Below are 143,002 nucleotides of genomic sequence, written 5' to 3' on the forward strand. Positions count from 1 at the left end.
ATCGCACAGCCAAAACAGAACAGCTACCTCTGTGGGCAAAACTAAAACTGAGCTGGGCAATCAGACCTGGCTTTGTGGCCCGACTACATGTAGAGGCCGCGGCTATAGCTTCTATAAACCAGACGCTGTTCTCCCCACAAGAAACAGGCACAGAGGGAAGAAGTCAACGAGGCTCCTTTGGGAGACTGGTTTCCCACCTGTTACAGACACTCCAGAATGAAAAAGGCTCTTCGGCTGCTGTGCAAACCCTAGTTTCTTCTCAGATCCGTGGGAACAGCTGGAAACTGGAGCTGGGCTCCGGGGGGAGATGGTCAGCTCGGGGAGGACAGCATCTGGACAGTGGGCAGGTGCCGCAGAGCTACAGACCCCGGACAAGGGGACAGCCTCCTGCCAGCCTGGTCGAGCCCCCGAGCTGGGCCCACCTGGTGCCAGCCTGTATCTGGCATGGGACTCGCGTCCCCGGGAGAGGGGCAGGTTCACAGACTTGGAGACCTCAACCTTAAACCCGGGTCCCTAGTTCCAAGGCTCTTCAATTCTGTTCACCTTGAGTTCAGCCCACAGCATACATATGTCCAGCTTCCTCGTCTTTTCCCGGTGACTTCGTCCCATGCGATCACTGCTTCGTTCGTGTGACATGGGTTGTGTGGGGAGAAGGGGGTCCGTCCTCAGGGCGGAAAGGCAGGGCTCCAGCTCTCCGTGGGGTCAAAGTCCCTCGGCTCCACTGACCTCCAGGAGCAAGGGTCCTGCTCAGACAGCCCTATGAGTTTGAATAAGTGATCAGAAAAGGCAGTTCCAGCGTTTCTGTGCCTTTTCAATTTGTAAATGTTTCTGAATTGCAGTGTTTTCTCTCCAAATTAACCCACAGGGAGAAAAGCCTCGCCCAGACACAGGCTGAGATGTAAATAAGGAGGAGACTTGAACGCACCTCGTGGTTTCAATGAACACCCAGCTGGTGGCTCCTCGGCCCCTGTGGATGGACCCCCCCCAAGCCCAGGCTGCTCCGGGCCCTGGTGAGGTCTCCCACGACAGTGCGGGTACGGGCGTGAGGGGCAGGGTCTCTGGAGAGACAAGGGCCCTCAGGATGGCCTGTGACCTGCAGGGACTTGGGCCCCATGACTCGGGGCTCACAAAGCCACCGAGGGTTCTGGGGGTCATACCTGTCCCAAGCCAGCCCTTCACATCGGGGTCCTAACGGGAACGACGGTGTCCACGGGTCCGAGTCTCAGGTGAGGATTTTGGTGGCCACAACGCTGGGCTTCGAGCTCCGCTCTGCAGGGCCAGCGCTCAGCGGGCAGGTGACATGCAACAGCACCTGTGGATGAGGGTGGATCCACGGGAAACATGGCCACGAATAACCACACGTGTCACTGCACACACGTGTGCCTGTACCTGTGGAACACATTCACGGAAATAGAGTTCTGATGGACACGCCAAACCTTCGTCCCTTGAGAAGGGAGGGATTTCGTATTGCCTGCTCAGCCTGACCCAAGTGGAACATGGTCGCTCGGGGAGTTATATGAGAAAAGCTGGACATCCTTTCATTTAAGGGCGACTTCTACTTCCTTCTCGTGAGCTGTCTGTCACGTCCTTTGCCTCCTTTTCCTCATTGACCTATTGGTCTCTTTATTATTGACTTAAATAACAAAGAAACTCCTGTTTCTGATATGAGTTACAAATATTTCTTACAGCTTATCTTTATCTTCTGACTGGCTTATGGTGATGGTTTAGTTCCATGCATTTTTATTCTTATGTCATCTTTTTGTTCATATCATTATGGCTTCTGGGTTTTGTGCTATATTTAGGCCTTCCATACAACATGAAAAACCCTCCTGTGGTTTCTTTCAGTACACGTCTGTTTCTCTTCTTTAGCATTTAGATCATTGATCTGTCTGGAATTAACTCTGATGAAGTATAGGGCCAGCTTTATACTTTTCCAAGATGTTTGTCTATATGACATCACTACAGGAAAATCATGTTCCCCCAGCGATTTAAACACTTTTATCATAAATTACCTGTATTTTGGGTCTGTTTCTGGACTTCCTAATTATCCATTTGCCAGTAACATAGAGTTTAAAATATAACTTCAAAATGTGTTTTAATATCTGATAGAACTAATTCCTCTATTGTTTTTTCTCTTAGATTTGTCCTATTTTTATTTTTTCACACAAATTTAGATTTACCCTGTCTAGTTAAAGAGTTAACATTTTACTTGGGGTTGCACTATGTGTACAGATTAACTTTGCAGAAGCTGGCATCTTTACGATACGTCCTCTAACCCAAGTGCCCGCGTGCTGGCCCCGTCCCATCGCGTGCGTTCCCCAGAGGTGCTGTACAGTTTGCTTGCTGTAGAACTTTCATATTGCTTCCTAACCGCATTGTTATATAGTTTATCTTTTTTTTTTGATGCTGTGATAAATGAAGCCTTTTCTTCTATCATATCTCCTAGTGGTTCTTGTTTCCCGACAGGAAGCCTGCTGATTACTTTGCCAAATTCTCTTATATTTTTGTACATATTTTTCAGCTGCTTCTCTAGGGTTTTCCAGATATACAATGAAATAACCTGTAAGTAATCATCACTTTATCTCATCCTTTCCCATTTTTGTACTTTCTTTCTCTTGACTAAACTGCTTGGGCCAGAACCACCAAAACTGTGTGAAGGGGCTGTGGGATTGTGGGGGTCTGTCTTCTTCCCAGTGTTTCCAGGGTTCCCCAGGATGTGAGCTTTCAGGCTGAGACAGCACTGATAATGTTAAAGACGTATTCATCAATTTCTGTTTTATTAGGAGCATTTTAAAAGCTGAGAGTGGATGTTGAATTTCATCCAATGTTTGTCAGCATCTATAGAGACATTTTTATCTTTTGCTCTACTAGATGGTGGTTTATATCAAAAGACCTAGTATTGACCCATTCTTACTTCACTGAAAAAAAAACACTTAGTCCCTTATTAGTATATAATCTTTTTAACACACTGCTGGATTCTGTTTGCTAATTACTTACTTAGGATTTTCACACTTGCTTATACATTAGTTGATAGTTTTCGTTTTTGCTGATCTCTTTGGTGTCAATGTTATGTTTACTTTCTTTCTACATTTGCGATGGCTTAATGTTGGAACAGACAGGGTAAATGGCACAGAGGGAAATCAGTATTTTCCACCCTTTACCCAAGTAACCTGGAAATGGGTCTTTTATGTGCATCTGTTGGAAATTAAAAGATACTTGAGATATTATGAAGAAATTCCTATTTTAAAAAGCCGTTGAGATAATAAAGTCTAATAGGAGTTTTGCTTTCGGTAAAATTCCAAGTTTGACTTGCTCTTAAGGCCATTTGGTGCCCAGCAATGTTTGCTGGTTAATTTGGAAGCTGAAGGCCAGATTTTAATTTTATTTAAATAACACTATTTTATGCTCACAAGTGCAATGGTGAACAGCCAGGAAAATGTAACTTAATAAGCAGCCAAGCACCTGCTTTCTTGTTTCCAGGAAGCAAGGAGGACCTGCCTGCGGTCGAGCACTGGGCGGGTGACTGGAGACTGAAGGGAGCCTGGCAGGAGGTGGCTGGGGGGCCCGGCTGGGGGCCCGGCTAGCGTGCAGACCGTTAACTCCGGTGGGCAGTGCGATGCGGAAGGCTGAGGGCTACTGCCGAGCTTGGGGGGCCGTGCTGATGAAGTGACCGTGGGGACCAAGACCCTCCTGGTGACACGCAGCCCCTGGGTCTGAGGGAAGTCACGTCCTAGAGCCACAAATGAACCTTCACAGCAGATTTTGTGAAATTCTGGGGGTGCTGCAGCCATGGCAGTCGGGGGCTCTGTGCGGGGCGGGCATCTCAGGAGAGGCTTGGGTGGGTGAGTCTGGCCACGAAGGGCTGACTCCGCCCCAGAAGTGGCTTCCTATACCGCATGGAATCGCTCGGGTCCCTGGCTTCCCAGTGACTCCCTGGAGACCCTGAGGTGCCTCAGGTCTTGCCTGGGCATCCACTCCTGCCCAAGCCCAGGGTCTGGCTGACAAAGTGCTGAGGGGGCCCCAGAAACCCTGGAGTAGGTCCCGTGCTGCCCTCCTGCCTGGTCCCAGCTCTGGGTGGTTCCACCAACTTGGAGAATACGGAGGGCGGCCTGGCGCCCTTGTTTCTGGGAGGAACTGCCATGCTCTGCCCTCTCCTGATAAACCTGGGGGTGGGCCCTGCATGTGCAGCTCACCGGCCTGTGAGGCCTCCTCGTGCAGGTCTGCGTGGTGCCCGGCGGAAGCGCCTCGGACACACACGCCCGTCCTGACCGAGAGAAGCAGCCCAAGGTCACAGCCAGACCTGGGAGCTGGTCTCCCCGACAAGAACCAGCGGGAGAAACAGAATCTACTTTGTATCCCTCAGTTCTCAAAAAAGCAAGTAACTGTAAGCAGACGGGGCAGGGGGTCCCTGGAGGAAGAACCAGGCACGGCTTTCTTGACGTAAGAAGCCATTTTTGGCGTGATCTGAACCTGGACACAGTCCGAGTTATTCTGCTTGCCTTTGAACAGGTCTCAGCAGTCAATGACCTTAATGGAGGTGGGGAACGCAGGAACAAAGGAAAAGCAGTCAAGAAGCAATAGATCAGCGATAAGACAGAGTCCCAGCTCCTCCTCAAGGGACGTACACCGCAGTCCGAGTTATTCTGCGGGAACTAGGGACGTACACCGCAGTCCGAGTTATTCTGCGGGAACTAGGGACGTACACCGCAGTCCGAGTTATTCTGCGGGAACTAGGGACGTACACCGCAGTCCGAGTTATTCTGCGGGAACTAGGGACGTACACCGCAGTCCGAGTTATTCTGCGGGAACTAGGGACGTACACCGCAGTCCGAGTTATTCTGCATGAACTAGGGACGTACACCGCAGTCCGAGTTATTCTGCGGGAACTAGGGACGTACACCGCAGTCCGAGTTATTCTGCGGGAACTAGGGACGTACACCGCAGCCCGAGCTATTCTGCGGGAACTAGGGACGTACACCACAGTCCGAGCTATTCTGCAGGAACTAAGTCCCCCACCCAGGTGGACAAAGAGTGGTGCTGCTGGCCCTCCCAACTTCAGTCAACTAAAGCTCGGGCTGTGTCCACCTTTGCCCAATTCTGTGTTGAATTCTCTTCTGCTCAAGCCCCCTCATGAAGATGCAGGTACCCTAAGCTTAAAACATCCCCAATATTGCTGCTTTGGGAAATATCCCTGGCGCTCTCCTTACTTGCTACAAGTAATAAATCCTTCCTTCTCCCGCGTTGGGCTTGGTTGTGTCTTCTGGCTTGACGCTCACCAAGAGGGGAACCCAGTTTTGGGGTAACATAGCAAAGGTCTGGCTTTGCCCTAGACCCCTCCTAGCCCCCCGCTGGGGGGCTCCAGTCTCACCACCTGACACCTCGGTGGAGAGGAGGCTGTGACCGGCCCGCTCCCTTCAGCAGCTCTCAACCCCAGTCGGAAACACGGACTCTCTAGGAGGCTCCGCAGCTGCGCCCCCTGCAAGGAGCCCCCTGGTGCTGCCGGGAGGGACGTGGATCCCACAACAGGGCCCACAAAACGGTCCTGCTAACAGCTGACGAAAGCCCACCCATTTGTCCCATTAAACCAGTTCCCCAAACTGCGTGGGTGGACAGACGTTCCCTGGCCGAGGGACAGTGTCCCAGCCGGTTGGAGCTCTCCCGTGCGGGCAGAGACTCAGCCCTCAGACACCAGCCTGAAATTTGGGGAAGGGTCCATTCTGGAGCCAGGCGCCAGGTGAACAGAAATCCACGGCCACCCAGCTCTCAGATTGGCCAGCTCTACTTCCAACCGTATGTGCTCCGAAGTGGGGGGAGAGGGCCAGGCCAGAGGTGGAGGGAGAGCTGAGGGAGGGGCTGGAGGGCCGGGAGGAAGGAAGACCCGACCCCTCCCCAGCCCCATTCCAGAGCACAGATAAAAGTGAAATCTGACCAGGGAGTGTTTGTGTTGCCACGGTAACGGGGACACTTCAGCAACTCGGAGCAGATGGTCAGTGAGCGACAGGCAGCATGTGCCCCGTAAGCCCCGCCGCGGGCACAGATGGAAGGTGGGCAGGGCGCTCGCCCGGTCCCCTGACGTCTCCTTCCCTGCCCTCCCCCTTGTGCTGCGTCACGGAGATTAGCGCGTGTGTGTGCAGCTGGGCTTCAGTCAGCCGAGTGGGACACGGACGACCAGGGGCCCAGAGGCTGGTGAGCAGCCCTGCCAGCCCTGGGCTGTGCCTGTGGCTTTTACAGGAGCAGCACACTTCCCTGTGGGGTGGAGGAGAATTAAACATCTCCTTCAGCGTCTTCAGGGACGGGGTGGGGCAGAGACAGGTCCTCGTGGGGACTTTGGGGACTCAAGGGCGGGAAGCATGTGGTCATGCTGCCTTGCCACCGGCCAGTGTGTGACCCTGCGATTCTGCGTCTTGTGCTGTTTGTAAATATTCACCGCATTTGGTTTGACCCCCTTTGTGGGAGGTTTAAGCATCAGCCTCCAGCCCGGCCGACGGGAGAAGACCCCTGCACATGCCACACTTTCCTCTGTTCTAGTTGCATTTGAACGTGTCCTGTGGCCCCTATAAGTCGGACACTCCCTTTTCCTTGGGCTGCCCGACTCAGAATGAGCTTTGTACGGACAGGACGAGAGTAAATTCCTATCTGGACCCTGGGGACAGAGTCTCCCACACAAATGTCACGTCAGTACATCTGCCCACAGAACAGCTGCGTCAACCTACGTGGCTTCCCCGCTGTCCCCAGGCTCCCACACCTCCATCCACGCCTTCTCCAGGCTGTCCTGCATTAGCTTTTGGCCATCTTGTTTCTGATGCTTTTTTTAATGCATTAAATTCTAACCCGTATCTCTTCCCACTTTCCCTTTCCAGAGGTGCTGAAGTTGTCCTTTCAGGGAAAACAACACAAAAACAGTTTTGTTGCCAATGATGAAATCTGAAATTTCAAGCAGAAATTAGAGTTGGGAGCCCTGTGTGAGCCACAGCCGCTGGAGGGCGTGCACATGGAAGAGCTCTTAGACGGGGCTGCGGGCGACGGCAGCAAGGGTGACCCTCGTACAAGGACACATGCCAGCGTCTGGAAGGCCGCAGGACTCAGAGCGCCAGTATTTCCCCGTGACCCAGCAGGGTACACAAGTGTGCGCCGGAGCGCAGGGCGGACCCAGGCCCGTCACACACGCTGCGCGCAGTTACTGAAGCGCTTTCAGATTCCACGGCAGTTGCCTTCAGAGAACGCCTGCCTGTGGCGTTCGGGAGGACTTCCAGGAAGCCCGTCCACACGTCTCTGAAAGGCCACCAAAGGCCTCCTGCTCTCGAGCCACAGGCCTGGGGCTGGTCCTCCTTTTCCCCCAGACGAATGGCGCACTGCTGCAGACGGTCCGCTGTCTTTCCTAAAACTGGACACGAAATGGATTTGCAAAAGTGCAAAAGAATGCTGCTCTTCTCACTAATTTGGGGGGAATGTTATTTTTAAATGAATTAATAAATACACATTTAAGGTTTTTTATCATTTTTAATTTTCAATGCAGTAACCTAGAGTCCTCAATAGTTTCTAGGTATAAAAGGGGTCTAAGACCAGTAAGAACGAGAACTGTTCCTAAGAGGATGAAAAGCACATTTTCTACGGTCTCTGTGTACTTGCTAGGGCCCACCAAAGCCTGGGAGTCTACTGTGATGATCTGCTGCTCCTCTATGAAAGAGAAACCCTTCAGTATCCAACATAACAAGGTGATTTTCCTGACATCTGTCCACACAAGCTCAGAAATATTCAGTTTGACAATCAGCTCATTATAATGTGCTGTGAACGTTTTTATGAGGGCCAGGGACTGAACCTCGCTACATACCATCTGGGATTAAAACGATTTTAATCCAGCTTTAAGACTTGGAAAGGTCCAACTGTTAGAAGGAAATACGCTGAAACCCAGAATATCAGAAAAGAGCAAAGGAAGAGGAGGATTTCTAAGGTGGGGGGGGAAAGAGCATGACTCTTTGGGAAAACCTTTTCAGAAAGAAATAAAATTCTGTAACCTTAAATTGGTGACTCATGCTGAGTCATGATTCCTTCAGCCACTGCAATACTGTCTTCTCAGAAGTGGATTGCTCTGAGACCAACGCCAAAGGTATGAGACAATTTCCTCCTTTCGAGTTGACTGCATCCCCCTCGCCCGGGCACACGGTGACCTGTCACTGCCCTGCTGCCTGGGACAGGAAGGCTGGGGTGACACCAGATGTGTATCAGTGGCTCAGACTATTTCAATATCTCTTCACACGTGACAGGCTTTTATCTTGGCCTGGATCCGAAGTTAAGGGCTGTGGCTTGAACATTCGATTCAACAGACAGGCTGGTGGCTTAATTTAATCGAATTATCTGCTTTTCCTGAATTTTAACAGCTACATGGATCAAGAAAAGGGAGAGTATATCTCACGCCATTTTACACAAACTTATGAGTTAGCTGCTAACGCAAAGGACTGAGAGGCTGGAGAGGCTGAATCAAACCACAAAACAGATCTTGGACAGTGTTTTACTCTTGGTGCCAGATTTGCCTCAAAGAAAATGGGTTTAGGAGACGACGAAACTGTAAAACAGCCAGCGAGAAAACCTACAGCCCATCGAACCTTCCTGGAAGAGGTTTCCCCCAGATGCTCAGCTTTACTAACATTCAGTGGCTCTAGTGGAGACAAGTGTCCAGGTGTGAAGCCGTGACCAGTGGGCCTCGCTCCCTCCTGCCCTCAAGTCACTGCCTGCCGGACCCCCTTGCCCTCCAGCTCTGACCTCCGGGCAGAGGTGGGCGCTGACCTGGGTGCCCGCGGGGGCCTGGTCGTCGGCACCAGCACACGTTTCGCCCGCAACTCCCTGCGTGTCCTGTGGGCGCTGACCTGGGTGCCCAGGAGAGAGGCTTTCCGGGAAAACCACAGAGACGCGAAGACCAGTCTGGTTTGGAGAGGCTGCTGCTTCTCCCTCTTTTTAGTTCAGAAAACTTGCCGAAAAGAGAAGGCTGAAGTCAACTTCAGTTTTTACCCAACCTCGAATAAAGCCGGCTTCCGCCACCCACCTTCTCATTCAGAACGGTGACCACCCTGCAGACCCGCGCTGCTTCCGCACAAGGCGGGCTCGGTTGGGCCGGGGACAGTGAGGGGAGGCACGAGCCGTGGCCTTCGGTGCCACCGGAGACCGTGAACGAGTAGCTTTTCTAACCACACAGGACCTCGACGCGAGGGAACGTTTGCCAACTGTTGGCTGGTTCACCTCCGTGGATGGGGTCTCACCGTCAGTCTGCAGAGCCGGCTCCAGCCCTTCTTAACGCTTCACAAGGAGCTCCCAGAACATCTGGGAGACGGGAGCCACGGAAGAAGCCACGAGTCAGCTTCTGCTACACTAACAGGGAGGCAGCCGGCTCGGCCACGGGTTACGTCGGCATCAAACAGGAGGAAGTTATGAGCATCAGGCCCTGCGGGGCCCCCCGAACGCAGCACCTGCACGTAGGCCGGGTCCCCTCTCCCCGCACGGAACTGCGGCTTCCCCAGAGCACGGCATTCAGGGTCCCTCTTTCCACCAAGGGACGCAGTTCGTGGTCTGACAACATCACGGTCCGCAAGCCTGCTCTTCCCCAAGCCGGCAGGACAGTGGGGTGAGGAATTCACTGGGCACTAAGCCAGGCCGACACTGAAGACCGGCGAGGATGTCCAGTCACCTGTGTGTCGCCAGCCGAAGCTTCAACACCACGTACAAAACACAGACCCGCCTCACACATGTGCTTCGTTTCCCTTTTGCAAAAATTTTTTTTCTTTTTTGTGAGTCAGGAGATAGTGGTGCCTGCTTATTTCTTTTTCTTCCTAAGTTGTGGCAGGTGCCTGAAAGAGCTTGAAATTTTAAACAAGAAGTTCAAAGGATGGAAAACAATGAACATAACCAAATTCTGGGTGTTGAAACCTGAAACAAAAATCAGATTTATAAAATCCAACTAATTAGTACTTAAGAAAAGTACACTTTATCTCAGACGAAAAGAGCGTCCCTGCCGTGCTGTGCTCCTCCACGGGACCACACACACGTTGCTGCTGCAGAAGTTCCCACAGCACAGTTCAGGCAGGAGCCCTCCTGAAACCCGGTCCCCCAGAAGCTCTACCAGTTCGAGGGAGCAGCAAAGGGGGGACTCCCAGCCTGGTACCAAGGGGCGCGAGGCACAGGAAGGACCCACCGCACCACAGCTGCAGGGGTGGGTGGGCGCCCGGGGCAGGGTCCCCCAAGCCCCGCTCCCCTCAAGGCTCTGCTCCCCCTTGCGCCGCCACCGCAGGCCCGGCAAGAGGCTCAGCCGCCACTGTCCCGGCAAAGCCCTCCTCCAGCACAGGCTACGGCAGCCCACGGAGAGCTACTGGGGCTGTGATGCTGACAGTATCTGCGTCATAATTTAGCTTCCTTTCATCTACATCACGTCTTAGACTGAAGGCTGTGTTAAGGAAGCGCTGTGAGCGTAAGGAACCTAATGCGAGTCGGCACGAATTTAAGTAACATGAGAAGAGCAACAAATCAGCACAGAAATCACTTCTTTCCTTTTAGGGAGTACGTGTGACTTACACTTGAAGATGAGGACACCAGGGCCACAAAGTAGGAGGAGGCCAGGCAGAGCCAGGACCAGACCGTGCTGTCACCACGGTAACCTCGTGGGAGTCGTCTGCTACCTACGAGGCCTGGGTTAGAGCCCCAAGGCCTTTCCAGCTCTAGAACTTTAACTACAGGTCCAAATGAAAAACAGAAGCAAAGAAGTCAGTCACGTTTTCTCACCAGCAACAGACTAATCATTTCTGTTTGGCATGAACCACAAACTGGTACCACAGATCACCGTTCCGACGCGAAGAGAGGTGGCAAACCCAACCAGGCCACCGGTTCAGCCGCAGGTTCCCTGGGGCCTTGTGGCTGGTGCTGAGGAGCAGAGCGCGTGGGGTGCGGCACTGGTGCCCCCCTCCCGGATGGGTCGCGGCTTTTCCCGGGTTCTTGCATGTGTCTCCTTTAATGATGAGGTCTGACTAATTCCTAGGAGCAAAATGGTCACCACAAACCAGTCATTTCCACTCACCAGTGGAAAACTCTTAACTCCTGACAAAATGGCCTTTCTGACAAATTTAAACAAGGAATCAAAACCTAAACGCTGCACCATGGACACATCAATGCATTTTACAAGGATCCTTGTATGTCAGAGGCCTGGGCCCACCACTGTGAGAAAGTAACTTTCTGTGAAATCGTGAATTGAACTCAAGGACAGCTACATGAAGACACGTGTGTGCGCCGGGCTGTGTGCAAACGAAGCAGGAGCTGCAGCCATGCGCTCGGGACAGACATCGAGGCCTCTGCTGTGCGGCCGACCCGAGGACTCCTGCAGCGCGGCCGAGTTCTCCACTCCCTGTTCTCTCCCACGAGCGTCTCTGCATTTACACTCACTGTTAGGGCGATACTTGTATTCGGGGTGAAGCTGCAGTGGTGGTTCTGGGCGACATGTCGCAGGCGGTTTTCCGTGAGTGTCTTCAGCTCCGCCTTGTCTTCCTGGCTCCCTTCTCTACCCGCTGCCTGTGAAATGCACAAAGGGAACGGAGTTTAAAACACACACCACGTCCCATGTACGTCTTGGACTGGGTGCCAGTAACGTGTGAAACAGTGTATTTTATGATGTGTCTTGACTGTAGATAAGCCAGAGGCACTATGTTCAACGTCCAAGTTTTAAAACAATTCTCTCTCCAACGGTGACAGGGTTCTGTCCCACCCAGCAGGCAGGCACTGGCTGGACTGCGGGAACACAAGTGACTGCGTGAGTCTCCGCGGCAACCGCATCTTCTGAGCCAGCCCTCTCTCCCTGCCGGGACAGGACAGCCTCCTAAGCTGGAGGGCCTGGGTGGGCGGGGGGTGAGCGGGCAAGGAGGGGTGTGTCAGCTGCAGTTCCCTCCACAGGGAGCACCACACCTGAGGCCGTGTGTGTCGGCATGGGTGAGGTGCTGCCTGGACGTGGAGGAGGGTCTAGGAGAAGCTGAAGGACCCCCTGCCCCTGGGGCGCCCCCTCACTGAGTGTGGCCCTGGAGGCCCACGATGGGTCTGCTGATCTGACGCCACCAACCATGTGCTTCTTCCGTGTGACCCCTGCTGTCCTCAGGGCTCAACATCATCCTTATTTTGTGGGTCACTCCTGCCTCGGTGATGCTGGAAGGTGCCAGCCCCTCTCCTCTGAAACGCTCCTCCCCGCGACCCAGGGCACTTGCACCCAACTCCTCCTGCCCCCTCCGGCAGCTCTCCCTCAACCTCCCCTTTCTCCGTGGTCTGTGGGTGCTGGTGCCCCAGGTGCTATTCCTAGTTCTCTACAAATGTGCTCGCCGTGTGTGCCTGCATCTGTGTGCGTGTGTGGCATCGGCGTCTCAAGGGCAACACACCCACAGGTTACTGCTGTTCTCCCCATGCTTCCAAGTCAACGGTACTGAAATCTTAACCCAACACAAGTCAGAAACCTGGGGGTTATTCCAAGGCCCCTCACCCTGCTTCCAAAGGTCACGCAGAGCTTCAGATTTTCTCAACTACGTCATCCCTTCTGTGCCTCCAGAAGAAAACTAGAGGTCTTTGCTCTAAAGAAAGTGACCAACCCGAGGTAAGAGAGCGAAGGATTCCAGTGTCAGGGCTTCCATGAGGGTCCCATGACTGAGGAGATGGCGGGCGGAAGCCCCGCCAGGTACAGACTTCCAATCCCCTTTCTAATGCCTGACTCTTCAACAAGAGCGGACACTCAAGAATCACCTGGCATCTGAGAAAAAAAAAACTAAAGTAAAAACAGAAACCAAAACAAACATACAGAAAAAGAAACTTGGAAGGACAGTCTATGAAGGAAGAGAAACAAAATAAAACAAACCTACAGGTGTAATTAATCTCAGATGTGAGCGAAAACGTGCAGTCTTGACACAAAGAAGAAAATGTGATAAAAATTAAGTATGCTGAGCTTTCAGAATTTAAAAACAGCAAAATTAAAACATTAATAGAAAGGATGGAAAATAAAGTTTAGGAAATTTCCCACAAAGTAGAGTAAAAAGACAAAAAGATATTAGGAGGAAAATATAAGATAATTATAGGACTCAGAATACAGTGTCTAACCTCTGAGACAAATAGCTGAGAGCAGAGAAAATGAAAGGAAGAAATCATCACAGAATCATTTGAGAAAAGTTTTCCGGATCTGAAAGACGTGAATTAGCTTCATGTCACCGTCCACTCGGCAGGTGGGGCACGCTGGAGATGGGCTGGCTTCCCCCACCGCTCTGAGCAGGGGCTCCTTGGAAGCTCTTGCTGGTGGTCAGGTGTGTGCCAAGAAGCTGGGCTGGGTGCTGGACCTCCCCGACTTGGGGCCCATCAGGATGGCCAGGCCTAAGGCCTTTCCTTAGAAGCTCACCCACACCGACCTCCTTAGAGAGTGAAGGACACACCTTCCTCACCACAGGCCAGAGACAGACCCAGTGTGTAGAGGTTGTTAAATTAATTAAACAAAGAGGCCATCAGACTGACTCGGCTCCAAGGCCTTAGCAGCCTAAGTAAGCAAACCGAAACCGTAACCCTGAAATGCCTTGAAATGAAGGAATCAAAACCTAAGGACAACCCATCACAAGCAGCCAGAGAGGCTACGAGCTCCAGCCAGTCAGAAAGCTCCTGGCCTTGCTTCGCCTCTCTCTGGACAAGGTTCCCCTCAGCTCTTATTGGTGACGCCTCCAAACAGATTCTGCTTTGGTGCAGCCCAATTTGAATTGATTTTTTTCCTCAAATAAACTCTTAAAAATTTAATATGCTTTAGCTTGTCTTTTAACAAAGTGAAAGAGAGTTAAGTTAGCAAAGAAAAGACATGGAAAGTTGAAGCAAATGCGGCAAAATCTTGATAATGAAGAATCTGGAACATCCATTCTGAAGCTTCCATTACTGCAAAACAATGGAAAGAATGGCACCTGCTAACCAGGGCATAAAGGTGGATGAAAAGAGGGAGGTGAAGAGCGGAGGACAGGCTGCGGGCCGTGGAGGGAACGGAGGATGCAACCGAGTCACTCACGAAGGAGGCAGACGCCTTCACACCCAGCTTCCTTCCTCTGAAAACCTCGGCGACGGAAACAAAACCTCAGCAGCGCGTGAGCGGCACTTTAGAAGCTTGAGAGCAGCCTCCACAATAAAGCTGAAGGTCAGAGGTGACCTGATGCCGTCACACTGCTGTCTGTTGAGGCCAGTTTTAGCTGCCAGACACGTCTTCCTATTTCTTTGTATGCCTTGTGATTTTCCGTTGAAAACTGGACATTTAAACCTTATACTGTGGTAATTCTGGAAATCAGATCCTCCTCATCTCCTGGTGTTTGCTGTTTGTTGTTGCCGTCTCTGTGCTGGGGACCAGCCTGAGGGGGACACGTAAGGCCTGCTCACATCTTTTCTGAGCCTGCACCCTTCCCTGGCCATGTGTGGCGGCTTTCTCAATTCCCCTGTATATATGTTTGCTTTTGAATGTCCTAACCCTTAAACGTCTGGCTTCCAAAAGAGCACAAAGGGAAAAAAGAGGAAACAAAAGCCCCACAGGGGTTGCTCCTTTAAATACTGTGGGGTTGAGACAGTGGCGGCCAGCGCCTGTCCCTCAGCAATCAAGAAGCCTGATGTGTGGCCCAGGACCTCACTGCCCATCCTGGCTCCAGCAAGCTGCACTAGGAACGTGGGCATGGCTGTCTGCCGAGGGCCTGGAGGATGGGCAGCCAGAAGGGATGGATGGAAATTAATCACAACTAACCAGCCAAGCCTCCCCTGGAAGCTGCAAGCCTTCAGACTCCAGAGTTCCAGAACAGCTCCTTCCGACGGGTTCTGCCAGCACAGCTGCTGTCTAGGTAGATGGGCCCTGGAGCCTCCTACTCCACCATCTTCCCTGACATCACTCTCTTCCCATCAATTTTTGAATGTAGTACTTTTATTATTATTTCTAAAAGTAATTTTGATTTTGATTTCCTCAGTAAAAATTTAGAATGGTGGATTAATTTCCAAGTGGGAAGATTTCTGCTTTTTATCCTTCTGTTGTTGATTTCTTAAGTTATTTTCTTATGGACAGAAAATATGTCTTATGTGATTTCTGGTTTTCACTAAATTGGTTGAGATTTACTTTGGAACCTGTAATACCCAGTTAGATTTTTTAACTGTCCATTTATTTTTGAAAATAATATAAATAAAGAGGGCATATATTGTTCTGTATATTTCTATTACAGTAAACTTGTTAATGAAGTTACTCAAATGTATATCATACCTTTGTCTACCTGATCTGTTTATCTCTGAGAGAGAGATGTATTAAATATACTCTTATTGGGTCTATTTCTCCTTTTATGTTGCTTATAATTTTGATTTATATCAGGTGCATAAAGGGTATGACAGATTTTCCTCTATCATTTTCTTTCTTCCCCCCTTTCTTTCTTTCCTCTAGAGTGTACCCCTACATTTTACAAACATACGTAAACTTACATTTTTCTAAAAACAGCTAGATTTATTCAAAACCTATTCTCTAAGCAAGATAAAAAATTTAATCTGCCTTTACTTTTCACTTTAAAAAAAAATAAATTTATTTATTTATTTGTTTATTTATTTTTGGCTGTGTTGGGTCTTCGTTGCTGGGCGTGGGCTTTCTCTAGCTGTGGCGAGCTGGGGCTACTCTTCATTGTGGAGCGGGGGCTACTCTTCATTGCGGTGCGTGAGCTTCTCATTGCGGTGGCTTCTCTTGTTGCGGAGCACGGGCTCTAGGTGCATGGGCTTCAGCAGTTGTGGGATGTGGGCTCAGCAGCTGTGGCGCACGGGCTCAGCTGCTCTGCGGCATGTGGGAATCTTCCCAGACCAGGGCTCAAACCCATGTCCCTTGCATTGGCAGGCTGATTCTTAACCACTGCGCCACCAGGGAAGCCCCTATTTTTCATCTTATGCCCCAGAAACACTCATAACTTTCCTTATAATACCCTGAGATTTTAGTCTCCAATTGTTTTTGCTTATTTATTTTTTACAGTTAATAATTATAGAGCGATAACTATACATTTTACTGTTTTTTTTGTTCAACACTTTCTTATATCTCATGCATTCCTGTTAGCTGAAGTGCTCATTTTGCTAGAGCATATCCACTTTCTTTTGGAAAAGATCTGTTGGTCAAAATTTTACAATTCCTGAAAGTGTATTAATTTTTTGCTCTGATGCTACAATGCTAATTTGGCTGACTATAGGAGTCTGGGCTCAAAATTATTTTTCTCCAAAGGAAAGCAAAGAAATGACGTGATTGCTGGAGAGAAAGTAGATTACAAAGGGTTTCTGCAAAATGGGAGGAATAACCAGGGGGTGTAGCGGATGCTTCGGGAGCCGGGCGGTGGGGAGAGGCTGTGGCGGAGCAATGCCGCTGACCAGGTGACGGGGACTTGAGGGCACAGCTGAAGAGAATCGTGGGCAGCTCAGCCACAGGAGGAGACGAAAAAGCAGATATTCCCTCTGTTATTCTGGATTTGTCTATTTCTCCTGGCATTTGCTTATACAATTTAAATTTGATAATGCGTTGATGCTTGAAAGAGGGCAAATGTGGCTGTAGGAATGTACAGAAAGCAGAGTTGTCGGCTGTGACTGAGGTCGGGGAGAGTGCTGGAAAACTAAGCAGGGAGGAGAGGTGAAACGTGTGACGGTGGGACAGAGTGGAGGCTGACTTCCCTGAGGTCGGCGAGCGTGAGTGTAAGGTGGGGCTGGTAAGGTTGACTGTGGGTTTTTCTCTAGCCACAATACAAATGCAAAGGATTGGATTTAACCGAAGTTTGCAGTTTTACCACATAAACATAGTAAAATGAGAGAGGCAAAGCAGTCAAGAATAGATACAAGAAAGTCACTTTGATTACTGACCATGGAACGTAAACAGGGAGGGGACACAGCAGAGAAGGAACGTGAGGACCAGTGAAGGGGGCTGGACCAGTGGACTGGGGTCCTGATCTGACCAAAGGACCACCCAGATCTAGAGGCAGGGAGCTGTGTGGCTGGCAGTAGGTGTTTAAAACTGAAGTTATTTTTTTAGTGACCACAGAAGGGACCCAGAGCAGACTTCTCTCCTTCCCCTGAACTCTCTGAGGCACTGGAACTTTGTACCACCAGAGGCCTCTTGTGCCTGTCTGCCTCCTCAGAGAGTCCAGATAAATTGGTGGAATAGAAGGAGGTGCACTTACTCCCTCTTGCGAGAGCACCAGAACCACAACTAACTGCTGAACAATCATCGACAGGAAGACACTGGAACTCACCAAAAAAGATACCCCACATCCAAAGATACCCCACATCCAAAGACAAAGGAGAAGCCACAATGAAGTGGTAGGAGGGGCGCAATCACAATAAAATCAAATTCCGTAACTGCTGGGTGGGTGACTCACAAACTGGAGAACACTTATACCACAGAAGTCCACCCACTGGAGTGAAGGTTCTGAGCCCCACGTCAGGCTTCCCAACCTGGGGGTCTGGCAACGGGAGGAGGAATTCCTAGGGAATCAGACTTTGAAGGCTAGCGGGATTTGACTGCAGGACTTCGACAGGACTGGGGGAAACAGAGACTCCACTCTTGGAGGGCACACACAAAGTAGTGTGCACACTGGGACCCAGGGGAAGGAGCAGTGACCCCATAGGCGACTGAACCAGACCTACCTGCTAGTGTCGGAGGGTCTCCTGCAGAGGAGGGGGGTGGCTGTGGCTCACCACAGGGACAAGGACACTGGAAGCAGAAGTTCTGGGAAGTACTCCTTGGCGTGAGCCCTCCCAGAGTCGCCATTAGCCCCACCAAAGAGCCTGGTAGGCTCCAGTGTTGGGTCGCCTCAGGCCAAACAACCAACAGGGAGGGAACCTGGCCCCATCCATCAGCAGACAAGCGAATTAAAGTTTTACTGAGCTCTGCCCACCAGAGCAACACCCAGCTCTACCCACGACGAGTCCCTCCCCCATCAGGAAACTTGCACAAGCCTCTTAGATAGCCTCATCTACCAGAGGGCAGACAGCAGAAGCAAGAAGAACTACAATTCTGCAGCCTGTGGAACGAAAACCACATTCACAGAAAGACAGACAAAATGAAAAGGCAGAGGACTATGTACCAGATGGAGGAACAAGATAAAACCCCAGAAAAACAACTAAATGAAGTGGAGATAGGCAACCTTCCAGAAAAAGAATTCAGAATAATGATAGTGAAGATGATCCAGGACCTCGGAAAAAGAATGGAGGCAAAGATTGAGAAGATGCAAGAAATGTTCAACAAAGACCTAGAAGAATGAAAGAACAAACACCTAGAAGAATTAAAGAACAAACAAATAGAGATGAACAATACAACAACTGAAATGAAAAATACACTAAAAGGAATCAACAGCAGAATAACTGAGGCAGAAGAACGGATAAGAGACCTGGAAGACAGAATGGTGGAATTAACTACCGTAGAACAGATTAAAGAAAAAAGAATGAAAAGAAATGAAGACAGCTTAAGAGACTTCTGGGACAACATTAAACGCAGCAACATTCGCATTACAGGGGTCCCAGAAGGAGAAAAGAGAGAGAAAGGACCCGAGAAAATATTTGAAGAGATGATAGTCAAAAACTTCCCTAACATGGGAAAGGAAATAGCCACCCAAGTCCAGGAAGCACAGAGAGTTGCAGGCAGGATAAACCCAAGGAGAAACACGCCAAGACACATAGTAATCAAATTGACAAAAATTAAAGACAAAGAAAAACTATTAAAAGCAACCAGGGATAAATGACAAATAACATACAAGGGAACTCCCATAAGGTTAACAGCTGATTCCTCAGCAGAAACTCTACAAGCTGGAAGGGAGTGACACAATATATTTAAATGATGAAAGGAAGAACCTACAAGCAAGATTACTCTACCTGGCAAGGATCTCATTCAGATTCGACAGAGAAATCAAAAACTTTACAGAGAAGCAAAAGCTAAGAGAATTCAGCACCACCAAACCAGCTCTACAACAAATGCTGAAGGAACTTCTCTAAGTGGGAAACACAAGAGAAGAAAAGGACCTACAAAAACAAACCCAAAACAATTAAGAAAATGGAAATAGGAACCTACATATTGATAATTACCTTAAATGTGAATGGATTAAATGCTCCAACCAAAAGACACAAGCTTGCTGAATGGATATAAAAACAAGACCCATATATATGGTGTCTACAAGAGACCCACTTCAGACCTAGGGACACATACAGACTGAAAGTGAGGGGATGGAAAAAGATATTCCATGCAAATGGAAATCAAAAGAAAGCTGGAGTGGCAATACTCATATCAGATAACATAGACTTTAAAATAAAGAATGTTACAAGAGACAAGGAAGGACACTACATAATGATCAAGGATCAATCCAAGAAGAAGATATAACAATTATAAATATATATGCACCCAACATAGGAGCACCTCAATACATAAGGCAAATGCTAACAGCTATAAAAGAGGAAATCGACAGTAACACAATAATAGTGGGGGACTTTAACACCTCACTTACATCAATGGACAGATCATCCAGACAGAAAATTAATAAGGAAACACAAGCTTTAAATGACACAACAGACCAGATAGATTTAATTGATATTTATAGGACATTCCATCCAAAAACAGCAGATTACACTTTCTTCTCAAGTGCACACGGAACATTCTCCAGGACAGATCACATCTTGGGTCACAAATCAAGCCTTGGTAAATTTAAGAAAATTGAAATCATACCAAGCATCTTTTCTGACCAACAATGCTGTGAGATTAGAAATCAACTACAGGGAAAAATACATAAAAAACACACACACACGAGGCTAAACAATACTTTACTAAATAACCAAGAGATCACTGAAGAAATCAAAAAATACCTAGAGACAAATGACAACGAAAACACGACAGTCCAAAACCTATGGGATGCAGCAAAAGCAGTTCTAAGAGGGAAGTTTATAGCAATACAATCCTACCTCAAGAAACAAGAAAAATCTCAAATAGACAACGTAACCTTACACCTAAGGCAATTAGAGAAAGAAGAAGAACAACAAAAAAACTCCTGCAAAGTTAGCAGAAGGAAAGAAATCATAAAGATCAGAGCAGAAATAAATGATATAGAAACAAAGAAAACAACAGCAAAGATCAATAAAACTAAAATCTGGTTCTTTGAGAAGATAAACAAAATTGATAAACCTTTAGCCAGACTCATCAAGAAAAAGAGGCAGAAGACTCAAATCAATAAAATTGGAAATGAAAAAGGAGAAGTTACAATGGACACTGCAGAAATACAAAGCATCCTAAGAGACTACTACAAGCAACTCTATGCCAATAAAATGGACAACCTGGAAGAAATGGACAAATTCTTAGAAAGGTATAACCTTCCAAGACTGAACCAGGAAGAAACAGAAAATAGGAGCAGACCAATCACAAGTAATAAAATTGAAACTGTGATTACAAATCTTCCAACAAACAAAAGTCCAGGACCAGATGGCTTCACAGGTGAATTCCATCAAACATTCAGAGAAGAGCTAACACCCATCCTTCTCAAACTCTTCCAAAACACTGCAGAGGAAGGGACACTCCCAAACTCATTCTACAAGGCCACCATCACCTTGATACCAGAACCAGACAGAGATACCACAAAAAAAGAAAATTACAGACCAATATCACTGATGAATGTAGATGCAAAAATCCTCAACAAAATACTAGCAAACAGAATCCAACAACACATTAAAAGGATCATACACCGTGATCAAGTGGGATTTATCCTAGGGATGCAAGGACTTTTCAATATAAGCAAATCAATCAATGTGATTCACCACATTAACAAATTGAAGAATAAAAACCATACGATCATCTCAATAGATGCAGAAAACGGTTCTGACAAAATTCAACACCATTTATGAAAAAAACTCTCCAGAAAGTGGGCATAGAGGGAATCTACCTCAACATAATAAAGGCCATATATGACAAGCCCACAGCAAACATCACTCTCAACAGTGAAAAACTGAAAGCATTTTCTCTAAGATCAGGAACAAGACAAGGATGTCCACTCTCGCCACTATTCAACATAGTTTTGGAAGTCCTAGCCATGGCAATCAGAGAAGAAAAAGAAATAAAAGGAATCCAAATTGGAAGTAAAACTGTCACTGTTTGCAGATGACATGATACTACACATAGAGAACCCTAAAGATGCTACCGGAAAACTACTAGAGCTAATCAATGAATTTGGTAAAGTTGCAGGATACAAAATTAACTCACAGAAATCTCTTGAATTCCTATACACTAACAATGAAAGATCAGAAAGAGAAATTAAGGAAACAATCCCATTCACCATGGTAACAAAAAGAATAAAATACCTAGCAATAAACCTACCTAAGGAGGTAAAAGACTTGTACTCAGAAAACTATTAGACACTGATGAAAGAAATCAAAGATGACACAAACAGTTGGAGATATATACCATGTTCTTCAATTGGAAGAATCAATATTGCGAAAATGACTATACTACCCAAAGCAATCTACAGATTCAATGCAATCCTGATCAAATTACCAATGGCATTTTTTACAGAACTAGAAGAAAAAAATCTTAAAATTTGTATGCAGACACAAAAGACCCCGAATAGCCAAAGCAATCTTGAGGGAAAAAAATGGAGCTGGAGGAATCAGACTCCCTGACTTCACACTATACTACAAAGATACAGTAATCAAGACAATATGGTACTGGCACAAAAACAGAAATATAGATCAATGGAACAGGAGAGAAAGCCCAGAGATAAACCCATGCACCTATGGTCAACTAATCTATGACAAAGGAAGCAGGGATATACAATGGAGAAAAGACAGTCTCTTCAATAAGTAGTGCTGGGAAAACTGGACAGCTACATGTAAAAGAATGAAATTAGAACACTCCTTAACACCATACACAAAAATAAACTCAAAATGGATTAAAGACCTAAATGTAAGACTGGACACTATAAAACTCTTAGAGGAAAACATAGAAAGAACACTCTTCGACATAAATCATAGCAAGATCTTTTTTGACCCACCTCCTAGAGTAATGGAAATAGAAACAAAAATAAACAAATGGGACCTAATGAAACTTAAAAGCTTTTGCACAGCAAAGGAAACTATAAACAAGATGAAAAGACAACCCTCAGAATGGGAGAAAATATTTGCAAATAAATCAACGGACAAAGGATTAATCTCCAAAATATATAAAGAGCTCATGCAGCTCTATATTAAAAAAACACAACCCAATCAAAAAATGGGCAGAAGACCTAAATAGACATCTCTCTAAAGAAGACATACAGATGGTCAAGAAGCACATGAAAAGCTGCTCAACATCACTAATTATTAGAGAAATGCAAATCAAAACTACAATGAGGTATCACCTCACACCAGTTAGAATGGGCATCATCAGAAAATCTACAAACAACAAATGCTGGAGAGGGTGTGGAGAAAAGGAAACCCTCTTGCACTGTTGGTGGGAATGTAAATTGATACAGCCACTATGGAGAACAGTATGGAGGTTCCTCATAAAACTAAAAATAGAATCACCATATGATCCAGTAATCCCACTACTGGGCATATACCCAGAGGAAACCATAATTCAAAAAGACACATGCACCCCAATGTTCACTGCAGCGCTATTTACAACAGCCAGGACATGGAAGCAACCTAAATGCCCATCGACAGACAAATGGATAAAGAAGATGTGGTACATATACACAATGGAATATTACTCAGCCATAAAAAGGAACGAAATTGGGTCATTTGTAGAGACGTGGATGGATCTAGAGACTGTCATACAGAGTGAAGTAAGTCAGAAAGAGATAAACAAATATCGTATATTAACACATATATGTGGAATCTAGAAAAATGGTACAGATGAACTGGTTTGCAAGGCAGAAACAGAGACACAGATGTACAGAACAAACGTATGGACACCAAGGGGGGAAAGTGGTGGGGGGGTGGTGGTGGTGGGATGAATTGGGAGATTGGGATTGACATGTATACAGCAGTATGTATAAAATGGATAACTAATGAGAACCCGCTCTATAAACAATAAATAAATAAATAAAAATAAAATAAAACTGAAGTTATGAAGGGGTTGAGCTGTTGGTAATGAGAAGGCCACGGTGGAAGACCAGACCACTGAAAGGGGCGTCAAGGGACTAACATTACGCTATTGGAAGGACTATCAAGTCCAAGGCTGTTCAAATTATTCCAAGAGTCATGCTGGAAAGAGTGAGCTGGGAGCCCAAATCTTGAAGAATGTGAAGTACAACAGGAAGCGTGGTGGTGGGGTGGATGACATGAGATTTAAAGTTCATTGTTTTTATGGAGAAGGGAAATAGTCTGTGTGGGAGATTCTATTTTCCAAAAATGGCCACAACACTACTTCTGGTCTCCTATGCTCTTCCAGAACCCTACTCCTTTCCCATCAAGAGGAAAGTCTACTTCATCTCCACCTGAATTTGTACAGGCCTTTCTGGTTACCTTTTTGGACAGAATATGGCAGAAGAGCTGATGCATGACTTGTGAGGTTAGGTTATAAAAGTCGACATGGCTTCTGCCTTGTTCTCTAGCTCTTGGGGTACTTGTCTTTGGTAGGCAATTGCCATGCTGGGAAGAAGCCCAAACCAGCCCCCACGGACCAGTGGAGAGGCTCATGTGGAGAGAAACTGAGGCCCCCAGTCAAGAGCCAGCATCAGCAGGACATGTGAGTGAATGAGCTTCTGTATAACGTCATGTCTTCAGCTGAGGTCAAAGACACGGTGGAGCTGAGACAAGCTGCCTGAATTCCTGACTCGGAGCCTGTGAGCATTTGACATGGACGTTCCATACCACTAAGTGTTGGGATAATTTGTTATGTATAAAAATAAAAGACACATTTTTCATTTTCACCAAGAACTTTATTGCACAATATATTCACCCTTTAGTTCCACTACCTTCTGCCATTTTTCAGGCAACTTCATAATTCCATCTTCCCAAAACTTTTTATCTTTTTGAGCAAAGAACTGTTCCAGGTGTCTCTTACAGTCTTCCAGGGAATGGGAGTTTTTTCCATTAAGAGAACTTTGTAAAGACCAAAATAAATGGAAATCCGGAAGTGCAATGTCTGGTGAATACAGCGGATGAATCAGAACTTCCCAGCCAAGCTGTAACAGTTTTTGCCTGGTCATCAAAGAAACATGCGGTCTTGCATCATCCTGATGGAAGATTATGCATTTTCTGTTGACTAATTCTGGATGATTTTCATTGAGTGCTGCTTTCAGTTGGTCTAATTGGGAGCAGTACTTGCTGGAATTGTTTGGTTTTCCAGAAGGAGCTCATTACAGAGGACTCCCTTCCAGTCTCACCATATACACAACATCACCTTCTTTGGATGAAGACTGGCCTTTGGTGTGGTTGGTGGTGGTTCATTTCACTTGCCCCACGATCTCTTCCGTTCCACATTATTGTACGGTATCCACTTTTCATTGCCTGTCAAAATTTGTTTTAAAAACAGAACGTTTTCGTTACATTTCAGTAGAGAATCACATGTGGAAATACGGTCAAGAAGGTTTTTTTTCGCTTATCTTATGTGGGACCCAAACATCAAAGCGATTCACATAACCAAGGTGGTGCAAATGATTTTCAATGCTTGAGTTGGATATTTTGAGTATGTCGGCTATCTCTGGCATGGAGTAACGTTGATTGTTTTCAGTGAATGTCTCGATTTGATCACTACCAACTTCAACGGGTCTACATGACTGTGGAGCATCGTCCAGTGAGAAATCTCCAGCACGAAACTTCACAAACCACTTTTGGCACGTTCTATCAATCAATCACAGCACCTTCTCCATACACTGCACAAATCTTTTTTTGCGTTTTAGTTGCGTTTTTACCTTTCTTGAAATAATAAAGCATAACATGCTGAAAATGTTGTTTTTTTCCTCCCATCTTCAATGTTAAAAGGGCTACATAAAAATTCACCAATTTGGATAAGTTTTTTAAAGAATGCATGCTGATATGACAGCTGTCATAGTACAATCTAACAAAGTTGTTTTGAATGAAGTTAAAGACAACTAAGCGCTACTAAAGCCATCTTATGGAAAAAACCGAAGGAACTTTTTGGCCAACACAGCAATAGTTCTAGTCATTACCAGAGCAGTCTGGAAGCAGGCATGAGGACCACAAAGGTACAGGGGAAACAGCTACCTTAAGGGAATGCCAGGTTTTCTGTTAGAGCAGGAGGTGAAGGGACAGCCAAAGAGGCTGTTGCAGGTCAAGGGATTTTGCTGTTTATTTATGTGGAGTTTCAGAAGCTACGGTGAAAGGTAAAGCATGGAGAGGGGATGTAGGCTTGGACTACAGTGGCAGCAGTGGGCACCATGTAGAAGAGTGTAAATTCAGGACATCTCTCTTCCTGACGGATTGGTTGTGAGGACGCAGGGAAATGGAGAAATCAAGGATGACTCCTAGGTATGCAGGTGACCGAGGATTTCCAACATAAGGAAGCCAGGAATAAGGACAGGGAAAAAATATTTGCCACATATTCTTCAGCAAAGGTTTAATACCCATAATATATAAACAGGTCCTACAAATCAATATTAAAAATTCAGCCAAGAAAAATCTGGCCAAGGATCCTATTTATTCTGTGAATAAATTGTTCACAAAAATAAATACTAAGGGCCAGTAAGTGTATGAAAATAGTAAGTGTTGTAAAAATACTAATATTCAGAGAAAGGCAAACTAAATCAATGAAATACCCTTTTTGACCATGTGTAAAAATTAAAAAGACTGAAGATCAATGAGACGTGTGGCTGTCAACATACTCATATACCAGTGGGAATGGATCCATGAGAGGTGGGTGGAAGTGGTACCACGGTTTCAGAAGGCAATTTGACAATATCCAGCAATTCTATTTCTACCAGTTTGTGCTAGTTGGTGGTTCAAATCCTATATACCATATATGTATCCAATGAGGAGTTCTAGCCAATAGAACAATGAATAAAGAAAAAATTTCTGTATCTTTGGGTCCCTTTCAAATTAATATTTTCCCTGATTATAAAAACATTTTTTCAAACAAGAGAGAAATACAAGAAATGAAAAGTCTCTTGTAATTTCATCCCCACCTCAAAGATAACCACTGTTAAGCAGTCTGATGCTTATACATGACTGTTTTACATACATCTGCATTGTAAGCCATGTGTATATATATATATATATATATATATATATATATATATATATATATATGTATATATAATTTGATAAAGTATACCTTGTGTAATGATTACCACAGTCAATCCAATTAACATTACCATCATTTCACATAGTTATCATTTGTATGTGTGTGGTGGGGTGTGTGAGAACTCTTAGGACCTATTAGCAAATTTCAAGTATATATTATTATTAACATGGTTACCATGCTATACATTAGACCTCTAGAACTTATTCATCTTATAACTGAAAGTTTGTACATTTTGATGTACATCTCCCCATTTCCCCAACTCTCCAGCCCCTGGCAACCACCATTCTACTCTCTTAAGTTCAACTTTTTTAGATTTCACATATAAGTGATATCATGCAACATTTGTCTTTTTGTGTCTGGCTTATTTCACTTAGCATAATGGCCTACAAGTTCATTCACACTGCCACAAATGACAGAATTTCCTTCTTTTTTATGGCTGAATAGTATTCCTTTTGTATATATACCATAATTTCTTTATCCATTCATTCGTCAATGGACACTTATGTTGTTTCCATAGCTTGGCTCTTGTGAATAATGCTGAAATGAACACTGGAGTGTAGATGTCTCTTTGAGATATTCATTTAGTTTCCTTTGGATATAGATACCTAGAACTGGGACTGCTGGATCATATGGTAGTTCTATTTTTAATTTTTTGAGAAACCTCTACACTGTTTTCCACAGTGGCTGCACCATTTTACATTCCCACTAACAGTGCACAAGGATTCCCTTGTCTCCACATCTTCACCGACACGTGTTGTCTCTTGTCTTTTTGATGACAGCCATTCTGACAGTTGTAAGGTGATAATCTCATTGTGGTTTTGATCTGCATTTTCCTGATGATTAGTGATATTGAGCATCTTTTCATGTACCTGTTGCCCATTTGTATGTCTTCTTTGAAGAAATGTCTATTCAGTTCCTTTGCTCATTTTTCAATTGCGTTATCTGCTTTTTTGCTATTGAGTTATAAGGGTTCCTTATATAGCTTGCATATTAACACCTTATCATACATGGTTTGCAAATAGTTTCTCCTATTCTGTTGCCTTTTCATTTTTTCCATTATTTCCTCTGCTGTGCAGAAGCTTTTGTTTGATGTACTCCCACTTGTTTATTCTCACTTCTGTTGCCTGTGCTTTTGGTGTCATATCCAAAAACAATCACTGCCAAGATGAATGTCAAGATTATTCCCTATATTTTCTTCTAAGAGTTTTAAAATTTTAGGCCTTATATTTAAGTCCTTAATCCATTTTGAGTTGATTTTTGTGTATGGTGTAAGATAAGGGTCCAATTTCATTATTTTGCATGTGGATATCCAGTTTTCCCAACATCATTTATTAAAGAGACTATTTTTTCCCCTTGTGTATTCTTGGAGCTCTTGTCAAATATTAGTTGATCATGTATGAGGGTTTATTTCTGGGCTTCTCTATTCTGTTCTACTGACCTATATGTCTGCTTTTACACTGAAACTGTAGTTTTGGCTACTTTAGCTTTGTAATATAGTTTGAAATCAGGAAATGTGATTCTCCAAGCTTTATTCTTCTTTCTCAATACTGCTTTGGCAATTTGGGGTATCTTGTGGTTCCATGCAAATTTTAGGATTGTTTGTTCTAGTTTTGTAAAAATGCCATTGGAATTTTGGTAGGGATTGAACTGAATCTGTAAATCACTTTGGGTAGAATGGACATTTTAACAACATTAATTCTTCTAGTCCATGAACATGGGATATCTTTCCATTTATTTGTGTCCTCTTCAATTTCTTTCATCATTGTTTTATAGTTTTCAGTATACAGATCTTCCACCTCCTGGTTAAATTTATCTCTAAGTACTTTATTCTTTTTGATACTATTATAAATAGGATTGTTTTCTTAACTCCTTTTTTGGATACTCTGTTGTTAGTGTACAGAAATGCAACTGATTTTTGTATCTTGATTTTATATCCTACAACTTTACTAAATTCATTTATTAGTTATAACAGTTTTTTGGCAGAGTCTTTAAGAATTTCTACGTAAGAGATCATGACATCTGCAAACAGATTTTACCTCTTCCTTTCTGATGTAGATGTCTTTTATTTCTTTTTCTTGGCTAATTGCTCTGGCTAGAATTTCCAGCACTACGTTGAACAGAAGTAGTGAGAGTGGGCACCCTCGTCTTGTTCCCAGTCTTAGAGGAAAAGCTTTCAACCTTTCACCATTCATTATGTATGACGTTAGCTGTGGGTCTGTCATATGTGGCCTTTATTATGTTGAGGTACATTCCTTCTATACTTAATTTACTGAATGCTTTTTATCATGAAAGGATGTTAAAATATACATATGTAAATAAATATAAATGTATAAATGTAAATATATAAAGAAAATATTAACAAAACTAAAGGGAAAAACAGACAGCAATATAATAATAGTATAGGACTTCAATGCCCTGCTTTCAACAATGGGTAGATCATCCAGAAAGAAAATCAGTAACACTGAACTTGAACTACACTTTAGATCAGATGGACCTAACAGACATATACAGAACATTCCATCCAACAGCAGAATACACAGTATTCTCAGGTATAAACAGAACATTCTCCAGGACAGATCATATGTCAGTCCACAAAACAAGTCTTAAAAATTTAAGAAGACTGATATTACATCAAGTATATTTTCTGATAACAATGGTATGAAACTAGAAATCAATAAGAGGAGGAAAATTGGAAAATTCACAGATCTGTGGAAATTAACACATTCTTGAACAACCAGTAGGTCAAGGAAGAAATCAAAAAGAAAACCAAAAGGTATCTTCAGGCAAACAAAAATGAAAATACAACATACAAAAACTTAAGGGATGCAATAAAAGCTGTTCTAAGAGTGAAGTTATAGCAATAAACCCTTACATTAAAAAAAAGAAAAATATCAAATAAACAACATAACTTTACACTTCAAGGAACCAGGAAAAGAACACACTAAGCCCAAAGATAGGAAAAGGAAAGAAATAATAAAAGACTGGAGCAGAAATAAACGAAATAGAGATGAGAAATTCAATAAAAAAGATCTACGAAACTACATTGGTTTTTTGAAAGGATAAACAAAATGAACAGACCTTTAGGTAGACTAACCAAGAGAAAAAGAGAGATGACTCAAAAAAAATTACGAACGAGAGATGACACATAACTGACACTACAGATATACAAAGAATTGTATAAGTGTTCCTAGTAAGTGACTACTAGGAACAATTATACGATTAGATAACCTGGAAAAAAATGGATACATTCTTAGAAACCTACAACTTACCAAGAATGTATCATGATGAAATAGAAAATCCGAACAGACAAATCAGTAAGACGAGACTGTGAGTCAGTAATCAAAAACATCCCAACAAAAGCTTGGGACCAGATGGCTTCACTGGTGAATTCTACTAAACATTTAAAAAAGAATTAATGCCAACCCTTCTCAAACTCTTCCAAACAACGGAAGGGAAAGGAACACTTCCAAACTCATTTTACAAGGACAGCATCATCCTAATACTGAAACCAGACAAGGACACCATAAGAAAAGAAAATCACAGGCCAATATCCCTGATGAATACTGATGCAAAAATCTTCAACAAAGTATTAGCAAACTGAATTCAACAATACATTAAAAAGGTCGTATACCTTGATCAACTGGGATTTATTCCAGGGATGCAAGGACGGTTCAACATTCCCAAATCAATGTGATATACCACATTAACAAAATGAAGACTAAAAATCATATGATTATCTCAATAGATGCAGAAGAAGCAACTGACAAAATTCAACATCCTTTTTCTTCACAAAGATCCCAATATGTTGGATAGTAAAATGTCTTCCAAATAATCAAAGAAATGTGAAATTACATTTCATTATGAGTAATAAATACGTTGTTTTAGTTTCATTTTTAAACTGATATATGGAACTTTCATCAGAAGACTTAACTGCAGAGATAATTTATATAACAACATCAAGATTACAAAAAAATCACTGCACTGTATTTTCAAATTATACCAGCTCAATGGCTTACTTAAGCTTGCTAAAGGAACACCAATATTTTACTGACAAGTTACAATTTACTTATTATGAAGGGGGAAAATGACATTCATGGAAATCTACTATTTTAGTCTAAGGAATGAGAAATTTATTACAAAGTTACACAAATAAGCAGCAACGAAACAAAACTTCTAGAAGCAGCAGTGGTCTCAAATTAGCAAAAATGAAAGGAATAGAATGTTAAAATTTAGATAGGAAACATTCACATGAAAAAAAAGATCTATTTCCAAAGCTGGGAAATAAGGTTGTAGGTCCTACAAGACTGAATGAAAAGAGACTAGACATGCAGATGTCCTTAAGAAGGACCAGCAGGAAGTGGTGAGGATATTTCAAACGTAAGAGATATAAATGTATTAAAATGGCGGGAGACCATATCCCTTTTTGGTCAATACCAGATGGGATTCTAAAACAAGACAAAGTCCAGAGCTGTGCACACAGAGCCGTCAGCCAGGGGAAGCGTCAAGTGCAAGGATGCAAACGGGACTGTGATTCATTAGGGCTTCTTCTGTTCGTAACGACGTCAACTGAAGGGCACGTCCGACGAGCGCCAGTGAGCATGTCTGACAGTGCTGGGGCTCTCCCGAGTCGTGGCTGTGGCCCAGAAGGGGACTTGGTAGTCACAGCAGCTCCAGGCCAAAGGGAGACAGCTGCTAATGAAGGGCCTGTCTTCTAACCCCTAATCTAGATTTTTTTCTATCATCAAAATCTCAGGGGTTGAGTTCAGAACAATCTGGGGCTTAATATTTCAATTTTTGGATTATCTGAAAATTCCTCCATGAAAAGAATTTCTCTAAACTTGGATTCATTTAAGATATTTTTTAACAACAAGAGCCCTGCAGGGCTCACAGATAAAGGGCAACAAATGTACCACTCATTAGCGGCATCATAAATTAGGCTTCCTGCCTGATGCCTGATGTCTGCTGAGAACCCAGGTGTGTCTTCACAAGCACAGGCTCTGGGCTTGAGCCTAACCAATGCAAAATGAAAAGGATGACACAACAGAAGCAGACCCATGAGTCTCACGCTGTGTCAAGACTACGCAGTTACCTCTCCCACCAGGAAGGTGAGAAGGAAGCTGGTACCTCTTTCGCTATACAAACACTTCTGAGGACCAACAGAAGATATGGTTGGAAACTTTATTTTGATTAGAATTTATAATTAGAAAACAATTCCTGGAAAATGACATAGCTAGTAGACATCATGTCTTCAAAGACAAGATCATCTGGGAAACATCCTCACTATCTAGTGTTAAAGTTAGAAAAAGTGGGATATAATGAGATTCCCACTCATTAAAAGAAACTAACCATACCCACATCACAGATGAAGACACTGGAATGAAGATGTTAACAATGACCGTTTGGGGCCATGCAATCTGTTTGGGGCCATGGAATCAGGCACGATGTCTAAAAATAAGCCAACAAAGGCTTTCTTTATATGATACGAGGGAGAAGACTGACAAGGATGTTTTTCCTCTTTATGTGATGCTGGGTCTAGAAGCCACAGGTCAGCCTCTCCTCAGAGAAGACAGGCACTGTCTGATTACTTCACTCTGAAGGAGGGTGCTGGGTTTTATGGCCGGACTCTGCATCTTTTTCTGTGCACACTTTTTCTGAAGGAAGCAAACTCATCTTGAAACCAAGTTAACTTAGCTCCTTGTTGGGAGGTTTTAACATCTGAATTCTTTTGAAGTTTGGCACTTGATATGAAAGATGTATGTTATAAAGACAGATGTTTTACTTCAATCTTTGATAAAGCTGGTTTGTTCTAAAGATGTAAGTGGTGGACTTACCCAGAAGATGATTAATATCTTCTCCATTGGTCAGGGTCATACTGTCTACTTCCTGCACCAAATAAATATGAAAACAAAAAATAAGAATCAAATTTCTCTAAAATTCAAACAGAAAAAATGGCACATTTCTAAGTATGTATAAAAGCAACACCTGAGCTGTATTTGGGGCCAGAACTTCATTCTCTTTTCAGTTTTGGCCACCATAATTATTCCATTAAAGTAGGAAGCAATTAATTAAGAGGCAGCCCTGTGAGTGGAAGGAAGCAGTGTCAAACCTGCTCCCCTCAACTCCAGTTCCAACCGTCTGCACTGCGCCTGCACAGTGGCTGCTGCCAGTGAAGTCTGGAAATGGCCTTTCACGTGGAGACGGCTCGTGGGACGTTCTGCTGAGCGCAGAAAGCGCGAGTGTGGTTCCCTCCGCAGCAGAGCCCGGGGCTTCCTCGCCCTGCCCACGGGGCTGCTGCCCACGTTCCGCCGTGCTCACAGATGAGGGGCAGTCTTGTCCCCCACGCCCCCAGGAGGGTAGCAGGAGGTCACAGCAGTGGCCAGAATGAGGTTTCCAGGCCCCACCCTTGTTATCACAGATGATCGGTGGCAGCTTTACAACAGCCCAGGCCTCCTAAGAATTACCACAGAGAAGTGAAAATCTGAAGAAATCACAGGCAAATTTGTGGCTACTGACTGTGGAATTTAACACATCATTTCTCACCAACAGCATGGAAGAGGTTAAACCGTTCTCACTTTAGCTGCCGGCTAGCATTTTAAAAGTTCCGAAAGCTTTGATGGTCACCCCCTTAGTGAGTGGAGGTTCACACCTCTGCTGGTCCAGGGTCCCACCCCTAGCGCACTGGATCGCAGCCCAGAAAGGTCTCACAGGCTTGTGATTCTCACCTCTCTCTGCCGCCCGGGCCCAAATGGAACGGCTTGCCTCTCATCAGGCCAGGGGGCGGCCGTGGGAAACCTCCCAACTTCTGGGCAGTAACTGAATACTCTCATTTTGAGGCATTCTTAGTTCTTCACCAATAGGAAGAATTTTGCCTGTTAACTCTGCCCTGGAAATAGGGACAACTTTCTGCTTGGACTACCTTAGTATCTCCAAAAAATACTAAAACAGGAGTTCAAAAGTAGACAAAACCCAGCAAAAAATGTGCTGGCCAAGTGAAGGTGACATAATTCAATCATAGCATAAACTGAAATAGTGGATTACCTAACCTAAAAAAACATATTCCTGTCCCAATGAAAGACTTTATGTATACATATGTGTGTATGTGTGTGTGTGTGTGTGTGTGTACGAAACAGATTCTATATGGAAACATCTGCAATTAGGAAACATACGTGCACGGCAGTAACATTTTTTGAGCACTCTCCATGTCAGGCAGCATGCAAGTGTACACACTCCGGCCGTTTATATGTGTCCTGTCGGAACTTCCACCATCCCACTCCTAAATTCCGAAGTCTGATACCAACTCAGCGCTCACCACCTCAATTTGCCTCTGACCTGAGGCCTCCCAGAGGAAGTTTTTCAGCCCCAGCCCTCTGGCACTAGCACCCCTTGACTTTGGTGTGGCTACTGTGGCCCCGACAGAGCAGGGGTTTCCTTCAAAGACCCCTTATCAAACGTATGCACTGGGTCTACAGGGAAAACAGCCCCAAGGCACCGGCACCAGCTCGGGAACCACCGACGCCTGAAAGATGAGTCGCAGCTGCACCTCTGGCCTCATTCCCTGAGTCGATGGTTCCGTAAGTCCACGTATCGACCTGGGTCCTGTGACCTGCACTTGAGGTTTGGTAGTGAGACCTGTGGGGCCCAGAGCTCAGGTCACTGGCAGAGGGGGAAGAAGGGGAGAGACAGCACGTTTCCCCGGGGGCCTCTGCTCTGCCAACGTGCCTGAAGCCCGAGACCAGGCGGGAAGACTCAGCAGACACGCACAGGCCTCACTGGCACGCGTCCTTGACCCCTCTCATCAGCCCAAGGTGGTGGCAACACCCGGCCTTGCGCTCCTGCAGGTGACAACCTTCCACCCTCCTTCCCCAGGCCCAACCACTTCCTTGAATCATTCCTCCCAGCACCTTAAATCCCGCCAGACCAACGAGGAGCCCCTCGTTCTCCAGTCACCAGCTGCCTGCCAGCCCTCTGGCCCAGTCCCACTGGGACACTGTCACCCCCCAGCCTCCCAAAGGCCCTCAGCGTCCGGGTGTCCCCGTCCTTCTGCACTGACCTGCTCGCTCTCAGGCTTGCGTCCGTCCACTGCTCTCTTCACCAACACCACTCAGCCTGACCTCAACCTGCACAGGGCCCGTCCACACACGTAGGATACGTGAACACGGGCAGCACCTGGGCCTCCGCACGACCAGCAGGGCTCCGGCCGCTCCCCAGGGGGCCAGCTGTCAAGTTACGTGGGGTCTCAAGAGGAAGATTCCTCCCCAGTAGGGAACCAGGGCCGATGGTGAATACCTATGCTTCCGCCCTAAGGAAAGTCACTCTGTTTTTCTAATTTGCACAAGGAGAAATTGCCAGACACTACTCCTGTCTGCCAACAGAATTTGAAGAAACCTCTTTGTTTACAGTAGATCCAAGGAAAACTGTTTCTCCTTCTTCAATGTGAACATGCTCCTGAAATTTCTGCCATCACAAGGAAGTAAGGACGAAGCCAGCATTCACGACCTTTTCTCCTTGGCCCTTGGCCGGCAACCAGAGGAAACTCTGACCAGGTTGAGGGCAACGCCCTGGATAGGACTTGGTGTTTAAGCAACGGCTTCTGGTCTTGTGGTCAAGTGATGGCTGAACTCACACAGGCCAAGCCTGCACAGTCAAGCTTTGCTTTGTTTCCTTCCTTTATTTTATTTTTAAAAAACAGCTTTAACTGAGGTATAATTGACTTTGTTTGCTTTTTAATAGAAAAACAACTCTAATAAAACAGATCAACGTAAAAATATTAAGAGAAACGCTAGAGTTAACACCAGGAGAGTAACAAGATCTAAGAAAGGACAACGGTAAGGGCCACCGGAGGCCGAGTCCATCGATACTTTCTCTCCAGCCCTCACCACAGCCTGCAGGAAGACCCCGGCCCCAGGTCAGAGGTCAGGGAACAACCCCAGGGGATCTGTGATTTGCTCAGGCTAGGCCTCTGGCAGGTGGTGGACCCAGGTTTCGAGACAGCTTCTGCCTGTCTGGACCCAAGTGAAGTAAGAAAAGAAAGTCTGTAGCGTGTACTATTCTACAGGCTTCAAACTCAAGGATGCACCAGGCCCAACGCCACCCGGCGTGGGGCAACACGAGGCCTGCACCTGATGGTGCGTCCCAAGGACACAGGTCTGCCTCTTATGCACTCTGCAGGGCCACTGTCCCAGCGTGAAAACGCAGCAGCAAAGGACCTCGGGGCTCAGAGCTAGAAGGACACTAGGGATACCTGGGCCGGACACCTGATGATGAGGCCTGGGGGTGGTGGAGGAGCCGTTCGAGATGGCACGCCCTCTAGAGGACGGCCTGGTGTCGGCCAAGTGCTCCCCCGCAGGTGCCCAAGGTCACGGCCTCTTCCGCCCGGTGCCCGTCTCAACCTGCAGCCTCCCACCCTCGCTCTCCTGACCCATGAGGCCCAGCAGGAGGGAGAGGGCACAGGCCTGAGCCAAAGGGGCGAGAGAAGGTGGCCGTTCACAGCACACCAGGCCCCGATGGGGAGCGCAGGGTGGTGGGGGGAAGGGAGACGGCCGGAGAGGCGCTGGCAGGGGCCTGTCTCCTGGCTTTGGGAGCGGACTCTGGAGGGAGGGCTGACCCTGGCCACGCCGGGCCAGGCAGCTAAATATGGCCCCCAGCTCCCCCGCCCTCCACGCTCTCCTGGGGGCCTGACTCCAGGGGGACCAGCGTCGCACTCGTATCTGGAATGGGGGATCGGGCCCCCACCCGGCTCCAAGCCCACCACACACCTCGAGGCCCCAGGGCCAGCACCGAGACCCAAACCCAGCGAGAACCGCACGGCGTTTCCTCCCTGCTCCGCACTGAAGGCCGTGGGCTCTGGGCACGTGGGTGACAGTCTGCTGACTGACCGCCGCCCCTCCTGGCATCACCCTGCTCAGGACACCAAGGGCGTCTTGTCCGGCCCTCACGAGGGGAGAGCGCGGCCGGGGAAGGCCGCTCCTGCCCCTCCACGGCTGCGGGCCCTGCTGTGGCCTCCTGCGCACGTCCCTGCCCCTCTCCTCAGACCCCTCGTGTAACCCAGCAGGTGGCGGGGGGGGTGAGCCCCGCCTTGTTCCTTCCAGGCCTCCGCATATCTGTCCAGGTTCCTCCTTCTCTCAGGAACACCTTCCCCCTGGTTCCCCTGAGGAAGGCCCATCATTCTCAAGAGTCAGAAGCTGAAATTCGGCCTGTTTCCAAGCAGTCCCACCGCCCAGCTAGAGGGGGATGGGGCTGACGGATGAGTGCCACCGGCAGCGTGTCCCTGTGCACTATGCGGGTGTGACGGGTGGACAGCCCCCCACGGGCCCCAGCCCGGTGTCTGGGGGGCTGAGCCCTCAGCCCTGAGTCCACAGCACTGCTATCGCCTTCTGATTCCAGGGCGTACACAGACCTGCCTATGGTTTTCTGGGTTGCCCTGTCTGCGATTTAGTCAACCTCAGCACCTTCTCACTGTGAGGTCACAGAAAGGAGGTATCTTCCCTGCTCAGTGACACGGCGCTACGCGATCGCTCAGATGACTCAGCTGGCACTGGGGCGAAGTAACCCCGTCCCAACAATGGACCAGGGATTCTAAGAAGATGGAACGTTACTCACTTTGTTCAACCAGCCCACCTGGAAGCTTCAGGTGACAGTGGGTGGCGTCACTTGTGAGGGCAGAGACTGCAGGTGAAGTGAGCTCAAAGGAACAGCTGCAGCCACTGCGAGTCTAACCCTGGGAAGCTTTCCTCTCCCCTCAGGTATGGGCATTTCAGAAACAGTCATCATAAACTTTGGCCTCACGGAACCGTACAACCGACTCCTAACATTAGGTAAGCGCAGATCCTACCAAGAACCAGCGGGAAGAGCTCAGCCCCCCACAGGCCACCGCGGGACGAGCGGTCCACACACAGCCTGACGCAGAGTCCACGTGGCCACATCTCCACGACGACCGGCAATGGCCGCTCACAGAAACGATGTCTGGTTAAAGACAAAGACCTCTGTGCGGGGCAACCTGTAAAATCTCCACACATTTCAGAGGTTGCAGAAGTGACAGAAAAAATAAAGGTGTGTTTGTATTTGGAAGGATAAAATTATAAATCTTAGGTAATTCAAAAGTCTATACAGCTTGGCTCTCAAAACTGTAAGGGATTTGAATTTAAATACCAATGTGAGGTTTTCTGTGTATTTAAAATGTACATTACAACGTACTAAATTCATCTTTATGCGTTCAAACCAGGTATCTGTATTACACACATAAGAAGCAAAGGATTCATCTTACTTCCCAGATCACACCGTTAAGGCTCTTATGTATAAAAACCAAGTCATAGAACATAAGAAAATGCTTCTACTGGTAGAATGCTACTGTTTGTGTTCTTATTTTATTAGAAGGATGTATGTATATGTAGCCTTTACAAGAGCCTTCCTTTGAGTAAATTACCAAAAACTGGGTCTTGAACAGATGAATAAATTGATAGAAAATGAATAAAGCGGTGAGCAGAGGCAGGCTAGCACCGAGCACGGCAATTACGTCTCTACTTCACTAGGCAAAGCAATTAGATCTATCAGTACATTTATCTGTTTATTTACTTGTAAATATACAACCTATTTCCAAAACAGCTGCGAGGCAGTCTCCGGAACACTGCCGCCACCCCGCCGGCCTCTTACCTGGCCCCTGGTCCCTCCAGTGCTGTCCTTGGCCAGACCGGCTGTACCCAGAGCTCGTCCTGTGGGCGCTGGGTCCCTGTCGGCCCCTCCGCCCTGTGGGGACACGTGATCAGCACGTCAGCAGCTACCAGACGCTGAACTCCAAATGGCAGTCGTGTTTAAGAGTAGAGCAAGGTGACCCTGGACTGGCAGCTGCCAAACTTCTGACATCCTTACCATCACAGGGAAAGCCCCTGAAAAATGCAGATGCTAGGGCCACGGCACTACGGCCGGGTTGGGTCAGGGCTGCACTTAAACCTGTTCCCAGGAGAGTCTGTGTGGGGGACGAGCAGGCTATCTTGTCAGGTCCCTCAAAGCAGGGCAGTAAGTTCTCCTTTCTGCCTCCCCGGGCAGCGGCCCTGGGCAGTGGCCACAGGCCCAGGCCTGCACTGCTGGCCACCAGCACGTGGGGCTCTGGGACACGGTGGGCCTGACCAGGCCGCCCTCTCCTCCCAATCCCCCTCAAACTTCATCGGCACGCAATCAGCTCACTCTAAATTCTTCTCCTAAATTCCTAAACCCTGGCGCCTTCTGTTTGTCTCTACTAGAATTCAGTACTAGCAAGTCTAAGTACATATTTAAATGTGATTCTACACACTACCTTGGTACCTCACGCTATTCCATAGAGAAAGGAGGCCAAGCCTGCCCGGTACCAGCCACAGGGGCGAACCAGCGCTCTGAGGACACGGGCAGGCGGCTGCGTGCTGGTCCAGCCCCGCGACCCCCGCCCTCCATGCACACTCTTGCCAGCCGAGGACAGGGAGCGGCCTGAAAGGCACCGGGGCAAGTGCCCACGCACCAGCTCGTCCCAGGAGGAGGCGACAGCGGCTGGGGGCAGGTGACCGAAGGACGCCGGGCTGGGGCCAAGGGGCTGGGCTCTGCCACTGAGAGCCTGTGCGGTGCTGGCGAGCCACCGGGGCCCAGGGGAGTAAACCACAGAATATCAGGCTGTATTGTGAAGAAAATGACGACATCGAGGACAGAAAAAAGGAGCAGTTTCCAAATCACGTAAATTGACTCATGATTATCTGCTGAAACCGTTTCTTCCATAATCTGGAGTAACTCGACAGGATCACCCAGGTCTGCCATCTTACGGACACTTCACCAGAAAGAGATCACAGAGTTTCCTGTCTGTATTAGGAGCGACTGTACTGCAGCATTAAACTCTGTGAAACCACAGGCTGTCTTAGGGCTTTCAAGAAAACTTGTCACACATACGGTCCTCTTAAGCCCGAGTGTCGGACTCTGAAATGCAGAAAGAGGTTCAGGCATCCAAATCCCAGTGACCACTGCAGCTGACAGAGCCTGCATCCTGCCATCTGCATGTCTGCAGCCAGCCTGTCACTGCTCTGCTAACAGTCTCACTAGTGACGGGAATCCTGGTACGGCGCTCACAGGGCAGACGGCCTGAGTGACGTGCTGCCAACAGATGTGGGGAACAGGGGACACAGAGAGAACGCTGCCTCTTTCTTCTGCAAGGAATAAACTCTTGCTTTGGGGTCTCAAATGCTGCCTATCTCCAGGCAGCTGGAGAAAGGTAAAGGACGGAGAGGGGGCGAGGCCAGGAGGGACTCTGTCACTATTGGGAGTAGGGAGGGGCCGGAAGCCCCTTTGCACAGCCCCGACTGGCGGGAGCTGGACGCGACCTGAGGCCTCACTGACCTCATGGCACAAAGTCTCTCGGAGTGAAACGTGCCGGGCTGGTGTGAGAACCCAAGACAGTCTGGGGGGGTAGGAATTTGGCGTAATTCTCCATTCCATCGAGAAAAAATGGGGCTGCTACAGTTACAGGTATAGATCCTACCCAAACGAGGACATGAGAACATGACTAAAATGAACTCAACACAATAAGCTACTGAACAAGATGTCCGACTTCACTGATAAACAAAGAGGCACCCAATCAAGGAGACAGGCTTTTTCATCTATCAAATTAGTCAGAAAAACAAACTTTTAAGTGGTGTCAAGAATGCATGAAACAGAAACTCTTAATCCCACTGGTGAAGGTGTGAAGTGACCATGTGTTTTTAGAAAACAAGTCGGCAACATTTATCTAAAATCCAATTACGTTTGGATCTATAATTCTGTGAACAACGGAACTCTATCCTAAGGAAACAACACACAGAAAAGCATCAAGTATAATGAGAAAAAACGGAAGCTCGAGGCGGGGGGCTGCGACGCAAAGGCAGCGCGTGTGGCGGTGGGGATTCTGTTCAAGGGGAGCCTGACCACCGTGGCCGAGACCGTGCTGGGAGTCAAGTGCCGGGAGGACAGGGCACACGAGCGTGCAGGGTATCATCATCATGAGACTGAAACACAGGAAAACATCTGTCAGCCCCAGAGTGTCCTTAACTCTCAGCACATGAACCCTCTGAAAACTCCCTCCTAAGGGGACCAGAACTTAAACCGCACAGCAGCACACTATCATCTTAATTTTGTTTCTTCTTCCAATTTTAGCAGCCTCTCCTTGCAGCTGCACGTGGCAGTGGGGCCCCTCCAAGGACCGAGAGGCTGGGGCCCACCTGAGTGGTGTGAACGCCAGTGCCGCCGGCTGACGATGGGTCTGTCCTCCTTCATGCAGGCCTTGCACACGACTGACTTCAGGGCATGGAGTCGGGTGAGCCGGGACCTCTGCAAACAGACCAGATGGGGCGGAGCAGCGTCAGACACAGGCAGGCACTCGGGAGACGCGACCACGTGAGTGAAACTACACGGTATACTGCGCCCAAGGACGCTGCAGCGGCGTGGGCGAGCATGGCTGCAGTTTCCCTTCCATGCTGCAACTCAGCAAGACGCTCTTAGAAACTGATCTTCTCCTGCGTGCCCTGGAAAGGCGACAGTGGCAGCTACACCTTCTCTGTCCTCTGTAGGTTATACAGGCATTTCCAAAAGGGCCCTCAAGTTCCACTGTGACATCTATGGCCCTAACACACCATCATACCTAAAACATCCATGCCGGTAATGTGTTATCACTTCAGCTCCTCCTGGTTGTAAGACTGTAAGTGGAAACAGCAAGGCCACAGACAACGAATCGACATGTGACCTTCCCTTCCAGCCTCATCTGTACTATTGCATATTCGATCCTGTCTGCCCTAACTTGTTTTAAAGCAGTGAGTGTGAACCTGTAATCATTTTGTACTTGGTCAAGACATTAGGAAGGAAAGGAGGGAGGGGTCCGTGATGGGTGATGTGCAGGCCATGAGCCTGGCCTACTGCTACCTTTCACTGATTCGGTACTAAAGCCACACTTACAGGACATTTTTGTCAGTGCTCTGCTTTCGTTGACTGTACAGAATTTTGGCTGCTTCTAAATTCTGAACACTTACATTCCTATGACACCCTGGATTGTGTCTGTGTGTGAAGCGGCACTGCCGACACGTCAATAATGTTTTCCATCTGATGTGAAGGCGTGGAGCGCTGTCCTGTCACAGGCCAGTCCGCTCTCGCTGATCACAGGGTCCCGTGGGTATTAACACACGTTCCAAATGAGCTTGGCCGAGGCCCGACTTGGAAATCTTCCAGGACCCGTGTAGCAGTTGTACTTACAAAGCGAGAACAGCAGCCAATGACCCCAACTAAACTGTCAGCCTTCAGGGAATATTTTCAAGTAACAAATCATCACCGCTCCTATCGAATTAGTCTGATGTCTGCGGAGGCAGCTCTGCAGGGAATGTGCATTCTTAATTCAAAAAGGGGAAAGGAGTGAAAGCACTCGAAAATTTAAAATGTGCAGGACTGGGTGGGACGCTGCTCGCCTGCCTCCTCACAGGTTCTGGCAGAAGCTTCAGCAACGCTGACCCTGAGGCCTGAGGCACAGCCACAACGGAGGAGGCCACCGGCACCAGCAGCCGCACTGTTTTCTGGGTCAGTTTCAAAGCCTGGGACCTGCGGCTCCTCAGAGTGGATTTCTGGGGTCTGATCCTAAAGTACAGTGACCGTGAGGACAGACAGTGCCGCTGACCCTTTTGACCGCCAGCCAAGGACTCTGAGTTTTCATGATGCATTTGAGCAACTGATTTCAAACCTACTTTTTCTAAACATAAAGAAAACTGTGAACTCACGTTTTGTTCCACAAGCGCCTCTGCTGTGTACCCTTTCTCAGACTGCAGGTACTTCTGATGAAACAGCTTCCCGTCGAACAAATTCCAGGGCATGAAGTCCGACGTCTTCCAGGGGAAGCCGCAGGCACTGTTGACCAGCACCAGGGTGGTGAGGCCGCGGACCAGGAGGGTACCCAGCTGCACGGCCCTGGGGTCGACGTGGTCGAGCTGTGGAGACACGACGCACAGAGAAGGTGAGGAGGCGCCACTCGTGCAGAGAACCAGAGCCGCTGCGCCCTCGGGGTGCGACCTGCTCTGCACACAGACACCCTTGGAGCTGCAAAGGCCAAAGTTCTGACCTGCCAGGAAGGTGACAGGATCGCAGCCTCGGGCCTACTGGGAAACTTTCTTTAAAAGCAAAGGCAAAGGAAGAGAAGCCAAGACAGGGTCATTTTAGACACTGATGAGTCACTGCATTTTTAAAAATCACACTGAGTTCTGTGAACAGTATTAGATATGTTTTACATGAATGTCTATCATTTAAGAATAAAATGGCTTATTACTGCATAGGGTTGATGGTCTGTTACTTCTTACAAATTAAGGTCACACCCATACAAAATATTTATTCTGTTGTCAAACCTCCTTCCTGTTCTTGGACACAGCAGGGGCTCCGCTTGGTGAGAACCTGCAGAGACACCCTTCACCTTCAATCGCTCGTGTTTCTGGAATTTGTGGCCTGTGCTGACCACACACAGTGAACCGACAGCCAGCAACTGTCCACGGGGTTTCGTTAAAAAGGGAAGTTCAACTCAGTCTGTCAGCATCGGGTGGATCTGTGCTGCTCAAAGTAAACAGCAGCGATTTTAAATGTCATTATGAATCTCACATAGTTTATAAAATTGAAGTAAACCAGGAAAAGGGACAGATGTTCATGCCCTTTCTAAGTCAGGTCTCACCTCCCTTATTGAGAGAAGCGTGGTCGTGACCCTCAGGTCTCCCTGCCCGCGCCCTCACCAGGCCATCCGCCCCTCGCCGTCGTCAGCACCTTCCACCGTCTCCCTGTTCTCCATCGCCGAGCCCTTGCCCTGTGCACCCACGCACACGGGGTCCTGTCTGTCTAGAGCCGCACTGTCCACACCAGCAGCTGGGGCCCGGGGCGAGGTTTGAATTTAAGTGCAGTAAGATCAAATGCTCCATTTCTCAGAGGCACCACCCTACTTCAAGTGCTCGGGGGCCCGAGTGGCAGTGTCAGTCGGCACCTTCCCGCCTGCCCAGCGCTGGACCCTCTCCACCGCCCGCGTCCCCTCTTCGCAAAGCGCCCAGCCCCGAGGCTGCACTGCAGGCCGCACGGGTCAGGGCAGGTCTCAACCCCAGGTCAGTGCACCCACCACGGCTGCTCAAGGTCAGGTGAACTGACGCAGAGGGTGCGTATTTTCTGAGTATTGGGGGCAGTTCTCGAATGAAGCACATTTTCCCCTAATGGAGTCAGTTTCTGTTCATCTCTTCGACACCTGTCTGTCTGTTTTAAAGTAAATTTTAAATGAAGTACACGACTCCGCAAAGCACAGATCCTATGTGCGCCATTTGAATTTTCAAACAAACCAGGCAACCAACACCTGGGCCACGAAGCAAATGTCACCAGGGCCACAGAAGCCCCCCTGCCCCTGCCTGTCACACCCACTGTCCCCAGAGGTAGCGCTAACCGACTCCTCAAAGCAGGAACGGGCCTGCTCGCCAGCGAGCTTACGGAACCGGCTCCGGCAGTGAAGCGCACACACGGTCCCCGGCCTCCCCGGGCTGACGGAACCGGCTCCGGCAGCGAAGCGCACACACGGTCCCCGGCCTCCCCGGGCTGACGGAACCGGCTCCGGCAGTGAAGCGCACACACGGTCCCCGGCCTCCCCGGGCTGGCGCTGCTGGGGTTTCCCCAGGCCGTCCGCCCCTCCGTGCTGTCGCACGCCGCTATATGCGGGGCTCACTGGGGATGCTCCGAGCCTGCAAACCACTCTGCGGACAACGGGCCTCTTCAAACAGTGAGCCTTTTTCCAGCCCAGGAGCGCATCCTGCCGGCAATGCTTTATGGTTGCCAGTGTGGAGACTTTGCCCAACTGTTGATTCTTCCTAAGTATTTCATATTTCTTCTTTGATGTTAGTGTAAACACAAAAAACGTGGGGGTTATTTTCACTTGTTATTGCTTCTGTAGAATATACCTGGATAGTATATGTTGACTCTGCACCAGCCCCTGTTAAATTTGCTTAGTAATTCTAATGGTTGCCCTGTAGATCTGGATTTTCCATATACACAATCACGCCACCTGTCGATAATGATAGTTTTATTCTTTTCTTCCAGTGTAAGGGAAGCGGTGAAAGAAGGCACCCCTGACTCACTCCCACCAGAGTGGAAAAACTTCCACTGTTTTACCATCAGGTCTGACTTCTGTTGTAGATACTCTTTATTGGATTAAGGAAGTTCCCTTCCAGTCCTGGTCTGCTGAGACTTTTTACGACAAACAAACAAGTACTGAATTCCACCGAATACTTTCTCTGCATCATGCGTGGTACTAACGAAGGGAATCACACCTGTTTTCAAATGTTAAACCAAGTCTGTATTCCAAAAATAAACTGTTGGTTGTGTTGAAAGAGCAGAAGATTTTCACAGGCTGCAGAATCAAAATCTGAGGCTCTGAGGTTATCTTCCAGCAACAGAGAAAGTCACACAGCAACTCTTCTTCTTCCCCAAAGAATTGGAATTTAGGGAACAAGTCAGTGTGGCAGAAGGCTGACCCTGAATCCGGACTCAGAGTCGCTGGTGAGCATGGACTAATTCCACGTGGCTAAGGTATGGCCTTACCAATAAGAGTCATACATAGAAGTGGCCCGTATTTTGGAAATAGGATTTAAGGCGCTTTGGAATGAAGACAAGGGGGAGCTGAGCCCTGGGCGCTTCCTGCTGAGGCGATGGAGCGTCTAATGGGGACACAGAGACCAGAAAAACCAGCTCTAACGCTGCAAAGCCTCACAGTAAATATTTAACAGTAAACAGCTCAACTGTGTGGTGTTTATATGCTAAGGTATTAGCAGTTATGTATACATGGAGGCCAAAACCCCCAAGTCAGCTGATGCCCTGTTTCAGGCATTGCTTCACCAGAGCGACTGTCCTAAAACTAGGTGGAAATCCAGACACGGCGAGGAGAGCACTGCAGACTCGTTACCACTCGCCAGAAAACAAAACAAAAGCAAACTTTGAGTTTCTCTGGTCTGAAAGGCCGGTTGGACTCAGGAGGTTCTGCCCCTAAGCTCTCTGTGGCTACAGTCAGGCACAACTGTACAACACAAGCCCAAGGAGGCCGCCTGAACCCTGCTGGGCAGGCGCACGAGGAACAGAGGGGCTGGTCCGGCTTTTCCTAACATCCGGCTGCCACTCAGCCCTCCCGAGTCAGACAGGGGTCCCGCGGCTTCCGTGAGAGCTCGTTAAAGATGGTTTCTGAGGGCAGAGACCACCCAAAACAGGGCCAACCGTCTGCTGAGATCCTCCCCTGGAGGCTTCTCATGTTGCACTGGGTAACTTACCTGTCCCTTCTCTTAATACTTTTCATTCTCAAAAGAAACCTTTTATTTGCTGAAGGACGCTGTCAGGGACACCCACCTAAGCGAGTCATACTGCGACCCCCAGACTCTCCGCCTCCAACAGGGTTGGCACAGGGCTCGAATCCAATACTGACGCTCCCCCGTAGCCCAGCAGCTTCCCCAACTTTACCTTCCAAACCTCCCACCTCTGTCCAGTGCTCCCCCCTGCCGTGAAACGAGACGTGATGCTGCTCAGGGGCCGGGGGCAGGAGGTCGGGGGGCCGAAGGCCGGGGGGCAGGAGGCCGGGGGCTGGGGGCCGGGGGGCCGGGGGCCGGCACCTACACGTCAACCGCACAACCACGCGCCAGGTGCCAGAGTCAGCTCAAACCCCCAGGACGGGGAGAGACGCGAGCCAACAGGCAGGTGTGTGAACACGCAGGAGACAGGGAGCCAAGCACGTGACTCGTGATGAGTGCGTGGGGGGAGAAGACGGGAACCGGAGGAGCAGGGCTCTGCGTCTGTACGGCGGGCGCGGACACTACCTGGGAGGCCCTGGAGAGCCACTCACCTTTAAGCGGAGGCTAACGCGACCGCACCTGTCTGACACACAGATAAGCCTGTGAGAACACAGCAGGGGCAAGCGTGTCAGGCGGGTCACTGCAGGAGGGCTGTCCACACAGTGGGTACTTTAAAAATAGCTGCTGGATTTACATGTAAATAAGTGACATGTGAAGGCTGCGTGGGGAAACCTACCATCTTCTGATCCTACCTTAGAGGGTAAAAGAAATCAGAGGCAGGGTACCATTTAACAAGGCACCCAGCAGTAGTGCATCCAGAAACCTCTTCTTTCTCAGGACGCACAGGGGCAGGGCTGGGTTCTGGCGAACACAGGGTCACCATGAGAGACAACAGGTGCTGCCCCGAGGGGAACATCGAGGCCTGCGTGGGCAGTCATTACACGGCTCCTGCCCTCAGCAAGCGAGATAAAAATTCCACTTCTCCTGTACACTTCCTTATCCAATGTTGTTTTTACACCACATCTTTAATCCAGGCAAAAGTAAACTGTGTTGAGATGCACCACTAGAAGTTAAATGGACACTTGCAAGGAACAAAAGGGGAAGAGAGTAAAATGAAGTAAGTGAGAAACTGGCAAGGGCTGCCTGTCATAGGATTGGGCCAGCTGCAGCACCCTGTAACATCACTAAAATACCCACAATACCCAGTGGAACAACTGCAGGTTTTCTGCACTCACCACACATAGAAACAAAATCTCCACCCGGCCAAAGTCAGTGGCTTTCTCAGGCATGCTGGGTCCGGCAGGACTGATAGGCCTGCCAACCGTAACTTTCTGATCTGCAGCCCCCGAAGGTGCAGGGCATGAGGAGACAGCCTCTGAACACACATGTAACTTCCAACTTCATCCTGACCTCCACCTAAGGTTCAGAATGGATGACCACAGATAACAAACAGGAAAAACAATTTCTACTAGAGTGCTTTCTGGCTCACAGAAAGGACCCAAGAACAGAGGAAAGAAGAGAACATGCAGCTTGGTCTGAAGTCAAGTTTTCCTTCACGAAAAACTATGTGACAGAGGAAACACCCGTGGGAGCAGCACAGCCCACGTACGGCTGGCAGGGTGAAGCCTGCTTTTCCCACAGTGTTACCACCCGCACTGTCCACTCCAGACCGCCTCCTCGGTCCTGACCCCTCTCCAGACTCAGAGCCACCTGCACACATGCAGACGTCCTATGGCGTCCAAGCTGGACTCACCTCCCCCGCCCCGCCACCTCCTCTCAGGCAGCTCTTGCAGCCTTGAGCGATCCAGTCAGAAGGAAGGCGCTCCAGGGTCCACGACCACCATGAGGTCTGCCATTATGTTTACAAGTACAAAGCCGCAGACAGGGTCCAGGACTGAAAGAATGGTAAAAGGCTAATGTTTACAAAAAATGTAGTAAGGTAATTCTAACCATAATTCCACCCTTCTTCCCATTCTTCCTTGAGGCCTTCAGTCACCTAAGACTTTGTGCCATCAATACATGGGGACAGGAAAGGGTAAAACTGCCAAGTTCCGACCTCTGGCTTTCAAAAGCCTCACCCCCGGAGAACCTGAAAGACCTCCGAGGTGCCCAGGTGTGAAGAGCCTGGGCACGAGGAAGCGGCAGGCGCGGGGCAGGAAGGGGAGGGGCCTCGGGTGCGTGGAGCTCAGGGCCCGCAGGGGGACCGCCAGGCAGCCAGCGAGCTCCGCCTCTGGTAGGTGGGCTCTGGGGAAGAAGCCCTGTGCAAGGTGTCTGAGCTTTGCTGCCCAGCTGGCGTGGGAGGTGAGCAGGCTCGGGGGCAGCGGGGCGGGGGAGCCCGGCCCCCACTGGTAGAGCGAGTGGGCACAGTGTCTCGGGGGTGCCCACCTGCTCAACCGCGGGATACATACCACAACCAACGGGATGGGGTTTGTAAAAGAAATCACATTGCTGTAGAAACAGAAAGGTGAAACTGACATTACATCTGAGGTCCGTTTCTGCTGTAGAAAAACACATTTTATGTGAAAGGCTCTTATTCGTGAAGATAAAAAGGACATCTACCAACACCACAGCGGTTTATACAAACATTAAGCAAATGGACAATTATTTGAGTGCATACGACACACAAGGGGGCTCCATGGAAGTTATAAACACTCGGCCTGCCCCTTACTCTGCCCCAGGAAGGATGTATTTCAATTCATTTGAACAAATACTAGCTGAGTACCTGCTAAGTTACTCAGAAGCATAGGTACCAGAGAATACACAAAGATGCATAAAGCGGAGTCCCCACTCCTGAAGAAGCCACAAGCCAAGGAGTTTAAGAACAGTCTGAATGACATGAGAAAGGGGACATGTATCCAAGAGCAGCGTTACAGCAAGAGACCCTCGCTGAGAAAAGGAAGAACATGGTTCTGAAGTAGATCCTGCAACACTGGAAACGGGATCACACAGCACCTGTGTAATTGCCCCAAACAGGTAACCAGGAGTAACTACAGGTATTTATGTGTTATTAGCAAGTACAGGTAACCAGGAGTAACTACAGGTATTTATGTGTTATTAGCAAGTACAGGTAACCAGGGGTAACTACAGGTATTTATGTGTTATTAGCAAGTACAGGTAACCAGGGGTAACTACAGGTATTTGCAGAAGGAAAGAAGTCACCTTGGTAGTGAGCGCTGGGTCTTGGTGGGCATGGAAAGCTGGGGTCTGTGGAGGGCCTGCTTCATGGGGGCTGGTCTGCAAGACAGGCACCAGGGCAGACAGAATCAGAGGGCCTGGAAGGCCAGCCTACTTGGAAAAGTGCAGATTCTGAGCGTCAAAATCTTTAATCTACCCTGGGGTATGAGTGGCCTGGAAAGGGGAGAACAGAAGCTAGAGACAGTTTCAAAGCCAGAGGGGTGAAGTCTTAATACCTGAATGTAGTAAGAAGCAGTAAGAAGTTGTAACATCTGCTTATGATTCAAGACAAAAACAGGAGAGGGACGACAACCCAAATGTGAACAGCTCAGATTCTAAAGTTGGGCAGCCAGGCATGCACACACGGACCCCCCTCTGACCCTGAGCGTCCGTGCCCACCAACCAGCTCTCAGGTTCACGCCGAGGGCTGCTGGCCAGCTGTCTGGGAAGGGCAGAGAGCATCTATCGCAACCACCCGGTTTTGCAGCTGTGATGTGAACGCGTCCGCAGACAACGTGTGAGAGACTGAGCGTGGCTGTGTCGGGGGCGGGCGTGGGGCGGGAGGGGCGGCGGGCTGGGTTTGGCCCTCCCTTGCTCTCTCCTGCCCGAGTGCACACCCTGGGTGTCTGGTGGGGAAGAGATCGACCCTTCTGAACCGTTACGGGCCCGGAGGGCAGGCCAAGATCTCTCCCGACTCTCAAGGAGGCGTCCCACCTGCTCCGTTGCTGCCCTCACACCCACACGTCTTCACTTAACAAGGGCCCCCAGCCCCCTCCCAGGGGCACAGCCATTCTCCCCGGGCTCCTCTCGCCCGGAGAACCTGTCTGAGCACTGCAGACGGACTCGGGGAGGAGCTGGGACCAGCCCTCACGGCCAGTTCCCTCAAGGGCTCGTCAGCCGCGTTCCCCACTGCCCACCTTGTGGTCTCTTCACAACGCTCGTGCTCACCCGGAGAGACCGCATCTTCTGGACCAAGTAACCAGGACCTGTACTGTGATACAAAACACGTGAGACTGGGACTGCTGCCACCGCTGGGCACCGGGCCTTCTGGACTCTGGGTTCCAGGCACCCTGAGCGCTCTCACTAACCTCTCTTCCCTCCCAAAGTCACTCAACAATATTCTGCCTGGGAAAAGCATTTGAAAGTCATAAGCATGCCAGAGAGAATAAAAATGAGGAAAATATGGAAACCAGGTTTCCTACCCATTTCTTTGCCATCTTGTTTATCTAATTTAATCTGTCTGGAGCACTCATCTCCTATGTTTACATATCAACTTTAAAAAGCCTACTAAAACTTTCAATAGATTCTATTTCTACTATTCACTCATTCATCCGATTTTGAGCTGCCTAACAATGAAAGCATTTTTCTAAATCTCTGAATGTACTTTTACACAGTCCTGTGTTTCTGTGGCTGTTTCAGTGATTTAATCAGCAAAGCATACTATTTTGATGTGCTGTAAGAATGTGATCTCAATACGTCCTCAAAGCACTTTGATTTTTGCCTATGGGACTTAAAGTGATTTAGAAAGTGAGGATTTATCAGCCAGGGCAATATTTCGTAGAGATCTCTCGACGAAGACGTCTACACCTGCTTTTCACACACGCTGCGTTTGCTCCCCACTTGAGAGGTGCATGGCTGCTGGGGGGGGTGACGCGACGCTGGGGAACCCACGTGGAAAAGGAGCTGTGGCCTCTCGATGTGGCTCAGCCCAAGACGCAGGGCTCTGACTGAACTGCCTGTGGCCCCGAGCACTCAGCGCCAAGGCACAGCACTGCCTTCAATACGAAATGTGCTGAGCGCTGGACCTTCGCCCAGCACCCGACAGGAGGCAGAGAGGACCCAGCCGTGGACCAGCCCCGATCGTCACGTGTCCGGTAAATCTTGAAACACCCTCACCGGGGCGATGAGATGCTATGCTCACAGCAGACCCCTTGCTAATGTGGTACAGCTCGAATTTCAGAACAGAAATTTCCTTTCCACTAACTCTTAGCTCTTTTCCTTTTAATTCCCCAATCAAAAATGACCAAGAGGGCTTCCCTGGTGGTGCAGTGGTTGAGAATCTGCCTGCCAATGCAAGGGACACGGGTTTGAGCCCTGGTCTGGGAAGATTCCACATGCTGCGGAGCAACTAGGCCCGTGAGCCACAACTACTGAGCCTGCACGTCTGGAGCCTGTGCTCCGCAACAACAGAGGCCGCGATAGTGAGAGGCCCGCGCACCGCGATGAAGAGTGGCCCCCGCTTGCCGCAACTAGAGAAAGCCCTCGCACAGAAACGAAGACCCAACACAGCCAAAAATAAATAAATAAATAAAAGTGAAATTCTTAAAAAAAAAAAAAATGACCAAGAACTTTCCAAGGAGCCCTGGTAGTGCCAGGAAAGGTGCCAGCCTGTAAGCTAGGCTTCGGGGTGGCTCAGATAGGTCTCCCCGAGCGCCAGGGGTGGGAGAGGTGAGCCTGGAATGTTCCAGCAGTTGAGGGCCTCCCCCTGGAAGGAGATGGTTTATGGTTTTGTTGGTTTCAGGGACCCAATGCAGCGGAGAGGAACTGACAGGCAAAGAAAGCCCCAGTGCCTCTTTGGCTCATTCCAAAAGAAGAGAGTGAAAGCAAATTTAAACCACGGAGCACCCTGGGGCGGAGCAAAGAGGCTCTGAGAGCACGCAGTCTGGCTGGGACGCCAGGCCTGGGCTCCGCTTGGCTCAGTGACAGTAAGCTTCATAGAGGACTTTACACAACACTCTGGGCACGTGCCCAAGTCTGACAAACCCCTGGGGGTGAGCAAGGCAGCTACGTGCACCCCTTTTACATTCCTGGACAGGCACCCAGGGCGCCCAAGTTAGAGGTACTGCTCACAGGACACAGCAGGAGCCAGGGTTGCTGAGGCCCAGGGCTCCTCCCACCACCGCCCGATGGGCAGCAGCCAGGAAAGGACGGGGGCAAGTGACCACAGGAACACACACATCATGACATGTGACACCTTACCTGTGAGGACTCTCTGGCTGAGGCATCCCTGTCTTAAACGATACAGACAGAAGAATCTAAGAATCCACCCTCCCCCTTTCAAGTCGCTTACGGCGGGGGACTTCACGAGTTACTTATTCGCTATACAATTCAGAATATTACTTAACTGACTCTCCCTGCTAGCCATGCACCTGCATCTCTATCTATACGCATGCACGTGTGTTCACATGGGCTGTACAAACCAAGTATGAAAGGACCACGTGAGCAGACCCCGTCCTCTAGAGCTGTAGGCTGAACGCACACGTGGGCAGTTATGACGCTGACAGGAAAACTAGCAAGTACATACCCCGCATTCAGAGAGGACAGAGCAGCGACTGGAGACGGACTGACAGACGGACGGCCTGGCCCCACCGCGCTCTCAGCACCCAGGAGACCAGTGTCCTTGGTCACTGCCTTCCCTGCTTTTTACAAAGCCTGTCTTTTTTTTTTTTAATGCCAAGTAATACTGTTTTTCTTCTTTCTTTTTTTATATTACTGCAGATTAAGGGTTCCTGTATGCTTTGATTTCATATATAGCAGACTTCTATGTCTGTAAATGAATGTGTGTACAGTATATTTATAAAAAATGTGATATAATCTTTACAAATATAGTCTAATCACCTGGATTTTTAATAAACATGTAAATACGCATATCATTTAAAAGCTATACTTGGGCCGCTGGGGCAAGAAAAATAATGCTGGGTAAAAAACTAAGAGAGTATTTTAAAAATTCCCCATGAGCAACGGTGAGCAGGAAGGCCAGGCCCAGTGGCCATGTGGCCCCTTTGCTCCTGTAGAGACCGGGGTCTGGACCAGGGGCTCCTCAGAGTCAGAGCCGAGTCGAAACCTCTCGGCGGGTTAAACACTTCCCACGGTGGCTCTGGCGTCACGTGTGGAGAGCACATGCCAGCCGGTCACGGGACTCAGAGGAACTGGTGGGGAGTGACGGCCGCGCACCTGGCGTGTCTGGACGCGGCAGTCCGAGCGCGGTGCTCCTGCAGGGCCCCTTCCCGAAGGCCTCCCTCCTCCTAGGAACGGGCATTTCTCACAAAAAAGGGCAGAGGCAAGAACAGAGGCTGGGTGTCAGGAGCCCTGATTCTACCTTGGCTCTACCAGTAACAGATGGGTGGGACCACACATCCGTGTTGACAAAGACCCCACAGCCCTGCGCCCTGACCTGGCAGCAAGCAGTGTGGAGTCCCCTTTATTCTACAAAAGAGGCAAGTTAGGTTCTGCTGTACATTCATGAGAACATGTTCCAGGTCACAGAGCTCGCCAGGGACATGGCCCCAGATCGCTCTGCTGCCCACAGGGCCTCAAGTTTCCCCACCTGAACAACAAAACAGGATCCAGCATGACCTCCAGCTTCCTTTCTCCCCCTGCCTGGCTGTTTGGTTTTCTTAGGAGGGAAGAGGATAGCAGGTGAGGGCCCAGCTCTGGTGCGAGTGGCCAAGCAGCTGCTGAGGGGACGGGCAGGCTGATGGCAGCAAGAGAGGAGACCAGAAGGAAGGCCATGTGGCTGCGGCTACAGCCTTGTATTAAGAATTAGTACTAATACCTCAACATTAACTCTTTAAAATTTTATTTTGCAAACAGAGGAACAGCTAACAGCTATTCATACTCAAGAGTAAAAGGTTGAAAGCATTTCCTCTAAGGTCAGGAACAAGGCTGCTTTTATTCAACACAGTCCTGGAAGTCTTAGAGCAATTAGGCAGAAAAAGAAATACAAGGCATCCAGACCAGAAAGGAAGAAGTCAAGCTGTCACCATTTGTGATATAATACCACATGATATTATATGTAGAAAACGCTAAAGACCCCACCAAAAAACTGTTACAACTAATTGAATTCAGTGAGGTTGCAGGATACAAAATCAACACATAGAAATCTGTTGCATTTCTATACAGTAATAGCAAACTATCAGAAAGAGAAATTAAGAAAACAATCCCATTTACAATTGCATCAAAAAGAATAAAATACCTAGGAATAAATTTAACCAAGGACGTGAAAGGCCTGTACAATAAAAACTATAACACACTAACGAAAGAAATTAAAGATAACACAAATGGAAAGATATACCATGCTCATGGATTGGAAGAATGAATATTGTTAAAATGACCATACTACCCAAGGCAATCTAGATTCCATGCAATCCAATCAAAATACCAATGGCATTTTTCACAGAAATAGGACAATCCTAAAATTTGTATGGAACAAAAGACCCCAAATAGCCAAAGCCATCTTGAGAAAGAAGAACAAAGCTGGAGGCATAACAATCCCTGACTTCAGACTGTATCTCAAAGCTACAGTAAACAAAACAGATAGTACTGGCACAAAAACAGACACAAAGATCAACAGAACGGAATAGAGAGCCCAGAAAAAAATCCATACATAAGTGGTCAAGAAAGGAGCCAAGGATATACCATGGGGAAAGGACAGTCTCTACAAGTGATATTGGGAAAACTGGACAGTAACATACAAAACAATGAAACTGTATCTACACCATACACAAAGATCAACTCAAAATGGATTAACGACTTGAACATAAGAGCAGAAACAATAAAACTCCTAGAAAGAAACATAGGCAGTAAGCTCCTTGACATCAGTCTTGGCAATGACTTTTTTGGATTTGACACCCAAAGCACAGGCAGCAAAGGCAAAAATAAACAAGTGAGAATACAGTAAACTAAAATGTTTCTGCAGATTAAAAGATATAAACTACTATGTATAAAATAAATAAGCTACACAGATATATTGTACAACACAGGGAATAAAATCAATATTTTATAATAACTATAAAAACTATAAATGGAGTATAACCTTTAAAATTGTGAATCATTGTATTGTATACCTGTAACATATACTATTGTACATCAACTATACCTCAATTAAAAAAAAAAAAAGAAAAGAAAAGAAGGGGAAAAAAAAAGGAAAAAAAGCTTCTGCACAGCAAAGGAAACCATGAACAAAATGAAAAGGTAACCTACTGAATGGGATAAATTATTTGCAAATCATATATCTGACAAGGGGTTAATATTCAAAATATATAAATAACTCATACAACTCAACAGCAAAAAAACAAAACAATCTGATTAAAAAATGGGCAGAAGATCTGAATAGACATTTTTCCAAAGAACACATACAGATGGCCAACAGGGATATGAAAAGGTGCTCAATATCACTAATCATCAGGGAAATGCAAATCAAAACCACAATGAGGTATCACCTCATAACTGTTAGAATGGCCATCATCAAAAAGACAAGAAATAACAAATGTTGGAGAGGGTGTGGAGAAAAGGGAACCTTTATGCACCGTTGGCGGGAATGTAAACTGGTGCAGCCACTCTGAAAAACAGCATGGAGGCTCTTAAAAATTAAAAACAGAACTACTATATGATCCAGCAATTCCACTTCTGGGTATTTATCAGAAAAAAATAAAAATACTATCTCGAGGAGATTTGCACCCCTATGTTCACTACAGCACTATTTACAACAGCCAAGACAAGCAAACAACGTAAGTGTCCACCGATGAGTGCAATGGATGAAGAAACTGTGATACACACACACACAATGGAATATTATTCAGCCGTAAAAAAGAATGAAATCTCGTCATTTGTGACAACGTAGACTGAGGGCATGACACTAAGTAAGTGAAATCAATCAGAGGAAGACAAATGACATATGATTTCACTTCTATGTGGAATCTTAAAACAAAACAAAACAAAACAAAAACAAAAACAAAAACAAAAACAAACTGACAGACATAGAGAACAGATTGGTGGTTGCCAGAGGTGGGGTAGGAGGTGGGCCAAATGGGTCAAGGGGTTCAGAAGGTAAAAATTTCCAGTTACAAAATACATAAGTCATGGGGAACGTTCCTGTAAAACACCAACCAAATGTAAAGAAGGCTGGCAAGTGTGCCACCCCTTTGGTCAGGTGGGCCATCCTCAGAGGTGTGACAGTCAGTACCTGCAAGTCTGCAAGCTCCATGGTGGTCTTTCCTTCGAGGCACAGGGCCTGTGCGATGAAGGCGTGCAGATCCTCCAGACAGAGGGTGTCCACCTGCGTGGGAGAGAGTGCCAGCGTCAGCCCCAGGAAAACCAGCTCTGACCAAATACAGGCATGGGACGCATGCATGTGCACATACACACGTACACACGTACACACACACACACACACTGGCAGCAGAAGAGACGTCAGTGGAGGTGAGCAGGGTCTTTTCTCCCACCACCCACAGTCCCTGGTGTGAAAATCTCCACGACACCCAGGGCCAAGCTGGACAGGGGAGCCTGTTACTCACTAGCAAGGCAGAACGCTCCAGAACGCCTGGGGAAAGCCTGAGCTATGACCAAGTCTAAGTTTTGGAGCAACACAGGTCATCAAGTTTTGACACAAATTTCCGGAACTGACAATTCAGGGGTTTGCAGACGGAGAGCACCCACAGCTGGCCTGAGCCAGAGTGGTCAGAGCTGGGATAAACACCCACCCTTGCCAGCCCCAGACGTCAACTGTGCCCTCAGATCCCAGTTTAAAGGAAACCAGCGTTCCCCAGATGTGAGTCCCCTCCCATCCTTTGTGGAATCAAAGAGTCTAACCAAAGTGTGAGTGAGAAGCAAGGAGAGACAGAGACATGGAGAAAGCGATGGACCATGGAAAGGAAGAGGGGATGGAGTTCAAAGACGGCGCCAGGCTCGGCCATCGGCAACACCTCTGCACCCTCCTCACAGGGTCACGAGGCTCAGCCACCAAATGCCACACTGGTCCCGTCACTATCCATTTCCATGTTTACTCCAAAATAGTTGTTGCCTTTGTATAAATGACAGCTGTAATTATTTCAGGGAAAAACCAAGAAATCTACAAATGAGCAGCACTCGTGACCAAGAAAAAAGATCCCAATCCACAGAAGCACAAGACCAAGCAGAAAGTATTTCTTTTTAAACCCATAAACCCTCACCTCTCTCTGCTTAGACAGGTTTGTTGGCATACAGTTAGTTCTACTTCTTGCCATTAGCAACTTTTGCAGAAGGCTGATTTTAAAAGACACAACCTATGAGAAAGGAATAACTCTTTCATGTCATATTTTTTTCAGTTAACCTATTTCATACTCTGCCACCACCTTTGTAATTAACAAATCTATAACATATCAGAGGAGGCAAGAGTCTTAGTAATACCAATTTTTTAGAATTTCGCATAATGGATAATACTATTATTATAAAGTATTTGCTCCAGTATGGATTATAAAAAATATGTAAACTTTCTATGATGCAAACTTACACTTCCAGAAAAGCTTCTCAGATAAGCCTCTGATAAAAAATGCTGCTCACTTGGAGGTATGACTCCAAATGAACAAAAGAGAGGGTTTCGTTTCTCTACATGTTCTGTACACTGAACAGTATGTAGTTATCCCATATGGCACATCAAAACATCTAATTTAAGCTTAACTATATAAAAGTACAGTATTTTTTAAAAATTACCTTTTTAGTCTTATTAATCCTGAGAGAACAGTTAACCCCGTGAATAATAACACAGTACAGTACCTTTTGATCTGAGGGACAACGCTGATGTGTCGATTTGTTTTCTAGTTTTAAAAAGTTCCAATTTGAATGTGTCCTTGCAAGTCAAACCAACACTGAGTCTATCTCATGCTGACTTACACTAAAGAGATCTTCACTGAAAAGGTAGTTACTGGTAGAAAGAAGGTAAAAGTAGAAGTTTTCCTCCTGATGCTTGTCTTGCTTCAGGTTTATATAAATATGTGAGATGTAAAGTGACTGTTCTGTGATTTGGGATTTTTTTCCTGCTGCAAGTGGATTTTCATAACTAACGATCACTTGCACAGCTGACAAGAAAGCAGAGCTGTGTCGGGTGACTGTGAATGGGTTCAAGGACCTATCTCTACTGCTGGAAAAAATAATGCAAAACGTAGTCCTAGGAGTGCTAATACATGGCATCACTATCCGTATGTTCACACGGAGTATTGAGAAGAAAACCACTGATCTTTCTGGAGGAGAAAACTCAGCTATCGGTCATCTACCACTTCTCAATTCCCTCTATGGGTCCACCTCAGCCACCTGTAGATTCATAAACAATGGACAGAAAATATTAACTGATAATACATGCATGTACATTTAGTAAAAATATAAAAAGAAATATATTTTTACATTTAAATACTAAATAATCCTGCCATCATTTATTGATTTACACTTTGCTGAGTCTGGTGCAAATAAAGGAAAGTTCTACTCAAAACTAAAGTTGATACTGGTGCGTGTGAAACCAATAAAGAAGCAATAAAATCTCTAAGGGTGATTTAACTATATATACCACGTTTGTACAAAATGCAAAATACAGGACTAGCTATAAAATGGCAGAGGACTTTTAGAAAGGAAAAATCAGTATATGATTCCCCTGAAATGTAATTCTACCATAAGTTTCTTAAAGACAATCAATGATTCCTAAAGTGCATTCAGGTTTGAAAAACAGAAACATAATTTTCTATTCCAGACAAATGAAAACTTGATGGTTATGGCAAAGCAGACGCAGACCTATCACCTATGGAGACCAGAGGAGGGGACAGCTGCTGGGGATCAGGAAAGCTGGTGAGAAGGTCTAAATGGCTCAAGAAACAGACACTTGATGGCAAAGGACTTTTACAAACAGTTCAGCTGGGGAAGGGAAGGGGAGATGGAAGGTATTTAAGCCCTTCTTTTGTTGAGGTGTCCCAACGTTATCATGCACATGGAAACTAATAAAAGGCGAATGTTTTCAGTGGCCCTTGTAAGCTCCCTGCATAAACTAACGAACCGCACGAACGAGGACCTGGCGGCGCCTCCCCGTGCGTGGCTGTGGCCTTCTCCACCCCGCGCGTGGCCCAGCTCCGCGGGTGGGGGTAGCTGACAGTGACAACCACCCTGGTGGGCTTTTCTCTGGGCACCTGTGCAGGACACTTCTCGCCTTCTACAGCATGCCTGGCCAGCAGCCTCAGGAAGAAGGTGTGACCCCGTTCGCAGGTTGAAAAGCGAACATTTGTTACATGACTTAGGAAAGTTGAAGTAGTCTCCCCAGAAGCACAGAGCTACCAAGGAAGAGCTGTGACTCTAGCCAGGTCAGCCGGACTGCAGCGCTGGACCTTCTCACCATTACATGAAACCCCACCAACAGGAACCACCACCCACATAGGGACACGGGAACAGTCCAGAGCCCAGAAAGCTCGGCAAGCGTGAGCAAAGTGCAACAGGGTTCCTGCACGGGTCAGACGCCTCAAGCCTCTATCACACTTAGGTGCAGGGCCCACCTCTAAGTCCGGCAGCAGACAGGGCTTCGCAAATGCACGCCCGCACAGAACCCTCACTGGAGTCCGAGCATTTCGAAGGACTGGAGTTTATGGCACAGACACTGGGCGGAGATGGTGCAGGGGACCAGCCCACGGCTACATCCCAGAGCACCACCCCCCACGAAAGGCGAGGGGTGACAGCAGCGGCTTCGACAGGAAAGGAAGTTACCTGCACAAAGAGGTAGATCAGGAGGCAGCACAACGCTTGAAAGGGGCTCTCGACCACCTGCAGCTCTTCTCGCGAGAAGGAAAGGTCAAAACAGGCCAGAAGTGTGTCCAAGCGCTGGGCCTGTAGTCCTGCCTCTTGGCCCAGCCACAGGAGCTTCAAACTAGGCGTTCCCCCTAGTTAGAGGAAAGTCCATTTACCGTGATTCTTTGCACTAGCAGGTTATAACACGCGTCTGCAGAAATACAATAAAGGAATAAAGGGCACTAACCTCTTCCCTTCCCAGTATCCGTGGGCTTTAAAGTGTAAAGCAACTGGAAATAAACGAGAACAGAACTTCCTGGTTTTAACAAGCGGAAACCCTAAGAGGTCAGCATATACGTATTTCACTGAAACCAGTCTTCTTTTTTCAAATGGCTACGTTGTGGGGGAAGCAGGCTTTCTCCTACCTGCGCTGCGCGCTGTGCTGTCTTAGGGCGTGAGGCACAGCACAGCTGCGATGGGGTGCTTGGCGGAAACACCACCGATCTGCTGTTAGTTTGCTGTTATTTCCCCAGACTAGTGGTTTTCAAACTTCAGTGTGCAAAAGAACCAGCTGCCAAAACTGTACAAAATACATTTCCTGGGGTCTGTATGCAGAAATTCTGCTTTGCTAGGTAAGGTACCTGGGAGTCTGCACTGAACAAACTAGAGACTGGGATAAGCAGGGCATCTGTGAGCCCCATGCTTTGGAAAGCACATCCCTAGAACTACGAAACAGAAATTCCTAACATATTAAAATTCTACTAAATTTGTGTTTTATTCCTACATTTCATATATATGTTTAAATTATTAAAATCAAAGAAAAGAAAAACTTCTCACTCATCTACCCAAGTCACCATCAATGGCAGCACGAGTCTGGAGGAAGACACGGCAGCCCTGCTCCTTCTGCCCAGAGGCGCCAGGCCTGGGCTGGGCCAGGTCCTGCCAAGAGCAGCAGCTGTGACTTCCTGTAGGTCCCGTGGCTGTAAGGCATCCTCAAGTGCAAGGACGGCTGGACCTAACCATCCCACAGCTTCACTAAGAAAACAAAACTCACTAACCAAATGGTATCAGAATTAAGTGACTCAAAAAAGGAAGTTCTTCCCCTTTTCTGTTTATGCTTCTCACAATGTCATTCAATATTCTCAGGTGTGTATTTCCCACCATCAGAAGTGAAACAGCCCAGCAAAAGTCACTTGCATTTCTGATATGGCTGAAGTGTTCCCTCCTCCCCGAAATACTTTTTCATTATTTATTAAATCATCTTTTCCCTTGGAAGAAAGAAAATGAAGGTAATTGGCAAAAACAAACAAAAAAAAAAACAACAGCACTCGTTTTTAAGATATATTATTCCAAGAGAATCACAGGGTCAGCTATTACTTCTTAGAAACACGCTTTTCTGGAAAACAATCATCTTGCAGGGGTCTGCAAGTAGCAGCCTGTGGGCAAAATCCAGCTCATTGTCTGTTTTTGTACAACCCATAAACTATTAATGACTTTCACATTTTTAAATAGCTGAAAATAGCAAAGTAAAAATATTTCACAATATGAGAAAATTGTATAACTCTGCCGGAAAAGATCAAGGGTAGCCCTTACACTTTACCCAGAGCTCCATGGGCAGCTGAGATGTCCCAAAGAACAATCCAGAGATCTAAGCAGGTGATCTGGTCTGTAGGTCACCAACTACAATACACTGCCTCTGAAACACATCAGCTTCAAAAACCAGATTATGTCACTTGGCAAAGGTTTTTGCGTGAATCCACGGACAGACAAGAAAGTCTCAAGGCTTTTCGGAGCAACCGAGCCCTGAAGGGCCGCGCAGAGGGACAAGGAAAGTGGTCATTTCTGTGAACGACAACTTGGAAGACTGTCTGAGATGCCTGGAAGGACCCACCCCAGGGTGGAGGCTGCTGGATGCCTCACTAGTAACAAAGCAACGGTCCTGTGTGTGCTTTTACAGCTATAAATGCACGAGTGAATGAATACACTCCTACACTCTAAGCCGTGGCATTTCTGTGTGCTTTCTATATGGAAATAATATAATCGTTGGGTTTTAGAGTTATCCTATGATTATTTTCCTTGCATATTCCTAGGGTAAGAAACCATAAAACTGTCTGGTTTGTGTGCACTCTGAGAACAAGAGAGGTGACACTTTCAGAAATTAACCTGCATACACTGTGTCTCAAATTTACTTGTGAAGGTTTTAATTCATAAGTCTGATTTAAATTAATATTTATTTAGCATTCTGTTGGAAAGAGCACCCCTGGCCAAAAAAAGACAAAATAAAAAACGCTGACTACTCACATGCAAACTGAATCTTTATTCTGGTTGGATACACTTCAGTAGCCTATTTACAATAAGCAAAAAAATTCATTCAGATATAAATGGACTAGAATGAGTTGACATCTCAATGTATTAAACTCTAAACTTCCATGGATGAGCTAATTTCATGTTTTCAAAATAACAGTGTTATACTGCTTCTACCTAATACATTCAAAATATAGTGAATTAGGTATAAAAAGCAGTCAGTGCAAAATTCAACCACTGGCTTGTGACTCATACGTGTATTTGTAACATTTAGTTGACAAAGCTTACAATTATCTTTACAAATGGAAGAAACACACGACTGAGGTTTTAAATCCATTTATTCTAATCCACAACATCAGGGAGGTGGCTTCAGAGGCTGGGGCCCTGACAGCATCTCCTCACGAGGAGCACATTCTCTCACCCACAGAGCAGGTTGGTGACCTCCAGTTACCACCCACAGAAACCGCCAAGATTTGACAACACTTTTTTCACCTGTATTAACAAGTGTCAAGATGGAAACCTTCAACAGTACATGTAAGAGGAGCTGAAACAAGAAAACTTCACTACAGTTGTTCAGCAAATGATGGAAGGAGTCAAATATAGCCCTTTCTTGTCATAAAATATACCACTCCACCTCACTTCATTTTATAAAATAGTCTTCTAAGATGATCTGCAAGATTCTAGTGAGTCAAACATCTTTATACAGCCAAGAAATACTAAGTTTACTCACTGATTCTTGAACAACACTTTAAAAAATCATTCTATTGGGTTGGCCAAAAAGTGCCCTCAGTTTTTAAGTAAAAATAAAAGACACATTGTTCATTTTCACCAAGAACTTTATTGAACAATGTATTCACCCTTTTGTTCCACTACCTTCTGCCATCTTTCAGGCAACTTCATAATTCCATCTTCCCAAAACTTTTTATCTTTTTGAGCAAAGAACTGTTCCAGGTGCCTTTTACAGTCTTCCAGGGAATGGAAATTTTTTCCATTAACAGAATTTTGTAAAGACCAAAATAAATGGAAATCCAAAGGTGCAATGTCTGGTGAATACAGCGGATGAATCAGAACTTCCCAGCCAAGCTGTAACAGTTTTTGCCTGGTCATCAAAGAAACATGTGGTCTTGCATCACCCTGATGAAAGATTATGCATTTTCTGTTGACTAATTCTGGATGCTGTTCATCGAGTGCTGCTTTCAGTTGGTTTAATTGGGAGCAGCACTTGTTGGAATTAATCGTTTGGTTTTCCGGAAGAAGCTCATAATAGAGAACTCCCTTCCAGTCCCACCATATACACAACATCACCTTCTTTGGATGAAGACCGGCCTTTGGTGTGGTTGGTGGCGGTTCATTTCCCTTGCCCCACGATCTCTTCTGTTCCACATTATTGTACAGTAACCACTTTTCATCACCTGTCACAATTTGTTTTTTGTTTTCATTACATTTCAGTAGAGAATTACATGTGGAAATACAGTCAAGAAGGTTTTTTTCGCTTAACTTATGTGGAACCCAAACATCCGCATAACCAAGCTGGTGCAAATGATTTTCAACTCTTGAGTTGGATATTTTGAGTATGTCGGCTATCTCCTGCATGGAGTAACGTTGATTGTTCTCAATTAATGTCTCGATTTTATCGCTATCAACTTCAACTAGTCTACGCGAGCGTGGAGCATCATCCAGCGAGACATCTCCAGCATGAAACTTCGCAGACCACTTTTGACACATTCGATCAGTCACAGCACCTTTTCCTTACACTACACAAATCTTTTTTTGCATTTCGGTTACATTTTTACCTTTCTTGAAATAATAAAGTAAAACATGCCAAAAATGTTGCTTTTTTTCTTCCATCTTCAATGTTAAAATGGCTACACAAAAATTCACCAATTTTGGTTAAGTCTTTTATTAAATGCACGTTGATATGACAGCTGTCACATACAATCTAACAAAATTGTTTTGAATGAAGTTGAAGACAACTAAGTGCTACTAGAGCCAACTTATGGAAAAAACGAACGAACTTTTGGCCACCCCAACAGACAGACAAATTACCAATTAGATACGTGCCATCAGCTTTCCTAGGTTTGTAAAATAAGGATATGCTTATTATGACTAAAAAATGGCTCTGTGAAGAAAAAAAAATCATCTACACTTTGTCTAAAGAAGAATCTCCAGTTCTAGAGATAGAAAGCTATTTCAAATGCTTGCCTGTTATGCGGTCCAAGACTCACACCACAAAATGCAGAACATTCGTAAGTGAGGTGTGTTCAGGATGAACAAACACACATGGACGCAAGGATCCTGTAAGGGTCGTCTGGGGAAAGGAAGCTAAATTTCAAGGTACACCCTTCTTGTGTTACCAGGAACATCATCTTTCATGACATATTGTAAGATAAGTGGAATGTAATATCTATACAATTATAAACATAATATAGCTAGTACATCTGGATGTGTGTATATGTACACACACATAAAGATGGGGATGCGGATGGAGTATATGCATGTAAATGAGCTCCTTGAATAAAATATACCAGTAATGAAATTTATTTTTCTGCTCCCTGGCTGGTCATTTATAATTCTTTCCCTTTTTAATTCTTACCTAATTTTTAGGTAATCTTTATAATTTTTCTGCTCCCCTTCTGTCTCCTTTCCACTTTGTTAAAAAACATCTGATTTATTTTTTATTTCCACCATTTAAGAAAGCAAGTGTTAAATCATGTGTGCTGTTAGAGGAAAAAGTCTTTTTTTCTACATTGGCCACTACATTGGGAGACTCACTGAAAATGTTAACATTCATGATATCAGCCTAACTGAACCATCTCAGGAGAACAAGAAGGATCAGACATGGTCCCCTAAAGCAACAGCTCTAGCAGTGCCACTGGCCTTGCTGGAAAGGACAGCTTTAATCAGGCAGCAAGGACACCTTGCACCTGTGCACAAGGGGCCTGCCAAGGTGAGGCTCAAGCAGCAGGAGTCCACTGTTTTTAATCCCACATTGTCAGGGTGGTGGAAAATACCTGAGACAGGAATTGGATAGTCCATTTTCCAATTTAGTCTAAAACCACTTGCCATTTTTCCTCATGGATATAGAAAGTTATTTATATATAAAAATCTTGTCATCTTGTATCATTATTAACATAAGCATGAACAGAGTCATTCATCTAAACCACCTGCAACAAAAGTTCAAGATCCCATTTCCAGTTTCCTAGTGATGGCAGACGTGCCGTCCCCGGTTCCTTCTGGAAGCAGAGTCCCAACTGCAGTCTGGGTGTGCCACACGCACAAACCTGTGGTTCACAAGACCCAGAAGCAGTCTCTCTGATAAATGAATGACTTCTAGAGCTTATTAACACCTTATATGGAGTGGTCTCTAAAATTAACTCATAATCATGAATAACCAAATATTCTCCATAATTCAAATGAGGAAAAGAACTATCGTAATCACCTTCCACATTATTTTTGGAAAGCTCCTATAAAATGAAAATTACACATATAACAGAACACTTCTGGGAAACGATTTTGGCTCTCCTTTCAAAATACTTCTTGCTGTAAAACCAAATGTCAATTCATCTTAATTTGTTTTTGTGATCAGCACCTTTTTAGGTTCGAGTATATCACTCACCAACTGAGAGAGTAAGGAAATATTCCTTCAACTTCTCTCCCTACACAATTCCACCTATAAGAAAAATGTTTTGCAGTGCTCAAATCCTTATTTGGTAAATTATAGGCTTGAGTGATGGAAAACAATAGTGACTTGAGAGAATTTAATACATACAAAAACGGAATATAAAAGTTTTAGAAAAGTATTTGTTCTCTGAAACAATAACGAGGGCCACTAAAATAAACCCTAAACCGCCTCTTCTTCAGCTGTCTGTATGTAAAACACTATCTCCTACAAACACGCTTCACCTTTTTCAGATACTAAGAACTCACAGGAAGGAAGGGTTTACTTCAACTAATTTTTAGGAGAACTTTGTTTTTTCCTCCCCTCCCATTTCGTGTTTTAAGATACCTCCCTTGAAAAAACTTTTTTTCCAGTTAAAGTAACTTTTCTTCGCCTCCCCTCCCCAGTTCCTCAAGCCCACCTCCAGTGGTGGGAACAAGACGAGAACTGACTCAAGCAGAGTAGCAAGAGCCCAGCCTTGTTAGTTGGGTGGGTTTCACTGAGTGGCGGCCAGGCGTCAGGCACTGGGGCCCGGCCCACGACGACCTTTCTTTCTCCCCCTGGCACGGACCCTGAGCAGCGGAGGGGAGCGAGACAGGACGATTTGGCAGGCGGGCCCTGGGGAAACCGGTATAATGCCCTTTCCTCAGTTGTTTTAGAACTTTATTAGATACACTGCTCTGGGACCCATGGTAGAAATGAAAATTAGTACGTGTACAGTTCTGGAAAAGTATGTTTCCACAGAGATCAGTATTGGACTTGCATCACATGGTGAACAAATCAGTGATTTATTTCAATCAGGGCTGTCTGTACCTGGAATGTTCATCTGCAGAGGCCTGACGAGGTCCGGCTGCCTCAGTGGGTTCCCAGAGTACACAAACCACTCCTTGACAGTGGGGCAGGTGCTGGCACCACCTGAGTAAAAACAGCTGCATCAGTGGACATGCGTGAGTGCCAATTCATCACCAGGCTAACACTGCACCAGACCCACGTCGGCCGGGACCAACTCCACGCTGGTGAGCACAGTGAGTTCTCACATCCAAGGTCACTGAGAGGCCTTGGGCTTCCAGCAGTGGGTCCCCTGCCCTCTGATCTGACGGCCATCCGTTCGTTCCAACAAGAACGACAACCTTGGGAGGGGGGATGGCAGGATCACCTGGGTAAGTGACTATCGGGGGCAAAGAGGTAGCCACGGAGATGACTCCTGCAGCATTCTGCCTTCCTTCCTTCCCACCCTCCCACCATTCCAGAAAACATTTACAGAGAACTGGAGGAACAGGACAGTCCTTTCTGTTCTTAAATTCACTACTTTATGCAACTATCAAGACTATTGTTATGTCAGACAATTCAGAAAGCTGACAGAAATAACCTAGAATTAAAGGCCTTTCTGTCTGTTGCTGGATTATTAATTGCTACACAAGTTCAGCTGGCTTCCATTCTTCTACCGTCCTCAGCAGAGCGGAGGTGGCGGAAGCCTGTCCTACTCAGCGTTCCCTCTCAGCCTCTCGCAGCCATCAGCGCCTGCCTCCCCTGCGGCCCCCAGACCCTGTCCGCCCCCAGGGCCCTCTCACCACAGCAGCCCTGGCCTGGCCACAAGGGGGACTCCCGGCCCCCCCCCCCCCCGACGCCAACACCGCCCCGGGGAGAGCAGGCCCCTCTTCAGCCTCACCCCCTTTCAAGCCATTCTCCATGTCAATGAGGGCTTTGGGGGTTTTGCTTTTTTTTTTTTTTCTTTCTTTCTTTCTTTCTTTCTTTCATTCATTCATTCATTCATTCATTCATTTATTTATGGCTGTGTTGGGTCTTCGTTTCTGTGCGAGGGCTTTCTCCAGTTGTGGCAAGCGGGGGCCACTCTTCATCGCGGTGCGCGGGCCTCTCACTATCGCGGCCTCTCTTGTTGCGGAGCACAGGCTCCAGACGCGCAGGCTCAGTAATTGTGGCTCACGGGCCCAGTTGCTCCGCGGCATGTGGGATCTTCCCAGACCAGGGCTCGAACCCGTGTCCCCTGCATTGGCAGGCAGATTCTCAACCACTGCGCCACCAGGGAAGCCCGGGTTTTGCTTTTTTAAAACTGAAAATCTGACCAGGTTGGTCGCTCTTTCTAATTAAGATCCCCCAATAGCTGCCCAGGGACCAGAAGAAAGTGCGGACCCCGGAGCCCAGCAATCGCCCAGGGCCTCTGAGTTGCTCGGGGGTTGGTGACCGGTTCCCGGGCAGCTGACGCTGCTGGTCTGGGGACCCCGGAGAACCATGGCTCCGGCTCATGTGCCGTGCTCCACTCAGCTGCAGCCCCCCAGGTCCCCACGCTCACCTTGTCTTTTCTTACCTCTGCATTTGGTCCGCACTCTCTTCTCTGCCCCCCACCCCCCCGAGGCCCACTTCCCTTGACGGGCGCGTGGTGAACTCCCCCTTTCCCTCACTCTCAGCTTAGGCGTCAGTCCCTCCACTGCGGGCCGGCGCCGCCCCCTGCACCCCCCAGCAGCCCATGCCTCCCTCCCTCAGTTCTCTGGCCAGAGTCCCGCCCATGCCTGCATATTTCCCGCGCTGCCCACCCTAACTGTGAGCTCCCCAGAGCAAGAACTGTGTCTTCTTCATATAAAACAAGGCCCAGAGCAAATATTCATTAACTGTTAAGTTTAATGAGCAAATTCATCTTAGTCTAAATTTCACACATACCAAAAATTTTTTAAAAAGAAAGAAAATTTGAGAAGTATTCTTAATGTTGTTAAAAACAAAACAATCCACTTTCTATATAACCCTCTTGGCCTAGGTTTTCACTACATTAAAAAATAGCCAACTGAGTGAATACTGTCCTACTCATGCCAAGAGACAAACCTTAGTAGGTTTAGTAACTCACACTCAACCGCTGCCATTAATGAACCTAGCCTGCCAACTGACTCCTTGGGAATCACTAAAACATTCACAAAGCCACACTTCACACCGCGTGGAAGTGACCATCTTTCATCTAAAACTGTTCACAGGACAGAGGTTCAGAGTTGACATCTCAAAGTTTTAATTCTAAATAACACACAAAGAAAGTAAAGATAGGTTTCACGATGGGAACTGGTATCCTTTATTTAAAAACACCTGATAGGGGCTTCCCTGGTGGCGCAGTGGTTAAGAATCCGCCTGCCAATGCTAGGGGACACGGGTTCGAGCCCTGGCCCAGGAAGATCCCACATGCAGCAGAGCAACTAAGCCCGTGCACCACAACTACTGAGCCTGCGCTCTAGAGCCCACGAGCCACAACTACTGAAGCCCGCGCGCCTAGAGCCCGTGCTCCGCAACAAAGAGAAGCCACCGCAATGAGAAGCCCGCGCACCGTAATGAAGAGCAGCCCCCCGCTGGCCACGACTAGAGAAAGCCCACGCGCAGCAACAAAGACCCAATGCAGCCAAAAATAAATAAATAAATGAATAAAAATTAAAGAAATAAAATAAAATAAAAACACCTGATAGACCTTCTGTTGTTTCCTTTCTTATTAAGACCCAGGGAGGTCATCTTTTGGACAAATATTCCAGGAGAAATGCCACACAGTATCAGTCGTTCAGCTGCAATCCAGGAGCAAACAGCTGCCCATCGAGACGAGTCCAATAGGAGCTGTGAACCCACCTCTGCATCAGGCCCGGCAGAGAAAACAGGCCCAAGGCCAGCACCAACACCAAGATCTCTCTTCCCTCAAAATTTAGACCACCACTGATGCCCAATCCCCTCTTTCCTCATTATTTTGACCAGCACTGACACCAAATTCCGTCTTTTCTCCATAATTTAGACCATTGAGGGTTAAGTGAATATTTACAAAGTATTTCTTGATTAACAAAAGAAGGGAAGCTTTTGCTTTTACAAGAAAATGATTAACTGACATCTGATGAGTTTAACTGACTAGGTCTCAGAACAACAAACTATGTTGCTTAAAACGCAGTACTTACAGCTATCTACTTAGAGAGCCTTGAATAGGAAACTCTTAATTTTCAAATAAAGTTAACTAGCCAGAGCATAGAAGTTCAATCAGAAATGCTGATCTGAATTTTCATTCCCTAAACATTTTATAAATTGTGGGGAAGGATACAGGAAAAGAGGGATAAAAACAAGCATCTTCTCTGAATGGAGGGCAGGTGTCTGCAGGTTCTTCTGCGTCCTGCCCTCACCTGGTGAGCTGCCCGGTGACAGAGACCCTCAATACGCCTTCGTTCCTCCTTCTGCCAGAAGAGGGTAAAAAGGCAGTGCAGAGCAGCTAGAAAATGCTATCAACATGGCAGAGTAAGTCTGTAGTCTGGATAAGGTCTCTGTCCAGACCTAAACATTCATTTGGAAGCACTTTCACTGTTAGTTCAGACTATGCCTACCACAGACACAGTTACAGCCCACTCCTTCTAAAAGCCACAGCCGGATGCAAAGTGTTACCTGAAATCTTCTTAAAATAAAAATAAATGCATTTTGCTTGAAAATCCTATAGTTTAGCACATTCTCTGGGGTACCACATAATTTCAGAGGTTTTAATCTGGTATGCACTTTGAAACAACAGCAGGAATGTTTGCAATAATTTGGTTTGTCTGAATTAAAATAATCTTCTTAAATGCCTACACATCAAGAAAAAGAGAAGAGGAAATTGAGTTTGGTAATTCCTAAAAGAAAAGGTTGATTTTCTCACTTGAACTTTCAATTTGCTAGGCTCTGAGTTCAAAAGAGCAAAGTAAAAACTCAAGTAAAATTTCTTTACTAGTTTTACTCTCTATTCACGCTATAACATTTTATATGGAGAACAGAAAAACAGCATAATCAAACTTGTTCTTCTGCTATTCCCAAAGAACAGACACATTATACTGCTTTATAAAAGTTTCTAGTATAACTAAGACATTTTCCCCTGCGAGCAAAACTGTGGCACTGTCTACACGTCCAACCGCTCTCCCATAAAAACTCTTGATTATGCCAACACACAGACTCTCAACAGTGCCCACTCTTCTCACACAACCTGGAGGGTCTGTGAGCACTGGGAGGGGAAAAGAGAATGAGCGGAAGCAATGTCACAACTCTAACCGCTCAAATGCTGGGATTTTCAAGTTTGATAACAATCCTCCAGGCTTTAAAAAGTATGTATGTGTCCTTAGGATCCTGTAATATTTTTTATATTGCTGGTTTAATCTATAATTATGTGTGGCTTTAGTCCTTAAAAAAATAGAAAAACTCTCCATTCTTTTTTGTATACATTTGAAAAAAAAAAGTCACCTTTTAGGTCAACCTCTAGGACTTGGATGAGCTGATGGCCTACAGGCGCTTTGCAAAGGCGCCACACGGATGACATGACCCCCTAACCGCCCATCACAAGACCGTCGTTCTCCTGCAACGCCCGTGGATTCCTAGAACGTCTGCTAAGTGAAAACGAGGAGAGAATGACAAGGAAAACGGACAGTTAACCTTAATTGTTAAAGACTGCCATAGGCGTGGGCTCTTCTCCAGAGCTGCAAGCCAGTGAGACAAGAGAAGGAGAGCAGAACAGGATCTGCCTTCTTGCATCTTTCTGAGTTCCTTCTATTTCCTAAAATATATCAAGCTTTACGGTGATTTGACCTAATTTTATCATTAGGGAGACTACAAAACAGAGACAGAGTTAAAATCCGTGGTAAGAATGGGTATGAAGCCAAGGATGGGCTGAGGTCTGAGCTGATTTCAGGGTTTCTCCCTACTTTTGGCCATGATGCCATTGAGCTGTCTAAATACCATATATTCAACTATATAAAATACGTGTAGGAGTGACAGCGACCAAGCACTCCCTGAAGAGGCGCCCTCCCACATTCCAGATGGACTGGAGTGTCCAACAGATCCATTATCCAAATCGTGCCCACAATTAGGAACTCTGAAGTATGAAGCCATCAATTCGGTGCTGTGCTGTGGTTCAGACCTCCAGGGTCCACAGCTGTACACCTGCAGGAGCCCTGGTGCTGAGCGTCGATGACCGTGGAGTTAAAGGCACCTTTGATTCTAAACCTCACTCCAAATGAGTGGGCTCCTGCCTGCCAGTCAGACGAGGCTTAGAGACAGCTGCTTACCTAGTGGGATTTGTGAGACCATCGCTCTCCCTCCCCTCCCGTGTCTGAAATTCAACCATTAGGGTAATCCTTTTCTAAGGAATGCCTTGCTAAATGCAAGTACTCCTGAAAAGGTAACATTTTAAACACACACTCAACACACATATATCGGTCACCTAATTCACCTGAGAAATCTTCCAAGTGCGGCAAAATGCCCCCTGAACAGTCCCTGCTCTCTCAGCCTAGTGGGGACGAGGGCCACTGGACAACACCCACATGAACAGGGTGCAAGGACAAACTGTAATAAGCTTAAGAATGAAAAGCACAAAGCATCTTCAGAGAGGAAATCAATTTTGATGATGGTGTAAGGGAGGAATCTGGGGGAGTTAGTTTTCAAGGGCATGAGGGATAAAGAGAACTGATCAGAAGGACGGGTCATTTGTAAACATGTGGATGGACCTGGAGTCTGTCATACAGAGTGAGGTAAGTCAGAAAGAGAAAAATATCGTAGATTAACACATATATGTGGAATCTGGAAAAATGGTACAGATGAACCTATTTCCAGGGCAGGAATAGAGATGGAGACGTAGAGAATGGACATGTGGACACATGGGTGGAAGGGGAGGGTGGGACGAATTGGGAGATTAGGATTGACGTATATACACTACCATGTGTAAAAGAGATAGCTAGTGGGAACCTGCTGTATGGCACAGGGAGCTCAGCCCGGTGCTCTGTGATGACCTAGATGGGTAGGATGGGGGGTGGGGTGGGAGGGAGGTCCAAGAGGGAAGGGATATAGGTATACATATAGCTGATTCACTTCGTTATACAGCAGCAACCAACACAACACTGTAAAGCAATTACACTCCAATAAAAAAAAAAAAAAAAAAAGGATGGTCTGAGCCAGAAAAATAAATTTTGTATTTTTCAACATGGATTTGGTTTTTAAAGCAATGCAAGTGAATGAAATCCCCTGTGGATAAAGGGGACAAACCCAGCTTTGATGGCCTCCCACCAACAGAGCCACAGAGAACAGGAGCCAGGCCAGCAACCTGCGGCTTCCAGCAAGAATGCAACGGTCCAGGAGGAGCTTCAGGAGGGAGAAGAGAAAGGCCCCGATGGAGAGAGGAAGCAGAGAGGGACACTTCTCCAAAAGAGCTGAGGATGAAGTGGTGAAATGTTCCCCAGATGCAGGAAAAACAAACCAGGAAGTAGAAGATGAAGAAACAGAACATCAGACCAGAAAGTGCAACATCTCTTAGCAGTTCCAATAAAGGAAAGTGGACATATGGGTGGGAGAAAAATGTACAAACATGCAGGACAGAACTCTCCAAGGGGAAAACAGTCACAAAAAAGGAACAAGAACCACACTCGCACTCAACTCCGTCAGCACCCAGAACACTCGAGGAGGGTGGGGTTGGCTGAGACGGGGCGGTCGTGCTGACGACTCTTCCCTCTCCGACAACTCCAGAAGCCACCACGTTCTCGAGTGGACACTTTTTACCTCGAGGCACCGTGCAGACAGCAGCCTAGGGCGGGACAGGCTGCCGCGACAGCAGGGGCTGCAGGCAGAGCCAGGAGCCGGTGCCGCGCAGAGAGGGCGCCAGAAGTCTGCAGAGGGGCACGCTCGAGGTCCTGGCGGGTCCAGGGCAAAGCTCAGCGAGGCCAGACGAGACAACCATGGGGAGCCCTGCTGACCGACCCGCGAGCTGCACAGGGCTCCGCGACACGGGGCCGCCCGAGGCCAGCGTGCAGAGACGCTGTCAAACACCGGCACTAGGGCGACAGCCCAGGAAGGCCCAGCCTCAGGAGCAGGGCCACTCTACCTCCTGAAATTCCCTATAAGGCAAGCCCTGAAAGGATTAGGTAAATGAACTGCCCGACAGGACAGAAATCGAGACCCTTCACAGATCCAAAATCTTCTAGAATACAATAAAAATTACTGGACATCAGAATAAGCAGAAATATGTGGACCCATTATAAGGAGGAAAAGTCAATAAACAGACACAGGCCCAGCAATGACAGGGATGATGGAATTAGTAGACAAGGACTTGAAAACAGCTACTGTGAACAAGTTTAAGTATTTAAAGGAAAACATGAAGACAGGGAAGAAAGAAATGGAAGACTGTTTTAAAAAGCTGAAAAACACAATATCTGAAATGACAATTTCACCGGATGGGTTACCAGCAGATTAGACATTGCAGAGGAAAGACGCTGTAAATGCGAAAACAACAAGAGTGACCCAAATTGAAGCACAGAGAGAAGAGGCATAAAAATGAGCCTTGGTGCCTGAGGGACACTGTGAGGTGTGACCCAGGCACGTAACTGAAGGCCCAGAGTGACAGGTGAGAGAGAGACTGAAAAAGTTGAGCACCGTTTCATGAAATGTTGTTTCTAAGTCAACAGGGAATAGAAATGGACCCAAAGAGCTCAAGAGTTGCAAGCAGAATAAACAGAAAGGAAACGACTCCAAAGCTCAGCTTAAACAGTGGCTGAAAACCAGAAATCAAGAAGAAACCCTAAGGACAGCCAGGGAATCACACACTTGCAACCTGTGGACACAACAGTCAGAAGGACCATCGTCAACTCATGAGAAACACAAGCCAGAGACAACAGAATGACACCCTGAAAGTGCCCAACAAAAATACCTAAAATTCTACATCCAGCAGAATTATATTTCTGAAATAAAGAGCAGCAGAAATGGTGCACACAGAAGACCTCATCTCACCTATTAACTCCTTTAAAAGACAACTGACTGGGACTTCCCTGGTGGCACAGTGGATAAGAATCTGCCTGCCAATGCAAGGGACACAGGTTCAATCCCTGGTCTGGGAAGATCCCACATGCCGAGGAGCAACTAAGCCCGTGCGCCACGACTACTGAGCCTGCCCTCTAGAGCCTGCGAGCCACAACTACTGAGCCCACGTGCCACAACTAGTGAAGCCCGCACGGCCTACAGCCTGTGCTCCGCAACAAAAGAAGCCACCGCGTTGCAATAAGAAGCCCGCACACTGCAACGAAGAGTAGCCCCAGCTGGCCACAACTACAGAAGTCCTGCACGCAGCAACAAAGACCCAACGCAGCCAAAAATATAAATAATTCTTAAAAAAAAAAAAAAAAAAAGACAACTGACTGTTCAAAGGAAGGGTTGGAAAACTTGGCTCATAGGCCAAATCTGGCTTGCTTGCTTTTATACAGTCTGAAAGCTAATAATGCTTTTCATACTGTTTTAAATGATTGGAAAATTATCAAAAGAAGAATTTTCTGTGACACAGACCGATGACATAAAATTCAAATTTTGTGACATGGGAAAACTAGATAAAGCATCACTGGCACAGCCACGCCCTTCTGGACGTAGGTCCATGGCACTTGACTCAGCAGGGCTCAGCACTTGTTACAGACTGTGGGGCCCTCAAAACCTAAAATATTTATTATCATCTGGTCCTTCACAAAAAAGTTTGCCAACCCATGGTTTAAAGTAAAAATAAGAATCGTGTGTTATGGGGTTCAAAACATATGCATAATCTCAAAAGGTTACCTACTATGTTTCCACTTATGTGACATTCTCAAAATGACCAAAATGTTGAGTTGGAGGACAGACTAGTGGTCACCAGGGGACAGTGACAGAGGGCAGGGTAGAAAGGGGTGGCATGAGAGAGCTCCCCTGTGGTGATGGACCATTCCTGTACCTTGACATGGGATAAAACTGCAAAAAACTATACACATACCAAATGAATGGGTGGACAAAATGCTGAAAAGTGAATAATGTCTATAATCTAGTTAATAGTACTGTGCCAATGTCAAATTCCTGGCTTTGATATTGTACTTTATTACATAAGATGTCATCTTTGGGGAAGTTGGGTGAAGGGTACATGAAACCCTATGAGCTATTTTTTGCAACTCCCTTGAGTATATAATCATTTAAAGAGTTTTTAAAATATACAGAATAGCAGGGAGAATGAAAGTACACTGTTGTAAGGTTTTTACAATACACATTACGTGGTATGATACTGAAGTCAAATTGTGACACGTTAAAGACATATATTATAAACCTTAGAAAAACTGCTAAAAAAAACAAGCAAACAAAAACAGGTAAATCTAATAATCCAAGTCCAATAATAAGCCAATATAAAACAAAATACTAAAAATTATTCAATTAATCCAAAAGAAGTCAGAAAAGGAGAATATAAGGGAAAAAAGAACAGAGCAAAGAGAAAAATGAAGACTTAAACCCATGAAGACATTACATGTACTGTCAAAAAGTACAATAAGTGTAAATGGCCTAAACAGTCCAATTAAAAGACAGAGATTGAAAGACTGTATATGCTGCTTAAAAGAGACATACTTTAAATATAAAGAAATAGTTTAAAAGTAAAAGGATAGAAGATACACCATAGTCATAAGAAAACTGGGGTGTGTATACTAGTATCAGACAAAGCCAGCTTCAACATAGGGAATATGATCAGATTTTCTAAAAAAGGGAAATCTCATAATGTTAAAGGAGCCAATTCATTAAGAAACATACAATCCTCTATGTACATTCACTAACAACAGAACCTCAAAAACATCTGAAGTAAAAACTAACAGAACTGAAGGGAATAAATAAAAACATCCACAACAGTATCTGGAGATTTCAACACTCTTTTCTTAAAAACTACTAACAAGCTGACAGAAAGTCGGTGGAAGACTCTCATAGCCCTCTTCACAATACTGGCATTTATAGAACACCGCGCTCAACTGTAGAAAAGACATCTCTTTTAGGTGCATGTGCAATAGTAAGCCAAGCCAAGCAAACAGCGCAGAATACGCTTTATTATATTCATCATAAATAAACCTGCAACAGCAGCTTTTTATGTTTACATCCTAATAATGTAGACTTCATGTAGAAAGCCAAAAAGTTGAGAAAGAAAAAAGGAAAGTGAGGATCAGTTGTGAAGATAAGTTCAATCTGAGTAATTTTCCTGTTATTGTGGTTATCTAATAAAGTTATCTCTATGGCTGTCAATAAATTGCATTAAGAAAGTATGAAATTTAAGTTATGAAGTTTATATATTTTAACCTCATTTAACAAAATACTCTAAAAATAATTCTAGGCCAATATTATTCTATAACATAAAATTTTTTCATGATGAAGATATCTCTTCTTTAATCATCGGAGTCAATGTGCCATCATTCATACTAAGAAAGAGTATGGGCTGAGAACCACGTAAGAAAAATAGAAAAATTATTTCAATAATATTTGGTTTCAAAGTTTACATAGGTTCTTCTGTTTCTGTCTTCAAATCAGCTTAAACATCTTTCTCATGTCCTCCTTAGGCCACATCAGTGTCTGAACTCTCACAGGACCGATGGGAGAAGGCAGCACATGCTGGGTGGTGCTGGGAATCTAATAAAGTCTGGGTGCAAAGAACCTGCCACTCCCTCCGCCCAAAAAAAGAATAATCACAACACTTCAATCTGATGATTCTATCACCACCTTTAGATTATGTAAATGTTTCCTTTCTGGAATAATATTAATAGTCATGTTGGTAGGTTTGGAGATAATGGAGTTTAGGCAAATGGGCCACAGACAACCTTTCACCAGGACTTTTCTGCTTCAATCCTTGCCCTGATAGTAGTGTGCTAGACTCTGTTTCTCATCCCAGCACCATCCGATCAGACCACGATGTTCCAGCAGCCTGCCTCAGGTCAGCAAGGCCTTGCACAGAGGTAACTGCATGCATTAAGCATCACTAGCCTGTGCTACAGTGCTCTCCGACACTCCCAATTCCCCCAGACTGTTCCTAACAGAGGGTTACAGGGTCTGATTAGTTTTATTCCTGGTGTTAAAGGTCCTCCCAATTTTACTGGCCTAGCCATGGACAGTCCTCTCCTTATATTCTTTGTTCCTACTGTGCAACTGAAATACAGATTGAAAAACATAAATTTAATTACAAAAACTCCAAAGGAAAATTTTGTTTATATTTTAAAATATGATGTACTAGATTACATACAATCATTTTACGAAACTCACATTCTGAGGGAGAGTAACTAGACGCTGTCTTCTAATAATAAACACACGCTATACTCCTACAGGAGGAAAGGGTTTTCACATTTCTTAAAAAGCACGAATCCTTTTAAGGCATAAAAATACAACATTTTAGGGACTTCCCTGGTGGTCCAGTGGCTAAGACTCTGTACTTCCAATGCAGGGGGCGTGGGTTCGATCGCTGGTTGGGGAAATAAGATCCCATAAGCTGTGCGGCCAAAAAAAAAAAACCTCGACATTTTACAGAAACAATGCACTTCTCTTTTAATGAATACTGCTCAACTGCTTGCTAATTAGATATAGACGTCCCAAGGCATTTACCCTTTATTCTGCACAGATGTGAGTGGCATTCTCCATTACAGATTTCACAGAGAAACAAACCCCAAGTCCTGAAAGAATGCACTCTACTTTGTCTGGCCAGTTCTCAGAATTCAGCTCCATGAGCACAGTCACTGCGAGACCACGACTCACCTCTGCCATCCCCCAGCAAGAGGGAGTACACCCGCTGCCGCACTGGGCGGTAGACGAAGGCTTGGCTGGGCAGAGCTTGGTCCATCGCGTCCTCCAGGCTGTTGCTGCATTCGACCTCCCCACTGCTCATGACGTTGTACACCAGGTAGCTCTCTGCCTGGACGTGATGTGCTCTGGCAACCTGCAGGAAATTTAAATGCACTGGTTTCTCGTTGAAAACAAAACAGTGGCCTTTAATAGGAAATCCAACGCCTCTAAGGGCCCAGAAATAGAGTAACTGTCACTTGGACTCATGACGTCAAGCTGGCCTCTGTGCTTCCTTTCCTTTGGGCTTCCAGCTCAAAACCTTCTATTACCCCTCTTCCTCCTCCTCCAATTTCCAACCACCCACCAGACTTGTCATACTTCCTTCTGCCGTCATTCATCATCCCGTCCACCTGACAGGGAGAGATGCTAGCCAGGGCTCCAGCCGCCCCCGCCAGTCTCTCCTCTCTCCAACCCACCCTTCATCCCAGCGATACTCTGCCTTCCTGGAAACAGAGGCCCAATCAATACCTCCTCAAAGCATCTGGCCGGCTACCACAGATTCTTCAGCCTGAGAGTCAAGGGAGGCCCCGCGGAGGCCTCCATCTCCTTTCCCGCGTACACCACTGCCCCTCGCGGACTCTCTGGGGCCCAACCTCCACGGTTCTGCAAGAACCCTCCCTGTGCTCCGGGAAACTGACCTCTTTCAGCCCTTCCCAACCAGCCACTTCCCAGTCTCTGCCCCTTCGAGGTTCCCCTAAAGCGTCATCTCTCCATAACCCTGTCACCCTCTTTGAGCAGCAACTCACCTACCCCTGGCCTGATGGGCTCAACTCACATTTACCCTACACTGGTTACCTGGCCTTACTTCTCCTATGAAACCATAAACTCCTTGGGATTAGAAACTGCATCACGTTCATTCAACTGTTCAGGAATTTTTTACTGAGCAGAAACTATGCACTGGGCACTCATTTCTTTCTACTTCGAATGCAGCACAGTGGCAGCACATGGTAGGTGATGAGATGGATGATTTAAATGGATACCACTTTCTCATTCAATGAGTAGTTGAGATCAGATGGCCTATAATATCCTCCATACAGGTTTCATGTTCCTGCAAAAACATTCTTATTACTGCAGGAATAAATTCATCTAGATTACTCTTCAGAATTTAAATCCAGGGTACCACTAATGGCCCTTAAAGTGTGCTGACAATAACCTGGAACATCAAAACCTCTGTGTGTCAGTGTCTCGTTATTCATACACATGAAGCAGCTCAGTCACGCCCATTCATTATTGTAGACTTGAGTCCTAATCCCTTTAACTCCTCACTTCCTTCATATGTAAAATAGGTTTAACAAAGGTGCTGACCTCACAGAACTATTGTGAGGATTAAATGTGTTAATATACGAGGCTGGCACATAGTGCACGGCCAATAGGTGATAACTTCTGCTCTCAGGCTGGACATACTCGAGTGTCTATCTCATGGCTAAAATTTCTTTAAATCAGGATGGCAGACAAGCTAGCAACTTTAAGGTCAGCAAGGATTCCAAAAGAGTTATTACCTGATGCTCTAACCAATCAAAGATCATTAGAAGTAACCTATTTCTCTATAATGCCCCTTTTGATACAGAATCTATCAGAAACAATATGGCTAGATATTTCATGATCCTTTTAAGGCAGAATACCTTCTAATTTATTCTCCTATTCCCTCTTCCATTTCTTACTCTTTTTTTATTTCAAAAGAGTTAGTATTTTGACAAATTTATGTATATAGCTATAATAAGTTATATTCACTCTACCAAGAAATCTTCAATTTTGGCAACTCTATAGAAATTGAGATGTAACGTTCTTTTCTGGGTATACACAGGGTTTTCAGAGAAGTTCTCTACAAGCATAATATTAATTCATTAATTAGCTCATCACCTCAGCATCTTTTTATCTCTGCCCTTAACTGCAGATATTATATAGCATTCCACACTTGGAAAACCTTTACCATATGCACCTAATCTGAAAATTCTAAAGCAAGAATTCAGTTTATCCAACAGTGTGTAACTCCGGAGGAAAGAGCAATGGTTGTGGGTGTGTGTACTCAGGTAATTGCTGCATTCAGCAACTTTGCACCTAAGGATTTCTAGGGTGACTATGTGTGGTCAAAATGCACACATCTGAATTTTGGTTACCTATTGACAGGGCTGGAAGACTCCATTGCAAAAAAATTTTTAAGGAAAAATTAAGGGAAACTTAAGAAACTTCAAAATTGTTTTCAAAGGTATCACTAAGCTCAATAAATGCGAGTGTCACTGGAACAGCACACTATCTGCCCTTACCCTCCTCCCACGCCCGCACCGGCAGACAGGCCTACCAGATTCTCCGGCCTCTTCCCATCCCAGGCTCTTTCTGCCAAACCTCCTGAGAGAGCAACCCCATCCCCAGCTCCTGCCTTTTTTGCCTCCAAATTGCTCCCCAAATCCCTGTAATCTGAACTCCCCCAAGCCCCTGGGTGACCACAGCTCTCTGAGGCCACCCAACCCTCCTATGTGCCAATAGCCATTCTCTGCCGTGTACCCAATGTTTCAAAAAACAAAGATCTGATCTCACCACACCTCTGCCTGATAGCCAATGCCTCCTTAAAGAGTGTAAGAACTAAGTCCTGAACTCTTTCAGCGCGCACGTGCTACCCTTGGCAGTCAGACCCAACCCGTCCGCACTCCCCTTGCAGGAGACCGGGTGAGATGGCCAGGACGCCCATGAGCACAGCGGAAGCCCAGGTGGGTATGGGGTGGGTGTGGCGAACGAGCCAGGGTGAGTGACGAGGAGCCCAGACGGGACAGGTGCAAGGCGTACACAGACGGGAGACCGGGGCGGGAGTCGGGGACTGGCAGGGGCCAGGACAGAAGAGAATGAGCAGAGAGGGCCTGGATGGCGCTGTGGATGTGGCAGGTGATCGCTCCGTCAGAGTCCTGGGCTGGCTGAGAAGCAGACACCACCGCCTCTCGAATGGGACTCAGAGCAGGGGGTTCCCTTACAAACTCTTCCACGCTCCTGCTTCTAGACTACTGACCATGACTGTGTCACCTCTCTAAGCGCCAATGAACTTCTAGACCAGCAGGGAAGGCGGCTGTGATCTTGTAAAGCGGCAAAGGCTTGGGTTCAACCCCGGGGTCTGCCAAGTACTAGCCGTGTGACTACTGCAGGCCATGTCACTTAACCTTTCACACCTGTGTCCTCACCCGCACGTCTAGCGACAGAGCTCTGCGATGATTAAAGGAGACACAGTGAGGAACGCCTTCTGGGAACCATGAGCAACTACATAGAGATGTATCATTGGAGAACCACCTAAGTAACCAAACTGAACACGTGCAAGTCGAGCCCAGGTTTAGTTCTGTCCTTCCTCTATGCTCTTCTCCTTCTTCCTCATCAGATGACCCCTCATTCTCTGCTGAGGCCCACCCGTCCCCGTGCTGTCATGTTCTACTCATGTCCCACTGCCTGGCAGCACCTCCATGTGGAGGTCCACTTCTAACCTTCCTCCAATGTCCACCCACATTCTTTTTCCTCTAAAAAGCAGTTAAGAATGCTTCCCAGTAGAATAAATTTCTTAACTTCTTAGTACTTTTTCACCTACAACTCTCATAAAACATGTATCACATTCTACCTCTTAGCTCCTCTGCTACAATATATGTAACAGAGAAAGAGGGGAAAGACTTTGCAGACAGGAGAACCCTTGCAGTTGTACAGGAAGGAGGGAAGAAGTCACTAGAGAAAACCTAAAGATGCAAGAGACAGAGAACATCCCCTCTGAGACTGAACTAGCAGCCCCTACCAGACAGACAGCAGGACAGGACAAGGGGCTTGGCAGTGACAAGGACAAACAAGGTCCTGCCCTCGCAGAACCGCCCCATCTAGCAGGAAAGACAGGAACCAAACACGACATTCCAGGGGCACGTGCTGCAAATGTCAGGCACCCACACACAGGGTGGGCAGTCAGGGGGCTTCTCGGTGTGTGTGGTGGAAAAGCCGAGCAGGCGTCGACTGGCGGAAGGGGGCAGGAGAGCCGTCCAGGAGGGCAAAGAGCGCAGGCAAGGCTGCAAGCAGCCGAGGGGCAGACAAAGGGGGAACCGCAGGTGGCGGCTGGGTGATGGCTGCCAGCCTTGCTCCGGTGACTGTGTCCCTCCTAAGAGCTATGGAACGCAAGTAAGAGCTTTATTTCTGTGTGCAGCACGACAAATGGACGGGAAGGGGCAGAAGTCTGTTTAGGAAGAGCGCTCAGAGATGACTGCAGTCACTCACATCAGCGGTATTTTGGCCTAGGGTGGTAAGAGCCACTGAACAGATCAAAGTAACAAGACTTGGGAGAGACTGGTTATGAAAAATGGGAGAGATGGTTCCCAGGTTTTTAACTTGTGCAAGATGGTGACAGTCAAGGCCAGGAACAATGAAAGGTTGTGGTCATGTTTGGTTCTGCACTTGCTGAGATGCCTCGGGGCATTCACGTGGACATGCACCTTCTCTGTAACCCAAGGAGAACGAGAGGATTCAATGAGATAAAATACACGCACTGCACGTACACAGAACCTACACGCAGCAAGCAGTTAATAAACAGTGGCTCTCCTTCAAAAACGATCAGGGCTCTATATTACCTTCAGGACTACGTCCAAATTCCTAGCATGGCATGTACTAAAATCCACCATCTGGCTGCAGTCTATCTTTTCCAACTGTTTTCTCCTTACTTAGCCCTTCAAACCCCATGCCTCAGCTACCTGCCCCAGAACTGTGCCTGAGGGGACAGATTCTACACGCCAGCCCTCCAGCGCTCCCACAGACCCCAACTCCACCTGTTCACGGTGAATCTCAGGCCCCATGAAGGCCTGGCTTCCGTTATCCTTCCTCTGGGAGCTTCTCTCTGTACTTAACCCACAGTGATTACTCTCTTTCAAATTTCGAGCACTCTCTCGGCAACAGTGATGTAACAACGCGATACAGAGTTTATAATGTGGGTTTTCACATGTATTGTATCTTACTTCCTAGCTAAACTCCAAGGGTTCTGTTCTGTGTCCTCCCCCCCGCCCCCACCCCAGTGTCTTAACCACTGCAGGCAGTCAATAAATATTCACTGGCAAATCTATCAGTGGGTACACTTTCAATCATGACATATTAGATTTGGGTGGGCACATCTACATACCTTTAAGATTTCAGGATCCGAAACCATAGTTATTTGTTGCTTGACTTCAGGCCCCATATTTACAGGATCTTCTTGTTTAATTTCAGGGTTTGTACACAGCGGTGCTTCTAGGTTAAATTCAGGGTCCATACCTACAGGTAATTTCTGCTTGGATTCAGGGTGTGTGCATAAGAGAACTTCCTGCCTGGATTCAGGGTGTGTACATAAGGGAACTTCTTGCTTGGATTCAGGGTCGGTGTACATGGGAACTTCTTCCTTGGATTCAGGGTGTGTACACATGGGAACTTCTTGTTTGGATTCAGGGTCTGTGTACATGGGAACCTCTTGTTTGGATTCAGGGTGTGTACACACGGGAACTTCTTGCTTGGATTCAGGGTGTGTACACACGGGAACTTCTTGCTTGGATTCAGGGTCTGTACACATGGGAACTTCTTGCTTGGATTCAGGGTGTGTACACACGGGAACTTCTTGCTTGGATTCAGGGTCTGTACACACGGGAACTTCTTGCTTGGATTCAGGGTCTGTACACACGGGAACTTCTTGCTTGGATTCAGGGTGTGTACACACGGGAACTTCTTGCTTGGATTCAGGGTGTGTACACACGGGAACTTCTTGCTTGGATTTAGGATCTGAACTCATGGATAGTACCTGCTTGTCCAAAGTTACTACACCTTTAGGTTTTTGGAAAAACCATGGAGATTTCTGTCCTGGCAAAAGATATGATGCCATTCCTTTATAAAAAAGAGCTTTGTTTGGCCCCAAAGGTAACATCTCTTCCAGCTTCTTCTCACCTTGATGCAACCGAAGAACTTTACATATGTGGTCTGCTACAGCTAAGATAATGTTACCTTTTTTGTCAAAGTTCTCTTTCACAGAGGTATAAGAAGACAAGCACTTGTAACGAAAGCTTTCGAACATGCCTTCTGGGATGATGTCGTTGCCAAGCAGGCAGGCCAGTAGAGGAAGGTCGGACAGGCTGAGACCCAGGCTCTGACAGAGCTTCTCTCGGCAGAGCATGACGGTGTCCAGACTGTCCAGGGAGAGCTCACTGATGGAAAAGTAGGGACAGGTGTCATAAATTAAATAGTCAGTGTCTTCTCCAAGAATCCCAAGACAGTTGTTCCGGAGGCCGTAGGAAGCCACCTCATAGTCGGCCTCCTGTAATGAACACAGAGTTTCCTGACCCAGGGCCTTCAAGGCAAACTGGGTGAATATGGCCAGCCCTGAGGGGATGAAGAACATGTTTCTGCCAGGCTGCTCCCTGTGGGACTTGATATAATGGAAGATCTTGGCTATCTCCCTGTTGTTCTTGAGTCTTCGTTTCACCCACTCGTCTCTCTTGGACTGCTCCACCATGCCATCAAAGAAGAATATCAACTTGATGCCAACAGCTGTAAAAGTTTTCACAAATTCTCGCAAAGAAGAAAAGTATTCCCGCCACTGGCCACCACAGATCCAAGATTCCGGCGTGTACCAGTATCTGAGGCAACACATGGCGTCGACCACAATGGTAGGAGTCCCTCCAGGATGCCTGCTTCGGTGGTGCTCTGCCAGCTCTTTGAAATTTACTACCATACATATATGTGGGCAGCTACTTCCCACAAATCCATGTAAGCCTCTCACACCCATAACTGACCTCCTGGAAAGGATCTGGAAAGGAAAAGAAATGAGTACTTATGGCATTATCTCCAGACATATGGCACCTTTCAGAGCAAACACAGACAATATTTAACATTCACTCTCTGTCTCCAGCATGACACAGAGCACGACACGCTGGTCAGGAGCCTAAAGAGGCTTCCCCGGACACACCCGTGGGGCTGCACCTGCGAGTGAGGTGCTGAGTCGGACTTCCACCAGGACAGCACAGGGCAGCACTCTTTTAAGATTGTCACTAAGACTATTATTCAAGAGATTTCTCAACAAAGTTCGAAAACAGGTTAACGATTTCAAAGAAGTAATACTGCCCATCTAGGAGCTCAAACAGAAGTTAATTTTGAAAACCTAAAATGTAAAATTGGTACGTGCAACACTGATGTTTCTCAAAATAATTGTGTTGAGTGAAAGCTGGACCAAGGAGTGCACACTGCATGATCCCACTTACGTAAAAGCCTAGCCCACTAGGAGCTGAGCTGCCCGCAGTGGCGAGAGCCCTGTGGTCACCCACAGTGGGCCAGGAGGAGACAGGGACTGACAGAGCGGAGACAGGGTGATGGGACACATTCACCACCTTGGCTGTGGGGATGGTGTCACAGGTGAACGCATGCTCAACCTCTCGAATCATACACTGTACATACGTGCAGTTTCCTGTGCACCAAGTGCATCAAGTGCATCTCAATAAAGGTGTTAAAAAGAAAACTACATGAAAATTCACTAGGCCAAATGCAGCAACATTTGAGGTGGTGACTGACTGACTTTGGATGGAAAACTGCCCATTCTAAAATGTAAAAACACACAAAATAGTTCAAAGGGTCAGAATTCACACTCTGGACAAAATCTAAGCAGAGTCCTTTATGTAATAAGTATGATGTCCTTACGCATAAGAAAAGGTGTAATATAGCCAGTAACATCCATCAGTAGTCAGACATCTTTTATCTTAATGGCCTATTCTTTTCATCAGGGCTTCCCATCCTCCGATAAAACAAAACAAAAAAACCCTTATTATGCAAACAGCAGCACAAGAGCGAATGGTGCCTCTCCCAGGCTGGGGACTGAGGGCCGGAGCCCCAGGCTGCCCACGCACAGCAGTAACAGGTCCTGTCTGTGCCCACTGCCTGCCAGACAGCGCTGCGCACTCAAGGCACGTCTCCACTCTTCACAACAACCCTGGCGGGTAAAAAACTATTAGCCCTATCTCAGTAAATAAATTACTAGGCTGGGAAAAGGCCCCCTCGTGATTTATCTTTTAAGAATGTGCTGCCTGTTAATGGACCCTTGCCCCTAAGAGAATTTGAAGTTATCTGTTTAACAGCCATTAATAATAAAGAACATCTAAAAACTGAGTGGACACAAAGAGCACACATTTAAGTTGAAATTGAGTGAGGCCTTGCTCATTAAGCTGTTACACATAATGGATCCATATACCCCAAACCACTGTAGACCTATTACTAGCATTGGGTTCATCTTGGGAAGGTGTGTGTTTCTGAAGCAGACGATAGACTTCATAACATGATTATCTCAGCCATAAGGTAGTTCTCCAGTCGGGCCCTCTGGGCCTGGTGTGGAAAGGAGATATGTTTCAGAACACAATGTCAGACTGTACAAAATACCAAAATGGATTTCAAAAAAAAAAAAAAGGGCAAGGTCTGTGGACGACGAGTGGATCCTGGATCCGAGGTAGGTCTTACCCAGCGGGAGGCCGCCTCTTCTATACGGTGAGAGGAGGCCTGCTTCTTTCCCCAGGCTCCGTGCGGGGTGCTGAGGACCCTCCCACCAAGCCCACGTGGAGACGGAGCCAGGAGGGCAAGCCCCGGCGCCGCCTTCACTCCCACCCCACACAGACGTGGGTCCATTTGCGCAGCAGCTCTGCCACATTTGCGTTGGCTGCCTTCCCGCACCGATAAGAAGACATTTTTGTTCCAAGCATTTTTCTACTAAAACTGCAAGTGACAACACTGAGTTTCTTGAAACACTCCCCTCTTTATTCTGCAAGAGGTCGGGCTCAGCCTCTGCTTTGATTTTATTCAAATGTTTTTCCTCCTTGCTTACCCCAGTAGTGAAAAGCTCACTATTTTTTAAACATGTACTGGTTTCTCCTGTCTTTCACACTGCCAATTTCTCACAGTTTGAATCACAAATTACCTCAGGAATGTCATGTTACAATGTGCTCTTCTATGGCACTCACAAAGACAATTTTGGATAGGCAAAGGTTTGGGGACTTGGGCATTAGAGGATGCCTTCCGGCACTTCGGCTCTTCAAAGCATTAATGCAGCGTTAGCCCGCCATCAATGCAGTCAGTGTGGTGTGAAAGGAGATGCTTAAAAAGAGAAGTCTGTGGATATCACCTTTTTAAATAACTTTCTTCTGTTTTTTAAAGCCTTTTATTGCTAACAGCATATACTCTAAAGGTAGTTTTTAAGATGATTGCAAACACATATAATATGATTATATAATATATATTGTAAAATTATACCTGTATATATACACACACATATATAAAATTTCATTTATTCTACCTGCAAATTATACAGGAAATTGTCATTATCTAGATAACTGTTGTCTGGAAGGAAAACAAAAGTTACGTCTCACTAGGTAGGAGGCCCACTGCCCAAAACACAGTCTGGGAGTCACATGCACTAATGCGGGCCTCAGGGCAGAAGATGTCACCCTGTCAGATCCCGAACACCCAGCACAGTGTCGGCACATGAGGGCCTGGCAAGCACTTGTGAAAGAATAAATAGATAAAGGCATCAAAGGGCAAGTGTATAAAGAGAAATCAGGAATCAACAAGTTTATAGACTCCGACTGTGGGCAAAGAAGGAGTACAGAGTAGAGTCTGCCCTTGAGTAGCTGACCAACTGGTTCGGGAAACAAAGCATCAGTGCAGGAGATTTTAGGAAGCAGCAGCAGGCGCACAAGTGCAGCTAGAGTGTGTGACACGGGAGGAGGCCTCGCTCCTAGCAATGGCTCTGTTCTCCTTACACCCAGACCAATCCCAATGTACTGGGTTACCAGTAAATGAGGCCTGGAGAGAAAAGGAAAGAGAAGCCCAGAAGCTCCTTTATTCACAGTCTTTCAGCGGACACACACTTAGAGAAATGAAGAGAGAGGCAGGGCTCAGCAAAACACATATGCACCCTATCTGCCACTGAGAGAACGGGGTCAAAAGCTACACATGGAGAGTCACTCTGGACACAGGGACACTGGACCCATGGACAGCCCAGGGCACACACCCCCATGGAGCAGTGTTTGTAGGCAACCAGTACCAGCAGTTGCGGCCACCTTGAGCCACCTCCAGCATCCCAAAGGTGTCAAGGCATAATGTTCAAAGGTGAAAAGACATAACCCGTGCAAATATAAATTAATGAAAGAGACTGTAAGACAGGAAGCCAGTTCCGAGCGCATCTGAAGAGCTGGCCAACCAAAGTGAGCTTTTTAAAGTTGGAGACGAACTGGGTTAATGTCCTACAGAAATAGAACCATAACCTTTGGATAGATCTTTATCAGACAGAAATAATGTCTCTACACGACAAAAATCTACAAGTTAACATGTAACATCACAGTGTTTGAGCTCTCATGAAGAGTAAACAGCAAAGTAAAACAGAGAGGGACCTTCTGTTAGAAAACTGAATAATCTTGGAAGGATCTCTTGGACAATGTCCCAGGATTCAGTGAAGAACATACAGTCCTCTTTTTCCGTTGCTTCGTGTCTGAGTCTTGGACAATTGTTCTCTCAGTGGTAACCTGCTGCCTGGGCCTGGGCCCTCTCATGAGGCCCCTCACACCTTGAAGTGGAGGGTCTGAAGTCTGCTCTCTCCTCTCCTCCCCCTTAGCCCCAGCTAAAAAGAGGAACTTACAGGGACCCTTTCAACACAGCAGGGTAAGAACAGGGACTGAAAATTCAGAGATGAAAACGTGTCCCAGGCCAGCACACGATACACAGCAACTGCCCAGTGTTTGCTGGAATTCACGAATGCACAGCCAGGGCAGCGGTTCACCGAGGGTGGTCCCGGGGGGGCTGCACCCAGGCTGGTCTCCCTGCGTCAGAGGCCTCCACACGGGACTCGCAGAACTACTGGCCAACACGCTCTCCTTGACCAAACTTAGGCTCCTGGGCCCTCTTCTCGACAGGCCTCCACCTTGAGCTGCAAGGTCATCCTTACCAATTTCAGCCAGATTCCTGCTGAGTCAGCTTGAGCAACCCCCCCCCCCTTGACACGTGACCCTCCCCAAGATCGGGTCTAGCTGCTCCCCCGCCCTCCGGTCCCACTGGCCCTCCCTCTGCTGCAGGCTCTCAATCCCCCGGTGTCTGTGCTGTGTTCGAACTTGAGCCCGCCTCTCTCCCCACTCAAGTCTTGAAGAGAGTCCTTCTCACTGTCTTAACAAGTGTCAGAGGGATGTTTTAACGCTAACTCCAACCTCAATAAAGTTTATTCAAAGTAGAAATGGAAAGCCCACAGCCGTCACGACTCCAGACTCAGGGTGCCCTCCCTGGAGGACCCTCCGGACCACAGTCTGGCCATGACCACTGACGCCAACATTCAGAAAACCGTGCGTGGCAGATGGAGTTGGGAGCTCAACCCCTCCTGGCTGCGTCCTAGGGAAAAAGACAGAACACTGGGCAGCACAGCACTGCTGACAGAAGGGAAGGCTCTACAACAAAACTGAGCTCAGTTGAAATTCTAACCTCCACGCACTAGCAGTGAATCTTGGAGCAAGTTACTTCATTCTTCTTATATGCAAAATGAGGTTTATAAGACTCAATTGTTGTGATGCAATTTTATTTATATTATAAATTTGGTCATCAAACATTTTTCATTAGTTGCTAAAGTTTAGTGAAATAAGCCCAGCACAAGTCCAAAATTATTAAATTATCTCAAAATTTAAAACAAAGCCATATAAATTTTAGTCAGGCTTTACTGTATTTATGATTTTTACTACCTATATTACTTTTTAATATCAGGAACGTACTTATTTATAAAATTTTTTTTTCTGATTAAAAAAGTAGCCATGAAAAAAAAAGTCGCCATGTTCTTTGCAGAAATTAAGGACAGCACAAAAAGAAAAAAAACTACCCATAATCTCATCTTCCAAGGATGACTACAACAAACATTTGAGTACGTATTTCTAGTTTTTTTAATTATTCATTGTTACTAAAAATTGGGATCATGCTTTTCTATGATCTACTTCTGTGTCTTAGTTTATTATGAATATATTGCCAAGTCATAACGTTAACCTTCTCCTGCAGTGTCACTTTTAATGGACGCACCATGTAGACATAATAGGAGTTATTTAACCCTACTGTTGAACATTCATTTCCAATGCTGCATGCCATAAATAAGAATGTCAATCACATCAGTGAATACACATCTCTGAACACACTATCTCTGATCATTTCCTTGGGATTAATCTTAGATGTGAAACTGCTGAGTCAACGCAAAAGCACATATTGGTCATTTTTCCCCAACTGTAGTTGTAACTCATTCACACTTACTTCTCCTCAGTGACACCAGGTAACTTTATTTAGACATAAATCGGGTTTATTCATTCAGCAACTACCTTTGTCATCGCTACAGCAGACGTGGAGCTATGACTAAGACAGATTAGGGTCCCTGCCTTCTGGCAGCTTATGCTCCAGCAGGAAAACCTCCAACAAGCAATGATCACTTGGGTATTACTATAGGGCAGAGAAAAGCAGAGAGCGTGTGTAATATTCAGCAGGAAGACCCAACCCAGACCTGGGATCCGCGACGGCCCTCCCGAGGAAGGGCACGCCAAGCGGCCCTGACATGAGGCAGAAGAGCCGGCAGGCACAGCCAGAGGGAGGGGGAGAGCAGGCGGACGGGGGGCGTGAGCGAGAGGAATAAGGGATGAATCTTTTTTAAGCCCATAAGGTGTCTTTTTTATTATTAAATCAGTGTTTCTAAGGTGCTTAAAATATCTGTTCTATTAGGTAGTTTAACCTGCAACTTTACTTACTGTATCATAAATGTGTTCTTCAACATGGAAAATGGGGGAAAAAAAACAAAAACAAAACCCCTCAGTCTGGCCAGAACCTCTGCAGTAAGGGAAGAAGTCTGGAGAGATGAAGAGGCGCAGCGACCAGTCTCCACAGCCGCACGCACGTGTACACTGCATCCTAAGGGAAAGCAGATGCTGCTCAGGGCTCTTAAGCAAGCGCTTTTTAGAAGCACTGCCCTGCCTGTGCTGCGGAGGAGGGAGAGAGGCAGGCCGGACTGGAGAAAACCAGCTACCCCGGGCACCGCCCAGCACCCTCCCTCACGTGGATGTGGAAGAACCCCAACACTGCAGGGAGGCAGAGCCCTGTTTCCTGCTGCAAAATACAAAGGAGGGTACAGAGAGGCTCTTCTGCTCCTCCACCCCCCCCCCCCCCCCCCCCCCCCCGTATACCAAAGATCTAGCAGCTGTGGGCACAGCAACGAGCAAGACAAAGTCCCTAAGACATGCACCTTGAAAGAGGGAGCAAAGGCTCAGGGTCCGTCAGGAAAGAAGCAAGCCTGGGGGTGCGCAAACACATGTCAAAACGCACCAAGCCGTACACTTTAAATACGTGCAGCTTATTCTACAAGCCCCACGGCAGACACCCCTCTCGTCCCGCTGGCACGCTATCAAGTTTTGTTCAGACGTCACTGTGGGGCGCGCCCGCCAGCGACGAAGGCAGGAATGGCGGCCGCCGGCAGGGTGTGCTGCTCAGTCACCTGCCTGAGGGCACAAACAGCAACGGCAAGGCCGGGATTTGGATCCACCTGCCCCCGAAGCCGGTTCCTCTCACCAGGGGAGCCCCCACCCCAACACTGCACTGCCGAGCGATCTGGCGGCCGGCACGCGCGGAACACCAACTCGCGTGGCAGAGTCAGCCTGCGGGGCACGCGCTTAGCCCAGGGCGCTCCTTTCTGAAGGTCCTCCCAGCCCCGGGGGCCCAACAGAACATCTGCACTGAAGGAGCAACCCAGAAGGCTGGACCCTGGGCCTTTCCCCACCCGACTGCAGCGCTACAAAACCCCTTCAAGTCAACGAACATAGAAAAGGAAAATGTCTGCCACCTACAAAAACTTACGCCTCATGTATCCAGAATTTAGGATAAGACTCCAATAAAAATTTTAAAATTCACAAGTAAAACTGAAATAATTTATTCATAAACGACTTCTCAGGCTCTGATTTATCATCTATAAATTCTTCTTCTCCATAGTTCTAACAATTAGCTCCTAAGTCCACAGTAGAGAAAAGTATGGAAAGGGCATTTGCAGGCATGCACATAGTGACAAGGGTCAGAGCCTCTAACAGCTGACCTGGGGAAAGCAAAGGGACAGAAAAACTGAAAGCGGCCGAAAGACATAAAAACTCCAAACAAATAACAGGGAGAACAGTTGTATGTGCCTCAACGAGCCCGAACACCGTTTGCATCACAAATTTTATGTTTAAAATGTTGACTTGAGATCATATCACAGGGGTTAGGGAAAGTTCATATCACATTTAGCACACTCTATTAAGAAAGTAGGGAATGGCTCCAGCGGTTAGGACTCTGCGCTTCCACTGCAGGGGGCCTGGGGTAAGATCCCGCAAGCTGTTGTGGTGTGGCCAAAAAAAAAAAAAAAATTTTTTTTTTTAATTTAAAAATAAAAAATTTTTTTTAATTTAAAAAATGTTTTTAAAAATTTAAAAAAAATTTAAAAAGCAGGGAAATACTCTATTTTAGAAAGATTTCCATCCTAAATGTGAAATTTTGGTGCTTAATGGGCAAAAATCCAAAACTGAACTATCCAGCAAACTCTGCTGTTCAAAGACTTACTGTCCCCTTGTCCTGGTTGCCAACCGCTTTATTATAAATGACTTACAGTAACTTACACGAATCTGTACTGAGTTGATTCTTCGGGCTCAAGAACTGATGGGGAAAGCATCCATCTCGGCTGTGTACTTTCTACAGCCTAGCATGCACACGGGCGTGCAGCTGGACAGGTATGGGGAAGTATAAACTCGGTCCACGCTGTAGTAAGCATTCGACAGTAAGAGCTGACTTAAATGGACTCCTCCTTCTCTGGACCATACGTTTTTATAAGGAAAAGAGTGCTTAGGACCTGGCTTTTTTAGCTAGCAATGGCCCTGATTTACTGGCTGACTGAAGACAAATCACTGACTCTCTTTGTACATCACTGATTTCCTTATTTGTAGAAATAAGATAATGATTTACCTCTCAATTTGGCAGATTTTAAACTACTACTATAAAATCCTTTAGAAGTATCTTATTATATTTATATAAATAATTTAAACCTTAAATAACATGTTTTAACTCTGAAGACTTTTCCAACAGAACACCTTGTAAAGAAACAGAAATTTGCTTCTAAAAGCAAATGAAAATGTAAAAGTTATTCACACTTATTATAAAGCTCTATAAAAGTAACTGATAGCATAAGGGTTGCCTCACTTTCAAACTAATAAAATAAGGATGCGATTAATTCCTCTGAATGAAGTTCCAGTGTATGATTCTAGTTTCCACACAGATAAGAGTTGCTTTTATGATCTCAATTAAGTGGACTTCCCTTCTTACTTTCAACCTTTTCTTGAAAGAGATGGCAACCCAGCACACAAGCAAATCAAATACATGCACTGCTGTGAAGATTCTGCCCACGGTGCTAAGTTGCCAATCTGACACCTCTCTTCCTGACCCAAGAGCAAACCAAAGCCAGGTTACAGCAGGAATTTGACCAGCTCCATTCATTCATATTTTCTCTCTAAGCCTCAATAAGAGGCACACACAAGGAGGAGTAGGAGGTGGGGAGGGGAAAGTCTGAAGGACAAGAACACAAGAACCAAGACAGCAGGATATGACTAATGGCCAGTTTCGTAGGGATCCAAGTACTGTAGGGCCTGAAACATATAATTTGAGGTCCCTCTTCTAAAAAAGAATACACTATTATGGGACTTCCCTGGTGGCGCAGTGGTTAAGAATTCGCTTGCCAATGCAGGGGACATGGGTTTGATCCCTGGTCCGGGAAGATCCCACATGCTGCAGAGCAACAAAGCCCATGAGCCACAACTACTGAGCCTGCGCTCTAGAGTCCGCGAGCCACAACTACTGAAGCCCGCACGCCTAGAGCCCGTGCTCCGCAACAAGAGAAGCCACTGCAGTGAGAAGCCCGCGCACCGCAACAAAGAGTAGCCCCCGCTCGCCGCAACTAGAGAAAGCCTGCGCACAGCAACGAAGACCCAACACAGCCAAAAATAAATAAATTTTTAAAAATAAATAAATAAAAATAAAAAATACAAAATTATAAACACAAGACCACTGAGGTCCTTCCCAGTGCCTTGGAAGGGGCCTGTGAAAGCGAGGACCCTGAAGCCTGAACTTCATTAGCTTTACAGTAAACCTGCCCCATAAATGACACTGATTCAGGCTCAGGGAGTAGGGAGAACCTCAGAATAGTAAAAACTGTAAGTGACCTCCACCAACACCTACTGCGGTCTTCTCAGTTCACAGACGAGAAAACTGAGGGCCAGAAGTGATTAGAGATTTCCATGTCTGGAAGATAGACATGCCTGTTGGAAATTACACAAAGAAACTGGGAGGTAAGGTGGTCAGGAAACGGTATGTGTGGAGATGAGTAGTGTGCGACCTGACACAGCCAAGGTGTTCTCACTGCTTTCCTTGAACACAACCTATAAGGAATGCACCACTGCAGTCCTGGGAGGGAGAGACGGCCAGGTTGGGGGAAAACCCCTACGGCAGAGCTTAGAGATGGCAGAGATGGGGTGATGGGGAAATCGACACATAGAGAATGTGTGAAGGCTGTGATGGTGCAGGAGTGGTAGCTCCTAACAGAAAGGCCCAAACGTGGGCAGGCCACAGAGCACATGAGGATGGGAGGCCACGATTCAGAAATGACAGAGATGGAGGACAAAACAGGAGGAGGACACCAGACACGGAGGAACCAGAGCGTAATACATTTGGGAGGCGACAGGTGAAAAACCTGATGCTGCAGACCTGTCCCCATTCTGTGGTTCTCATTCTCTGCATCACCTACTCAAGCGCTCAAGCCAAAAATGTGGAAGTCACTGGAAATACCACGGCCTCACTTTTTCCCCATCAAACTCACCTCCAAGTTCTCCCCACTACCATTTCCAGGTTTTCATTCCTAAAACTTCTTCCTTAAATGGCTGCAAAAGCCCTCTTATCACATGCAGTCACCCAGCACCACCATCCCTACGCCTGCCAGATGACTCTTTTAACACTACGATCCGATCACATCACTTCCCTGTTCCCAATTCCCCTGAGTTTCCTGCCATCCCCAGCTCTAGCACCCTGTCTCTCCCAGAATATGTCAGGCAGTCTCAAACCTGCAGATCTTGAGCATTCTGTTCCCTCTGAAGGAATGAATGGCTTCTTGCCCCTCAGCACCTCCCAACTCCCACTTATTCGAAACCAAGCTGGAATTCCCCCCCCCCCCCCGTATAGAAACTTCTGGCTCCTCCTTGGCCGACATGGACAAATCATCCTCTCAGCCACCTAGGCGTCATCCCGCCAGCCTTTATTCCCCGGAGGGCATGGTGCTTGCTGGGTGCTACGGTCCCGGCTCAGAACAGCCGGGTCACTGGGGAAGGCGCCCAAGTTCGGAGACGCCAAGTGCAAAGGTCAGAGGACGCCTCCCTACGGCCAACAGGGACCACACGGCGACCCGGAACTGCACACCTCTTTCCGGGGAGGAGTCGGGCCAAAGCGGCACCGGGAAGAGCAGGCAGGGCGCACGGCTGCGGGGACATGCGGTGAGGGAGACGCGGCCCAGGGACCGCGACGGCGCAGAACCACGAGCGCAGCCGCCGCGCCGACGCGACGGCCGAGAGCGGCCCAGACGCGCTGGCCCCGCAGGCCCGGCCCTACCTAGAGATGCGCCAGCACAGCCGGAGACGCGCCCGCACAAACCTCGGCCCGTCGCAGCCGCCGCGCACTTCCGCTTCCGCTCCCGCTCGGGCGTTTCCGCCCGAGAGACCGCCCCGCCCGCTCGGTGGGCGGGGCCTGCGCGGCCGGGCCCCACAGGCGCCGGGGAGCGAGATGCGCAGGCGTAGCGCCCGTTGCCTCGGAAACCGCGCGGTGCGTGGAGGTCGGGGTCACGCCTCGCTCGGCTGCCGCTGGCTCACCCGCTGGCGCTTTGGGCCACTGGTGGTGCGGACACGCGAGCCTGGGCCTTGACGCCGCAGTTTGGCGGATGAGCGCCGGGAGGGCGGTGCGGGCTGCTAGGAGACGGCAGGCTGGCCCTGAGCCCGGGCCCCGCAGGAGGCAGGCGGCCGGGGGTCCGGAACGGGTGGATTTTCCAGCCAAGGGACCTTGGCGCGCTGTCCACCTCGACCCTGGGCCTCGGTGTCTGTACTGTCTGGAGGAGGGCGGCGCTTCCCAGCGCGGGCTGACCAAGGACACAGCAGAGCACAGCAAGCACTAGGTAGAGAGGAGCCTTGCTAGCATTGCTGTGACGGCGGCGGCCACCCGAACTGTTCTGGAGCCCACAGTTTTAGTGAGCAGGCTTGCGGTCTGGAACGGGGCATGAGAGCTCCGGGGCGGGCAGCCACGGCAGTGGAGGAGGGGAGGAAGCGAGGACGCGCTTGCCTGGTCGTGCGGTGTCTGCGTCTCACGTTAAGGAGTTTGGACTCTGGAAGCCACCGCCTCGACTTTGTTTCTGCATCTGCTTTAAGGCCAGTAAGGTTCCCATTAAGGACATGCTCCCCTGGGCTGGGAGATAGGCAGGCTTCAGATTATACACAATTCCCATTCCTCTAGTCACAACGCCACCCTTTTCTATACAACCAAGAGAACATTTTGGTAGCCAAGTGTTATGACAGAAGAATAACTTTGAAACCAATCTAACTTATTTTTTAAGTAAATACTTGACAAACTTCAATTAATGATATCAAGTTATTTAAGATGCATCTCAAAACCTATCTTTACACATGACATATTTCAGGAGGGCTGCTGCAAGCCCCAGGGAGCTGGAGGCTTCCATCAGGGAAATAAGATGGTCAAATATTGTTCCTGCAGAGTCTCTTGCAGATCAAGCACTCAAAAAGCATTACCAAATTGATGGGAATTCCCTGGTGGTCCAGTGGTTAGGACTCAGCTTCCACTGCAGGTGGCATGGGTTCGATCCCTGGTCAGAGAACTAAGATCTACCCGCCCTCCCACCAAAAAAAAAAAAAAAAAAGCATTACCAAATTGAAGTGACACCATATGTATGTATTAAATAATTTGGGAAGCCATCTCTTCATTCGGCATACAAGGCTTTCATTTCCTGTTGATATTTTTTTCTAAAATCAATAAAGAGTGCTCAGCACCTAATACTTGCTGGGTGCCATAGGGTCACACCAACAGTATGTGAAATGGTCTCGAACCTTGAGTTGCACGGGTGGTTGGGGAGACAAACACACACTTCAGGTATCAGGGAACAAGTGAAACATAAAGTCTTAGAACACGTGGATGAAGAAGGCAGCAAGGAGACAATGTGAGAGCTGAGCCTGGAAGGGCGGGTGGGGCCTGAGGCAGGATTAGAAGAAGGAGGACTTGTGGGCAGAGGGGCAAACGGAGGAGAGCGATGGAGGTAGGGATTCAGGTGGTGTGAGGGAGAAGCCAGGCATCCCGGACTGTAGGAGCAGGAGCCTCACACAGACAGACAGCGCAGACCCCCGGAGCCAGACCGTGGAGGCAGAGGAGGCAGGCCGACCACAGCCCTACTCACCGCCCTGTGTGAGCCCTGCCACTCGGCGGCACTTGGCTCTGCCCCTCCTAAATATGCACAGATGACCAAGGCCAACAGACGTTGGAGGAAGACAGCAAAAAAGGGAACAAACAAACTAGGAAGAGGAAAACTATTATGAAAAACTTCATGATCTGCAGTCTCTGAAGATCATATACCAGGGAAAGGAAAAAAAGTATATAAAAGAACATTCAGAAAATGTGCTCTTGAAAATTAAAAAAGCAGTAGTTTAAACTTAAAAACTGATAAAAGAGAAGATAAATTTGATATCTCTCATAACAGAAGAGAAAAAGATGGAGAAAGAGAAAGACATAAGAAAATTAGAAGATTAAGAAGTTTGACATCTGAAAAATAGGAGTTACAGGATAGAGGACAGAAAAATGAAGTAGAGGACATTATTCAAGCAATAATTCAAGAACAGTTCCCAGATCTAAAAGACATGTTCTCATATGGAAAGGACCCACCAAACGCCCAGCACAACAAACTTAACGATGATCCACATGAAGGCACATCATCACAAAATGTCAGGACAGGGGCTTCCCTGGTGGCGCGGTGGTTGAGAATCTGCCTGCTAATGCAGGGGACACGGGTTCGAGCCCTGGTCTGGGAAGATCCCACATGCCACGGAGCAACTAGGCCCGTGAGCCACAACTACTGAGCCTGCGCGTCTGGAGCCTGTGCTCCGCAACAAGAGAGGCCACGATAGTGAGAGGTCCACGCACCGCGATGAAGAGTGGCCCCCACTTGCTGCAACTAGAGAAAGCCCTGGCACAGAAACGAAGACCCAACACAGCCAAAAATAAATAAATTAATTAATTAATTAAAAAAAAAAATCTCAATGCCTAAACCCCACAAAACAATTAAAAAAAAAAATGTCAGGACACCAGGGGCAGAGAAAGGACCTTAAAGATTTTCCATAAGGAAAAACAGAAATGTCACATTTAGGGATTGGAAACCAGGATGGCATGGAAAGTCTCAATAGAATTACAGGAAACTGAAATTCAGTGGAGCACTAAATTTCAAAATTCTGAAGAAAATAATTCTAACGTGGAATTCTACTCAAAATCAAAATATTAGTTATAATTGTGAGGGTAGAATATTTTCAGATATGCAGCTCAAAAATATTTTCTACCAAATACTTTATCTCAGATACCTGCTGGAGGATATTCTCCAAAACTAAGAGGCCAAGAAAAAGGAATATTTAGGACCCAGACAGTAGGGAATCCAAGTGAAGAGAGAGGTGGGAAATCCCAGGAGAAAGCTAGAGACACATCTCCAGGAAAAAGCCAGTCCATGGAATGCCTGAGGTGTTTGAGTGTTTTCTTGTTTGTTTGTTTTAATTTATTTTATTTATTTATTTATTTTTGGCTGCGTTGGGTCTTCATTGCTGAGCACGGGCTTTCTCTAGTTGCAGTGAGCGGGGGCTACTCTTTGTTGCGGTGCACGGGCTTCTCACTGCGGTGGCATCTCTTGTTGCGGAGCACGGGCTCTAGGCGTGCGGGCTTCAGTAGTTGTGGCTCGCGGGCTCTAGAGCGCAGGTTCAGTAGTTGTGGCGCACGGGCTTAGTTGCTCCGCGGCATGTGGGATCTTCCCGGACCAAGGCTTGAACCCATGTCCCCTGCATTGGCAAGTGGATTCTTACCCACTGCGCCACCAGGGAAGCCCTGTTTGAGTGTTTTAAAAGGAGATCTTCAGGGTTTGGTGACAATATGTAATAGGTACATAGAAAAGTCAATAAGCAAATAAATTCGGCAATTGTTGAATCCAGTAAAGACAAAATTGTACAAAAAAGAAAACGTAACCGTAGCATATGCCTCAGCTGTGAATAATGATTCCATAATTTTAATGAGGTAAATGCTGAATGGTAATTTAATCAAAAGGGTACTATAATTATTTTTGAAAAAATGGGAGGTGATCTTCTATGCGTTCATAAACATGCATGTGTCTAGGAAATCAGGTGGAAGTGTTAAACCTTCATCTTCTAGAGTTAGGAAGTCCATAGACAATGTACACAACTGAAAAAGACATAGCATTAGAAAGTTTTTTTAAAATATGAATAAATTTCAAAAGAAGTAGCTACGAGTTAGAAAGGAAAGAATTGGGAGTGGGAATGCGTGATGTAGGAAATTGCTGTTTTTTGTAAATCTAGAAGTACTATTTGAATTTTAAAATCTGTAAGTATATTACTTTGATAAAAGGAAAATATTACAAGTTTTAAAAAGTGATTAAGTAACTAGGACAATGGTAGTAAGTGGCACAATTATTACTCAAACTCGAATCTGTCTAAATTCTAATGGCTTCTTAAAATTTTTTACGACTACCATACACTACAGTGAAGGAAAGGAAGAGCCAAAGATTACTTCCAGGTCTCTTTCCTAGGATACTAAAGGAAAAGTTGTACATAGAAATCAGTGTAAAAGGAGCACAAAGATTTACAAGAGACTCTTCACATCCTTTTCCCCACCTTCTGTTTCATACCACCTATAGACACTTTCCTGTGCCCTACTGTACACATCAGATTTATCAGTTCATGGGAGAATCTAAAAACAGGGGGTGAAGGATTTACATAAGAGAGAAAAACAGGGACAAAAAGAAAGGAAGAAAAATAGAAAACTGTAGGTTAAAAGTAGGGAGAAGTTGGGAATTAAGGGAGAGTAAAATGTTTCCCAAAAACTGGGAAAGAAAAAAAGCTACAACCGTTAAAACATACCGACTTCTACATGGCAGATCCACATTAAATATTACAGAATTGTTTTATCACTGACAAAAGAGCATCATATAGAAAGAAATTGTCCTCTTCCTCTACTGGCCATCCTTGTGTCTGTTTGTGACTTCTTGGATCCCTGCAGGCTTCATGCAGTCACCAGAGAGAGCTAACCCATGTTGGAAGCCAGCAAGACAGGAAAGGTGGGGCAGAAAGATGGAGGGCACATTGTGCCTTGACGACATGGTTGAGCCAGAAGTTAACTAAAACCACTCTACCTCCTCATTCTATGAGATGATGTCTTTTCCTTACAGTTAAGAATATTAAATTAGGGTTTTCTGCTATTTGCAGCCAGAAGTATCGTAACTTTCAGCTTCTGCGCATGAAGGAATAATTCCTACAGAACTTGTCCTTCCACTGTAAACAACTAGAAAACTAGATAAAATATATGAGATTACTATTTTTAGACATTAGGCAACAGGCAGTGAAGGATGGAGATTCTGAAAGAAGACTGTTCTTTGATAAGATCAATTAAGCTGATAAACCCATAGCTGTACTGATCATGATAGAAGGATAGGAGACACGGATTACCCGTAATAAGGATGGAGGATGGTATCACAGATTTTACTAACACCAAAGGGTAAAAAGGAGACTATTTGAACATTTTTAGATGAGATGAAGAAATTCCTTGAACCATATGAATTACCAAACCTGACCAAAGAAAAAATAGGAAATCTGAGTAACCCTATATTTCTTAAACCCTATATTAAGTTGAATTTGTAAGTAAAAATCTTCCAAAAAAGAAAATTCCAGACCCAGGTCGTCTCACTGGTGAGTTCTATTCAAACATTGAAGGAAGACATATTAATCCTACAAAAACTCTTTCCGAAAATAAAAGACCAAGCGACACTTCTCTACTTGTACTACTCAACTAGTGGCAGGAAGCAGGTCTGATTTCACTCTGGATCTCCAGCCCCTTGAGCAGTGAGTGGATGAATGAATACATGACTAAATGAACTGGCCTTCTCATTGCCATGTGCTTTGGGTCTGACAGTCGCCCCAGCTGTGAACTGTGATTGAGATAAGCCAGTCGTGGTTCTCCCATTTCCCTTGACTGCGTTTGGGTCGGTGGTGGCCTATGACTTCGTTCTAGCCCCTGAGAAACGCGGGTGGTGGTGGTGGGTCATTCCCTAATGTACTCGAGCTGGGCCCTTGACCTGAAAACAGCTATGTTTCTTGCTTCAGTTAACCTACCTATGTTAATAAGAACAGTTCCAACTACCACGAAAACAATTCATAGTTCATGATTGTTCCTTAAATATACAGACTCACCAACCCTGCCCCTACTTACCTAGCAACACCTCCAGGCATTCATTTTGAGAGCAGTTTGCAATCCTTAGTTATTAGCGATGATGACTGATAAACAGCCCCATGCCCCATTCTACTTTCCTGAGACAAAGCAGCATTTGGAAACAGATCTCAATGGTGAGCCAGTGCTGTCCCCACTCTGCGTCTCCTAGGAGGTGTGGGGGGTGGGGGTGGGGAGTAAGAATTACAGTGACAAGAAGGAGGGAAACTGCTGGAAAGTATGTCTTACGGTTTGAGATTAGGAAAGGTGTTGATGCGAAGGTGGAAAAACATTTGCCTAAACTTGTCCCCCTTTTTTCTCCAATACTTAGGCTGTTTATTGGGGTCCCTTTCTCTCCAGCCCATTTACTGGAGTAGGGCTTTGCAAAGCCGTCTCCTAGCAGCCGAATGCAGAAGGCCCATTCATAGTACAATGGACGGAAAGGAAAGAAAGAGCTTGGTTTGTTTAAACTGCCTCTGTCTTCATTCACAGGCCGATGTCCGTCTGCATTGTGACACCCACAATGGCACTAAGGGACTCATTGTGACCGAAAACAAACCAAAACAGAATACGGGATGCTAAGATAAAAGAGTCATGCAACAAAATCGCTAAAAAAAATCTAAGTCGTACATCTGAAATTTATGTTACCTTTTGGCTGTGTGGCCTATTGACCAGTGTTTATAATGACCATCAGAGTTTAATAAACAAAAAGATAAATGGGAACGTGTACATTTTCAAGGCGCTTCCACGGAGAGGATGGGAATGCTGGGCTGCTTTGGAAGCTGTTTAATAATCATCGTTCTTTGTTTGCCCAACATTCGGGAGCCACCCTCGCACGTTGCGCTTACTTTCCTTCTGGTACACAGGCCCTGGCGGTGCCCATGTGGCCAGGCAGCATCACCCGCACAGTCGCCCCCGCCCGCCCCCAATCCCACCTCCACCCCCTGCCCCGACCGACATCAGATGCTGCAGGAACCCACGCCCAGTTCAGCAGGCAACAGGTGGAAGGTTGAATAGCTTCACACGTTTTTCGGGAGGGGGTGGGGAGAAAGAGGAAAAAAAGGAGGGCGGGAGGGCAGGCTTTTGGGAGCCGATTTAAGGATTAGATCAGATGTTATTGCTAGTGAAAAATTAAACAGCCCGGTGCTCTGGGGAGTGCAGATTAATATATTTAGTGACTGTGCGCACAAAGGCCGCTCATTGTAGCCACGTCTGAATGCCTGTGAATAGGATGGAACATATGCGGCCTGTCACCGCAGGTGCCCACATCTGTTCCTCTGCGGGCAGATGCTCGCAGAAAAGAGGTGGGAGGCGGGGAAGGACGGCGCAGTCGCGCAGGGCAGCTCGGGTCCGGCTGGGACGAGCGGGCGGGGCGGCCTCCTCGCGGTTCCGGCCCGGCCCGCGCCCCGCCCCGCGGGCCGGGTGATTGACGGGCGCCGGGACCGGCGACAGGTGCCCGCGACCTCCGGATGGGGCGCGTCCCGGAGCGAGGCCTCGGGAGGGCCCGGGTGGCTCTCGCCGCCCTTTCTTTCCCATCCTCATTGTCTGACACGGTCACGGGCCGGCGACTCCCAGGTGGGGCCGCGCCTCGGTGCAGGTGACAGAGTGGGCCCCCCCCCCACGCCGCACGCCCGGCGGCCGGGGGTGACCCGCTGACCTGGCCCTCCCAACGCGGCGCTCATGCCCCTGCGGCGAGTGCCCGGCCCGCCGCCGCCACCCACTCCAGGCAGCCCTCCGGAGCGCCCACTGGCGCCGCACCCCCTCCAGGCAGCCCTCCAGAGCGCCCGGCCCGGCGCGTTCAGTCGGGGGCTGCTCGGGCGGGCGAGCGGAGCAGCTGCGCGGTCATCCGATCGGGACAAAGGCGCCCGGAGCCGCGCCAGGTAAACAGCGCTTTGTCATGGAGATGAGCGCGGACCGGCGGGCAGATGATCCCGGGGTCGGAGGAGCGGACTCCGCGCCGCCAGCTGAGCCACGCGACCGCCTTTCTCATGCAAACCAGCGCATGCCTCCGCAACCCCGGCCCGCGCTGCGCCCCAGGGCGCGGGGTCCCCGCTCCGGACCACGTGGCCGGGCCGTCCTTCCTCCCTAGCCGCGGGTGTCTGCGCTTGGCGGGTGGAAGGGAGGGCGGAGGGGAGGCGTCAGGCCCACTGGGTCTTCCCGGGCTCTGTCCTCCGGTCCCGGCGCCCTCCGCCCCGCGCCAACCTGCCGACCACCAGGAGTGGTCCTGGGTGTCTGCAGGCCGCCCCTCCTCCGAGGGAAATGTCCCAGGGAGGGCAGGGGAGGCCGAGCTGTGGGGCCTTCCTTGGTGCGCCGCGTAGCGTTTATCCTTAGCGAGAGGGAAGCCTCGGAGCCTGAATATAAAAGCTAGATCTGCCCCTCTTTCCCGCCGTGGACAAACGGATGGCTTGGGTTAGGATGTATCTTCAATAGAGTGATCCGGAAGGAACTTGATCAGGTGCAAACACACCGTGTATACATTCGGGCCAGCGCGTCTCGTAAATGTTCACGTGTCTCCGGGGTTCGGTCCTTAAGAAGAAGTAAGGGACTATCCGTCATAGCTACCCGGCGCGGGTGCGGTTTTACCCACAGATACGTGTAGGAGCTTCCTATGTGCAAAGCAAGCAGGCCAGTCCTGCTCTTTTACCCACTGAAGGATTCCAGACCTGTGACTGATGGAGAATGGGCAGAAGGGTGTGCTGGTGGGAGATGTGATACTAATACCAATTCATAAACTTGCTTTAGGTTCCCTTCATCATCTTCTTTTTCAAGTAAGCTGGCATGTTTGATCAACACCAGATTTGCTGCCTGGAAGTTTTTCATTTTCTTGTTCTGAACAAGGACCCTAATTCTTCTTAGGAATAAGAGAACCTCTCTGTTGGGTATACAGTATTCAGTTGGTCTAAGAAAACACAAACCCCACTCAAGTCTCCAGACTTGTTTACACAGAAAACTGAACCTGGGGCTGGCTTGGAGTCTGGAGCCTATTCTGGGCATTGTTTATTGCAATCTGCCCAGGCCCTCCTCCCCCGGCCACAACCTCCGCCACACACATACCTCAGGGATAGAACCTTTCTTTGGGCAAAGGGGGAAGGAAACAGGATTGGGCTGACCACAGTATGAGTCACACTCACTGCTGAGGATGGGCATATTTAATCTGATAAAATGATGGTCATGAGCTTTTATTCCCAAGTGGCCTAATAAAATGATGGGTAAAATGATCAGGGTCGCCAACAAACAGAGAACTCAGCTGTAGTTGATGCGGCTGTGGTTCTGATTATACAGCTAGGCCTACCCTGGTTGTTGGGGTCATTCAGGCTATAAGCTCTGAATGCCTGGCAAAAATAAAACACCAACACCAGGCGGTAAATCCCTCTCTCCACTCCTGTGTCTGATATATTGGGTGCCTTCGAAGCCCTAATGAGTCTCACTTTGTACAGTAAATTTGCTGAGACATCAAAAAGTATTTAAAAGAAAGTTTCCTGCTTTTTCCTAATGAGCAAGGTGAGGATTTATGGTGTGTGTGGGAGGAGGGAATCGCTGCTAAAGCCAACACGGGGGCAAGTCTATTTAACATAGTCGAGCTTAAGCTCCCTCCTGCATTAGGGGGTTCAGAGCGATTAGCTGCAGGAGTATACAGACATGCAGTTAGGGAGTGAAAAAACGCCATTTGGTTTGGAGCAGATGGCTGGCTAGGGGGCTGATGGCGTCGAAAGGCGTGTCGTCCCCCTTCAGCCTGAATCCCTAAGGGCTCCCCTTGTCTTCCCAATCAATGAAAATTAAAGTGCAAAGAAAGGATGAATAGTTGGACCTCGAGTCTCTCCTTTGTTCGTCTCAGCTACTGGTGTGCAGGAGTTAAACTACAACAGACTCCTATAGAAACACTGAAGTTAAACAGTCTCCCGTTAGCTCAGCTTTGAAAGGGAGAGGGGGAGAGGGCCCAACGCGGGGTGGGGGGAAAGAGAGAGAGAGAGAAGGAGAAGAAGATGGAGAGAGAAGAGGAGGAAGAAAGTAAGGAAAGAAGAGCCGGAGGAGGAGGAAGGGCAAGAAAAGGGCTTTCTGCTTGATTTCCCCAATACAGAATTGCGTGGCATAAATTAAGTTGGAAAAGAATGAACGCTTTGGGCAGGATTCTGATGGATTTTACGATGCCTTTCAGTTCCGCTTTGCCGCTGTAATCGAGAAATCTGTGCCATGTCAATTTAACAAATACTTGATACTGAGGCGGGTTTGTTAAAGATTTGGGGCAAGTCGTCCCCCACCCCCCCCCCCACAAGGTTTAAGCCCTTGGGCGTGGAACTTTTTATTTCCAGTTTTCTAAACAGGCATTCAGATGAGTCTCTTTCCCACTTCCATTTTCTAATTAAAAGGTTCCCGATATTTCATTTCTTACTGAAATCTACTCTCAGTCTGGAAGCACAGAGGATTTAGAGTTCACATTCCTTTCTTCTTTTGCCCTCTCCTGCTCCTGGAACCCTCTTACCTCTCTCCCCACCACTGTCTCTCTCTCTCTCTCTCTCACACACACACACACACACACACACACACAGACACACACACACCAGCTTCCATGCAGTAGGGAGCAGAGTTCTCAGAAATTAGCTTTCAGAGGAAACATGGATGTAGTGAAAAAAGGATGCTGACACTAGGTGGCAAGATTAAATTAGGATTCGCACTGGCCCAGCCCTGTGGTGATGCAGCGAGTCCTCGAAAAGTCCCCAGAGGGCGGCCACGCTGGGACTGCCACCGTCATGGGGGCACAGGAGGTTTTGAAGTCTCCATTTGTTCTGAACCAAACCGTAGGGGGTTCTGGTGGGGTCCAAGCCTGCCTTTCTCACCTCAGCCTTAAACATTACATGCACATTACTTTTGATTAATTCTTTGCTTCTCTGGCATCAGTGGAAAACCTAACATCTGTCCTGAAGGTATTTGGGAGCCTGTTGCCTAACAGCTGGAGGGATGGCCATGACTGACTTCAACCGGTTACACTTGGTATTTGAGAAGTTTCCCTCTTCCCGTGCATTATATGGTACACTGTGATCTCAACATCTGCCTCAGTGAAAGTCACACTTTGCCAGGACAGTGCACGTTCCCACTAACAAGGCAGCTGTAGCACACCTAGAGCAAGGCCTTTGTGGCCAGGCGCCCTGGGGCTGTGCCGCCATCAAAGTGACATGTACTCCAACGCTGACACCGCTCGTCCTGGATGGAGCTGCCCTCGGTGTTGGGGAGAGGCGGGAATGAAGGAGGAGCACATAGGGGTGGGAGAGAGACCTCGAAGTGCGCCCAGCACGAAGCTGGATGCCGGAGTAGGAGTCCATGCCCCACCTTAACTCTGCATTGCGCCCGCAAGCATAAGAGCAATTTAGATAGCTCATTGTGTGATAACGTGTGTTCTCGGCCCTCCCAATAAACTCATTTCCCTTAAGAAAAAAAAGAAAACAAAAGTTCTAGTGTCTGATGGACGTGTAAACCCTAATAAGGTGATGGTTGTGCGAAGGTTGCGGGTTGAGGCGGCCAGGCTAGAGGGTCTTTAGAACATGTGCCGGACATTGTTGCAGAGGCCGCGGCGCGCGCGGAGGGGAGCTCTTTCTCTCCGCATTGTGCGGGGAGCAGGTGCGGTCTGCATTACCATACAGCTGAGCGCACAAAGAGCCACTGATTCAGCCTCGCACAATAACAGACTGCCTTAATGACAGCCACGCGAACGACACACACCAAACTCACTTTTTACCAAGCAGAGGGAGGCCGAGGGGGGAAGACACAGGAGAAAGGGGCCGGAGACCCAGGAAAGGTGTCGGAGGCCGAGAATAGCGCCCGGAAGGGTGCGTGTGTGTTTTTGGGGCGGGGGGGGGGGGCGGTGGTTTAAGGCGTCAGGATCCCGGGCGCTAGCCGGACCCCGCCCCCCAGCGGCCGCCGACCAGCGCGGGGACACCCCGAGCTCGCGGCAACAGGGTCCCCGGGGGCGCCGCGCTCGCCCCTGTGTTCCCAGACGCAGAGTCGCCGTCCTTGCCCGGAGACGTCTGGGTGTCAGACCTTCCCAAACTTCCCGAAACTGCCGCTGCCCTCTCGCCACTCTCTGCCCGCCGCTCGAGCCTGCCCCCTCCCTCTCGTGCCCGGTCCCCCGCCCCGGAGACTCCTCCTTAGGAAGAGGCTGCCCGGGAGAAGGGGCGGCCCACCGGGAACTGGGCCTCCGACTTCGCCCCCGCCGCCAGGCCCCGGCCGCGGCGCGCAACAGGGACGAAGGCGGGCGCCGCGGCGACCGGAGAGTTCCCGAGGCCGGACGCGGCCTCACCCGCCGGGTGGCTCTCGGCAGGGCAGGGGCGCAGCGCCACCCCCGCGGGTCCCGGGGCCTCTGCGAGCCTGTGGCCGGGAGGGCAGCGCCGGGGAGCCCGGGCGGCGGCACCAGCCTCGGGCGCAGAGGGGATTCTTGCGGTGGACGTTTTGCAGGAATGTAAATGAGTGCGTTTCGTGCGGTGGGGGGCTGGGGGCGGGGGCAGGGGAGGGCCGGGGGCGGGGAGGGTGGGGGCGGGGAGGAGGGTTGCACATTTTACAGCTCACTGACCATTTGGCGATCCATTGAGAGGAGGGTTTGGAAAAGTGGCTCCTTTGTGACAGCTCTCGCCAGATTGGGGGGCTGCTCATTTGCATCTCATTAGCCATGCGGGCGGCCGGCGGGATATAAGGCGGCGGCGCGGGGCGAACCGGAGCCCCTGCGCGCCCGCGGAGCCCCGGCCGGCGCCGCACCGGACGCACAGCCTGGCGCGCAGCCTCCGCCGGGACCCGGTCCGGGACCCCGGGTGTTGACCTGGATGGCACTGGCTGGGTCCCTGGGAAAAACTCGGATCCAGGGCGCTCCCCGGACCGCGGCCGCCGAGTGAGCCGGCCGGGCCGCACCCGCGGGCGCTCCGCCGGCGCCGGATTACCGCCTCGCGCGTGGGATTTCCAGACCCCGGCTCGCTAATCGGACTCGCGGGGAGCCCTGCAGCTCGTTGGGAATTGGGCTGAATAGCTGGACGCTTTCTCTCCTTTTTTTCTTTCTTTCTTCCCTTTTTTTTTTTTTTTCCTGCGAAGAATCTTGAGACAAAACCAGGAAGCAGACGACCCCTACCTACTCGTGGATTGGAAGAAAGAGGGGAAAACCGAAAGTTGCCGCGCCAGAAGCAATCTCTCCGGGGAGCCCTTTTTTTTTTTTTTTTTTCCTCGCGCATCCCCGGAGCCGCAGTCGCCTCCGCAGGGAGGATCTAAGGAACCTCGGCCTCCGAAAGAGCCGGAGACCGACCCTTGAGGAAAGAAGTCCGGATAATCCCAGCCCGAGGCAAAGCGGCGGCGCTTTCCTGCCCGCGCTCCTGGAGACACGTTCCTCCCCGAGCACTCCCTGGCGATTTCAGAAGAGAAGGGGGACGCGAGGAGAGCGAGCGCGGCCGGCGGTGCACCATGGGCCGGCGGTGCGCCCTGGCCCTCGCCGTGCTCTCGGCCCTGCTGTGCCAGGTAAGTTGCCAGGCGGGGTCCTAAGGGCCGCGCCGTCAGGTAGGCTGTCAGCGGGGCTCTCCGGCTCCCTGTGGCGCCAGGTGGGGGGACCCGGGGCGCGGGCCGCGCGGGGGCAGGGCCCGGGGCAGGACGCGGCCGGGCCGGCTCCCCGCGCCCGGAGCCCCACGCCCTAGCCTCGCCCGCAGGTCTGGAGCTCCGGGGTGTTCGAGCTGAAGCTGCAGGAGTTCGTCAACAAGAAGGGGCTGCTGGGGAACCGCAACTGCTGCCGCGGGGGCGCGGGGCCGCCGCCGTGCGCCTGCAGGACTTTCTTCCGCGTGTGCCTCAAGCACTACCAGGCCAGCGTGTCCCCCGAGCCTCCCTGCACCTACGGCAGCGCCGTCACGCCGGTGCTGGGCGTCGACTCCTTCAGCCTCCCGGACGGCACGGGCGCGGACCCCGCCTTCAGCAACCCCATCCGCTTCCCCTTTGGCTTCACCTGGCCGGTGAGCGCCGCACCTGCGGGCGCGGGGCGGGCGGGGCGGGCGGCAGGTGGGCAGGGAGGCGGCCGCCAACCCTGCTCCGGGGCGCGGCGGGGGCGCGCGGCTGGGCCTGGGCAGGTGGGCGCCGCGGTCCGCGGGGGCCTGGGGCATTGACTCCACGCCCGAGTGATCTGCATGCGGCGGCGGCGGCGGCGTGGGGGGTGGGGGGAGTGTGGGAGGTGACAGCCGAGGTAGAGTGAGGCAGAGAGGCTGAGGACCCAGAACATTTCCGTATCCGGTCTCTGCCCCTAGCCCCCAAGTTGAACGGGCCCTTTCACTTGGGAAAGTTCTAGTTCCCCAGCTCGTGGACCGGCTAGTTGTTCAGTCGCCCTCGCAGCCTGACAGCCCCCAGCCCCCTCTGCTTGGCTCCTTCACCAGAAGACTCCAGACAAGCCCCTCCAACCCCGCCTGCTCCGCGCAATCGTTTTTCCTTTTTTCTTTTCTTTCTTTCTTTTTTTTTTTTTTTTTTTTACCGCGATATCCTGTATTAACAGGATGAAAAAACACGTCAGGAAACCACTCTTTAAAATGTTCTTCCATTTCCTTAAGGAAAGTGAAATCAGACAAGAGATGTACAGAGACCCTCCCCACGACACACTGCACACAGATCTGCGACGACTTGGTTGTCCCGAAAGCTCTGATTCTTTTTTAAACATTTCTGGTTTATCTTCTGTCTCTTCCCCCTTCCTCCAGGGAACCTTCTCTCTGATCATTGAAGCTCTCCACACTGATTCTCCTGATGACCTCGCAACAGGTAAAAACAAACCAAAAAACTCCCAAACTGTGCAAACTGTGTCTCCAGTTATTATGTGTTTGAGTTCACATCTCCCCAGAAACAAACGTCTGCATCTTTCATTCTGCAAGTTGCTCTGGAAGGTTGAGGAGAAGGGCCTTCAGCCTCCTCGCCCAGCATCCTTTCCACCTCCCTCACTCCCCAAGCCTCTGGGTTCCCAGTCAGAGCCAACAGACCGTCCTCTTCCTGCAGAGAACCCGGAAAGACTCATCAGCCGCCTGGCCACGCAGAGGCACCTGACGGTGGGCGAGGAGTGGTCCCAGGACCTGCACAGCAGCGGCCGCACAGACCTCAAGTATTCCTACCGGTTTGTGTGTGACGAACACTACTTTGGGGAGGGCTGCTCCGTCTTCTGCCGGCCCCGCGACGACGCCTTCGGCCACTTCACCTGCGGGGAGAGAGGGGAGAAAGTCTGCAACCCTGGCTGGAAAGGCCAGTACTGCACTGAGCGTGAGTCCCTCCGGGAGGCCGCTACTCCCTCGGTCTACCCCTCCCCGGGCCTGCGCTCCCCGGCGGTGGGGACATAGTCTCTGAGCTGCTGGCATCTTGGGACCTTAGCCCCGGAGAGATGTTCTGGTGGGGAAACCGGGGCCGGGGAACCAGAGAGATTTGCTGAGACCTCACAGTTAGCCAGTGGCAGGTGGGGGTCAACTTAGACGTTTTAACTTCCGCTATGGGAAGCTGCCTTTCTTAATCAGGGAGGATTTTGGACACAGGGCCAGGGGTCAGGAAGTAAGCCTGAGGGAAGGGAGGGAGGAAGGAAGGGAGGAACAGAGAGGAGGCTGTGTGCAGGGCCTGCTTTTACCAAAGGAGTTCTCTTCGCCCAGACAGCTTCTCATTGAAAAGTGCTTCATTTTCTCTCCGGAGTTGGTGTGCTCAGCCTGTTTAAAAACATTCCACTGTTCGTGACATTTTCACTCGCAGGGTCTATGGACGTGGGTGGGTGTGTTTTGAGGCCTGGGCCTGTCAACCCTGCTTGGGGAGGGCTCTGCTTGTCCTGCTTGCGGGATGCTCACATAGCACCCTGCCTGGGAGGGGGGACATGCCTTTACAAGAGTGACTTAGGCCCTGCCTGCCCGTAGTTCTGTATTCTGCAGGCAGGCGGGGCAGCTGCACAGGTGCAGGGGGAGTAGGAGGGTTGTGCGGACCAGCTGGCTCCTGGGCCTGGTTCAGCTGGACCCCAGTCGCCTCACTGCCACCTCGCACTCTAGGTGTCAGGTGGGGTGGCTCCTAGAGCTCCCCAGAAACCCCAGGGAACTTTCCTTCTGCCGCTGAGCCTGGGAACCTTCTCTGGCAGGACAGAACCTCTCGCTGGGAGGTGCACTTTCTCAGTTTTGATTTGCACCTACCTACAGCGTCATGGTCGCTCGGCCTGCTCAGCTTTCCACAGCTCCTTTGAGCTTGTCTTGGCCTGAGCTGGCTCTGTTGTCTTTAAAACTTGTGGGGCGGCTTGTTAATGAGTTTCATAACCAGGAGAAGGAAGCCAGCTCGAAACCTCAGCCTCCAGCCTCCCCACCCCCTCCGGGACCTCTGGCCGGCCTGCCGCCTCCCTCCTGGCTACCCTCCCTCTCCTTCACCGTGGGGTTGCCATAAACTTAAACTTTTTTTCTTCTTATTCAAACACTGGAGTCTCTCCCCGCCCCCAGCTCGCGCGTGCCATCGATTAGATCTCTCCGGGGATAGGCGGCTGGGACGCACGCCTGTGCCCATTGGTGGAAAGGGTGCACGTGTGTGTGTGTGTGTGTGTGTGTGTGTGTGTGTGTGTGTGTGTGGGGTGCACACGCTGGGGTGTGTGTGAGGGGTGGGGGCGCGGGGGGCGAGGGGGAGGCCGGTATTGTTGCACTGGGGCAGCTGCGGGGAGAGAACAGACAATAGAGCAGCTGTCTGGCCCTGGTACTCTGCATACCAGCTGTCCACCCTTATCTACACACACACTTTCTGGGTATTAAGAGGTGGAGCTTTGTGCATAGAATTGGGAAGTGGGGGAGGAGGAGGGGGAAGGACTTCTGACCCTCTCTTAGAAGAAAAGGGGCCGGGTGGGGGTGGGCTTCCGCGCTCTTTTGTCCTGGAGCCGCTGTGTTAAGAAGAATGCTCCTCCTGGGCTGAGTGAAGTCCGCGGTGGTTACCGGGCAGGACGGTCGATGCCCGGGGCTCGGCGAGGCTCTGTGGCGGAGCTGGGCGCGGTCTGTAGCCCTGTTGTGCTGGGGGCCACTCTGGTGGGCTTGACCCTGTGCCTTTTCTCCTTGCAGCCATCTGCTTGCCGGGGTGCGATGAGCAGCATGGGTTTTGTGACAAGCCCGGGGAATGCAAGTAAGTTTGCAAAAGTTGCTCTTTTCTTTTTCTTGCTGTCCTTTTACACCTAGTGTATTAGTAAAGCATCTCTAGATGCTCTTTTGAAAACCTCAGGTAAGATTAGCTGGTTGGAGGGGGCTGTTTTTCTGTGTTTCTACTAAATAAATACATGGACGGGCATAGGGTCAAGGGTTGTCATCCATCTAAGCTCCTCGATGGTTGTGGAACTTACAGATGGAGATTTAAAAAGAATTGGCACAGAAGAGGAGAGGGTTTAGTTGGTTCTCAAACTTCGCAACACGTTAGAATTACCTAGAGATGCTGCCCTGGTTGGCCCTTGTACCCAGAGTCAGACGCTCTTGACGTGGGACGAAGGCATCCATGTGGTTTAAAGCTCCTGAGGACGGTCCAGTGTCCTGCCTCATTTGAGAACCAGCGGTGTTGATGCTGTTGGAAGCCAGTCTCTCATGAGTGGGAAAGGTGTTGCTAGGAACCCGGTAGCGTCAGCGTCCACTGACTCTGTCCTCTCCTCTAAGGTGCAGAGTGGGCTGGCAGGGCCGGTACTGTGACCAGTGCATTCGGTACCCCGGCTGTCTTCACGGCACCTGCCAGCAGCCCTGGCAATGCAACTGCCAGGAAGGCTGGGGGGGCCTTTTCTGCAACCAGGGTAAGCCTCCCATCCCCCACCAGGCAGCCTGTCTTCCCTGGCTCTGTCACGGGGAAGTACAGTCTCCCGAATTTAACCCTGGGCCTCCCTTCTCCTCCTCTTCCTGTCTCCACCCTCACAGACCTGAACTACTGCACACACCATAAGCCCTGCAAGAATGGGGCCACCTGCACCAACACGGGCCAGGGAAGTTACACTTGCTCTTGCCGGCCTGGGTACACGGGGGCCAACTGCGAGACGGAGGTGGACGAGTGCAGTGCCAGCCCCTGCAGGAATGGAGGGAGCTGCACGGTGAGTCTGGCCACCGTGGGCTCTCCTGCCGAACCGGGAACCCTGGTTTGAGACAGACCGTGTGGGTCCCTCGCAACGACGTAGGAAAGCTTTCTTCATCTTCTCCATTACTCAGGACCTCGAGAACAGCTACTCCTGCACCTGCCCGCCTGGCTTCTACGGCAGGATCTGCGAGCTGAGTGCCATGGTGTGTGCCGACGGCCCCTGCTTCAACGGGGGACGGTGCTCGGACAACCCCAAGGGAGGGTACACCTGCCGCTGCCCTGGGGGCTTCTCTGGCTTTAACTGTGAGAAGAAAATGGATTCCTGCAGTTCCTCACCCTGTTCCAATGGTAAGGGGGCCGCCTGACCCATCCGAGACTTTGTCCAGAGGTCCACACTGGTGAGAACGCGTCAGAAGCGCATGAGTTTAGTTTCAGGCTGAGTTCATCGCTTTGTGAGTTGCCTTGAGTTTCAGAAGCCCTTTTGTCTGAACAGTGAGAAACTGTTCATAGCAATCTTATCCTCGAGTCTGGAAGCACCCAGGGAGCGAGGAAGGCAGGCAGGAGCGTTCCTTCTCCGCAGGGCCTGGCTCAGGTGGAGGTGCAATGACTTGCTCGCGGTCCTGCGGCACCTCGGGTGCCCGAGACTCCGAACGTCAGCGGGTCAGCCCCAGCGCCAGCCCAGCCACTGCGCTTTTGGAGGGAAGCCCAGCTCTGCTCTGTCACCAAGCAGAGCCGTCTGCTGCCGAGGATGTACGGTCTCCACGAGTGGGTGGGATGCCCTAAGCAAACTCACAGAGGGGGGAAGCTGGGCCCCAGACAGGCTGGACCATTCTGGAAGCTTCTGGAGCTTCTGCGTTGGGTGTGATAATCGATGGAGAGGAATCAGCTTGCTTTGCTCTCCATATTCTGTACAGAAGGTGTGGCAGTCTTGGGGTCAAGCTCTTTCTCCTGTTTGTTTCCAGCCACTGAACCAATAGAGCGGTGGATGCTTCATGTTTAGAGGGGAAGAATAGGGAGGTTTAGCAGGCTTGGCTCTGGAAGGACAAAGACCAAACCCCAGCCTCCTCCCTCCCTTCCTTTTTTCTTTTCTCTTTCTTTCTGTTTCAAGTCTTACTTGTCACTAACTGTGTAACTGTGGGCAAGCACGTCATCCTCTTTAAGCCTTGGTTTCCTCATCTGTAAACTGGGTCCTTTGTTGGCTTGCTGTGAAGGTGAATGCAGCACTGCAGGCAAAGCGTTTTGCACGGTGCATGTCAGGAGGTATTAGCCTGTATTTTTTATGTAATTTATGGAGCTCGACCAGAAGTCCCACCCCGGCCCTCGCTGTGGGCTCGTGTTTGATGTATGTTGTCTTAAGCGGTGGCCTCTGTCCGGTCTGCCCCTGTGTCTCTGCTCTGGTGTGTGACGCAGCGGCCGGGGCAGCACGTGCTTCAGGGCATTTTCTGGGTGACAAGCCGCTGCCCTTGTCTGTGTCCCAGGTGCACAGTGCGTAGACCTTGGCGATGCTTACGTCTGCCGCTGCCAGGCCGGCTTCTCTGGGAGGCATTGTGATGACAACCTGGACGACTGTGCCTCTTCCCCGTGTGCCAACGGCGGCACCTGCCGGGACGGCGCGAATGAGTATTCCTGCACCTGCCCCCCCGGGTACACGGGCAGGAACTGCAGCGCCCCCGTCAGCAGGTGTGAGCACGCGCCCTGCCACAACGGGGCCACCTGCCACGAGCGGGCCCTCCGCTACCTGTGCGAGTGCGCCCGAGGCTACGGGGGCCCCAACTGCCAGTTCCTGCTGCCCCCGGGCCCCGTGGTGGTGGACCTCACCGAGCAGTACGCGGAGGGCCAAGCCGGCCCGTTCCCCTGGGTGGCCGTCGGCGCGGGCGTGGTCCTCGTCCTCACGCTGCTCCTGGGCTGCGCCGCCGCCGTGGTCTGCGTTCGGCTGAGGCTGCAGAAGCGCCGGCCGCCCGCCGACCCCTGCCCGGCGGAGGCGGAGACCATGAATAACCTGGCCAACCGCCAGCGGGAGAAGGACATCTCTGTCAGCGTCATCGGGGCCACGCAGATCAAGAACACCAACAAGAAGGTGGACCTCCACACGGAGCCCGGCACCGAGAAGAACAGCCTCAAGGCTTGCGACCCCGCCGTGGGCTGTAAGCTGCTGCAGGGCCTCAAGGGTGCCGCTGCCACCGGGGAGCCCCCCAGCAAGCGTGATGCCAAGTGCCAGCCCCAGGGCTCTGCGGGGGAGGAGAAGAGCGCCCCGACCCTCCGGGGGTGCGTGCTGTGGGCCAGAGGGGACGGGCGGGGAGGCCAGCTGGGGAGGGGGCCCGACCCTCGGGGGGTGCCTCGGGCCAGGCTGGGCAGGGCAGGGGGACCAGCTGGCTGCGTTCCTCCGGGCTCTGGCCGTTGTCCTGTTCAGAAACGTTTCCTTGTGTTGACTGTGGTTCCCTTTCATCTCCCTTCTAGTGGAGAAGCAGCTGAAAGAAAAAGGCCGGACTCTGTGTACTCCACTTCGAAAGACACAAAGTACCAGTCGGTGTACGTCATATCCGAGGAGAAGGACGAGTGTGTCATCGCAACTGAGGTCAGTGCGCGGCCGCCCGACCCACCCCGGCCTGGCCGGGTCGGGCCTGGGCCTCTGACCGGCGCTAACCTCCCCGCTGCCTCGTGGCCCCTCTAGGTGTAAAGCGGAGGTGAGGTGGCGAATCCCCGTTTCTCTTGGAATGCGTGACCCTCCAAGGATATGTCCCCGACGATGCTGCTGAGAGGAGCGGAGCTGCTCGTGACCTGCTGCTGGGAAGCCGGGCCCGCGTCCCGCGAGGGCCGGCCGGCCGGCGCTCCGGGCGCCTGCCGCACTGCCTTTTAGGACGTTTCCATTGCACTATGGACAGTTGCTTTTAAAAGATATATATTTAAATGAATGGACTTGATCACTACGTAAGAAGCACGCACTGCTTGAAGTGTATATTTTGGATTCTTATGAGCCAGTCTTTTCTTGAATTAGAATCACAAACACTGCCTTTATTGTCCTTTTTGATACTAAAATGTGTTTTTTCTAGGTGGAAAAAAATGTGCGTTATTTTTTGGATTTGTAAAAATATTTTTCATGATATCTGTAAAGCTTGAGTATTTTGTGATGTTCATTTTTATAATTTAAATTTTTGGTAAATATGTACAAAGGCACTTCGGGTCTATGTGACTATATTTTTTTGTATATAAATGTATTTATGGAATATTGTGCAAATGTTATTTGAGTTTTTTTTTTTACTGTTTTGTTAATGAAGAAATTCCTTTTTAAAATATTTTTCCAAAATAAATATTATGAACGACATCCAGAGGTGTACTTACTCACCCCTCGTCAGAGCAGACTTTCACTCACACTCGTCCGAGGCCGTGAGGACAGAAACGGCCTCTGCTTTTCTGGTTCTCAGGTCTTTGCATAGTTCCGTTGGATTGATGAAAAGCAACTTTCCTCGCTCCTCTGCCCACCTCAAAGAACCCTCCAAGGGTCGCCATCAGGACAAGGAAGGGGCAGGTGTAGTGTTGCTGGTCGCTTGGTTCCCTGCGCATCCCCTGGGATGCATCCAGGGAAACCTGAGGGCACAGACACCCGCGCCTCACGTCTGGTCACTGCTGAGAAGCCTCGGAGCTGGTCACCTTCCGTCTGAGCCTTATTTTTATCAGGACTGGAACAAAGCCTCATTTTGGATTAAATACCCACGAAGCACTTTAATGTTGCCATGACAAAGGCTTTCGGTCCTAGAATAATACTTACTCATTCATTGGTTTGTGGGTTTATTTCTAGCTAATTCAAAAGAGTTAGTTGCCTCCTAATTCAACCACAGTTGCCATGGGACAGACAACAGCAATGATAAAAACACTCTTCTTGAGTGGTTACTACCGGCCAGGCCGAGCCTCCACGTGAATTATCTCATTAATCCTCCGAGATAGTAGCTTTGTTACTCCTGTTTTATACCTGAGGAGACTGAGGCTTGGGGAGGTGAAGGTACTTGCTTGGGGTTGGTAAGTGGCAAAGTCAGCATTCAAATCTGGGCAGTCTGGCTCCAGACCCTGGTTTGATCATTATCTGTCAGAAACTCAGCTTCTTATTGAGAACAAGACAGGGATTTAACAGACCCCATCACTGGTGCCATTCAGTGGTTCCAAAGGATCCGTGCAGATGGTCAGCTCTCGAAGACAAGTTACTGTTGGGGAAAAGTGGTTTATTCCTGGGGTCAGAGGGGAACAGGCAGAGGGCTTAACTAATTAGAGGGAAGAGGTTGCCTTTGTCCCAGTGACTGTGATGAATTTATTCCGTTGGTCGTTATTGTACAGTCAGAAATTCTGGACTCTTCTTGCGGAGGAAACACAAAGCAAGTTGTGTGTTAACCGGTCCTCATGCCCATCCTCGTGTGTGTAAAGGATGGAGATGCATGTGCAGTGGACTGGAGACCGAGAAAACAACATCAGGGGCCAGACGGCCCCCAGGAGCCACCCGGCTGGGGCTCCTGCATCTGAAACACAACCCCACCCATTCCCCACCCCTCTGGCTTGTTATTTTGGAATAACTGCTCACGGGCAGAAACTCCAGTGGAGAGATTGCATCCACGGAAAGAAGTCAGTGTCAGGGCCAAGTGCGGCTGAGGGAGATTCAGGCTTCTAACCCTCCTCCACACTCAAACTGTCCCCTGCTGACTTTAAGGGTTAGCAGCATATTCTAGAATAACTGAGGGCGTCACCAAGGTTTCTTTCAAGAGTCTACAGGATCTGGTGACAGAGTGGGGTGAACTCAATCCAGTTTACGCTTGTTAACCTGGAGTCATTCATAGCTCCCTCTCACTTTCAGCAGTGACCTGACTTGGATAATAAATTAAATGGCTTATCTATTTTCAAGAATATGGAATATTCTGGGATTCTTGCGAAGCCCATTCCATGAAAGAACTTCAATGCACTTAAAGATAATCTCACTTTCATCTTTCCCAGCCTTCTAGTAAAATCAGAGAATAAATTCATCTTTCATGTAGGTAAGCAAGTAACACGGCAAACTGAGACTTAAAGGTGCAGCTTTGGAATTGCCAGCCAATTGGCAGTTGGTGCACGTGGTTCCCTGGGTCCCTCCTGAGACTTACGTTTTAATTGGACATTTAACCAGATGGTCCCTCAGCTTTCAGGGTTTATGTCATTTGCAGGGGGAAATTCAGGTACATTGACCAAAGACATCCACATAAACACATGGGTATTTACAGAAATATGCACAATTCACCGCCCAAGCGACGCCCAGCATGATTAGCCTTGCTAGGGACCAGGCAGGAAGGAGCATCGGTGCCAAGAGCAAGGAGGTGAAAAGGCAGATCCCTTCAGCAGGGGCGAAGCTGGTGCTGGGCCTGTGCTCCCAAGTTCTGAGGAGCACCCGAGCGGGGGTGACACCTGCCCAGGGCCCTGGCCTCCAGGCCTCAGCCCCACGCTCCAGGCACCGCCTTCCGGGACTTTGGTGAGATCGTAAGGAAGGCGGGGCGCACATACTTTTCCTTAGGCCTTTTTCCTTTAACTTTCCATAGGGACGTAATTTTGGACTTCCAGAAACTCTGCAAAGAATTCTCGTTATGACGATGGCTGTCACGTCCATCCTCCTTCCATCCTGACTGGTTGGCCCTCTGCAGTCAGGACGAGCGGTCTGTTCCTGTCCACAGCAGTGTAGGTGCCGGCGTTTCTCAGTGGCTCACAGTCTGCTGCTGCCCCACGGTGGGGTGGTTCCCACCCTCCCGGCTGTGTCTTACCTTCAGGCTCACAAGCCCTCCTGGCCCAGCTCTGGAGCTGGCCCCCCTCAATAACCCTGGTTCCATCAGTGGAGGAGGGAGACAACCGTGTTTCTCATTCTGTGCCCTCGTGAGCCTGACAGCAGCCGGTAGTTACCGAGACGTAAAGTGTGTGACCCGTGTACAAGTCCCAAACAGGCCCTTGAGCGAGTGTGACTCAGGTGCATGCTCTGCGTCGTTGAGTAGACGGCCAGCGACACAGTGGAGGAAGTATTTTTGCCAAGAGAATTGAACTTGAATCTGGTCAGACGCCTTGATCGAGTCACCTGTTGACAGGAGTCCAGGGGGCTGAGGACACAGTCCGGACACCAGTAGGATCTGCTTGGCCGAGTCCAGGGCAGAAGGAGAGGGATGAGGGGACCCACAGATTAGAAGCGACTTAGTTAGAAAACAGTTTAGAAATTCATGAGCCGACTGGAGCGATGTAAAGCCCGACTGGATGTTTAATGATGTTAAGCGGTACTTGTAAATTTTTTAGATGTGAGAGGTTATTACTGTTAAGTTGAACAAAAAAGAGTACTTAACTTTTAGAGAAAAATTCTGAAATATTATGGATGAAACAGTATTATGTCTGGGATTTACTTAAAGATAACGAGACGGGGTGCTGGCAGCGGGCGGGGTGCAGGTGAAACACGAGGGCTGCTAGCGGACAGTCGCGGGGCTGGCTGTGGGTGCACGGTGGAGCTGGCTGCACCCTTCTCGCCCCTTGTGTGTGTGTTGGAAACTTTCCATAACTAAAAGCATTAAGATGACTTACTTACACAGTGAGTGCACGCACCCCGGTGACACACTCACAGGTGCATGTGTAACGCTGTGTCTCGTAGATGTGCGAGCACAGTGGGCTTTAGGGAGGTTTCCGGTCTTTGCACGTTCAGATGACAAATCTTGTGAGACCGAACCAAGCCAATCCGACGGCTTGAGACGCAGCGGGCTTTGCTCAGGGCTTTGGTGCCAGATCCAGGCCCTGCCCCTGCTGGCCGGGCTCAGTGACTGTCAACTCTGCTGAAAAATGACGGTCTTTCCTGAGCAGCTTTGCGAGGACCCCGTTCTCTACGTGGCTCCAGGGGCTCCCAGAGCACAAACCCGAGAGCGTCGTTCCTGCTAAAACCAGCTAACATCTGCTTTTAGCACAGAGTTCAAAATCCTCACCTTGGTCTCTCAGGCCTCGGTGTAATCTGGCTCCTGGCCGTCTTTCTGCCTCGGTTTGTGTCATTCTCTCCCCTGTCCCTTCAGCGCTCAGCTCCAGCCACCCTGGCCGTCGGCATGCGGCTCTGCACCCCTCCCCGGCTCCGAGACTTGGCTGTCACCTCCCGCCTGCTGGGCCGTGCTGCCGACAGGGAAGACCCCGCTGGGCCTCCGGCTGGGGTACCTGGCCTGTCGCAGCACTGTCTGTCCTCTGGCCGGCCTGCGGCTGAGTGTGTGCGGCGACTTGTGGAAGGCCTGTGCGTCCCGGGGGGCGGGCAGGGCTCCCACCACCTCCAGGCCCAGCCTGGAGCTTGAGTGAGAGCCGTCGTCTGTGCACGCTTACCGCACAGGAGGGAAACGTGCACAAGTGTGTGAGGATTTGGTCATGACAGAAGTTTTATTCCTCCCAATGTGACTGGTACTTTGGGACCATAGCATGAAGCCAAACATAGATATGAACTGAGTGGGAGACCATATTACTTTGTTTTTATTCTAACAAGTAAAAGGTCACCTAGACACAGAGTGTGCTGTGAGGATGTTTGCTTGGGTATCCAGCCAACGAAGCCATAGGCAGTTAGTAATTTCTTAGGCTGTGAATTTTGTAGAAAAACTGTACGGAAGTTAAATGATTTTCCTAAAGGGCAGCTGCTGGATGTCTGTAGAAACACTGAAAAGAAGAGCGGGACTTGGAACTCGGGCTGAGCTGGGCCCCAAACGTGTGGGTGTGCGTCTGTGGGACGTCAAGCCGCACGCGACAGGTGTGCGCACCACGGTACACTCGACCGTGTCAGGCAGTTGTCATCTGGAAGTAATTCGGAGACAAACTTTATAAAGATGATCCGTGTCCATGCAGAATATCAGCATTTCCCCCCAGAGCAACCTTGAATTACATCCATTTGCTCGAATAAACCAATATTTCCACTTTGGAGAACCCTAACTGACCTGCATCACCCTGGGAGGTGGGGCGGCGTCGTCCTTGCCTTTTCTTGCTAGCAAGACTGGAAAAACAACCACACTCTCTTTCTCATCTTTCTTGTTTCTTAAGAAAACATCCACTGCTCCGCATCTGGCATTTGCTGATTCCGCATTATGGAGATTATAACCTTAAAAGAAACGGCGGTGGTGTCCCTGAAGGTGCCAGCATTTTAAGAGGTACTGCGACACAAGAATCAGGATCTCTTTGTTTTCTGAAGCACACGAATGAACAGCGATGACGTCATGGGCAGCACTCCTAAAAAGGGAACCGGGTTCAGGGTAAGAGGAGAGAGTCCAAACCAGAAGGGAGAGGATCCACGTGGGACCAAGGCATCGCCCGCAGCCTCGGAAGACTGGCCGGGCTGGTGGTGGGTTGTTGTGGCGACTGAATGTCCTTGTGATGTGACCTCTGAAAACCACATAAACGTACAGTGGAAACAAGCATGAAGACCTAGAAAGCTGCGGGCCTGCTCAGGTTCAAATTCTCCACCACCAATTTCTGCTGGCTACGTCTGTGCTACACACGCACTGGCTTCTACCTCTCATGTGCTCAAATCAATATTAACAAAAAGTTAATAAATCTTTAAGTTAACTTGAACTTTAAAAAGACTGTACCAGAAGGGAGAGTGTCAGTCCTGGGCACTTGACCAGAACCTTCGTGGCTTGTGAGCTCGCATCTTCGGAGACGGAATTGGAAGCTGAGACTCCCTGGGGCTGCCGTCAGTGCCTTGCCTACTGCGCCCCTTCTGCTTCTGGAGACTGCTCCCTCTCTCTGTTGAGGGCCAGGCCTCTGGTGGACGTGGGGTTTCTAAATATTTATTTATTTATGGCTGTGTTGGGTCTTCGTTTCTGTGCGAGGGCTTTCTCTAGTTGCGGCAAGTGGGGACCACTCTTCATCGCGGTGCGCGGGCCTCTCACTGTCGCGGCCTCTCTTGTTGCTGAGCACAGGCTCCAGACGCGCAGGCTCAGTAGTTGTGGCTCACGGGCCCAGTTGCTCCGCGGCATGTGGGATCTTCCCAGACCAGAGCTCGAACCCGTGTCCCCTGCATTGGCAGGCAGATTCTCAGCCACTGCGCCACCAGGGAAGCCCGGACGTGGGGTTTCTGATGCAGTTGGGAGAACAGGATGGGAGTGGCCGAGGAGGTGGCCTCTCCCAAGCGGCTGCACAGAGGGATTAGGACGCAGCCAAGGTGCCCCTGCTCTTCCTCGTGCTGTTCCTTGTGGCGTCTGCGTGAACTTTCATCAGTCGCCACCAAGACCAGGGTCACGGGGCGATGGGTTGGGACCAGGTGGGGAGGCAAGATGGGGGCTCAGGCTGAGGGGTCAGGGGCAGCGAGAGGCCCAGAGGGCAGCTTTGTTTGAGTGGAATAAATGAAACTCTACAAATCAGCCAGCAGGGATACAAAGGACCGTGTTCCTCCTTACCTGCTTCCACCCACCCCCCTCCTGGCTGTTGGCAGAGAAAATATAAAGGCACCCGCTGCAGCACAAACCAGCAGGAGTTCTGGGTAGCGCGTCTATCGTGTTCCTCCTGACAATGCTGCCTCACCCCTCCAGGCCTTGCTCCATGCCCCTCATACCCTCCGTAACTTAAAAAGTTTTTGAGACCTATAGACACCTTTTTAGACAGACCATCTGGTGAAAGCAAGAAGCTCTGCCTTGGTTCATTTCACCCGAATTCAGTTTACATCGGAGCACTTGGGCTGCACTGCTTCTCCCTCTGGGGCCTGAAGCTCCGGACACCTCACCGTGAGCATCGTGGGTCGGCCAGGTGGCTGCCTCTGGGGTTTGCTGACACCATGGGAATCCCAGAGGACATGCCCCATGACCCCGTGGGAATCCCAGAGGACATGCCCCATGACCCCGTGGAAACTCCCACAGGACACGCCCCGTGACACCGTGGCGGCGTTCGTGAAAGCTCCCAGCCTGCGGCTTCGTCAGCTGACATCGGGGACACAGCGCTGGGTCTTCTTTGCTGGAGGGTCAGCCGCAGGAGAACTTGGGCACACTCGCCGGACAGAGAAACAAGTGGGGTTTGCTGGCCTGTCGTCCTGCCTGAGCCCAGACGGCAGAGTCAGATGGTAGTTTTGTCTTCTGGTCGCAGCTGGAGATAAGCTGGAGGCCAGAAGTCCTGCGCCTGCGGTGCCGGCCACCCGGTTACTCTTTCTGCAGCCCTCGTGCACGAGGGGAAAGGGAGGCACTGTCCCTGCAGCCAGGGCACGGGCCGGGCACCGAGCCCACAGCCCGAGGGGCCCAGGGGAGTGGTCGGGTGGGACCTCGGGCCCACGTCGGCCACGGCATCAGCTGCTTGCGAGGTGGGATCTCTGTGTCGCCACTCTGCAGGCGGGGACACAGGTCACTCTCACAGGAGGCCGGCTCGAGTTCCTGTATGCTGAACACCTGCCCCCAGGCTCTTGGCATCTGACACAGCGAGATGGCGTTGGAGCAATTCTCCACTCAACATTAGGGTTCAAATGATCTGATCACACTGATTAAATTAGGCTGTCATCACAAACCACCTTTTTATAGCTACTTTATTTATTTATTTATTTATTTATTTTGGCTGTGTTGGGTCTTCGGTTCGTGCGAGGGCTTTCTTTAGTTGCGGCAAGTGGGGGCCACTCTTCATCGCGGTGCGGGGACCGCTCTTCATCGCGGTGCGCGGGCCTTTCACTATCGCGGCCCCTCCCGTTGCGGGGCACAGGCTCCAGACGCGCAGGCTCAGTAGTTGTGGCTCACGGGCCCAGCTGCTCCGTGGCATGTGGAATCTTCCCAGACCAGGGCTCGAACCCGTGTCCCCTGCATTGGCAGGCAGATTCTCAACCACTGCGCCACCAGGGAAGCCCCACAAACCACCTTTTGACGCTGCGCTGAGCGGTCTGGTGTCAGTAAAGCGTTACTCTGCAAAAATAGAAGATTCAGGAGCGAGACACTGAAAATTGCACGGTACTCTAATTGTGAGTTGACGGGTGTCCGTGGCCAGAGGGAAACAGTTTCAGAATGACAGTGACTGCCGGCGTGTGGTCCCGCCAGGACCAGAAGTGAAAACGGCAGGCGTCAGTGCTGCAGAGGCGGCTTCCGTGCCCGCCGTGCCAGCCGCTTGGATGGCCGCGCAGAGGGTGATACCAGAGGGGCCCTGCCTGGGCCCAGATGCCGGCCAGAGGCCAGGGCCTCCCTCCTGCCCTTTAGGGTCAAGCCTCCAATCCGCTCCCCAAACGTCCACCCAGAACCGGGGTCCCTGCTCTGCACCAAGTACATTTCATTTAACCCTTATTTTCAGAGGTGGAGGTTGAAGCCCAAGGTCACAGCACCAACAGAGAGACCAAATCCCAGAGGTTTCTGAGCTTCCCCCACCGCACGGCTTCCCGGTGGCCAGTGGCAACACTTAAACATCTTTTGAAAAGGATTTTTAACGTGCTGCCATAGTTCTCGGATTCTAAGTGGGAGACACAATTTCTATCCTATCAGCAGGGAAACGGAGGCTGGGGCTGCCTGTCTCCGGTCCACAGGGCCTCCCCCTGGGTCCCCGTATGTCCCCACTTATCTGCAGACCCACCCCTTCTGGGGGGAGGTGCCGCACTCTGCACCATGGCCCAGGAGGCCTGTTCCTTTATGCCTCATAAAGCTGGCATCCCCTCCCTAGGCCTGGCCTCTCTGTGGGTAAGTGCTCTCTGGTTGCTTTTGTATCTCTGGTGCCCATCATCTCTGAGGTCCCAGTAATCATGGAAGAGAGGCAGGAGAAGCCTGGGAATACAGCCAACATACGGGGCTGACGGGGGACTTCTTTTCTCTCCTTGCGACACCTGGCCTCTGTGTGGTTTTATCAGTAGTGAGGAGTCACTGCTGGTCCTCTGCCCATCCACCCGTTAGGTGTGCTGAGCTCAGTGCCACCAGCTCCAAACACTTACAGGCTAATCTTCTCAGCAAGGTCTTCCTTCCAGCATCAAAGCCCCTCAGGTCCTGGGACTAGCCTCCTGGAAATGACCAGAATTTACCTGGGATATTAATAGCCCTCACCCAGAGCTCGCTGACACTCGGCCCTGGGTTAAGGACTTTAGAGATGGAAAAATTGAGGCAAATAGATGTTCAATCACTAGGTCCCACAGCTCGCAAGGGGTCCGGTGGCCGTGAGACCCAGGCCGTCCAAGCCTGACTCAGAACAACAGACGTGGGTGCTGAGACACCATGATGATCCCAGTTTTCCTGGGTCGCCAGCTCTACTCAGTGCTGACAGCCTGCCATCTCCGCAGGAAATCTAACGACCTCTAGAAATTTGGGAAGTTCTAGCAAGTAGGTCTTGACCTCTTGCTACACTTTCACTTTCTTGCTTTGGTCTACTGAGGAAGTGAAAATTCCAAATTAGCATGTGACACTCATTCAGATCAATGGGATTTGTGTTGTTGGTGCATTTTCCCACAAAACTGGCAAGAAAGCACAACCCGAGGGAGGCTCTGTTGATCCAGGCTTGCTTCTGGAGGAAGGACATGCCCACTGGGAAGCTCTGTCCCTGCGGTTGGGCTATACACAGCACGCGGGTCTCCTGACGGCCACCCAGGACTGTGTCCTGCCCACCCGTGGCCTCCTCATGGCCCTGGTCACCCTGAGCCCGGCGTCTTCCATGGCAGGTGCTCATCAACACTTGTTGAACAAATTATTGGCAGAAAGATGTAGGTGGAAGAACCCCTTCTCAGCTGTCCTTTCTACATCCCAGCATCCTAGAAACAGAACCCAGGGAATGGTTGGGTGAAGGGCGTCAGTGGCGTGGATGACAGAAACTGATCCAATTCAAAGAGGTCATTTAAAAATTACATGGATCAAGGATGTGGTGGACAGAAGAAGGCCCAGAGTTGTCCACCTCCTGGGCCCCCAAACCAGTGAATATGTTGCTTCATGTGGCAACAGGACCTGCCTTTGTGATCAGTTAAGGACGTGGGGATGGGAGGTTATGCTGGGTTACTGGGTGGCCCGACGTAATCAAAGGGTCCTCGTACAGGGAAGAGGGAGGCAGGAGGGTCAGGCAGGAAGGAGAGGTGACGGTGGAAGCAGAGGTTAGGACAAGAGAGATGGCAAGATGGAGGAAGGGGCCAGGGGCCAAGCAACGTGGTGTCCTCGAGGAGCTGGACGAGGCAGGGAACCAGTTCCACCTGGAGCCCCCAGAAGGAGCAGCCCCGCTGACACTTGTATTTAGCCCAGCGGGACCTGTCTCAGACTTCTGCCCTTCAAAGCTGTAAGAGGATACACTTGTATTGTTTTGAGCGACCAAGTTTGTTACCGCAGCAGGAGGAAGCGAGTATGCGTTTAGCTCCGCAGGGGGACTGCGCACTGATGCAGGGAGAAGCGAACCTGGCTCCAGCAGCGGCCAGTGTCTGAGGGTGGATCCTTAGAGCGTCTCCAGGGCCCTGAAGACCCTCGCTCCAGGTATTCATTCTATGCGAGTGAAAACTACAGATAGGTGACACCTTAGTCCTTGCAGAAACGGGCCCAGGGCAGGGCAGGGAAGCAGGGAGGGGGCCAGGCGGGGTGGGATGGCTCGCGGCCTCCCCTCTCCTGCGGCCTGGCGGAGGCTGCTTCTGCCCACGGTGAACCTCATGGGCCCTCTGTCCCCGCAGCAGTTGGGTGCAGTCAACCGCGTGCTCCAGAACCCGGAGTATTTCTTCAGGGAAAATGCTCAGTTCTTTCCAAAATGCCATGAGAACTGTAATGATGGGAATAAATAACAGGTGCTGGGGCAGCTGCTACTGGTTGCCGGCGCTTCTTCTTTAAATCTGTTTTCTGTGGGGGACCCAAGGGCTTGCAGAAGCATTTTGCTCGGAAATATTCAAGGAATGCTTCTTGCGTTTTCTTATTACAGCAACAGCTTTAGTATTTATAAGCTGATTCCTGAGACCTGCAGCAGAGCTGGAGAGGTGACAGGTTGGGGAGGGTCTAAACGGCAGCCCCTGCAGTTGCTTTGAAATGGCATTTGGTTCTTCACGGCATCTTTCTGAGGTGATTGTTGTCGCCTAGGCTGAAACTGCCCCCCAGAGCTGTGTAGACGGTACGGGCTTCACGCACAGGCGTGCCGGGTGAGGCGCGTGGGTGGTGTGCCTGCTCCCTGGGCTGCCCCCTCCAGCTCCCACGTTTCTGGTGGGGTCTGTCCTGAAGGTGGGTGGGTCGCAGACAGCACCCTCTCCCTCACCACCAGCGGCATCACTTGGTGCTGGGCCCGGATGAGCAGAGCAAACGAGACGCTGGTGATCCTGGCAGAGCGCTTGTGGCCATGAGACAGCTGTGAAGTGTCCTACGTTCCCTGCACAAAAGACAAAACAGGTCACAGTGTTTGCTGAGCTGGGTCTCTGTTATTGGCTGGGTTCTGTGCTCTTAGACTCTGAGATACCAAGTGCCAAGAATTTCTGCGTGATTTTCTCACTCGCTTTTTGTGTGCTTCCTGAAAATGCGATTAAGTTACTTGAGTTATTTCTTTGGTTTGATGACTGCGAACTCCCCTCCTGACGCCTCGGCCCCGACACCGGCTGCGTTCAGGGTGAGGGCCGCAAACACTCTTCCTGCCGAGCTCTGGGGCTGCTCGCCAGCGTGTGCAATAACAGGGCTGCCTGTTTACCACGGGTTCTAACCTGTTCAGTGCCATGGGGTTGAATGTTTGAGATCAGGAGCCAGGAGCGTGCTCACCCCGTCAGAGTTCAAGTGCCAGGCAGCCCCGGGCGTCACATTCAGGGCAGGACCTGGGCTCCGAGCTGTGTTGTGCGGAAAATACCCAGCAGCCACATCCTTGACTTTGAGTTAAAATCTCTGGGCTCCTTTGCGGTGGGAGAGCGAGAGTCTATAGTCTTTTGCCTTTTCCTGCTGTTCATCAACTCAAAATGAGATGGGAAACTCGCCAATCCGTTCAAGCCACAAACTCCGAGGCTTCTGCTGAGGACATGTCCCTTTGGGGTCCTGGGCAGTCCCGTGGCCCCCCCCCCCTCACTGAGCCTGCTGGGTGTGGTGGCCGAGTTCACCCCACAGGGCAGCCCCCCAGGGGTGCCCCGTCCTGGGGGTCCTTGTGGCTGCAGCGGGTCCCGAGGGGCGGGGGGTGACCCGAGGGCCGTTCTGGATGCGACTCTGAATCACTGGTGGGTTTGCAGGCTCTTCTCTCAGGGGCAGCGGCTTCCCTTAGAACCAGCTGTAACTTGCTGTGCTTCCTGGGTCCTGGGTTAGCTCCTGGGGCTGCCATAACACGGTACCTCAAGCCGGCTGGGTTTAAACGACAGCAGTGTGGACTCCCACAGTTCTGAGGCCAGAATCCGATGTCGGTGGGGCAGGTCCCTTCTGGAGGCTCCGGGAGGCCCTCCCTGCCGGCTTCCGGGGGGGTGACCACCTTGGTGTTCTTGGCTTGGGCGGCGTCACTGCAGTCTCCACCTTCTCAGGGCCCTTCCCTGTGTGTCTCTCTGCCTCTTATTATGAGGACACTAGTCACTGGATCTAGGGCCACCCCACTCCGGTATGAGCTCACCTCCATCCTGAATTATCTGCCACGACCCCATTTGCAAACAAGGTCACGCTCTGAGGTGCTGGGTTTGGAGGGATATCATTTAACCTACTATAGAACAGTCATTATAATAGGTGAAATGGCTTTTAAAAAGGCGTTATCTGCTTTAAATTTTCTTCAGTGAGTATTTTCTGAGGACCTACTTGTTCAAAGCACCCAGGGAGTAGAAATGAAATAGAAAACACAAGAAAAGACAAGACGTGGAAGCTGTACATGAAACTAGGAAAACACCCCAAGACAGTCTATGTGAGTAGACGCATGATAGAATGTTCTAGACTGGACACCAACAGATGCTGCAGGAATGACCGGGAGCTTCTAAATTGTAAGGAGATTGGTCTTATGCCTACAAAATCCCAAGACAGAACAGGCAGTAACAGTGGCCTCATTTCTGGTTCTGCTGAAGGACCTGCCGGTGGACGTGGGATTCATCCAGGAGGTGCTCCCGGGAGCAGGCAGGAGGCTGGAGCAGCCCTCCGGTCTCTCGGGACCACGTCCAGGCAGCAGGGAAGAAAGTCACCTTTCTCTTGGTCTAGAAAAATCCATTCCACAGTTTTCACCATCCCTTGCTGACAAATAGGATTTTAAATCCCTTTATCTGGAGACAGAAAGTGTGTGCTCGTGGCGAATAATTTGAGCTGATATTCTTGCCAGCTGTTAAGGGACACATGCAAAAAAAAAAAAACAAAAAGCCAGTGACATCTGGTCAGCATTGATATTTTGTGACAGAAGTATTTTTTCCTGGGGGGTGTTTTCTAAGAAACCACATCTCAGAATCCCCAGTCTCTTCAGCCCTCAGCCCCTGACCTTTGACCTCTTTGAAAAACAAAGAAGAAAGTGATCATGTTGACGGAAGCCCCTGGGCCCAACCTGGGCACGTAGCTGGCGACACCGGGTCAGCCGGGAGCCGGCCCAGCACTTGCTTCCAGGTCCTGCCGCAGCCCTGCCCTGGTGGTGGGGGGGGGGGGGGCGGGAGGGGCAGGCAAAGCCCCCGTGTCCCGCCTGCTGGGCTGGCATTTCCCCCAGCTCCAGACGCCACTCCTCCTCCTCTGCCCTCCTAACCACTTGTGTTCTGGGGGGTTTAGATTGTAACTTTTTAAAGTAAATAATGTCCAGTAAATGCACTAATGAACACTGATTTTTTTTCTGTGGAATCGTCAAGCCTTCTTTGCCTGATCTTCCCAAGAGTGCCAAGGAAACAGGCCAGTTTTGAAAGGGAAGTTGAGGAGAATGCGCTGTTTCCAGACTGGTGAGCCCCCTCCCCCAGGAGCTGGGGCTGCTGGGATGTCCCTCCGAGGGGCCCCTGGGGGTACGGGGCGTGAGCTTGGTGATCTGCCTGAGGGCAGCTCTGTGCAGGGGCTGGGTCCACTCCCCGTGTGTTCTGAGAACCGCCCCCATGCACGAGGACTGGGGGTCCCCTTGCGGGGGACCACACACCCAAGCCTCTCATTTCACAGACGGGGGGACCGAGGCCAGCTCCTGCCGCTCTGAGATCCCCTGTCAGCCCTGCAGCCCCAGAGCCCCCGCGGGGTGAGCCCCGGGGCACAGCGTCAGGGCCGCTCCTGCCCCCTCCCAGCTGGGTCTTTCCACGGAAGTGCACACGGCCGGTTTGGTAGATGATAGAAGCCTCGGAATGGCAACGTGTGGGGAAAAAGCTCTTTCCTGGGGTCAGCACAGGACAGGAAAAGACTTGGCAATTACTTCAGTAACAGAGTTCAGAGAAACACAAATCTCTGTACAGAGCAAGTTTCCGAGTCCTGGTTTCGGGGGCCAGGGAACAGTTAATAAACCCCCCAACACCTCCTACCTTTGTCACCTGGGGGCGGCCGGGCTGCGGAGCCGCTGCTAACATGAGGTCGCCTGGAAAGCGGCAACGGCCCTGTGGTCCCGCCTGTTCTGCTGCAGGTGACGCGCCCCCTCCTCCGTCACCTGGCTGCCAGCTCTGTCCCCGGTGAGAGCCCATCGTCTTCTCCTTTTGAAATTGCACAGACGCCCAAGGTGCCCCGACGGAGCTCAGAGAAGTGAGGCTTGTTCCGCGTGGGAGACCCTGAGAACGGATGTTGCACGATGAGGCTCAGGTTACTGAAAAAGGCCCATCTCTTCCTCAGGATTGACTCCAGAGAGCGGAGTCGACGGAGGGGCCTCGGCGCCCGTGAGGAGCAGGGGCCCGGCGGGAGGTGACCGCCCCGGGCGCGAGGCAGCGGGCGCCGTGGTGGCTCAGACTCGAGTTTGTCACTGTCCGCCCAGTAAGTGTCTGCCGTGTTTTGAACGGATGATACAGACGATAAACAGGTTGGAACAAGAGCTCCCACTCCATCGAGCACGGGTGGCCCAGAGCGCCAGCCTGGGTTGATGCGATTCCACGGCAGGGGCGTTGGGACCGCGTGTGCCAGGAGGGCCCTCGTTTGCGGCGCGTCGGCAAGGTTTGCTGCTGCCACTGCTGCAGCTCTCGCAGCTGTGATGCGCCGTTGACGTAAAGCCTCTCTGAAGATGTGACTTCGCGTTGCTGGCGCTGCAGTGTGGCAGATGGACATGAGGGAGAGGGTACAGGCCTCCGCGGTAGACCGAGAACTTTCTTCCTTTCAGGAAGATGCTCGGGTAGGACTCCACCCCGGCACACGGAAGGTTCTGGACTCAGCCCATGGCCTCGTCCCTGAGAAGCTTTGTGTGACAACGTGAGTCGTAGTCTTCAGGTGTCGTTCTGAGGGTTCACAGGGAGCGACGCTCGGTCTGGAGCTTCTAACCCACAACCCGCACTGCACGTGCTGCACAGCTGGACGGCAAGACTCGGACCGGCGATTGGGCACCTCAAGCTCACGAAACCTCTTGTGCACGAGAATGGCTGTGGTCACTCACACGCTAGCAAGGAAACTGCAAGTTTGGAATCCTCACCTGCCTCCCTGACCACGCCTGGGCCTGGGTGGGAATCCTCACGACCAGCCAGCCCCTCTTCCTTCCTCGCCCAGATCTCGAGGATCCGAGAGATGGGTGAGGCCCCTTCCCAGCTGAGAGCCGGCCACGCCTCCCTTCCCCTGGGGGCAGGTTTCCGATGTTTTCCAAGGAACAAGCAATGGCGTGTTTCCACACTGATCTCTGGTCGTCCTTTAATTGGCTTTTCTCCAGGCCTTGCCCAGTCTTTAGCTGAGACAAGTGACTTTTTCCTGCTTGTAGAGTCTCATTCATCCTAGCCCCAGAGCCTCCAGGACACAGGCAGCTGGGCTGAGCACCTGTGGATTCCACGTGGGGTCTGTCTGTGGGATTCAGGATGGTCCAGTATCTCTGAGACTTGACTGTCCAACAGTAGTGACAGTGGTACGCATTATGATGGCCAGAGTCATAGTTTCACCTTGTTTTACCTCTTATGAATCACTTATGCATATTTTATCTCATTAATCTCAGGAAAACCAGGGCCTTCGAGTTCGGAAAGAGCCACGTAGGGGAGGTAGAGGGATATATAAGCATGGAAAAAATATTTTTTTTTTTTTTTTTTTTTTTTTTTTTGTGGGACAGATGTCTTTTATTGGTCTGACCAGCGTGACTAGTCGTAGGCCCAGGAAGAGCTCTCCTATCTGTCCCGGCTCCCATCTTCCCTCTCCTGGGGGTTCATGACTCACCCCCAGGGAAGAAGGGTGGCAGGCAGAGCCAGGATAAAAAATACAGGGATGGGATCTGAAAGGGGCTCCAGGTGATGCATAAAACATAGGGTTACCAGACCATCCAGATAAACTGTCCATCAGGCAGAGCAGAAGCAGTTTCCCTATACAGGCCCCTGGCCAGGAATGGCAGGGGTCAGGAGGAAGAGCTTCCCTAGAGGCTTCCTACTGTGCCCTTCGTGCCATCAGCATCTCCCGGACATTGTCCTCAGCTTCCTTCACACTCCGCTCCAGGTAGGATTTTTTCTGTTCCAATTCTTTAATTTTTTCTTCTGCTATCTTCTGTTTCTCTAACAGCTGATTATGAATTGCCTCCTTGGATTGAAGAATAAACATTCTTCCTACACCTTCATACATGTTAGTCTCATCTACCAAAGTCATAATCTCTGTATCTGTAAGATGTGCATGCTTTTTCGTTCTGTTTAGCTGTTCAATCTGTATGTCTGCAAGCTTCACCTTCTGTTGAGTGTCAATAACTTTGGCTTGAAGCTCTGTGAAGGCCTTCTTCAACTCCAAATCCACGGGGGCCGCCATCTTGCTTCACTCCTCGGAAAAAATATTTTTAAGGACATTTGAGTTAGTGAATTTTTGAAAGAAGGTACAGAAAACGTTTTTGCCTTATTTTATGCTTGTAACTGTCAATGTGAAAAGAAATGTTTTATGGAGTGAAATAAATGTGAAAAAATGGTTATGTTTAAGAAGATAAACACAGGTCCAAATTACACATCAAATGTTATTCAACCTGGTGGACCGTGTGGGCAGTTTTCCAACAAGGTAATTTCAACCTTTAAGTTGTAGGTCAAATGAATCAATTTTATAATGGCTTTTTGCTAGGTGCTGTATTTGTATTATGCAATGTTTATTTTCTGTTATGTTGTTTTTGAAAGTCTTGCTTGGGCTTCCCTGGTGGTGCAGTGGTTAAGAATCCACCTGCCAATACAGGGGACAGGGGTTCGAGCCCTGCTCCGGGAAGATCCCACATGCCGCGGAGCAACAGAGCCCACGCACCACAACTACTGAGCCCATGTTCCACATCTACTGAAGCCTGCGCACCTAGAGCCCGTGCTCTGCAACAAGAAAGACCACTGCAATGAGAAGCCCCCGCGCACCGCAACGAAGAGTAGCCCCCGCTCGCCGCAACTAGAGAAAGTCCGTGCGCAGCAACAAAGACCCAATGCAGTCAAAATAAAAAAAATGAAAAGAAGAAGTCTTGCTTATTTCTGGCCCTCAAGCAGAGGAGATGTCCTCTGCGGGGGGTTCCCGGTGTCTCGAAGCTGCGTCTGGATGAGCTGCCCAGCACACCTGCCGTAGCGCTCACCTGGGCGCCACCTGGAGCTCTCACCAGGCGCTGGTGTGGCTCACCCATGAGCCTGCGTGCGGTTTTGGCTTGGAGCCATCTCTTGACGCTACCAAGAGGGAAAAACCCAAACTCTCTTTTGTTGGAGAAAGTAATTTTCGTTTGAAATTCTAAATTGATTAAGCCGTGTTACAGAAAGTTTGGAAAAACAGAACTGAATCCTAGCTTTCTTACCCTGGCATTCATGTCATTTGCTAGGTTTTCTTGCATCTCTTTCCTAGTGTACTTTATGTTAAGTTGTAATCATACTCTGCGAACAATTTTATGTCCTGCTATTTTTAAGCAGCATTATATTATCAGCAATTTCTGTGTTACGCCATGGTCTTCAAAACCATCATTTTAAAAGGCTACTTAATACTCCATAAAGGGTTTATTTAGAAAATTCTCGCTACTGTAATGACACTGGCCAACAGCTCCTGCCACCTGCCACACTGATTACTGAGTCAAAGGACCTGAGCTGATTCTGTTCTCGGCACTCATCGCCAAATGTCAAATCTCTTCCCCCCCAGACGGAACCAATTTCCGTGCCCCTGATGTACGGGACGCCTGATTTACCACAATATACTTATCAAGGAAATTTTATACCATAATGGGTAAGCAATCATTTTAATTACACTATTTGATCATGAGCGAGTTGGGCTGTTCGCTCACTGAGTTATGATTTTCTGTCGCCTTCCTCTAGTGGAATAGTAACGGTTCTCCTATCAGTTTGGTTGACCTCGTTACGTGATGAGTGACCCCTTTTTCAACGTGGCTCTAACTCCTCAGCCTCTCTCGTGTTGTCAGAACTTATCAAGGATGGTGACATTCTCTATCTTTTCGTCATCAAACACCCTTTTTATTGTTTTCCCCGTAGAGCCTATGTTCATTTTTATGTTGGTGTGTTTTACCATTTTGTTGATCAAAGGCACATTTAATTGCCAAAGAGAGCAGCTGGTGAGTGTTGGATGACCTGCGTACCAACCCGATTTGATACAGTTCCACCAAAAGTCAAGACGCTGTTTTAGCACATCTGTGCAGTTTGGGTGGTAGGTTGGGGTCCCCGTGACAACCCCCACCTCTCGGATGGTCAACTCGGGTGGGTGGAACCTGTGCCATCCTCTTCTTGGGTTCACTGGGGGCTCGGTTCCTGCTGGTGCGCCAGCTTCCTGGGGGTTGGGGGGCGTGGAAAGGAGGTGTCTGTCCGTCCTGCCCCCTGGAGCCTCAGGCGCCCAGATTTCACCCACTTTTACAAAGTCACGTTAGGACTCAGAGCTTTGGGAAACTCACGGAATCTCCCCAAATAATGCTTCTGCCCCAACATATGACGAGACGGGTGGGGTCACGGACGGTTTCCCGTGGGTGGCGGCCAGTTCTCCACGTGGCGTGAGGTGCCTGGGAGCAAGAAAGCTCTTTGGTTTGTGATATTCACTGAGGCCCGGCTCTTGGCAGCTGAAGTGTTTTATTTCCCTTAGGTCTTGGGCCTAGACCCACAAGAACCAGCATTTAATGACAGTGGTAGCAGGTAGGCCCGACTGGCACGTGTGCCGACGGCCTGCCCGCAGCAGGGGCCCTGGACCAGGCAGACCTGCTCTGGGCGTGGCCTCACCTCGGCCAGGGTATTTAACCGCAGTTTCCCCATCTGAGGAAGGGGGTGATAGTTCTCTCTTTAGAGTCGCTGTGAGGTTAAATGAACAAACACATATAAAATGCTCAGTAGACGCGTGCTTAGTATTAATTCTCATCACTTTCATTTCTGCCATCCAGAAAAAAGAGCTCTCGACTGAGTCCGATTTTATCTGTTTCTCAAGGCTCAGACCAAACCCCAAGTGGTAAAAAGCTTACAGGAAAGCTTGCTGACATCCCAGCTAGAAACCCTCTCTGACCAAAATCCTTCAGCAATTACACCCGGCCTCGTGCTGCCACGTGCAGGCCTGCGTCTGCGCCTGACCAGCAATTCCAGGGCAGCGACTGAGCGTCAGCCGTGCCGGGAGATTCATGGCATTTGGCACAGGGGCTGGTCCTCTGTGCCGGTGCTTCAGGAGGTGGACCGACGCATATGCTGCCCCTCGTCCCACCTAAATTCTCGGGGGTGGGAACAGGGCAGGACCAGGTGTTCGAGCACTTGTGTCAGCTGATTCTGAAGATAGGTCTTGGTGTGGCAGCAATGAACCAAAAAAAGAAATTCTATTTTGATTTGGTCACTTATTGTCATGGGGTTTTATTTTTGCCACGTTGTGGTGAACCAGACCACTGCTTTGTGCTCGCCAGGGGTACTGAAGCCCCACTGTGCCCAGGATCCGGGACAGACGGTAGCAGCTGACCGCGTGGAGCCTGGACCTGGTTTCCAGTTGGATGAAGTCACCACAAACAAGCACACCATCGTCCACTGTTTGCAGCGAGCGCCACTTGACCTTAGAGTGGCAACAAGGAAAGGACAGAGGCAGCAGTGAGGGCCTGGCGGGCTGTGCCGACACCTTGCGCACAACTTTACATGAAGAAAAACGGAGGCGAAGGAAGAAATAAAAGGAGGAGGAAGAGGGATCAGGGATTAAGAAAGGAGTGGTGACTCCTGCTTCTAATTTTCTCTTCTTCAAAACCAGTGTTCCTGGGGCTGCTGGCTCCTCGGGGGCCAGAATTTTAGTGAGTGGGACTTGCAGTTCTAGAATATAATAGATTTCACAATCATAATCTACCTCTGTCTTTCTTCTAACACGTCTAAAGTCTGCAAAAGATTATATGCCATCAACCTTCATACTGTTCAGGAGATACAGTCAGGAAATAGGTGCTGTTCTCCTCAGCGTCTTTGCGAGGGGTGAGTGTGAGCCAGAGGGGCGACACTCTGCAGGGACCGATCTTCCCACGGAGTCTGGATCTGTGTCTCAGCAGCTGCCAAGGCTCTGGCACCATCCTGTCGGCGGGAGCCCCCTCTACTCTTTCTGCCGAGTTAGGGCAGGTGCCAGGGCAGCTGTCCTTACCTGACAAGCTAGAAGAGGGGCTTCCTGTCTCTCAGGAGGCCTGGGAACCTTGTCAGCTTGTAGACTGTGGGTGGCTTAAATTCAGGGCCAGAGCAGGGATCTTATCTGAGGTCGTGTTGTCCACTCTGGTGGCTTAGCTTAGCAGCTCCTGGGGCAGCAGATCTTCACAACCTTGGCCACCTGCCCCTCGCCCCACGTTGGCACCAGACATGTTGCCAGCGAGAGTGTCTGACGTAGACGAGCAAACCTTGTCTTGACGGGGACAGAAACGCTGTCTCCACCGCAGGGCAGGCAGGAGAGGAAGCCCCCAGAACCTGCCACGCTTGGCGTGTCCCCCGTGTGGAAGCGGCAGGGGGAGGGTTCACAGCTGATCAGTGCAGGATTCAGGAAACGATGCTCTTTCTGTTTAAATCACCTTCTTCCTCTAATTATTCCAGAGCAGGCATCCTAGAATAGAATAGTGAAAGTGAAAAGGACGGACGGTCACTCAGAGGGGCTTCCTGAGGTGACACTGCCCAGCAGACAGTCCTTGTGGACCCTGGGGACAAAGGCCCAGCCCGCGTCTGGTTCGTAGTCACTCCAGGGAAGCCCCCCTCCCAGGGACGCCGAGTCACCCCCTGCCCAACAGGGTCTGGTAAACAAGTCAAGTGTGTTATCAGGCAGCACTGGGGTCCACGCGTCACGACACAGCGTGACCCAGGCAGACGCTGGATGGGGCGGCACACACACTGGCCTGGGGACCCGGGACGATTCAGCCTGCAAACCCGCGGCATTCCGCTGTGTTGGGAGGGAAGCCGACAGGAGCCGGCTGGGCCCACAGAGGACAGGGCCCCAGGTGGGGAGCCCCTCTCCAGCCCCAGGGGTCTTGGTGGCGGGGCCCTCAGTGCTCTGTGGTCTCGGTTCCACTCCTGGAACTGGCCTCCTCCAGTCCGGAAACAAAGTGCAGGGTGTGTGGCCTTTGCTCAGTCAGATGTCACTTGTTCAATGGGCCACCCCACACTGGGACCTCACTTCCTGGCCTGTGTCATGCCAATTTAGACAACAGATCTTCCTGGCCTGAGCTGTGCTGTTCTCTACAAGCTGTGCCGTTTAATGTTTGCTAAAGGAAAAGGAACTGCAATGCCTTAGGGATCCGGGGGCCTCGTGAGATCATTATGTTCACCTCCACCTGGAGGTGGGACCCCACCAGACCGATGAGAATCTGTTTGTAAAGGCCTCACAGGGCAGGGCTGCCGGATAAAAATAGGAGGCTCAGTTAAACTTGAATTTCAGATGAACTAGAAATTTTTTACTATAAAGTGTGACCCAAATATTGCATGGGACAAAGTTAAGCTAAAAAAAAATTGTTTATCTTAAACTCGAAATTTAATTGTACGTCCTGCATTTTTATTTGCTAAATCTGGCCATGATCCCGAGGACCTTCTCTGAAGCTTCATTTCGGGAGAAAATGGCCCAGAGCACAAAGCTGACCCCCGGGGCCGCCGGGAGGGGTGACAGGTGACAGAAGTGGCGGGTGCAGCTCCAGCAGGGCTGAGGCACTGATTTATAGTAACACAAGGTGAGATATTTTAGGCGTCTGCTACTGGCTGGGCTTAACTTGGCCTTCAGAAGTTTCTCTCTGAAGCAGCTGGTCTATTTCTAGGGAGCGACTTTCCTGCACCGTGAGTCTGCCTGTTGCTTTTAAGGGGCATTTGGCAGACGCAAGGGCCGGTGGTGGTCAGAACTCATTTCTGGTAAATAATTGAAAGAGAGGCATCAGCTGTGCTGGGCAGCCCCGATCACATTCGTGCTTACGGTTGGCCTCTCCAGGGCGCGGCTTTATTAACCTGAGGAGCACCTTTTATTAGTCTTCCAGGATTAGAAGGCCGAGCGCTGTCACTTCTCGAGGCGATGGAGAGCCCTGCTGAGTTTTGGGAAACTTCCATTCTGACCCTATCCTATAAAGAGCAGCTTCAGAAGAGAGATGCTGAACAATAATGATGATCATAAACGCTACATTTATTGAGCAAAGCATTTAAATATGCCGATGTATTCATCCTCAAAGCAAACTTACAAGGAAGGTAGGATTTCACAGATAAGAAAAAACAGGTCAAGGACTGCCCAGGACTCACGGCTGAGCCGTGACAACAGCCCTGCAGTCTGGGGTCTAGCAATGTCTCTCCTGTCCTGGAACACGAGGAGAGACAGAGACAGAGACACAGAGACAGAGACACAGAGACAGAGACAGAGACACAGAGACAGAGACAGAGACACAGAGACAGAGAGACTGAGACAGAGACACAGAGACAGAGAGACAGAGACAGAGACAGAGACACAGAGACAGAGAGAGAGACTCAAGAACTGGGGCCCGAGCACACCCAGAACACCGGGGGCTCCCAGCCTTCACTCCTCAGACATCCTGGGCCTCAGGTCAGCCCGCCGGCCGCCCCCAGTCAGCCGCAGGGACCGTCTTGCAGAGAGAGCGCTGCCGGCCAGTCTCTGAGCGGATGGAGAGCTTCCCGCAGGCCGGGCAGCCCCCGCCTCCGTGCTGCTTCCCCGCACAGGCTCCTCGAGCCCCTGTCTGGGGGCCCCTCCAGTCGCCCTCAGCTTGGAGCCACTGGGCTCGCTTCCCAAAGCTTCCCAGGCGCAGACCTTCCCGGCCTTGCCTTTACAGCCCACTCCCCAGGGGCTCTGAGGCTCAATCCCCAGGAAGCCGCCCGGTTCAGACCACCACGAACTCTTGGTCCATCTGTCCTGAGTGACTGGCTGGTCTGCAGTCGCATAGGCACCCTGTGGTCCACCCACCTCATCCTGAAGGACAAGGTTCTCCCGGCCCTGCAGTTGCTGCCCTGTGAGATGATGATTCCTTGGTGGGGGGCTTATTTTATGTTTTACGTTTAATCTCTAGTGTTCACTGCAGTGCTGGCATATAGTAGGTGCTTAATAAATGCTGATGGACTGATTGCCCTCCATGGAGAAAAGCATAGTGGTAGCACCCTCCTGCTAGGCTGCGTAAAGGCGTAATTTAAAAACGTAACTGCTGTTTCTTTTTTTTTTTTTTTGGAATACAGTTGCTTTACAATGTTGTGTTAGTTTCTGCTGTACAGCACAGTGAATCAGCCACACATATACATACATCCCTCCTTTTTGGATTTCCTTCCCATTTAGGTCACCACAGAGCACTGAGTAGAGTTCCCTGTGCTGTACAGCGGGTTCTCATTCGTTATCTATTTTATACATAGTAGCGTGTATATGTCAGTCCCAATCTCCCAATTCATCCCTCCCGCCTTTCCCCTCCTGGACACAGACATAGAGAGCAAACGTGTAACTGCTGTCTCTATGACGGCATATCTAGACATCATTTCTCCTGATGGAACTGCAAGGGTGTTCTCGCCTCCGCGGGAAGAGGCCAGCCTCCCAGAGGTGCCTCCCAGTGCCCAGGGATGGGCAGGTCTCAGACAGAAGCCAGCCTCTGAGCCGACAGCAGCCTTAGGAAGCGAGAGGGCTGGAGTGACTTCCCCAGCTTTTCCAGAGCAGCTCTGGGAAGGAGGTGGTCCCTGGGCCTCTTGTGAGCAGCCGGGGGACCTCCACTTCTCTGCCACACGTGCTCCCCTCCCATCCGGTGTCTGGGTCCCTGGCTGGGGGGTGGTCCTGCAGGTCTACATCCACCACGCGGGCACGAAGGGTCCATTTCGCAGGGCGAATTTAGCCAAATCTCAGTGTTTCTGTTCAGTTGGAGGGAGGCTGTGGAAAGTAGTAGAAAGCTAAAAAGCTTTTGACATAAAATACATTTTTTAAAAAAATGCAGTTTATTATTTTAGGTATAGTAGAAGTAAGAGAAAATTTTAAGAAAATTAATGTGGTTTCAAAAGAAACAGTAGGTGATAATTAGAGTATCTCTTAGAGGCACATTGGTACTTCCGCAGCTGATTTGCCCGGAACGGTCACACTACTGCTGTGCTTTTCCTCGGAGAAATCCAAGTAAAGGTCAACCTGCCACTCTGGGTGGGTCATCTCCCGTCAGGTGCTTCGGTGATCTCATTAGTTGCAGGATAAAAATCACGTTCACCTGGTCTGTCCCCTCCTCTCACTCTACCTGCAGTGATACTGAACGCAGCTCTCTCCTCATGGAAAACTCCTATTCATCCTTCAGGGCCCGGCTCACAGCACCTCCTCCTGGAAGATGTTACTCCTTCCTCTGGTGTCGGTCTCCTCTCCAGTCTGCAAACTTCTCTGGGATTGACGTGTCTTTCGTCTCTTTCCTCTGCTTCTAGCACATTCCTGGCACATATTAGACACTTATTGAATTTGTTTGTGATCAATAAGTTTAGAAGGTGAAAAGTACTGAAGTTGTATTTGTCTCAGGTTTTCTCTGTATCAGATTTAAAATTCATGACCTCGGCCATGCACAGCAAAAAAATATAACTGGCTTTGTAAGACACGCCCCAGGTTTGCTCAACTTGTGGTCTGCGAGGGGCCGGGTGGTCATGCTGTTTCCACCCGTGCTTCTTTCCCAGAAGCATTATCCTGGCTTCTCGGCTGCACCTGGCTGGCAGGGCATCTGTCCTCCGCTACAGATGACGGCTGTCCCAGGCTGTCCCCACCACAGCCACAGCTCTGTGTCCCGGAGCTCAGGCTGAGACCCAGGATAGGGGAGGTTGGAAGCTGGCACAGTTATGTGGCTTCCTTGCATAAGGATTTGGGTGCAGCAAACAGGTGAGATTACACTTTGGTTCTCTTGGAAATTTCAACTAAGAATCTGGCAGTGTCTTACAAGAGCATACTGGGCAGAGAATTTAAATCTTCACTTTGGGTTTAGATAACAGAGGACAGAGTGACACTTCTTGTTTAGATAACAGAGGACAGAGTGACACTTCTTAGGGTCACACAGAGAACCTGAATTCCTGGTGCCTATTGTATCCAAAGGCCACTAGCCACGTAGGCTTGACCTCTGCATTTCCTCAGTGCCTTCGTCCCCTCCGTGAGAACAGGAGGTCAGAAGGTATCATGCCATCTCTGTGGATTGTCCTGTCAGTGTTGAGAGAGATTTATGTCCTGATGGATCTCAGGATTGGGCTGATTTGTTTCTGCCCCTGTGTCGGGGCCTCTGGATCTGATTTCCAGGGACCCAGGCCGAGGGTTCTCTGTGCAAGGTGAGGTCTCACTCAGCACTTAAACCTGGGGGAGGGGTGCCTGTGAGTTTCAGCGTCTGGGGTCGGATCCAAGGCTGGGTGTGAATCCACTCGACCTCCCTTCTTTCCTTTACCCGAATCTTCTTTTGTTGAAGCTTGAACTTGCCCCTCGACGAGCAGGTGGACCTGGGGCTGCAGATCCAGGTTTCCAGGAAGTTGGTTTAGGGTCAAGTGGTCATTTAACAGAGACTCTGATACACACACTAAACTGATCAATGCAGCCGATTAATGATTAAGATGCCAACGTTGCCCTAGGGGACAAAGGCTGGAGAAAGGCCATCTTAAAAATGTGTTTGTTCAACTGCTGTTATCGCCTGGGGGCTGGGCTGCAGCTCGGCACAGAGCGGACCCCAGCGTGGCTCTGCCTCTGACAGTGTGTCCACTTTCCTGGTCTGAACAGGGATGGAGAGGCTCCTTGGATAAAAGGACAGAATGGGTGCTCGTGAGGGCGGCGGTAGGTGCTCCTGGCTTTCCCCACAACGAACATCTGCCCCGCCAGTGGGATCCAGCTTCGGGGTGACTTTTGCCCTCCGGGGCCCCAGGGTCAGATCTGAAAGCCTGTTGGCTGCGACGTGCAGAGGCTGCCCGCGGGGTGCCTCACGGTGCGGGGACGGCCCGGCCTGCTGTGGGCTGGCCCCCAGCCTCCCCGAGGTCTCCTGAGTATCCAGCCCTGGGTTGGGGTCTTTCTCACATGGTAGGGCGGCCTGTCCCTGGAGACACGCATGTCATTCCTCGGGGCTGTCAAGGCCACTGAGCTTGGGGCCGACACGCCACAGCACCAGGAGGCTTCAAGCACGGCAAGTAGCGCCGTGTGCTTGCCGAGGGCTTCCCCATACAGACGCCCTGACACACGCGCTCGATGGGCGACTGGGCACGAATTCCAAGTAGCACAGCCAGGACACTGGGCGCCTCTCCGGGGAGGGGAGTGTCAGGGGGTCTGGCGTCTCCTGGTT

General features: G+C 49.1%; 2 protein-coding genes, 1 long non-coding RNA gene and 1 pseudogene across 14 annotated transcripts; 1 reads left to right on the top strand and 3 right to left on the bottom strand.

Annotated features, from left to right (window-relative positions):
• Positions 1–10,758: 10,758 nt before the first annotated feature.
• Positions 10,759–95,650, bottom strand: FAM120B (family with sequence similarity 120 member B). Of its 6 annotated transcripts, none has more exons than XM_082405370.1 (11): positions 95,474–95,645; positions 82,923–84,572; positions 77,717–77,897; positions 66,005–66,106; positions 59,209–59,381; positions 55,679–55,771; positions 41,977–42,183; positions 40,438–40,546; positions 37,880–37,972; positions 32,062–32,113; positions 10,759–11,547 (listed from the first exon to the last, which is right to left on the bottom strand). In XM_082405370.1, exons 2-10 carry the CDS (start codon positions 84,549–84,551, stop codon positions 32,073–32,075), a joined length of 2,628 nt encoding a protein of 875 aa, XP_082261496.1. In that variant the 5' UTR covers positions 84,552–84,572; positions 95,474–95,645; the 3' UTR covers positions 10,759–11,547; positions 32,062–32,072. The 6 variants fall into 6 exon arrangements, with proteins under 6 accessions (XP_082261496.1, XP_082261501.1, XP_082261499.1 ...); XM_082405375.1 differs by lacking the exon at positions 95,474–95,645 and adding an exon at positions 95,285–95,466; XM_082405371.1 differs by lacking the exon at positions 10,759–11,547 and adding an exon at positions 15,055–24,477 and having other exon boundaries at positions 95,474–95,648.
• An 11,279-nt stretch (positions 95,651–106,929) lies between these two features.
• DLL1 (delta like canonical Notch ligand 1) lies at positions 106,930–116,654 on the top strand. Of its 6 annotated transcripts, none has more exons than XM_082405377.1 (10): positions 106,930–107,845; positions 108,458–108,874; positions 109,060–109,356; positions 110,086–110,635; positions 112,435–112,495; positions 113,014–113,144; positions 113,266–113,435; positions 113,551–113,767; positions 114,898–115,684; positions 115,877–116,654. In XM_082405377.1, the coding sequence occupies exons 2-10, from the start codon at positions 108,821–108,823 to the stop codon at positions 116,088–116,090; spliced, it is 2,481 nt and encodes an 826-aa protein (XP_082261503.1). In that variant the 5' UTR covers positions 106,930–107,845; positions 108,458–108,820; the 3' UTR covers positions 116,091–116,654. The 6 variants fall into 6 exon arrangements, with proteins under 6 accessions (XP_082261503.1, XP_082261504.1, XP_082261505.1 ...); XM_082405378.1 differs by having other exon boundaries at positions 106,930–107,837; XM_082405379.1 differs by lacking the exon at positions 106,930–107,845 and having other exon boundaries at positions 107,958–108,874; positions 115,877–115,994; positions 116,091–116,654.
• LOC309634884 lies at positions 109,910–111,927 on the bottom strand. The gene is made up of 4 exons (XR_014248488.1): positions 111,535–111,927; positions 110,991–111,066; positions 110,491–110,573; positions 109,910–110,261 (listed from the first exon to the last, which is right to left on the bottom strand). It is a non-coding gene; the product is annotated as an uncharacterized lncRNA (long non-coding RNA).
• Positions 116,655–132,402: 15,748 nt separating the features above from the next.
• On the bottom strand, positions 132,403–133,107 carry LOC309635044 (prefoldin subunit 1 pseudogene; annotated as a pseudogene). Its single transcript has one exon. The product of its transcript is annotated as a prefoldin subunit 1 pseudogene (transcript).
• Positions 133,108–143,002: the final 9,895 nt, after the last annotated feature.

This window comes from Balaenoptera borealis, assembly GCF_965194805.1.
Source record: "Balaenoptera borealis genome assembly, chromosome: 9".
In the NCBI taxonomy this organism is placed as follows: domain Eukaryota; kingdom Metazoa; phylum Chordata; class Mammalia; order Artiodactyla; family Balaenopteridae; genus Balaenoptera; species Balaenoptera borealis.

Bases quoted from the DNA above. Each gene is read 5' to 3' on its own strand.
- FAM120B (XM_082405370.1), bottom strand. From the start codon at position 84,551: ATGGGTGTGAGAGGCTTACATGGATTTGTGGGAAGTAGCTGCCCACAT. The intron at 55,772-59,208 runs GTAACTTCCTTT...TCTCCCACGCAG, and splicing joins TGATCTACCTCTTTGTGCAG to GTGGACACCCTCTGTCTGGA. The intron at 42,184-55,678 runs GTACTGACTGTC...GTGTCTCCACAG, and splicing joins TGGAGCTTGCAGACTTGCAG to CTCGACCACGTCGACCCCAG.
- DLL1 (XM_082405377.1), top strand. From the start codon at position 108,821: ATGGGCCGGCGGTGCGCCCTGGCCCTCGCCGTGCTCTCGGCCCTGCTG. The intron at 108,875-109,059 runs GTAAGTTGCCAG...CCTCGCCCGCAG, and splicing joins TCTCGGCCCTGCTGTGCCAG to GTCTGGAGCTCCGGGGTGTT. The intron at 112,496-113,013 runs GTAAGTTTGCAA...CTCTCCTCTAAG, and splicing joins GACAAGCCCGGGGAATGCAA to GTGCAGAGTGGGCTGGCAGG.